This window comes from Lacerta agilis, chromosome 1 (assembly GCF_009819535.1).
Source record: "Lacerta agilis isolate rLacAgi1 chromosome 1, rLacAgi1.pri, whole genome shotgun sequence".
Taxonomy (NCBI): Eukaryota; Metazoa; Chordata; class Lepidosauria; order Squamata; family Lacertidae; genus Lacerta; species Lacerta agilis.
Window position 1 is genome coordinate 130,120,831 of NC_046312.1, and position 144,179 is coordinate 130,265,009.

A 144,179-nucleotide genomic window follows, 5' to 3' on the forward strand; every position below is an offset into this window, starting at 1 on the left:
CATATTGAACTGGTGGCCTGGATTGATTAAAAAATAAATGCCTTTTAGGACAGTTTTACTAGGAGCAAATACAGTCATCCCCTTACTTGCACACGATTGAGTCACATGTGACTGCATACATACAGCATTGTGAAATAATACAATTCTAAGCTGGAATGGTGGGGTAGAGCTGGAAAGTCCTTATGGCCCCCAAGGAGACACTCCTCAGAGGCCGTAGAGTACGCCAGTGAGCCAAAAATCCAGAAACAGTCAGCAAGGGCTCCAAAGTGGTGTGCGGGAACTCTCACTGCTGCCACGCTCTCCCACTCGAAGAGGGGGACTTCTAGGAAGATGGTGGACTGGAGAGAGCTCACTCTTGAGACTCTCCCATGCTGCCCAACAAATCCTGCTACCCCCACTAATGGAACTGAGCTGAAAAAATGTCAACAATGAGACAGAAAAAAAGAAGCGTGAAACCACCTGTCCTCTTGGAGGGAAAAGAGGAAGGGAGAGAGGGCGTCCAGCCACAAAGCTGCTTCAGCGCCAGTCATGCAAAGAGTAGGAAGGGCCAATACAGTCTCCTTTCCTGCCCACCACTTCCCTCTCCCACTCTGGTCCCAACATCCCTGCCACCAGTCAACCAAACCTTTAAACAGCTGTTGGGTGGGAAGCTGCAGTGGGTTCCCTACTTCCGCTTATGCATGCAGGGCCCATAACATACTCCCCACCCCCCCACCCCCTGGGAAGTTGCTTGTTGTCAGGAAATGGCTGGGTGACAAACAGTGGTGGGAGGCAACAGCTGAGGAACCACCAAGGGAAACCTCAGAAGAGGAAGGCTCAGAGCCCAGGGATTGGTGATGGGATACTGAGGAGAGTTCAAGGAATCATAAAATCACAGAGTTGGAAGAGACCCCAAGGGCCATCCAGTCCAAACCCCCTGCCAAGCAGGAAACACCATCAAAGCATTCCTGACAGATGGCTGTCAAGCCTCTGCTTAAAGACCTCCAAAGAAGGAGACTCCACCACACTCCTTGGCAGCTAATTCCACTGCCGAACAGCTCTTACTGTCAGGAAGTTCTTCCTAATGTTTAGGTGGAATCATCTTTCTTGTAGTTTGAATCCATTGCTCCGTGTCCGCTTCTCTGGAGCAGCAGAAAACAACCTTTCTCCCTCCTCTATATGACATCCTTTTATATATTTGAACATGGCTATCATATCACCCCTTATATGCTGTTGGGTCAACAGGAGTTAGTGAGCAGGGCAAACTGGTGACAGTGAGCGGACTCAGAGGCTGAATCAGAGGAGGGCAGCCAAGATGCTGCAGAAGAAGACACGGAGTCTGCCTCTCCTGTTAGTATTTGTAACGTATTTCACAAATAGATGTAAAGAAACCTAGCCAGATGGGCGGGGTACAAATAATAAATTCCAGTGGTACCTCGGGTTACATACTCTTCAGGTTACAAACTCAGCTAACCCAGAAATAATGCTTTGCTTCAGGATACGAACAGAAATTGTGCTCCGGCGGTGCAGCGGCAGCAGGAGGCCCCATTAGCTAAAGTGCTTCAGGTTAAGAACAGTTTCAGGCTAAGAACGGACCTCCGGAACGAATTAAGTACTTAACCAGAGGTACCACTGTATTATTATTATTATTATTAATTATTAATTATAGTCAACCATTTATGTATTAAACTATTTTTGATCACAAATAGCTAACATCTACCGTGACCAGCTCCCCTCCTCCTTGTCTCCAAGGACACACAAAGTGATGTGTAAAGGTAAAGGTAAAGGGACCCCTGACCATCAGGTCCAGTTGTGTCCGACTCTGGGGTTGCAGCCCTCATCTCGCTCTATAGGCCAAGGGAGCCGGCGTTTGTCCGCAGACAGCTTCCGGGTCATGTGGCCAGCATGACAAAGCTGCTTCTGGCGAACCAGGGCAGCGCACGGAAACGCCGTTTACCTTCCCGCTGGAGCGGTCCCTATTTATCTACTTGCACTTTGACGTGCTTTCAAACTGCTAGGTGGGCAGGAGCTGGGACCAAGCAACGGGAGCTCACCCCGTGGCAGGGATTCGAACTGCCGACCTTCTGATCAGCAAGCCCTAGACTCTGTGGTTTAACCCACAGCGCCACCTGGCTGGAACAAATATTAGAGATGCCCAGATGCAGTTTAAGACTGCTTGGGAAACATCTGACAGAGAGAAGCCTCAGAGGGGGTAGAAGGTGGGGATAATCAGTCCTGGCAAGACCTACTCAGTGTGTTGCTGAGTTTATGTTTGTTGCCTTGAGTAAGGTTAACTTCACTAACAACTGGCTCTGCTTCTTCTGGCCTGAATCAGACTCCAGCCCTGACACCTGCACTGTTTTAAAGACCGCAAACAGCAATTTTCATGATAGCAACATTAACAGTATTGCAAGCCATATTGTGAATAGGAAGTAACGAAAGCTGTATTACAGTATTAGCATTTTGTTGTTGTAATCATTGCAGTCTTGGGTTCTGTAAGTTTTTAGCCTTGTGTTTCACGTTGTGACTGAAGACAGTTAAGATCTCAGGGAGTACCGTTGCCAAATGCTTTAAAAATAGGGTCAGAATCACTGGACGTGGAGCACCAGCAATTCAACATCAGTTCCTCTTGTTGCCCTAAAGCAAGATCTTTCTGTACCATTACCTCCTCCCCTGACAAGTTCAAACCGTCTAGATCAGAATGGAGCAAGAGTAGAGAAAAGACCATCAAGGTAGGTGGTGTTTTGATAAATAAAAATTTAAAAAAAATAAAAAGGAGCTGTATTTTTATGTTGTGATAGATCCACGTTTGCACCAATGGTGCTACGCAGCACCTGTATTTCAGTGCCTAGAAGGGGTGTGTGTGTGTGTGTAGAAGAGCTCCACGTTCCAGTTCCGGGGATGAGCTACACAATCCAAAGAAGACAACTAGACACACAGCTGGATTGTAAATCTTTTTATTAAAAGAGTTGTCTCCCACAGTAGTTAAAGCTTTGGCACTTACAGTATAAAAAATAATCACTGATCATAATTATACCAAATTCCTCTGTCCATGGTGTACTAAGTGTCTTTAATATATTTTCCTGTTAAAAAAAACACACTGAGGGGTAGGGAAGGGAGCAGGGAAAGGAAGAACAATGTTGATAAATAACAGTACGAGATACAAACATACCGCTAGGGAAAGAAATTAGGATAATTTAGAAAGATTAGGACTGTGCATATTTTAAAATATCACAGTGATGGGGTTTGCAGTCCCTATTGGTAGCTGCACAATTAGATGAACATAGAACTTTGGGTTTTCATTCATTCCCTATGGCAGGAGAGCCTCCTTACGGATACTGGTTGCTGAGCAAATTATGAGTTAGTATGAGTCGTCTTCAGGGAAAATACTGAATGGTATTGAAACACTGAGCAAAAGACAAGACAGTATACAACTATCCTTTGTGAAAAGAAGTCTCGAGACACTCCAAGAGTGGCCTCCCTTGGAGAAGCTGTGAGTTGAGCAAAAGCCGAGAAAGGCACTCTGGCCACCCTAAGCAGACCTGCTTTCCTCTAGCAGCATTCTAGAGCGGATGGTCTTGGCAAGAAAGACTTTCCTTGGCTGGTGTTAGTCTCCTCGTCGATTCTGCGTCTCTGCTTGTAGATGCAAAGGGTAGAAGCACTCAATCGGGCAGTGGACGTTCTGCTGGAGCAAAGGAGGAGGAGGAAGGAAATCAGAGCTCAACAGGTCTAGAAGGTGGGAAACATCTTGCTCAGCCAAAACACTTGCATCACTTGACATTTCGCAATGCAAACCCTTAACAGATGAATTGTGAGGTGGAGGGACGGGCAGTTTTGCTGAAGGGAATGGAAATGTTCCTGTTCCATTTCATTCATCAAAGTGATGGCTCTATTGGTTTTCCCACCTTCTGCCACTAACCTGGACATGGTCCAATAAACACACTCACCCTCGACACAACCTGCATTCCAGTCTTGTTTCATCCCATATCATACCATAGGCCTGTGGCAGTCAGGCTAGGAATGTCTGATTAGTCAGTCATCACATGAAAGTGATTTAGAACTGTTTTAGGCTGGCAGTGCAGATGACTGGCTTATTTTAAATATTTTGGTGCTGAAGCTGTGCATCTGACCAGTCTCTTAGATTAGAAACTGCTGGGAGACCCATGAAGTCAACAGAAGTTGCCTGTCTTATAGTGGAAGACTACCAGGAATTTGCATTCTTGGCAACAATAGTGAGCAGTGCTTAACAGCCACTGCTGTCAGATGAATGGGGCTTCTTTACTTACAGTATTTGAAGTTTGTTGCTGTCTCTGTGAGTACTGTGAATAGGTGTGACCAGGAGAACCTTCAGGTGAGAGCGCAGCACCTGGCCTACGACAATTGTCACAACGCCAGCCCTTTAAATAAACACACACTACATTTTAGCATGAGCTTCTGAATGGAAGATGCCATATATATCAAATTTCAAATTTGTCCTTGCAGAAAAGTGGCATACACAATTGTGCCCCTTCGTATCCTTAGGGAAAAGATCCAGTCAAAATGAGAGGTCGATTCACTAGGTATCATGGGTTCATTCATACAGGTAAATTTTCACTGATTTTAAGTCAATGGGAACTCAGAAGCCCTAAGTCTGTGTATGATTACAGTCTTAGTAGGCAGAGGAACTAACAGCATTTTAAGTGTTTTCAGTATAGGCTTAAATAACTTGCATGAACAGATGTACTGATCATTTGGGAGATAATATTTCAACAACTACAAAAGCTATCTACCGGTAATTATAATATAATATAATATAATATAATATAATATAATATAATATAATATAATATAATATAATATAATATAATATAATATATAATATAATATAATATAATATAATATAATATATAAATGTCTATCTGAATGAAAGACATGTTAGGAGACTTGAATTTAATAGACAGGAACAGTACTGTTCTGGGAAGACCGCTCCCTCCTCTGGCCAACTCCATCGGGCCTAGGAGGCGGGCCTACACTCACCAACACAGCTTAAGAGACGCCGAGAAGGGCAGCCTCGGCTCTTGCTCTGTAAATTACTATTGTTTGTATAATGTATTTTACATTGTAATGTAGCCAAAGCAAATTCCGAGTATATTGAAAAATGTACTTGGCCAATAAATTATTATTCTATTCTATTCTATTCTATTCTACTGTGTCACCTAGGCCAGTGTTTTTCAACCTTTTTTGGGCAAAGGCACACTTGTTTCATGAAAAAAATCACGAGGCACACCACCATTAGAAAATGTTAAAAAAATTAACTCTGTGCCTATATTGACTATATATAAAGTAATTTTTCAATTTTCCCCACGGCACACCAGTTAACATCTCGCGGCACACTAGTGTGCCTCGGAACAGTGGTTGAAAAACACTGACCTAGGCAGCTCTTCATCCACAATGCTGCAAAAGTACTTGTTCTGAAAGTGGCATTAGTATTAGTAAATCAGAGCATGCCTGTAAAACCGGGCAGAAATGCATATGTCACACGTTTATTTCTGCTTTAGGCTCCCCTTTAACAATTTCACGTGTAGTGCATGTTACTGTAGAGTCCCTTAAAATGTAATGAACTCTGAACCTGAGTGGGCATTATCCACAAAATATGTCCAAATTCTGCAAGTATGTCACATTCCCTCCTGCCTCCCCCCACTCTCTCTCTCACACACCACGCTACCTGTTATAAGTCACAGCACTGGTATTAAAATGCTTACCTGCTGTCCTCCATAGCAAGTACAGGAGCAGATAGCCCCAAGATATTCCTTCTGCCACTGCTCTCCTACATGGTACATTTTGCCCTCATCATAGCATGTTGCTTCATCTACAAAAAAAAAGCCGAGGAACAAGCAATTTTTTAATAATTGGTATGTACTTTGCCACTCAGAGGACAAACATCTCAAGTATTAAATCCACCTTAACAGTGCCAACCTATACCAGGAAGATTCTTAAGACAATTTAGGAGGTTATCTCCAGTGTGGTCTTCATCCACAGGTTGGCAGGATTTTGTTCAGGTTTTCACCTACCTGCCAGCCTGTGGAAAAGAGGAGGAGGGAAGGAAACCTAGTTGAGTACTTTTGATTTATGGCTACCAGCACTGACTTCCTGTAAGAGGGAGCACCTAAACCGGGCAGAAACTTTATCCTGATGGCAGGAGCAGGAACACATTTTTCTTGCCTTTTGTGGTATAAAGAACGAACAACCCTGTGCATGAACACCCTCATTGTCAGTTAAACACTCCTGTAAGAAGAATTGTCCCAGCGGACAGGAATCAGACCCCAACTTTTCATTTTAATTTGATTACTTTGAATTCAGAAAAATAAATCACTAGAGGTGGCATTCAACTCACGAGTAGACCCATACGTTTGGCCCATTAATTTCAATGGATCTACTCTGGGTGAAACCCAGTTGAACAGCACCCTAGATTTCGCTTCTAGGTTGTTTTGGGGACAAGCACAAAAATAAAGAGCTAAGACTGTACATTGAAAGAGCAGCAGGAATGTTGTTTTATACATCAAGGAAGGTAATGTCCATACGTACGAGGTTCACATTTGAATTCTCCCTTTCCATTCCCAAGGCAAGTGCAGCTCATCATCTGTCCATTCTCTCCTTGCCGGTCCCACTTCTCACCAATCTTATAGTTCACAGCATTGTCGTGACACCACTCTGAACGAACCAAAGAAATGACAGATCAATAAAGGGATGCTGAGTCCACGCTGAGCCCTGTTTGACAATGTGTTGGTCACTTGATGTATTCTGGGGCTTAGGGTCCCATAGACAAATGCCTCAGATTTGCAGAAGGAGCTCTTTACAAAGAACAGCATTTCAACATAAAAGAGCTCTCATCCAGTCAACTGCCAGCTGGGCACAGTTTGGAGGTTAAAAGGGACCTGACATGTTCAGTATCCATAAAAAAATAATTCCTCTGTTATTGTTCCCAGGTATACAAAAAAGAATTCTAGGGTGTTTCAGCCACATCCATTTGCTGTTGATCTCATTACTGTGATCACTACATGAGGGTGTTTATCCCAGGTGAGCTAGAAGCATTTGATCTTGCTAAGGGTTGAGCAGTGCTTCGCCACTGGAACATATTATGAACATATTTAGAAAGTGAAATGGCTTTTAAGAGAGTTGTTAAGATTATTTTAGAAAGCTCTAAAGCTGCTAGGATATATATGGCAAGGCTGGGAATGAGGGCTATAACTTGCAATAAGATCAAGGCGTAGTATTTAGGTTTTATCAAATTGTCTTCAAGTTATCAGGATTTATTTAGTTGTGGATTTGGCTTTCAGTATCTGTAAATGTGAAGCACACACAGAAGAAGCAATGTTCCATTAGGTGTCTTATTTTAACTGAAAAAGACATAATATAAGTGTTTGGCATCAGGGTAGTCACCAGTCAGCTGGGAAATTCCTGCAGCAAACAAAATACTGAACTTTAACTGGAAAAAAACTGGTGTAAACCAGAATTAATGCCGGCATTGCTCAAGTTGGATTATGTTATATGGTTTAAATCCAACAAATAGCAGGGTCACTTATATTTCAAAATTAATAATTCCAGTCCAACGCAGGGCCAACTGAATGTTTTTCCCTCAGCTTTTGTCAAGGGCAGATATTTCAACATCTCCTTAAACGATAGGCATTGCGGATGTTTTTTGAATGTGCTGGACACAGTAGAACATATTCTTTTATACTGTCCACTGTACAACCAGCTACCCCCTTTTCTGGGTTGTCTAACATCACAGCACAATTAAAACGGTGGTGTGTTAACCAGGGCATTTGGGTGTTCCCTAGTTTGTCTTGTGTCAATGTGGGGTCGTTATTTTTGCAGAAGCCCGCTAGGCGGTATAAGCCTTTGGCTTGCCAGGTTTTCATCTGGAGGTTTTGTGCTGCGTGGTGGAATAGTGGGTGGTGTGCCAGGAGGATTAGTGGGGGTGGGGTTGGGGACAGTTTACCTGCTTCTTCCTTCCATGCTTTAAGCATGGTCTGTGTGAACCTGTTTAGTGTTGTGGGGATTTGTTTGGGAGAAATGGGTATGCCGTGGTGGGGGTATTTTTGATTATGTCTCTCTCCAGGTGTGCCCATTGTTTTGTTTCGTCTTCTAGAATGTATGGGATTATGTGGCGCACTTGATTGGCGATGTTCTATGCTGGGAATTCCTCACCACCCTTCTGAGGAGGGGAGGTGTAGGTATTTGGGGTTTATTGCCTCACATTTTAGAAATGGAGCCAAATGAATAGAAGAAGCTACTCACTTGAAGAGTCACATCTGAAGTGTCCACTGCCAAGGCCTAAACACTGGCACCAGAGTTTAAATCCAGTTTCAGACATTCTTTCCCATTCCTCCCCAACAGAGTAGAAGGAGCCAGTGAATGTATCATAACATGAGTCATCTGTTGGTTGGTTTGATGTTCCAGAAACTGGAAAAGGACACAGAATGAAAAGTTGTATGACAACATGCAGCACTTCTTAGCAAACAACCCCCCTCCCACACACACACTCAAAAGGGTGGCAGTAATAATGAAGTCTCCATGCAGCAATAAATACCACAAAAATCTATTTTAATTATCTTTGTTCAGATTATGACCTGGATTTCATTGCTTAAACAGGCACTAAGATTCTTTGAATATATAACACAGATGAAGCAAAAGAACAGGCAGAAATGTATGCTGAAAGATACACAATTGAAAGAGGAGTTTGAGAGCTAGAATGGTGCAGTGGTTAAGAGTACAGTTGTGGGGAGATCAGGGTTCAAATCCCCAGTCAGCCATGAAGCTGGCCCAGTCACTTTCTCTCTAACCTGGGAGGTTAAACTGGCATGTGGCCTGGAGACACCTATGCATGACATGTTGAACTCCATGAAGGATTAGTGTGACACAAGTGTAAAACCCAACCAAAGAAGGACAACATAGTCATCAGTGATCCTAAACCAAGGTTATTACACAAAAGAAGAGTGCAGCCCTTTCCCCCAAAGTGCTCCCTTTCTACTTACCAGCATTGCCCACTGTGACCACCTCTTCAAGGACTTTGTGCCTTCTCCTATTTTTAATTGCCTCCACTATGATGTTGTAGGTGGCACCTCTAGTAAGACCAGTAAGTGTAGCGCTTGACGATGTGCCAGGAACTCTGAGCTACAATTTGAGAAGATGTTTAAACATGTTGAATTTTGCTTTCTTGGAGAATGAAACACTGGCTCTGAAATGGCTGTATAGCAAGTTGATTTTCTAGAGAACAGGGTCCAATCCAATGAGGATATGGCTTCTCTTTACCCAAATACAGATGAGACGTGTCTCCCTTATTCCAGGACCTCCCCCCCCTTCTTTTACAAATGCAATGATAAGGCTACCTAGATCTACTCAACTTGTCAAGAACAGGGTGAGATTTGAGCAGCCAATTTACTGCTTGGCCACTTTTTGATGTCACCTTCATGGTGAGGAGCTGACACAAAGTCTTCTTCCTGTGCAGCTCTAGTAACGTTGAAAGAGGAGATCACAGTAAGTCTCTTCCCCACACCAGTATTTGTCCCAGTTTTTTGAAGGAGTGATAAGCCCATCCTCTTTTTGACAAGACATTCCCTATCCAATAGGACAGAGATGAGGGACCTGAGTGGCCTCACCAGATATTGTTGGACTCCAATTTCTATCAACTCCAGCCAGCATGGCAAATGGTCAGTTATGAGAAGTGTCATAATCCAGCAACTTCTGGAGAATCACAGGCTCCTCATTTCTTCCTTAGACCAAGAAAAAACCCTCCTCATAACCATGGATTCCCATCTGTAGCAGCAAAAGCATGTTACTTTACCACATTAGTCCGGTATCTTAGCTCTCATTTCTTCTATCTGTTCTGTAGTCTCTGCTCCCTGTAGCTCTACCATTACCCTAGCAGACTAATTAGCTCCTGCAATGACTCATTAAATGACCTATTTTCCATTACTGCACCTTATGCCAGGAATTGCCTCCCTTAAATGTGTATTAATGCCATTTCTCTGCTTTCCTTTTCCTTCATCCTCAGGACCGCAAAATCTCAAGAACTGCCTCTCCCCATATGAACCAACCTAGACCCTGTGATCATCATCTGAGGCCCTTCTTTGTGTGCCTCCTCTGTGAGAGGTTCAGAGGGTGGCAAAACAGGAACGGGCCTTTTCTGTCGTGGCTCCCCATTTGTGGAACACTTTCCTCAGGGAGGCTTGCCTGGCGCTTTGGTTACGTATTTTGAGGCAAAAACATTCCACTTCTCCCAGGCCTCCAATTAAACCACCTATGGCCTTTTAAACTTGAGGGGGTTATTGTTATTGTTATTGTTAGTTATTATGACATGTATTTTTGTATTTTTATATTGTAAACTGCCCTGTGATCTTCAGTTGAAGAAATAGAAATTTAAATAGTAATAGTAGTAGTAGTAGTAATATCCAACGAAGATTAAAGTACGTGTAACTTCAATGGCTACATTTAACCATTACCTTTAGCAACCCATCCCTGTTTTCATCATAGTCTTTATTAGATTGCAAATTCCTTGAGAATGGGGTCTTGAAGACAGTTTGCCTATGAAACTTGGTAAAGTGCCAGTGACAACAACACTTTTCCAGAAGACCACTTCCGCATCGCCAGGAGGTGGATTTGCGGGCGTCACAACCTGATCAGCCCCTGCGTAATTGGTAGGCTATTCCATGCCTCCCGCAGGCCGACCAATGTGGTTGGCCTGGGGGGGCGTGTCTCTGTCCTTTTAAAGTAGCGACGGGTGGGAAACTCACCCTCTTTGTCCCGCTTCCCAGCTGGTTAGGTTCACCCGCCCACCCTCCCTTAGGTTTAGCTCTGACCTTGCTATGGACTTCGGTTGGTCGCCTTGGTTGGCCAGGGGGCCTTGTAGGACTTTTTCCCAATTGGGCTAGCCAAATGGGTTTTTTCACCTACCTCATAGCAATCGTCACAACTCTTGGTTTGGCGGTTAGGCATTGGAAAATTACCATATGAAGTGGGGAGGGGAGGTAGCGTCATCAACTGCCCCTCAAATGAAGGGTATTCTGTTAAAGGTTTCCGGGGGTGTGGCCCTGTCCGAAGCCCGGGGAGCTGAGGGCCTAAGGCACACCCCTTACGGTGATCACAGGGGGAATCCTGGGCGATGTTCATCACTGGGGTTCCTTACTGGTGGTTAACCCTTCACTGACTCCCAACACACGGGTTGGGGTCAGATATAGCTGTTAGGGTCCAATGCCTAAGCCAATACCGCTCAACATCCGTAACCAATAAAGTTGTGGCCTTTACGCCCATTAAATATACATAATGTGTCCGTGTCATTATTTACGGGGAGGGGAGGGACATAGCCACGCAATTACCACTACCTTTTAGAAATGAACAAAACCAAGTTACCTCTACAGGCTCCTCCTCGGCACCAACAGGTTGACAAGAGATAATGTATTCCGTGCTCTCTGAATAGGGCGTCCAAGAAATGGTTGTCTGAGAAACTGCTTCCTGGAGCCTCGTGTGATTATTCTTGGGCAGAAGGTTGTGGGGATAATAAACATTTTCATCCACATCTGGTAGGTCTCCAGGCTGCACATTTGGCCTACGTCTCACTGGGGTGGTGGCAGTGGTAGGGGTCCGAGACCCATATACTTCCACAATGACTTGTTGGCCTGGCTTGCTCAATATAGGCTGCTGACCAGAAGTCCCTGGAAGTTGGATACCATTTCCATTATCATGCGGGTTGTTGGTGAGGTAAGGTGTGTTCTCCGCAGCGCTGGGCACATCCAGGTTCTCTGACACACCTTGGCCAGAGTGTGGCAGCGTTACTAGGTGAGGAAGCTCATCTAGCCAAAGAGAGGTGAGAAGCAGTCAAAGCCAGGTTCTCAAGGACCCTTCAGCAAGCGCTGCTTTCATTATGAAACAAACTAAGCAGCTGCTCCATAAAACACTGCCTAATTCAAGCAATTAAATGTTAGCAGCATTCTCAAGGGTGCTGCATGGTCCTAAAAAGTCATCATGCATTTTCTCTACAGAGGCTACTTAGAGCACTTCAACCAGAAGGCAAAAGCATGTGCCCACAGAACTCAAGATGAGCCCAAGTGATGACAATTTTTGTACCTTGGAGACAATCCCCTATGAAGCGAAAGAAATTATCTTTTGCTGATAATTATCTTTTGCCACTCTTCCACCATGGAAGGCAGTGTGTACATGACTCTCACCAGGCTGCATTATGTACCCTCAAATTATGCCCTGGGACCACTATATTCCGTTCCTTTGTTGTAATTTCAGCTAAAGGGGAGAAATATTATATACTACATTACTCCTTGCACCTATTTCCAAAATCATTTAGCTTAGGATGATAACACCCCTCTACTTTACAACTACTTACCACACACTTCTGTTGTAAGAAAATTTGGTCAGTTTTGAGAGTCAATATGGTGTCAACCCTGTCTTCCTGTGCTGCTTCAAATACGTGGCCTTGTTTGCTTGGAACACTTATGAATATATATATATATATATATATATATATATATATATATCCGTAATTTCTTACAACACTTCAAAGGTGAATCTGGTTTGAAACTAACTGAGAGTTAAGTCAATCATCCATGACTGAAGCTCTTGACTCCTTTTCTTCTGAGAAAAAGCAGCTCTTGAGTCTTAATGTATGAACAAGTCACTGAGACCAGCATGCACCAACTGATATCTACTAGTCAATATAGATTTCTCCTTTTGAATCTATACAAAGCTAGATGGGTTACAATCCAGATCAAATCAAGCATTTGCAGGTTCCACTGATTTACAATTAAGGAGAGTTAAGCAAGTGCTTACCTCTCACCAATCAAATTAAATGCTGAGGCTGCAACCCCATATACTATTGAACGTTGTGAGGCTTAAGTTTGAGCAGACATGTTTAATTTGGATTGGAGTGTACTCTCAGTTTCTAACGGATTTAAAGGTAAGCAACAATGTTAAACCAACCATCTTAAAAGTAGGAAACAGGTAAGACAAAAAGTGAAAGGAGGTTTGTCAACCGCAGCCAAATCTATTAAACTGCATTAGTACTTTGCAGGTCAGGATTACCAACTTATCCGAATATACATATACAGATTGATGAATGTCTCCACTTGTGTCCAGATATACAAAGGAAATTTTAAGCAGTGATGTGCCATCAGTTGTGTGGCAATGGCATTAACTGAAATTCAAAACAGAACTGCATCTAGCTTCTCTTTCATGCTCAGTAAGATTGAAGGTGTTTTACCTGTTTTTGTTCTTCCAATCAATGGTTCACTCTTCTGATTATTCTTCACAGCAAATACATAGATAACATATTCTGTTCCGGGCTCCAGACCTGACAAAGGGTTGGCAGAAACCCATTTTTAAAAGGAAGTAGTATTCAAAAGAAGCAGTATTCAAGGTTGGCACAACAGCTTGCAGTGCAATCTTATGCATGCTTACTCAAAAGTAAGTCTCGTTGTTTTTCATGGAGCTTACTATCAGGTAAATGTTTATAGGTTTCTAGTTCTGTACTCTATACACACACTGCTCCCATTTACTACCATCTAGTTATTATTCAGATAGGCATTTATCTTGCCAGGATAAGGTTTTGCTGGCTTAACTTCTTATATTTCAATATGGTTTCTCTGTTTTTCTTGTTTTATTACTTTCATCTCTCTGTTATTTAATACTGTTCATCTGTTGTCCTGTTAAGTTCAGATTTTGTAAATGCAGTCACAGTGGAAAGGTGGGATATACATGTTTCTAAATAGATAGCTAGATAAGAGGCAGGCTTCTAAAGGTTAGAAGTGCTAATAAGGTCCATATTCTGAAACAACTGAACCAAACTGGTCTATTGGCTGGTTCCTGGGGCCTGCTGCATTTTAGCATGACCAAGACATGGTCCCAGACTGTGGCTGTGCATGTAGGAGTAGGCTTAGTTCTCAACTGCTCCTTTTCAGGTCTTTGGGACAAAATGCACTAGTTACAACTGGCAAAATTGTTGAGGCAGGGTCAAAAGTTGTCATTAGGTAAAGGGACCCCTGACCATTAGGTCCAGTTCGCGGACGACTCTGGGGTTGCGGTGCTCATCTCGCTTTATTGGCAGAGGGAGCCAGTGTCCAGCTTCCGGGTCATGTGGCCAGCATGACTAAGCCGCTTCTGGCAAACCAGAGCAGCGCACGGAAACGCCATTGTCATTACCAAACCCCAAACCCCCCCCCCACCCCACAAGCAACAAACAGGCTTATCCCACCGCTCAGCTGAACAGCTGACTTCTTTGGGGAGGGGTACATACCTGTAATAGTGGCCTCTGTAGTGCCTGGGCGGGGACGAGGAAGCACCTCCCTAGGCTGCCCACCAGCCTGCTCATACTTGATGATGTATCCTGTGATCTTGGCCCGGGGTGGCTGCCAAGTGAGCAGCAGGGAGTTGCTTGTGGTTGTAAGGAAGCGGAGGTTGGAGGGGGCGTCAATGGCTAAGGAACAAATAAAACCATTGAGAGCATGTATTTTAATATGACATCATATCCCCCAAGGGGGAAATACAGTTTCCATATGTTTCAGCTACAAGTCTGACAACATTCTGCTTCTTCCCCAAAGCCCAAGCAGGGGGAAGAGAATCATTGCTGTAACATGTCACAGATGATTTACATGATCAAAGGAAAGGAAACCACCATTTCAGTTAATATGAGTTTTTATAAACTGCCATTACCAGTGGAAGCATCAATCACTACTGGGGAACTGCGAGCATTGCCGTTCAGGGTGTAGATGTAAATCTTGTAGTCGGTGCCGGGCTGCAAGCCTGTGATTCAAAGTGAAATATTAAAAATAAAATAGATCTTGCTCATACAAAGTTCTGTTCTGAACAGCATTGCACCTCAAGTCAATAAAAACATGTTGGCTGACAAGCCCTAAGGGTGGCATCACCATGAATGGCGGAGATGGGGATTAGGAATAGGAATAATTTATTATTATTGGCAAAGTACATTTTCCAACATACTTGGAATTTGTTTCAGCTACATTGCAATGTAAACATACAGACACTGTTCCTCTCACAATACAAAGAAGCAAAGAAACCCCACCCATATTTTACCTCCCCTTCAGCTATACAACTACGAATTTAACAATTTAATGGCACAAGGGAAAAAACTATTCTTGTGCCTGGCCGATTTTGTATATGAAGTCCTGTAGCGATGTCCAGATGGAAGTAAATCAAGCAGATGATGACCGGGATGTAAAGGATCTGCTACAATTCTCTCTGCTCTCTTCCTAACTCGGGTAGCATAAATTGTCTCTATTGAAGGCAAGCTAACACCAATTACCCTTTCTGCAATTCTTACAGCTCGTTGGAGCCTTTTCTTGTCTCTCTTGGGAGGCTGTACCGTACCAAGCTGTTATAGAATTACAGAGAACAGTTTCAATGATGCCTCTGTAGAATTGGATCAACACTTCCTGGGACAATTTAAATTTCCTCAGTTGACGCAAGAAATACAGCCTCTGGTGGACCTTTTAAATAATACTATTGATGTTGCTTGACCAATTTAAGTTATAAGAAATTATAGAGCCCATAATTTCTTATAATTAATAATAATTTCATATATAATTATAGAAATTATAGATTAGGGTCTATTGTGCCGCTTCTATTGAAGGTGTGCAGAGTTTTTGTAGCAGACATTTACACAGACATCCCTGCTGCATTCTGAAATCATACTGAAGAGGAAGGACATAAGGAAACACTAAGTAGTGGAGGTATGGAAAGGAAGAGCCAAGAAGACGATGTGACGATGAGCAGATACAGAGGCGGTGTGAATAAGTTCACATACCAGTGATCGTGTAGGTTCTAAAATCGGGGCCAATTGTTCGTTGGACAGGATTTTGACCACTTGCTGGGACAGCATCAATATGGAAACCAGTGATTGTCTCAGTCTTGGTACGCCAGACGATTGTGATGGTCCTCTCTGTGACATCTGTGACACGTGCCCTGCGGGGAGGGCTGACATCTGCACAAAAGTCAGGCAACAGTCTGTTAGCACCACAGTCATACACAGCTGTTTGCAGTCACACTATACCTTTAAAAAACACTCTTACACATATTTCTTCTCTTGAAGAATTTTGGGCACTGCAGTGAAGGGTTGCTGGGAACTGTAATTCTGTGAGGGGTAAACTACAACAGTCAGGATTATTTGGGGGGGGGGGCTAGTGCTTCAAATGTGCCTTAAAAGTAAAGGGTGCATGCAGCCTTGGAAACATGCATTGAGGCAAATTCCACTAAAAGGCCGCTTCAGAACTACCACTTATTTATACCCCAAAACCCAATCTGCCTAGTTCTCACTCAGTGATTCTAGGAACCCATTTCCAGGCACTCCCAAAAAATATGAGAAGAGCCCTGCAGGATATGACCAATCTAGACTAGCATCCTGTATCACAACAATGACCAACTAAATGTCTGTGGAAAGGAAAGAAGCAGGACACAGCAAGGGCAATAGCCCTCTCCCCATTGGTGCTCCCCAATGACTTCTATTTAGAAACCTGCTGCCTCCGACAGCCATCATGACTAGCAACTGTTGATAGTCCATGAATAACCCTCTTTTAAAGGCATCTAAATTGGTGGTCCTCACAGCAGATTGTGGTGTGAACTTCCTTTGGTCTCCCCTGAGTTTTTCAACACTCAGCCTTATTTGATGGTCCTGGGTTCTAATATTGGGCAATTGGGGGGACTTATCTATCCTCTTTCTTCACACCATGCATAATTTTATACACCTCTATCATGTCCTCCCCCTTCCCACTTCTTTGCCTTTTCTCGAAACTGAAAAAGCTCCGAATGTTTTTACCTTCGAATCAGTGACTCTATGGCTATTTTGAAATGTTGACTAACTTACTCTCTAGGGTAGTGACTACACCCTGGGCAGGTCTGCTGGTCAGAGAGTCCTTCAGAGCATAGATGCTGACTTCATATTTGGTTGCCACCTAGATGTAACAAAACCATGGACTGTTAAGAGATTTACATCCTCCAGGAGGTCACAAAAAGCCGACACAGAAGCCACTTCAAGAAGCCTGCTCTTGGTTTATATTCTCTAATCCAATGCATTGTGAAGTGTTGGGAGCCTTATTGAGCAATCAGAACACCAGCTGGAGCCAAATATTCAGATGACACAAAGAAACGAGCATTTTTCAGTGGCTTCCATCCCTTGGTAATTAGATTTTTATCTGCTCTTTTGGAGAATTGCATATTCCGCATGTAGAGCTTTTTTCTGGGGGAATTCCAAGGGCATGCTGTACCGGCACTCACCCACCCTCAAATGTTGTTACAGTCACTTACTGTAACAACTTCATGGTGTGCAACTCCACCTTTTTTCAAAAAAACAAAACCCCACTGTCCATATGCATCTTTTATGAGCTACATAGAATGAACGTTACACATGGCAACAGTGACTGCAGTCCCAAGGCCTGTCAGGAGATATACCCATAACTCTCTGTCTTCAATGGAAAACCCTTTTGGAGGAATGGGAGGTGGTTTCAGTGCCTATGCTGCTTGCTATAATGTATTTCAATCAGGGTGGATAAAATCGGATTTTTTTTTATTTAAATCGGATTTTCTTGATTTAAATCGGATTTTTAAAAATAAAATGTTTTGGTGAAAATATATTACCATCCAAAGGTTATTCAATCATGAAATAAAGATTAGTTTTTTAATTATGCAGAATAAGGCTGTATATGTTTACTTTTTTGGTAAATAAATTCCATTAATCCAATCACAATGTCATTTATGCTCTTCCAGAGGTTTTTGTATGATTATTGGGCAGTTTCTCTGCCTAAAAGATATTATCACAGATGCTTGGTTTACTTTTGCAGTTCTCAAAACTGAATTTGACTCAGCAGAGATCACATGCCTCTTCTTCACAGCAAAAATGTTATAACATGAACAGAGTTGAGAAAAAGACCTTAATCCTATTGTTCTACAAACCTATGAATACAGAATCAACCCCTTCAGTGCTAAGTTTCAAGAAGTTCAGTGAACAGAATAGAAACAATATTTTTCTGATTGTTTGGAGTGGAATGGATCTAATAAATCTATTTAAATTGTTATTATTAAGGTAATGATTATTTTTCTCCTTCCCAAGTACAACAGAAAAGTTGTCCAAATATGAATGATTAACCTATTAAACTGGGGATAAAAAAACTAATATGAAAAGTTGTTATTCTAAAAATCTTCATCTACTTGCATATTAATGTTATACCAGCAAGAATTAGTCTTTATGTAGAAAACTGTGATTTAAATCAAGCCTTAATGACTAGTGATTTAAATTGTGATTTAAATCAAATCCACCCTGATTTGAACGAAGCAAATAATAGTTATGAGAGAGCACTGAATGTGTAGTCAAGCTCAATATAGGTTGAACTTCTGCCCCAAATAATTTTGTGGCTTCAAAACAACTATAATCAAATGCATTTAAAAAGAAGAATTTTACCACATGTAGTAGTCATGTAAAATAATCCAGGAATTATGGGAATTAAGGGGGGGGGGAAATACTTAAGAGAACATTTCCCAAGAAACCAGAAGTTTTTCTTTTGGGAATAAGTAACAGAAGTCCCCAAGAATACAAAAAGGATTGGAAAATGTTTGTAGAGTATTTAAAAAAACCAGTATAAAGAAGTGAACAGATTAGCATGACTTGAATAAATTCAGCAGTATAAGAGGAAGTAGGAGAAAATTAGTACAAAGAGTAGAACTCTGGTAACTAAGAATACGCAGAAGAGAGGTAAAAGAGAAGATATCAGAGAAGGAGGGAGGTCCTTAGGTGTTTTGTGTTGTGTCCTTGGTTTGTAGTGGTTTTGTTTTCATTTTCTCCATTTATTCTTTACTTATTCTTTTTGAACTGTATGTAAAAACACAATTAAAACATCCTTTCAAAAAAATAAATATAAAAAGAAGAATTACCATGAGTCCCGAGACAACAGCAGATGTGCTATCTGGAGAGAGGTTGATTTCTTTCATTGGCCCGTTCTTATCCTTGGGGTTCACTCTGATTCGGTATCCAGTAAGCTGAACATTAGGTGCAGTCCAGGTGACTGTCAGGCTGGTTGGAGCAACCTGAGTAAACTTCAGGTTCATAGGAGGTGGGATTGCTGTCAAATTTAGGATTAAAAATTTAGGTTACTTCGGGAGTAGTAATGAGTAGAGAAATGGCTAGCCCTGCTGTGAAGTCACCGGTATTGTTTCAGGTGACTGCAGTTTTGATGATGTGATCAGGTGTCTTTAAAAAATCTAACAGAAAGGAAGTTTCAAAATCCAGGTGCCCTGAACAAGACAAGTATGCACTGAAATATTTTTATACATGGATCATCAGTAATGGAAGATAGTTGCTGGAAAAACAACTAAGCTACAAAGTCATCTTTAAACAATGCTGCCAAAATTTGACACACACACATACACACGTACGTGGAGGTGATTGGTGCTGTTTTCTAATGTCCCTTGTTACAGATTTAGAATTTTAAAGAGTGGCTATGGGTATAACCAGGCAGCATTCTGCTGTGCCTGCCCCAAAGCAGGGTCAATTATGTGATTTTGGAAATATGATGAAGAAGAAGAGTTTGGATTTGATATCCCGCTTTTCACTACCCGAAGGAGTCTCAAAGCGGCTAACATTCTCCTTTCCCTTCCTCCCCCACAACAAACACTCTGTGAGGTGAGTGGGGTTGAGAGACTTCAAAGAAGTGTGACTAGCCCAAGGTCACCCAGCAGCTGCATGTGGAGGAGCGGAGACGCGAACCCGGTTCCCCAGATTACGAGTCTACCGCTCTTAACCACTACACCACACTGGCTCCCAATTATGATTTTACAGAATCAACGATAATCAAGATTACATGAAGGTAACACATTGCAGAGACTTACCGACATTTATTGACTAGGCTGACAAAGGGGAATGCCCAAAATCAGTCAAATTCTGTGCTCAAACATTCTGTGCGCGAGTACTAGTGAAATTAAAAGGATGTGCAAGGACGGACTGTGGGCATCTGCTGCAATGGTGATCAAGGTGGTGAGAAAGGAAGGAGGAGAATGGGCAAATGGAATTGCCATAGGGGACCTTCAGAACCCCTGCCCAAGGCTTTTTTAAAAAGTGAAAACTAATCACTTTTTCCTTTTATCGAAGGTAATCTTTTTAAGGGAGGAAAAGGCTACACGTCCCTTGATTCCAAAGTCAATAGTGTGTGTGTGTGTGTGTGTGTGTGTGTGTGTGTGTGTGTGTTCTGATATCCTTCATCTTCCATGCAAAAGAAACCCATGTCTCCATGTCCCCACACCAAAGGCGTTCTCCTGAACTGGAGGTCTCATAGATGAGAAACCAGCAGCACTTGGAAACTATTCTGGCCAGCCAGGCAACGATGGCAGCAGCTGCCCTGGCCACCAGGTGGCATTGCTATGCGTGTACCTGTGGACTGGGTCCCAATCAGAGGTAGGCTCTCCAAACCATTGTGCAAGGCAACGATGCGGACAGTGTACTCAGAACCAGGCCTGAGGCCATGCAGCTCTGCAGTGTCGTCTTCGCCATCTGGAGCAGGCAATAGCTCATGGATTCCATCCTCAGGGGTTGAGTAGGTCACCCTGTACCTGGTGACTTGCCCCTGTGGGCTTTCCCAAGCAATTTTGATGGAATCGACATCCACCTCAGTGAATGTCAGTCCTTTAGGGCGGTCAATGTCTGTTAGGCAAATTAATGATGAAAGATTAAGTGGAGGGGAAGGGGGCGGGGGAAGCAGGTTTGGGTAGCACAAAGCACTTTGTTATAGGCATGCAAAGCAATCTTCTATTTCTGCACATCCCGAAATAGAAACTATTTATTTATTTATTTATTTATTTAGCTAGCAGCCTGCAGAGCCATTTACAGCAGCACAACGGAGGTGTAGCAGTTAAGACTTGTGCCATGTTTTTCAGCTGTATGTTATGCTATTGCAAACAGCAATCAGCATAAAGCACAAGCTTTTTTGGGAATCGAATGTCTGGTAGTCACAGCAGCACACCTCTGATGGTTTCAGCTGATCTGACCGTTGCACTGATGCTTTTTGCTGCAACCCAGAAATCCGGACAGGCAGAAGCAAGGAAGGAGCCTGGAATCTGGCAAGCTCAATCCCCCATCAGAAAATGGCCTTGGCTAAAGACCCTCCTCAAATACGATTCCCATGGACCTGCAACTATTTTTGTTAGCCCACAATCCCTTTGATGGAGGAACTGTGTTTCCCAAAAGCGCTCTGCACCAGCCAGATCAGAGAATCAAGCTGATCATTGTCTTGTACTGCTGTAAGTGACTGCAGAAAGGCCTCAAGGCAGCTATTTCAACAAATTAACATCCACATATCAATTTGTCAAAAACAAAACACCATTTTTGCAAATTATTGCCATATGCATACGATGCTTTATCTTTCAAAGGATGTGGCTATGCAAGCATAAATTAAAGATAGTCTTTGGCAGACCAGGATGTTACTTTTGCTATAACAATTTCAGCATATTAGTGATTCTGTTTCCATGACTGAAAACAGCCTGGAAGGCATAGTGTCAGCTCCAGGATAGACACGGACTGCTTCAGAAGTCCTGGAGTTCATATATTTTCTTCCATTTCCTCAGGATGTTTGCAAACACAGAAGTGACTTCTGGGAGTGCTTCCATGTACCTAAACAGTAACATCGGAAGCAGCTCTTAGGCAGCAGAGAGCAGCATGGATCGCTTTTCAAGATGCCGGTAAAACTAGCACTGCAATTCTATGCATACTTACTTGGGAGGAAGTCCCATTGGACACAATTTACCTTGCTGCTGAGTAAGTATGCACAGAACTGAGCACTGAGCCAGTTTCCGTGAGCCAAGGAGCATTCTTTTCATCTTAAAAAAGAAGATTCAAAGGATTGCATGTTTTGCCACCATTGATAGTAAAGTGATGTTAGAGTTGTGCATTTTCTATGCTTAGAAAAGGTGACTTCTTTTGCACAAGTCTGGGGTTTCAGAATGCTGTCTTGTTTCTCTTTCAATTCCAGAGTTCTTTTTCTTAGCTGGGTTAATTTTTCGCCCCATGGCCACAGCACCTGTGCATGGAGGAGCCCCCTGGTGTTCAATGGAGCCCTGCTCTCCTCTCCTTCCCTGAGCAGGAAACAGAAGATCTGTTCACACCGCCCATGTCTTCCTTATGAACCTCCCAGATGCACCTGTGCACGTGCTGGACAAGATGGTGTGATCTAGCCATGCTCTTCATATATTTTTATCCAATTCTCCCCCTGCTCTGCTTGTTCAATATGTACAGGCAAAGGAAGGCTGGATGGGGATATGGAAGGTGCACACAGACTTCCCATTCTCCTGTGAATACTTTGAGTGGGGGGACGGGACACAAACAGAGCTCTGTTGATCCCACACAGCCATAGCATTTGGACAGGGAAAGATCATAGCCTGACTGTATTACTGTGGACAAGTCTGCCCCGATTTGTCAGGGCACAGAGCATACGGCGAGCAGTTAAACTCACCAGGAAGTATTTGTGCCTCAACGTGCATTGTTAGTGTGCAGATTTACTTCAGGGTTGAAAATGCTGGATTGTGCTACACACACACAGAGAGAGAGAGCGCTAGTCTCCTCCTTCACTTTGTTTTTCATCGAAATTTGATATGCAGATTTCAAACTTTGAATTTTATGCTTTCAAGTGACTTGAACTAATTTCACTGTTATTGGTTATTTACCTTCCCGAAGGCTGCTGACAGGAATAAAGAAAAGAGATACACAACCTCAGCATTACTATCTTTGTCAGATAGTATGTAAAAGGAGTTTGTAATCTCCAGCCGTCACCTTTACTATCTTACCATAGAAAGTACAGTATTTCACACACATTTAAAAGCAGTCGAGGTTTTTCATTTTTTGCATTGACCATTTTTAGCTATACTCAAAGACATCTTCTGAGGCTGGGGCGAGCAACCGAGTTTTAGCAGCCTCTCTAGGTTGTATCAGTGGGAATGATGCCGTTTTCTGTGTTTTGCACAGATTTCTGGAAGTAGATATGTCCGGTGAATTCAAGCATTCAGAGACACCGTGTTCCTGCTGTAAAACTCAGAAAAATGCAAAATACATACTTGTGACAGCTGTCTCAACCAGAGGCTGGCTTTCTCCATTTTGACCTTGGGCGTAGACACTAACTACATACTCAATTGTAGGTTGCAGTCCATCAATTGTAACTTCAGTTTGATCTGCAACAAAAGGCCAATAAAACATTAATCAGGAATGAAACGTTATTTATGGATGGCCTCATTCTGTCACAACTGAGACCCTTGTGCAAGTGTTCCTTTGTGCTCCAAGTGGAAAGGCAACTTGCTCTAGATTAACACAAATAGTTCCAGATCAAAAAATGCTTTGTTAATGGATTCCACACTCAAATTTCTTCAGAATGAAAAATGCAGAAATTCTTTGCTCTATAAGCCAGTTCCAATGAAATATATTGTACACTGGGGGCTTTTTAACAAACATTTGCAAGGAGGAAATCAGATGTCTAATTAAAGGTGAATAACAATATTTGCAATCTTGAAAAAAATACTCTTAGGATGTTGCCAACACATCTCAAGACCATGATGCTTGTCCACTGCTGCAGACTTGTTCTGTCATTCTGGAAGAGGTACACTAAACACTATGTTGGTCCAGAAGATGTTATCTTTATGTGCAGTGCCTTAGTCTCATGTGACTATTAGATGGACTACAACTCCCATCACCCTCAGCCAGCATGCTAGAGGGGCACCAGGTTGGGCGAGGCTGTCCTAGAACTAAATGCATGAGCCAGAACAAGCCTGAGCAAAGCCTCAGGTTTGGGCTCCTCTTCCTGTTTCTCCTAATCGGAGTAGAACTTGATTTGGATGAATGGGGGAAGAATCAACGTCTGTGATAAACCATGATTCCTAGGTTCACACACATCAGTGCACAGAGATTAGGGGAACAGCCAGATGGGAGGAGAAGAGAGGCACGCCTGCCTGAAGCTCATTCCAGCTTGTGCATAGAGCATTATACCATAATTTAGCATTAGATGCGAACACACCTAGGTATGTGGAACTAATTGTGTGGTTCTTTAGGTCCTGGCCATTGTGCCTTTCCAGGGCCCACGTTTTGCCTCAGTCATGAACACAATTCTGATTTTAGCATGTTATCTCGGCACTTTGTGGAACGCAATGGAACATTTTGGTAACTGAGAAAGACATTGCTATTCTGCCAAGGCTTCTTATGACCTGTAGGCTTTTAATTTTTTTTTTGTTTCTGTTCATGCTAGTACATTCTGAAAAAGCACGAGAGAGAAGCTGGCTTATGGGGAAGGTGCAGTGGTGACCCAACATTTTGGCTTGCCAGTAAGTCAGGCTTAGATTGTGGATTTCTTTCTTCCCTTGGGTGCCCCTCTCTTGAGTTTTATGTATGCATTGTTCTTACCTGCAGAGAGAACTCTGGTTTTTGTGGGACCATGGTTATCTTTGGGAACAGCTGTCACTCTGTAACCAGTAACTGGGGAAGAAGAAGGCTCCCATCGCACAGTTATGCTGCTGTCCTGAATATCAGTCACTTGTAGCTGGGATGGCGTATCAATCTCTGCACGTAAAATAATTAAATCATTCACCTCTCATTGGCTTCTGTGACAGACCTTAGAGAAGACTGACCACCTTGTGTGGCCATGTTGGTCCTTCAAGGCCTAAAGTAACTCAGAAGACATTTCTCATGCACACTTCAGGGCTAAATAATATTTTGAATTTCATATGGAACCTGCAGTGATAACACCAGAGCCTTGTTTCTCCATGATGTGGCCTTGGGGAACAAGCATTCAAAAACTGTACATAAGAAAGTTCGGGTGAAGAAAGTGGGAGAGGGGGAAATCAGCAGAAAGGGCTATTTGAAAGTGTTAATATTTTAAACTGCAAGCTAGATCTTGGGATTTTAACAGAGAAGGGAAATTAAATAATGGAATATATATATATACATTACTCCTTCTCCGCGTGTTCTTCCCACACAAAAATGTTACGGCAAATCTGAACCTATGCGCCAATTATGATAAACATTATAGACCTTTATCTTCACCATCAGAAGGGAGGTGGGTGGCCACCCCCCAAAACAGCTCTATTATGGACCCCAACTCTGGAACACTCTTTCCATGGGTTGGCATGTTCAGTTTTAGGTACCAGGCTAAGTTTTTATTTACCTTGTAACTGAATTATTCAACAGCTATTGCTCCTGAGACTTAATTTGTTATTTTATAATTTTAGCTTTTGCACTGATGCTTAATTTGTCATTTTATACTGGTGCTGCTAAATTTTAAATATTTCATGTGATTTATTTGTTCCACTTCACTTCATTTTATGCTACCTTATGTTATATTTTTAGAAGGGTCTTTTTCTGAGAACTTCATTTTTTGAGAAGGTGGGGTATACATCTTTCAAAAATGCATATATGCAAGAATGGAAAGATAGAGGACTTTATTCACTTCTTCCTCTACTGCCCACTATATGCCTCAATAAGATCTAGGCTTCTCCCTCTAATCCCGCCGACTATCGCCAGGGACGGTGACCGCATGAAGTATCTACTGGCGGATGCCAACCCCTTGATCTCGCGTGGAGTGGCCATCTACATATTACAGGCCCTGAAACTCAGGACCACCTTTTTGGCCAACTTCCCTTAGCCTTAGTCTTATGTATATTCCCAACATGGACACTGTCGTCACGCCCGCTAGTGCTTTTTATTTTATTTGTTTTATCCAGTACGATTTTACTTCCAATTGTTTTAACTGTATCTGTTGTATTCTTTGTATAATCGTGTCAGGCTACTGCCTGGTCTTTCACTATGTGCTATGGCCATAGGGCTAATGCAATAAATAAATTGATTGATTGATATAAATGGTTGAGCATAATATTGCTTTAATCCACGGCTGCTCAATAAACTGGTGTGTGTTGGCCACTTTTGGGATCCAGCATAATCCTTAAAACCATGGATTGCCACCATGAGGGACCTAAAATTTTTGCTCCCCTGCCAAATCGCTGCTGCTGTACTTTCCTTTGGCTCCACCCACTCAACCTCACCTATCCCATGTAAGCCTCTCCTGTGCTCTGAACAGAGCCTCCACAGGACGACAACATAGTGAAAGATCACATGTGGAAGCAGACAAGGGGACACTGCTGCCCTTCTCCTTTGGTGATCCAGATAAATTTGACGGGCCCTTGTTGGAAACGAGCGCTGAACTAGATGAATAAGAACGCCACCATTTACCGCCTGCCACATTGGCAACGTATTTGTATTCAAACAAATGGAAAGCACTGTTGTGTTACCATCCTGATGCAAATCAAGGAGCTGTGGGAAACAAAGCCATAGTTTTTGCCAGCAATCTCAAGCTCATCAAAAAGCAAGATGCAAGTGTTTTAAATGGGTTAGAAGTCTTTTTGCATGATGGACAGAATTGCTGAATTAAGCCAATGGGGTGAATAATTTGGTTTGCTCTTCCACCCTTAAAAAGAAAAGGAAAAAGTGAGCAGATGGAATGAATAGTTCTTAAATGTCCATTTGTCCTGGTCTTACCTATTCTGTAGTCGACAGTGACTGGTTTGCTGCTGGCTGGACTGTCTCCACGTCCAGTGACTGCATACACAGTGATGGTATAGTCTGTTCCAGGCTTAAGTCCAGGGATTGTTGCAGTGGACACGTGTCCAGGTACAGTGAACTCTTGAACAGGCCCACTGCCACCTATGAGCAATAGCACAAGATGGTCAAAAGCTCACAGCTGTTGCTAAAAAAGACGACATAGAATCATGGAATGCAGAGTTGGAAGGGACCATGAGGTTCATCTAGTCCAACCCCTGCAATGCAGGATTATTTTGCCCAACATGGGGCTCAAACACACAACCCTGAGATCAGGAGTCTCATGCTCTACCGAATAAGCTATCCTGCTAATGGCAGGAGCTTCCCAGGTCATAGGAGCCAACACCTAGGGGCCGCTGGGTCTTTGGCCCCCCTAAAATATTTGAGGGGGCTGCCTCCCTGAAGTTGATGGGCATTGCCATTCAAATGGTGTGTGTGCACCACATCAAGTGATCAATTATTTTATTCAATTTGGCACTCCTGTCCCAGGTGATGACCAAGCTGGTGGGTTCAGTGGGAGTGACATGCAGATCAAATTTAATAACTAAATTTGCACATGGTCTTTGCCCCCCAAAAGGGGTTCAAAGCAATTTGCTGAATAAATTGTAATAAAACAATCATGTATAAAATACATAGAAAATAGCATTACAATCCACCCATGGCAATTAATGCCATCAGGATGCCTAAATTAGATCCTTGTAATGCACATGGTATGGGACGTGGGTGGCGCTGTGGGTTAAACCACAGAGCCCAGGGCTTGCTGATTAGAAGGTCGGCAGTTCGAATCCCAGCGACAGGGTGAGCTCTCGTTGCTCAGTCCCAGCTCCTGCCCACCTAGCAGTTCGAAAGAATGTCAAAGTGCAAGTAGATAAATAGGCACCGCTCCGGCGGGAAGGTAAACGGCGTTTCCATGTGCTGCTCTGGTTCACCAGAAGTGGCTTTGTTATGCTGGCCACATGACCCGGAAGCTGCACACTGGCTCCCTCGGCCACTAACATAAGATGAGCGCCGCAACCCGAGTTGGACACAACTGGACCTAATGGTCAGGGGTCCCTTTACCTTTTAATGCACATGGTGTGGGACTGCCTTTGGAAAACCCATGAAGATAACTGTCTCAGGTTGTGTTTAGTACCAATTAATACTGTGTATAATGCTGACAGACCAACAGGTGCAGAAAAAGTCCTCTCAAATGTTAAGTTTTCAATACTTGGACAAATTAAGGGGTACACTGATGTCCCCTCCCACACATATACGGCCCCCACCACTGACATTCATCTTTTTAGCGTTAGTGTGAAAGGGGTATGATACCCACAAGATGCTCCATGTAATCAGCAGCCCCTTTCCCTTGAACATGCAGCTGCCAGGGACTGATCCCTTTACCTCCCTTCCAACTTGTATTTGAATTGTAATTATCCAGTGACTATCAGAGCCACAGCAGTCATCCAAAGTGCTGCAGTGTTCTTAAGTCACTTAAAAACTTGCCTCCAGAGTCTTGCTTTAACTTCTAATACTAGGTATTAAGACCATCTAGCACTGACCTGTTTCTCCATATGTGATCCTGTAGTATCTGACGGTAACGGCAGGAGCCTCCCAGGTGATGACCAGGCTGGTGGGCCCAGTGGGAGTGACGTGCAGATCTCTTGGAACGTCAGAAACTAGACAGAGGGGTTTGAGAAAGAAAAATTAGGAATGTTCCACATCCTCTCAGTTCACATGTCAACTGCCCAGTAAAGCTTTTGGATTCCTTTTGCAGACATCTTTATAGACAAGGTAGTATTTTGGAACTATATTCTGCGCTGGTTCAAAGGCAGGCAATGCTTCATCATTGTATCCCCCCCCCCTGAGAGGCATCACTAGAACTTGCATCTTATTGGAGTGGAAATAATTCTGAAGGAAAGTAAGTAGCCAAGCACCACCCTGCAAACCCACTAGAAAGCTGCCATTTAAACCCATATCTGAATTTTCAATTGGGTTTTGATTCTGTGATTGTACCAAGAATCCATGGAATTGGCTACTGGACATGTGATATTCAACACTTTGAAAAACCTATGGCCCAAAGCAGACAATATAAAACGAATACTGCCACTGAAAGTCGGGGGCGGCATGTCCTGTTTCACCGCTTGAGGCAAATTCCCTCCCACGGCCGGCACCACTTCTCCCCCCGCCCTGCCGCCTCTGCTGCTGGCAGAGAAGTGACCCCGGCATTGGCGTTCATTTCAATCAAGATCTCGCCAAAATCACAATATATCTTTGCATGCTCCACGTGATCTCCCACAATTTCATCTGGAATTGGTGCCAATACTGGCACTGCTTCTGCACCAACGGCAGAGGGGCACTGGTGGGGCTGCCGCCTTGGAGGTTTCTGCTGCCACCTCAGTGTGCCAATTGTAGACCTGGCTCTGCTCAAAGTGCTGCTTACTCTCTTCTACTTCCTCCAGAAATGCTGTTTGTTTGTTTTTTCAAAAATGCAGCAACTTGAAAAATCACTGTGCTGCATGTGTCCCTATCTACACATGAAGGGACTGGGAAACTCAATACAATGTCACGTATTTTGCCTCCATGTTACTGGGAGGAGCAAAGGAAATGAAGCTGCTGCTTTCAGCATCGTGTACATATGCTGCATATTGTTTAGTTCTGTTTTCTGTTTTCTAGTCTTTTCTTCACACCTGCCAAAACTTTCTAGTTCTGGAGGCCACACTGACAGGGTTGAAAATGTGCCTGAGGAAATCTCAGAAAGGATGAAGAGAGGCCTTGACTGGGTTCCTAGCAGTTGGCTGCAGTCCCTTCCACAACTCCATGAGTAGCAGAAGCAGAATAAAACTGAGAATAATGCCTATAACTCTTCAGCTGCCATTCAAAACCATCCAGTAAACCTGTAGGTTCTCAATGCCTCACTTGCAATCTGTTGTGAAATTTCTTGACTGGATTTCTTCCATTTAGCTGTTAAAGGAATTGATATCTAAGCCCAAGAAGTGAGATGTCTGATGTTATGTTTTCCATTTCAATTAACTCTGTGAGCTGGTCTCAAGAACTTAAAAGTTGTATTCTATTTTCCTTGCCTAGGTCTTACCTGTACTTTGCTGTCCAATCAAAGGCAAGCTCTCCTCTTTGCCGTTGAATGCAGAAATGCTCACCACATATTCAGACCCTGGAACCAGGTCAGTGAGTGTGATGGAATTGCGAGATGGAGCAATGCGGACTTCTTTGGATCTGCCTCCCCCTTGCTCAAGGGAATGGCGTATTTTGTAGCCAGTGATGGTGGCACGGGGAGCAATCCAATGGACGGTGAAAGAATGGGCTGTTATTTCTGAGAAATCAAGCCCAGTTGGGGAATCAAGGCCTATTTTTCATAAGAAAATAAAGGAGATTTAAATCAGCTGAACAGGTAAGTCAATGTCTTTTTTAAAAGGAAAAGCATGCATATGCATTGCACATATATTACAGTAGATAGGAAACATTAGGACAAACAAGTCTCATCTTAAGAGGTAGAGATGTGGGCCATAATAGGTTGTTCAAACACCAAACCCTTCCTCCACTGAAAGGGGAAGGAATAACAACAGTGGAGAGGGCTATGAATGTGGAGTCCTGAAGTTATGAAATTGTATTGTACCAATTTCAACAGAGCCATCATGGCATGACAGTTCTTTCTAAAATTGGCTTGGTAAGACCAATTTGTAAAGCAAAAACTATACAAAAAAATTCAAAATCCTTAATATTTTTGAACAACCAAAATAGCAGAATAATCTTAAAACTTGTAGACAGAAAGTGAAGACATTTTCAATATTTCTCATTCTACAGACCTGTTTTCTGCTCTCCGCTCAGAGGTTTACTCTCACGTTGTTCATATACACTGTAAACCCTGATCAAATACACAGTGCCAGGGAGAAGATCTGAAGAGTTTAAAAAAAAAGCAACGATTTAGGATATTTAAGTTCCTCTAGAAACAATTGCAAATCTCAGCTTTTTACCCAGAAGAGCTCCTTTGCTAAACAAAAATGGTCAGTTCCAGCTATTTTGTTTAGCAAAATAGTTCTAAATGTTACTCCACCTCAGCATGCAGCATTATATGCTGAAAAAATTGCTGTGTTTTCTTTTCTAATGGATATTTCCAGCCTGCAAAACAAGTTTCTCGCTCTCTGACAGTCCTGCCTATTGTCATTCACAAAGCGTTTCCAGCTAGAATTTCCGTAATTCTTTACTGGAAAAGCTTTGAATCTTGTACTGTTTCCATATCTACCTCCATCAACAAAACTCTTTAATTTTTTCTACCAAGGCCTTTGCGAATTCTGTCCTTGTCAAAAATGCACATAAGAACTAAAGTACAAATTCTGACACTCATTTTCACTGTCTGGGAGAGATGAGAAACACTGCCAGCAGAAAATGTTTAACCTAGCTGAGATCTAAGAGCATCTCAGAGTTTAGGCTGGGTCATAAGTGCCATGCACTGTTGGCCTACCAGGACTTAGGGCCTGGTGACAGAGCTCATATCCCATTGTGGGATGGATAAATTCCAAACAAATAGAAACATAATTTTTCAGGGCTACCTGTGTGTGCATTTATAATTCTATACAACATGTTTCTTCCACTGCATGATTTCCTCATGAGACTTTTTGCATAGAGTTTAAAGTAGTAACTACAAAGAGTAAAATGAAACAGGCTATCAAAATGAGACTTGGTGAATTGAGGGGAAAACAAATGAAAAATAGCAATAGAAAATGCAGATAGAGAATGACAGCAAGAGTCTAAACTAGACGTCTAGCCAATCGTCTCCCCCCCCAACTCCCCCAAAGTCTACCGATTCCAATATCAAATCACAACAGTTTGATGACTGGATAAAACGTATCAATGAATCAGTCTCTTACTTGTTAAAACCACTGCATTGTCAGATGGTGAGATAGACAGCTCTGCAACATCCTCTTCTTTCTTCACAGGTGAGAAACGAACGAGGAAGTTGGTCAGTTCAATGGATGTTGGTGGAGTCCAAGTTACTCTTATGGTGTCAGGGCCCACATTGGTAAAACGCAGATCAGTGGGAGGAGGGACAGCTGAGGTTAAAGGACAATATTTTTAGTAAGTTTAGAAGCACCAGAATTCGATTTAATAATGTTTCAAAAATATACAAACAATCCCATGCAAAAAAAGGGGGGAGGGAGGAATCCATTACAAAATCAAACCCATGCAAATGTACCACTAAACTAGGTTTCATTCCACGAAAGTAAGCTGCAGTAATCTTTCAATCTTTCATTACACAGTTAAAGCTGATGTAAAGCACATTTAACCTCTCAGCAAAACCGTTATGGATTCCAAATATATTCCATAATACTACTTTATTGTTGTCTTTTGCCTATTAATCTTGCAATCCATCTCAAATCAGAGAGGCCCAATGTGCTCTACAGCAGCTCAGAGATGGGAAAAGGCGCCACTTCCATAACACTAACATGCATACAGATGGGAGGATGAACAGCAGCTGTGAAGTCTCTAGGACTCTACAACTACTTACACAGGAAAAGGTTATAAAGCCTTACCCAGCTAAGGTGATTGCGCTAGTCTTTCCATGCAAAACAAACTTCCAGGTCATTTTCTGTACATGCACTACAGAGGTTTCAAAGGCTGCCATGGCTGTCACTAGCATGATTGGAGGATGCCTTCTTCCCCACACCATTTTGGAGAAATCACTTGGACACTTGGGCCATTGCATTAACAAAACACTAAGTGAGGATTAGGATAATGGACTTCAAGAGATTTGGATTATTCCATTTATCTCCATTGTGGCTAGGAAAGCCAATGTGGATACATCACATAGGTTCTGAAACTTCTGAGATGTGGGTTCAAGCCCAGCTCAGATATACACTGTGAAATGATAATAAAGCTGTGAGAAGAAACGTTAAAGAAAAATGTTTTCTATCCACAAAAACGTTAAGAGGTAGAATTTCCAAAGCCAAATAAATTATCAGCTCCCGAGAATTTGACGAGATGCTTCAACCTGCTATAGAGATGCAAGATTCAACCTCAAATTGGTGGAAATACTAAAAGGAAATTATCTGTATAATACTGTATATCTGTTCCCATTGTACTTCCAAAAATGTCCCCTGGCCACCTCTCCCTAAACAAAGCAAGAGGCCCATTTCTCCACTGAGAAAACCAGTCATCCAAGCAGCTAGTGACAGCATGAAACAGTACTCTCAACACAGGAGGTCTTCAACAATCACCAGTTTGCTGAGTCAGCGTAGCAGGGGCACTCTCTCCGCCATTAATGAGTGTGGTTACGCTGATCTCATAATCAATGCCCGGCTCCAAGCCTGTGACCGTATAGTGTCCCTCTGAAGAGTCCACAAAATCTTCAGAAATGGGGACACTTTCTCCTGCTGCAGCTACTGTGATGCGGTAGCCAATAATGGTGGAGGCATTTTGTGGGGTCCACCTCAGGCCGATGCTTGTATCAGTTACGTCGACAAAGCTTAAGTCAGTGAGGTGGGGCACCTCTATCGTGTTACAGAGCAAAACAGGGGGCCAAAGACAAACGGGGGCAAAATACAACAAGGAGGAAGAGAGAGAGAAAGCAGTGATCATCAGTGAATTCAGCAGTGAATTAAAAGTGAAGAACTAGCGAAGTAATTGTGGTGATAGGTGATATTTCCCTATGAAAAAGAAGTCCACCATTTACAACGTACAGCAATGGGTTAGATAGCTAAACCCTCTTACAATACCTGCAAAACAACTCTTCTGAATGTCATTAGAGATGTTCTGCAGGATTTGCAGCTAATTCTCATGAAACACCCTGCCAGCAAATATGTTTTTAGGATGGAGCAAAATGGCACCTGCTCCAGAATATGTAAAACAACAAAGAGCCCATCTCTGGGCGGGGCAGGGCGGGGTGAATCAAATTGGCAGGAATGTATGAGACCCTATCAACTAACGCTTGAGCCCCACAGTCTTAAGAATTTGCTTCTCCAACTGACACATATGCTTGCCTGTATCAAGTTTTCCTTGTACAAATCATTAGTGGTCAATGACAGCTTGCCTGGGTTATACATGTTCCACACAGATAATCAGGTTCAGATTGTTTTGCCAGATGCAGTATTACTCAAGAGCAATTGCCTTGGTTAAATATTCTGCTTCCAATTAGGATTTATTCAGGTAACATCCCATGTGTCTTGAAACATTAAAGTGGGGAGGAAACAGTTTCTATGCGTCACGTCACAGACCACAAGGCTGGTACCTGTAGGCTTATGGGTGGGGGAAGTTGCCATCCAGTAGACACCCAAGAAGACACTTGAAAAAAGAGAGGTGAAGGATGGTGACCAAGTGGCTCAGACACTTTTAATGGATTCATTAGTGTGGCTGGGGAAACCCAGCCAGATGGGTGGGGTATAAATAATAAATTATCATCGTCGTCGTCATCATGGGGGCTCATATTGCTTCTTTCATGTCTGCTTTTTTGACCTGCACTACAGACGTTCACTCCTATCAACTGCAGTATCTAACAAAGCCATTCTTTCCCGAGTGCAAACTTTGAGAAAGATCATAGCCTTGAAACATAATCCTACTGGGAGTTAATCCCACCAGGTAACTGTGTACAGCACAGCAGTCTGAAACATAAAACAAGCCGTCCTTACAGAATTGTCATTTGTGAAGTTAAAAAATGGCAAGGGGTTCTAGTCTAAGTCATGAATGAGACATGTGCCTTTACCTGACATTGTTTTCATGGGCTAATCATCCTGAAGCAAAATATTGATTTTGTACATCCAGCTCTACATATAGTATATATTACACAGCCTGGTGATTATTCAGCAGGTAATTTCTAAGGCCGAGTAACACTTATGAACAACAGCTGTAGCAAAGCTGGTTGATAGATCACTCTAGGAACAGAGTCCTACCTCGCTTTGTCTTTGAATGTAGGCACAGTTTTGAGGCACTTACATTATGTTATGTGCTACTATACTATAGAGGGATGGGAAGGATGGGGAAAGGGACACAGCCAGTTTCAGGGCAAGTGTGTATTTTATGCTTCTCTTTGGTGGGAGGAGTATACAAATCTTAAAATGATAAGGAATCTTTCAAGGGTGGTCTACATCTGGTTCAAAACATTGGCTTAATAATTTCAGAACCTTTTTCAATCTGTTATGGAAAACCACTGAGCAGAACTGAAAGTATCAATTTTCTACCAAATAACCACTTATCTTTGTGGGATACGCTTACCATATCACCTGTAAAGAAAGCACTAAAGACATACAAAAATGTATTTTTTCCCAGTGCTTCTTTGTGTTAGAAAGTGGCATTGGGTTAAGGACCTGATTGTTTGAATTAACTCAAACCAGAGTGTTAGTTGCCCATAGGAGCAAAGAGAGACTCAATGAGAGCACAGAAATGCCAAGCAGTGTTAATGGCAAGCATCTGTGAAACACAGGAGCTGGGAGCCATTTTGTGGTGTGTGTGTGTGTGGGGGGGAAATAAGACAAAATCCCATAATGACAGGTTTGGGGTTTTACAGCACTACAAGAACAAGGCTAGACTGAGACATCCCGGACCATCTTCTACAACAGAAGAAGGGCAGGGTGTACATTTTCAGTCAAAACAAATACTTCTGAGCATACAAAAAGAGCAAAGATATGCTTTTTCTTGGTCTATAGCTGCAATCATATGCACATTTACCTGTAAGCAAGTCTCACTGTTAATACAAGTAGGGCTAACATCTGAGTAAACATAGAGGAAGGCTTAATATTTTACTAGGGATCAATAGGATCAGCTTGCTCATTTTGTATTTCATGATATCTGGGATCAACATGGCAACAGCTCAATATACAGACGGTACAATTGACTCTTCAGTGAGCTTATGCAGCAGCAGAGAACATTGGTCCTCCACCAGAAACTTTCTAAACATCAAGCACTGTTGATTTTCAATGGGCAATGTCACCTGAACAAATAAGAACCTTATTTTCTAAGATATTCTCCACACCTCTGACCATTATTAACTGGTGCTTGATCTGGTTTGTCTAGATTTGATACAGCTACACTGAAACCCCCCACAAAATGTAACATATGAATAAACAAAAATGTTTAGTGATCCATTTCCCCTGAGTCAGAGGCAGCGAATCCAAGGCCGATCTGCTCACCACTGTTGTATACCTATGCCAAAATAAGACAATAGTATAAAAACCATATGGAATGAGCAAGTATGTTTGTCTTGGTGTCCAGGGCTGTGATCCTAATTAGAAGTAAATCGTACTGAAATGAACAGGATTTATTTATGAATAAACATACTCACAACCAATGAAAAATCTTCACCGAAAGATGTTCAGGTACAGCTTTCATAAGTACAGAAATTTATAGGACTGCTCCCTGTGAAATTTGTCAAAGCTGCTGCTCAGTTTTTAAATTTTACCTTGTGTGATGGTTTCAAAGATGGGTGAGCTCTCCTGGTCATCTTTGACTGTGTAAACACTGACATTGTATTCCACTCCGGGACTCAGATTTTCAAAGATGCAGGATGTCTGTTCAGCATCAACTTCTTCCTCTAGAGTGAAACCTTGTTGTCCATTTGTAGGGACGGTAGTAATTCTGTATCCAGTTACATCTAAAGCACAACAGTAAAGGGCTTAGTTGGCACTTACACTGTACTTCCTTAAAACTAGACAGGAGCACAGCTATTTAAAGATGTTAAATGGTCTTAAAACCTGGAAATCTGACCGCAAGAAGGTCCCCTCCAATTGCCAATGACACATAATTGTTTTCACAGAATGTAGGGCAAGTATGAAGCATTCTGATGTTTCCATTTGTTACAGACTTATAGAAATTGTGGGAGTATATACTTTCAATATAATCCAATGAGATGTGCACAGTGGTCTTCATGAACATACTGAGACACAGATCTAGGGTGTGTTTCAATGTTAATTTTTTCCTGCTAAAGACATAATTTTTTAATACAAATCTTGTGGAAGACAACATTTTAAAGGTGTTTGATAGCTTTTGGGGGGGGGATTCACAAAGAAATGCAGTAAGTTGTAGAAGAGTTACCATATTCTTATCCTCCGTGTTTTCTTAGTGGGCAGATTTCAGTGGCGCTATTCTTTATCAAAACGCTCCCTGAGGAGGAATGCCCTTCCTTCCCTCTGTACTAGAAATGGCACTATAACAGATGTACCCAGTATCTGGTTAACAATGCCCAAAATGACAGCTCTTATTGGAACAAACCAAGCAAGCAAGTGAGCAGGATTACTGAGGATCTACAACGCTTAACAGTCAAAAGGGAAATTCCTAGCCATGCACAATATAAATACCTGGAGATGGGCTTCTGTCCCATGAGACAGTGAGGATTCCAGTTTTGGGGTTGGAATCAAGTTCCAAGTTGGTTGGTGGTGACAGAGCTACAAGTAATAAAATCATTGTTTTAATATTTCACTAGATGTGCAAGAGAAAGAGTTTTCTTTATTAGTCGCTTTTTTCAAAAATGAAACTCAACATTAAAAACAATGATAAAACAGCCCAAACTACATGCATATAACATGTATAAATAGAATAGACTCAAACTCCATCCCGCCCCACTAAAAGAGAACCAGAAAGTAAAGATCTAAAGGTATGGATAAATGAGAATGTTTTTGCCTGGCGCCTAAAAAAAGAGATCTTCCCTGGGAAGATCATTTCATAAACAAGGGGCCACCACAGAGAAAGCCTATTCTCACGCTGCCACCCTCTGCACCTCCCTTAGAATGCAGGGTGCAGATTAGATTATGTGGGGAGAGACAGTCCTTTTAGCACTGGGGTCCTAAACTGCATATGGCTTTAAAGGCAAAAAACCAGCATTTTGAATTGGGCCAGGAAACCACCTGGCAGCCGCCGCACACAGGCCAGGATTGATGTCATGTGCTCAGACCATCCTGAGCAACCTGGCTGCAGAATTCTCCAACATTTGCAGTCTCTGAAACCGTCTTCAAAGGCAGCCCCATTACAGTAATCTAACCTAGAGGTTACCAGAGCAGAGACAACACAAATTAGACTACCCCTGTCCATATAGGGCAGGGGTGGTGGGGCCAGCAGCTGAAGCTGATGGAAGGCATTTTGCACCACCAAAAAGCCACCTGGAAATATAAAACCTGAACATCAAAAGGTTCTTCCAAGAGCTATTCTTCCAGCTTACACTATTTTCTCTGGGTCATGGACTGAACCCTGCTCTCTAAGCTAGCCATGACATCCTGTGGGCTACCAAAGCCCAGCAGCACCTCATGGCAATCTGATCCTTATGGGCTGGTCTGCTGGAGGTGTCAGGATGTACCAGGCCCAGGTTAGCAGGAAACAAGTCTTGTCTGTGGTAGGAATACACCTGTGCTACCCCCTCTTCCACATATACTGGCTCAAATCTGCCCGATTTATTTTACAAAGAAACCACTCCAAAATAATTCCACAAACTTCTGCGGGGGATAATGACTCTGGGATCTTTGGCCTGAAAAAGCAGTGTAAATTATGTGATAGTTAAATATGTCATACGTGTAACTACTGTCTTGGTGATGGGTGTGATTCTCTCTTGACCATCCATGAGTACTGTGATGGTGTAGTCGTAATGCACGCCAGGAGTCAGACCCGAGATGACAATGCTCCCAGACTCAGAGATGACCTCCCTTGGAGCTTCTCCACCTTGGCTTGGTCGCACACCCAGCTGCAGTAGGAAAAGAATGAAGAATTATTCACAGCTAACAATGGCTACTGTAGTATGTACTCCTGTGAAGAACACCAGAATAGCTTGATGTGGATAAACAAAACTATTAGGAGTTGAATTCTGCAAAGATATATGCATGGTGGAACCTGAGCTTTCTGAGAACTTCAGGCTTTCATTTCAGAAAAGCAGATATCTAGCCCTCAGTATTGTAGAGAAAGCCCCTTCCGCCCATAGCTAATTGGGGGGGGGGGTTGCAGGCGCCACGAGCCCTTCACGTGCTCGGGGGATGGCTGCCATCCCCGGAGCCATTGGTTGAGCCTCGGGCGCGGTGCCGCTCTGAGCGAACAGCCTGGTCGCTCTGGAGGCGTGGCTTGCTGCATTTAAGCAGGCCTGCGGCCGGGGCTCACCCTCTTGCTTCCTGCTCGCGTACAGGGTGATGAGGCTGAAGGGTGAACTCATTGCACACCCTGCCATAAAATTCTGCAAGGCGTCCTTATATCGCAATGATGGCGTTCATTTATCAGAGGCTGGAAATGATGTTTGGCTAACAGATATCCTAGTTGCTATTAGGCATTGGTTGCGGGTGTCAGGGTATTGACGGCGAGCTGTTTAGATTTGATTGGCGGTTAAGGCATTGGATTATCTCTGGAAGGCTGAAGGTGGGGGGGGGGAGGTTGGGCCATCACCTCCCCCAAAATGCTGAAGGGTATTCCGTTAAAGGAGTCCGGGGTGTGCGTGGCCCTGTCTGAAGCTATGGAAGGTGAGGGCCTAAGGCACGCCCCCATCAGTGACCCCAGGGCAAGTTCCTAGTTGATGTGCAGCAACAGGGCTCCCCTATAGGTGGTTAACCCTTCCCAGACTCCCAGCACAATGGGCTGGAGTGAGTCGGATATAGTTGGTTAGATCCAATGCCTGGGCCAACACTGCTCAACATCCGCAACCAATAAAGTTGTGGCCTTTCTATGCCCATTAACCTTACTTATTGTGTCCTGAGTCTTTATTTCACCACGGGAGGGGTCGGGTATCACCAAGCAAACCTTTTGAAATTGACAGGCACTTATATTAGAAGAAGAAGAGTTTGGATTTGATATCCCGCTTTATCACTACCCGAAGGAGTCTCAAAGCGGCTAACATTCTCCTTTCCCTTCCTCCCCCACAACAAACACTCTGTGAGGTGAGTGGGGCTGAGAGACTTCAGAGAAGTGTGACTAGCCCAAAGTCACCCAGCAGCTGCATGTGGAGGAGCGGAGACGCGAACCCGGTTCCCCAGATTACAAGTCCGCCACTCTTAACCACTACACCACACTGGCTCTCGCTCATGCTAGAGCAGAGACTAAAGCAGGGAGGAAAAGGGAAAGAGTTCTGTCGCTCTAACAGCTTCTGCTTTCTCTGCTGACTTTCCATTCCTAACATATTGCCTCTGCTGCCCCTTCTCCCTTGGCGTCTTAACCACTCTATTAAAAAACCCCACAACAATTCTAACTGCAACCAAATGAAATACAAAGTTCGGAAATGTTTAATTATTTCTATTAAGCAATTTTATGCACTGTAGAATTGTTCATTCTGGGCTCAGAATTAAGAGTTTTCACAGCCTGGACTTCTTTTCTTTTCTTTTCTGGCACAAGAACTATCAGAACTAAGAATGATTAACAACAAACACGAAATCCTATGCATGCTGGAGCAAGGTTCCCTTTTTGCACCAAGGCCACGTTAGCAGGATAACATATGGTAGACAACATTTTCACAACTTCATTTCATCAGGATGCTTCAAGAGTGTGTGTGTGTGTGTGAGAGAGAGAGAGAGAGAGAGAGAGAGAGAGAGAGAGATATTTCTTGTAAATTTTTGCTTTTTTGTTTACCATTTAGGAGATTACATTCAAACCACTTTTAACTGTGGATTTTATAAGTTATAAACAAATGTTTGTAGCTGCTCCAGGAAACCTTTGAACTGAGAAAAGAGGATATGTTGAATTATTAAGGAGCCACTGCAGCTTGTAGAAACCTTTGCTTTGATTTCAGTGGCTCCTTGGTGAATGCCACCTCCTTTAATTTCTTATCTGTTACATCAGGCTTAAAACAAACAACGCTCAGCCAGTGTATCAATTGCTACTACAAGTTTTCAAATAGCCACGAGCCATTAGTTGTAATAAGCCCTTTCGCGCCAGGGATCTCTCCCCCTGCTGAGGTAGATTGGTTTTCATGACAGTTTAAATGATACCTGAAGTATTGGCAGGGTGGGAATTTGTGGCTGTTTTCTTACCTTAAACCCAATTCTTGGAGCTGGTGTCCAGGTAATAACAATAGATGTTTCTGTCACTTCAGTGGTATAGTGAGGAACAGTGCCTGAGGGCTGTACTGCAAGATGAAATCACAAAAAAGAGTTCCCATTTAAACAATATCATGACACTTAGAGATGTCAGCTTGCCATGAACAGTACTTTATATTTTGCCTCAACATCTGTTGCTGTAATGTTTTTATTTGCGGTATGGAATTTCCTTGGACTATTTTATTTATTTAATTTGTCAGTCACTTCTCTTGCCCAGCGCAACCGACTTAGAACCATCAACTGGTCAAACCCCGCATAGATACATTACAACCAAAAGGAAAGAGAAATGCATTACAAACATCACACCCTAAAAAGCTGCAGATAATTAAAGGCCAAAGGCCTGGTTATAGAGGAAAGGTTTTGGCTGGTGGCTAAAGGGATACAATGCTGGAGCCAGGTGACCCTCCTTGGGAAGGGCACCCCACCACAGAAAAGGACTCGTGTTGCTCCCCTCCGGACCTCTGAGGAGGAGGAGGCACACAAAGAAGGGCCTGAGAATCTGAGCACAAGGTCTGAGTTGGTTCATATGGGGAGAGCCGGTCCTTGAGCTATTGTGGTGCTGAGCTGTTTAAAGCTTTATAGGTCAAAAACCAGCACTCTTGCCTGCCGGAGCAGATTTAGTCATTACCATGGTAACCAGGTTACTCTTCTTCCTGCCACCTGGTCCTGAGGGCCATAGGCTAACCAAAGGAGACGGTTCATTCCAACAAAACACGTTTGCGTGTATGAATGCATATGAACCCCAAACCAGCTCCTGGATGCAAAGCTGGAAGCAGCCCTCTAATTGCCATGGCATAAGGCCTGAGCACTGCGCATTACTTCTAGTTTGCAAAGTAGAGGGATCTCATTATTTACATCAGCTTCAAAGTGAATTCAAAGTACTACCCAGCAGAGAAAACAACACCGCATGGCTACCAAAACAACGGGTTCCCTTCCTCTGTAAACAAGCAAAATGTTGCCAATTTGGGATAAAAATCCCTAATTAACTGCCTCTGAAGGAATGTCTGCAAGGCACCCCGGCTGTTGTGTAGCAGCTACTTTAAGTATACACCCAAATGCACTTAATTGAATAGACTTAGGATGTGGCTCCAAAGTTAGGTCTGGTGAGCCGGCTGAGCTAGTATAAAAATGTAGCCAGCTGCCCAGGAATCAAAAGCTGTATTAAAAAGACACCTATATACAAAGTGTGTCCATCCCTCCCACACAGATGAAATGACTCTACTGGGGGGGGGGAGAGACTGGAAGCAATATTAGAATATTAATAAGTATGTAACTTAGATCCTGCTTATCAGGCACATTTAACTTGGAACAGATACAAACCAGGGGACAGCTAATAAAATAAAACCAAGGCAGCAGTTCACGAATTTTCTAAACCAAATATTCTAGAAGTCTGAACCAAATATGGCTCTTTTGTACATGTGCTATGTCACTGATCAACTCAGCTTTGGAATCAGCCTGCAGCTTTAGTCTCATCTCAAAACAAATTGCAGATAAACCACGTACAGGTGACCAGCGGAGTCTACTCAGGTCTACATAACTTGTGACCCACCAAAACGAATGCAGCCTCTACAAGTCACATATTGTGGCATGCAAGTTGATTCCAGCAGGGCATCACTGCCACCCTGACCTTGTCAGTACCCTGCCTGCAGCGATGCCTGCGTTGGGAGGGTGGCAGTGCTACTCTGACCCACCACATTAGCCACTGCTGGAGAAACCTACTCCCATGCTTTGTTTTTGCAATGCCAGGAAGGCAACTGTGAGGTTTGGAGCTTTCAGGGTTAAATAAGCTCAACAGTATGCCCCTCCCACAGGGAGGATGTGTCACAACATCCGGGGTATCTGCTGTATACAGGATGTCCATGTGATTTGTGATGCACTGTTTTTCTCTGTCAGTCCAACTTTCGCTTTTGACCGGGCGACATGTCTTCCGTAAGCCCGGGAGAGAAGCTCCGTGATTTATATGCCTGTAAATAAAGCTTGCTTGACTTGAAACAAGCCAGACTTTGTGGGAGTTTAATTGCTGGCAAGAAAGGCACACATACCATTGCGCAAGAAGAAGTTTGAACAACTCTGCAAAAGCACTGGAGAAGCAAGATATGCAGCAGAAGTGTTGCTGGACACCACTCCAAGGGCTAAACTGGTTTTGAGGCTTTTCCAGTTTAAAACAAAAGCCCCAACAGCAACAAAACCAGGAGATTTACTGAGCCCCAGGTGAGCTGCTGTTGCATGGCCAATCTGCAGTGCTCATATTGCTGGATCACAAGCGGTTCTGGTTGGCATTTTCAGTGAGGCACAATTTCCCTTGAGGAAATACAACGGCATTCATAGAACCATAGAATTGTAGCGGTGGGGTGGACCCCAAGGCTCATCTAGTCAAACTCCCTGCAATGTAGGAATCTCCATGACCGATGGCCATCCAGCCATTAATTCTGTCTATCACAGTGGAGTCACACAACTCACATAATGATTCTTGCGCTTCAAGATGGCTTTTGGATCTTGTGGTAGAAATCTGCATTTCACCAGCAAGGTTGACCTTGCCAAACTGTGGTGATCCAATTACTACAGGCTATGATATGAAACCAAAACTTAGAACTCTGTCTTCAACTAACAGGCAAGTAATTCCCAAAAAGTGTTAGGCAGAAGCTATGCTCAAAATACCAAGGAACGAAAGGAACCCTGACCTACTCCTTTGCCTTAGCTACTTTCAGGTAGGTTGTTGGTCTGACACAGACAAAGTAAATAAAAAAAACGAAAAAATTGTCCAGTAGCACCTTAGAGACCAACTAAGTTAGTTCTGGTTATAAGCTTTTGTGTGCATGCAGTATCTGAAGAAGTGTGTATGCACATGAAAGCTTATATCCAGAACTAACTTAGTTGGTCTCTAAGTTGCTACTGGACAATTTTTTTCTTTTTTTTTTATTTATTTCACCTTAGCTACTGTTCTTAAGAAGGTTACAGTGGAAGACTCACATAAAGGGGTAAAAAATGGGCAGCAATTTCCAATGCTAATGGAAGGTGATCTGGTAGTATTAGCGCACAGGGTGGAGCTGGCAGATTCATTATTATACTCCACTGATGACAACAGGTATCTCAGCACACATAACCACGAGCCTTACTACATGTAACCTCACACAGCTTCATGTTCTAGACGAATAATTTTTTCTTTTTCTTTTTTTAGACACGACCTCATCATAAGCCTGGGAAATATCAGCATAACTGAAACAATATCCAAAACTGCTTCTTGCTTACAAGTTGTGAAGATTCCTGTTTCCGGGTTGCTTTGCTGGTCTCCTTTGATAGCCACCAGGGACACAGTGTACTCAGAGCCAGGCTGCAAGTTCCTCAGCTGGTATCTGGTGACTGATGGCCCCACAGTGAACTCTTTGGGTTGCCCTCCTGTTGTGAGGCTCACAGTAAGCCGGTATCCTGCAATGCGGCTACGAGGGGGCCTCCAGGTCACCAGCACAGTAGAGTCCGTCTCATTGACAAAACGCAGGTTAGTTGGGCCATCCAGTCCTAGAAGGGAAAGCCAAACCATCATTTTACATCTTCTTAGGAAGCCATTGTTCTTCCCTCCTCCACACCCTAAACATGTAGAGCAGGGCTTCACACAATAGTTGCTACTGCTACCACTAGTCAGTATCTATTTCATAACAGCAACCTCACATCTTATGCCAAAAGTTAAGATCCTCCTAAAAAGTAAGGGGAAATATCTGTGCGTCTTATGGAGCGAATGGTGGTCCCTGGAGCTGAATTGCCCAGGGGCCAAAAGAGGATCATGCTTTTTATTTTACAAAGAGAAAGGGGGGTGTTGAAAGGACCCCACTCAGCAGCTGATCAGCAAGAGATCAGGAGAGAGATAAGAGTCCCGGCTCCCTTTCAGCCCCGCCCTCCATTGTTGAATGTGCTGCAGAGGGAGGTTGTTTGTTTCCCCAGCAACATGTGACTGGCTGATTAGATTATCTGTCTGGAAACTGTAGAAAAGGCTCCCTTTCCTTCAGAAGCTGCAAAAATGTGAGTTGAACCCCATTAAAACGGGGCTTTTCCTCTTTGCTTTTCCCCCTTTGCAAAAGGAGCTTTGCTTTTCCCCCTTTGCAAAAAAAGCTGCAAAACTTAGCTGATCTTCAAAAAACCAGGGCTTTTCCCTTTGCAAAAAAGCTTCAAAACTTTTAGCTGATCCTCAAAAAACCAGGGCTTTTAGAGGAGGAAAACCAGAAAAATATTCCCCCCCCCTTGTTTCCTCCTCTAAAAACGAGGTGGCCCTATGGTCCGGTGCGCCCTATGGAGCGAAAAATACGGTACTTCTTCACACAGTGGATCTTGCTCCCATAGGAGGCAGTGATGGCCACCAATCTAGGATTAGACAAATTCATGGTGGATGGAGCTCTTGAAGACTGCTAGCCACTGTGTCAGCAGCAATGCTTTAGAGTACCAGTTGCTGGGGACCACAGGATGGGATGGTGCTCTCGTGCTCCCTGGTTTCCGACAGGCATCTGGTTGGCCTCTGTAAGAACTGGGTGCTGGACTAGATGGGCCATTGGCCTGATCCAGCAGACTCTTCTTAAGTTCTTATGAGCCACTGGAGTCTGGGCTCTTATCCAGGTTGGCACAGTGCTTTATACTTGTACTGGATATTTAGAGATATTTTAAAGGCGTGCAGGTACCTAATCTTCCTTCCTTGGGTTATGTGTTACATAAACACATACTGTGCCAACTATTGTACCGTATATGCCGGAAAATACGGTAGTTACAGCAATTAACAACCACGCTCACAAAATCTACAGTTCTATCCCTGCATTGCGTAGCAAAGAGGCAATACTTGTATGTTTCCAAAACTTTTAAAATAAATTGTGATGTTTGTTGTATAGATGAAAGGGAAAGAGCCATAGATTTCCTAAGCAAGTATTCAATTGGTCTGAAGGACTAGTTATCTTGAAGGACTGTGAATTATTCCTTGGATTATTCCTTGGGAAATCTTGTCTGTTCTCTTTTCTCATATATTTCAATTATAGCACAGGATTTATGTGAATGTTTTTCAAAATGTGGTTTAGATGAAGCAATTCTGGTCATGATCATAATGAATGGAAAGCACAGTTGCAGACCCCTGTTACCAGCTCAAGCCATGCCTATTAAGAATAGCTGTACTCAGCACTACTACATTTGGGATCTGGTCCATTACTGCCCTCAAAATACACAATTTTAAAATTGTATCACAATGACAGCACAGTAGATTGCTATTTTGCTTTACCGTGACAAGATCATGTTGACATTCTGCATTAATAAGTGTTTTGAGTTTTATAAAAACAGTGGCTGTGACCAAGAATCCTTCACTAAAGGTTATGTGTGAGTGCCTACACATGCGCACAATATTTAATTCAACAGTCTCCACCACCAACTGTTTTTTAAAACTCTCATGATCTTAAAAAAAGGAAGTCTGAAGTTCAATCGGAAGGAACTCCTGAACCAGAAAAGTTTGTTGTTGTTCAGTCGTTCAGTCGTGTCCGACTCTTTGTGACCCCATGGACCAGAGCACGCCAGGCACGCCTATCCTTCACTGCCTCTCGCAGTTTGGCCAAACTCTTGCTAGTCGCTTCGAGAACACTGTCCAACCATCTCATCCTCTGTCGTCCCCTTCTCCTTGGGCCCTCCATCTTCCCCAACACCAGGGTCTTTTCTAGGGAGTCTTCTCTTCTCATGAGGTGGCCAAAGTACTGGAGCCTCAACTTCAGGATCGAACCAGAAAAGTAGCATAAGATAAAGAAAATCTCTTGCTGAATTATCCTGGCCACTAACTTCCAGATTTCTAATTGTAAATAAATATTATTTGTGGAATATTGAGATTTCTGGCAGGATGAGGTTGGAACAAATATATAAACATAGTTAAAGGAAATTTACTTACTGGTTGTTTGTTCTCCAGTCAGTGGCTCACTTTCTGTGCCTTGTCCCAGGGCATAGACCTTGAAAACATAGGTTGTTCCAGGCAGAAGCTCTGTGACCTCAGCAAACGAATACCTAGTAACGGGCAGCCTCTGACCATGTTCACCAGGGCGGTTAACTGGGATCACTTCTACGCGATAGCCGGTCACAGCACTTTCAGGGGGTGTCCACATGATGGTGATTTTGACATCTGTGACTTCCACAAACTGCAAATCCTTGGGTGAAGGAATCACACCTAGCCAGAAAGAAGCACAAGGCAAAACCCCTTACTGAATTGCAAAGTGACTGCAGTGACAAGGAGGAGGGCTAACCTGGACCCCATATTACAACTGCCCTTTTCATGCTGCCACATTCTGAAAGTAACTGGCAGGTGGGAATGGTTTAATTGTAACCAAAACTAAGTAAAAAGAATACCCATTACACCCCACTACCATATCATAGAGGAACTGATGTTCCCTTTTCCAACGTCCCTCAAAACTCCTTCCCATTGTGTCACTCAAGAAAACCAATCAGCTTCTGGTGGAGTTGGGATGAATCCAGGAGGTCCAGTTCCTCTTTCACATTTGGAGGGTGATATTGCTTTGGAGGTTAAATACCCCTGTGAAATTGGCAAAAATGTACCATGTATTTAACTCCTGTGAAATTGGCAAAAATGTACCATGGACAAAGTAATAAATGCTGGAAATGTAAACAAATAGAAGGAACCTTCTTCCATACGTGGTGGACGTGCCCTAAGGTAAAAGACTTCTGGGAAAAGATATATAATGAAATGAAAAAAGTGTTGAAAAACACTTTCAAGAAGAAACCAGAAGCCTTTTTGCTGGGCATCCTAAGCCAGGACATTTGTAGAAGTGATAGAAATTTATTTTTGTATGCCACAATAGCAGCTAGAATTTTGATAGCAAAGAATTGGAAGACAGAAGAACTACCAATGATAGAAGAATGGCAGATGAAAATGATGGACTATATGGAGCTCGCAGAAATGACCGGAAAACTCCGTGACCAGAGGGACGACGCAGTGGAGAAAGAATGGAGGAATTTTAAACTGTATTTAAAAGATCACTGTATGAGTGAAAGTTAGAGATAATTTGAGGATAAAATAGGCTGAAGGTAGATGATTAAGTTTTAAGATGATAGGAGTAAGATAAGATATAAGTTTAATTATTTAGGCAATGTTATAATATAGGTTAAGAGGTATAATATATTAAGGAATTTTAGTAATTAGAAGGTAGATTATGAGTGTTTGGGATCTAAGAAGTTACGAAAAGGTATTCGCAAGGGAATTACGTATGTCATTATGTTTTGTTTTTTTGTGTTGTTTATGTAGTTTTGTTTTATGTATGTATGTTGTAAAACCTTAATAAATATTATTATAAAAAAAGATACTGCTTTGGAGGGACATAGGGAAGAGCAGTGGAAATACAGTAGGCAATACCTTCCTCTGGCGCTCCTGTGGTTGTCTTCTGAATGAAAATAGGAGAGCTCTCCTGATTCTCTTCCACAGCATAAATGCTAATATTGTATTGAACACCAGGCATCAAATCACTGAGCGTCACCGAGGTAGCAGACTCTGGTAGGTTGAGTTCTGTACTGCTGCCTTCCTCGGATGGAGTATAGACAATTCGGTAACCTAATGTAGCCAGAAATACATGTTTAGCCCACGACACAGTAACAAAACCAAATGGGAGACATCTGCTCATCCCTATGTTGAATTGGGCACCATTATTCTTCAATCCTGCACATTTCAGAAACGGAGGACTAGTGAGCCTGCATAAATTAAAAATTTAGGAGGAATATAACATTATGAATCACAATACTTCAGAGCCCTCTGTTGTTATTAGACAGGCAGCAGGATTGATAGTGTTGCAAGAATATTAAGGTCTTATATATATAATAATTGTTCATAAGTGTACCAAGCAAACATGTACGTGAATGTATGGGCCACATGTCTGAAGCAGCACTATTTTGACCAAGTATTTCTCTGCAAGGAGAGAAGACAATAGGAAAAGCTTCCCAATTCTCTTTGGGACTTACACCTCCCTGTAAATACAGTCTGGCAAGTATCTGTTAAGCTGAGCACACTATCAATATGCGTAAGAGATTCAGGAACTAAGTATTTACCATCTCAAAGGAATGGGGCTACCCAGGAAAGGCAATCAGATAAGGCATTATCATATAAACTGGCAGGCAGGAGAAAAACAACCTGTTGGAGACCGCCTTTTTCTGTGATGGAGGTATGATGTATCCGGGGGGAGGTGCTCTTGGGTTACACCCTTTCTGTGACGTTTGTATCATGTTTCTGGGGGTGTCTTGAACGGCAGCATGGGCAATTTTCAAATTTCTATATAAGGGGAGGCGCTCCTTTGTTCTAGGTTTTTTCCCCTAATCTCCTGTGGGGGGGGGGACACACCCTGTTGCAACAGCCTTAATAAAGATCAAGCTTACTAGCTGCTTTGCTTCTAAATATTCTCTGGTTGGCCTCCGTTATTTTACTCCTACCGATGGAGAACCTGCAAAGGACTCTACGAGGGCTCTTGTGTACCCCCATAAGGGAATAAGGGCAGATTTTTATTACAATAGTCACCTCCTGCATGCCTGAAATATATACTTCTTTTTGTGTATAAAGAGTTTAGTCCTCAGCTATACGGCCATGCGTTCACCTCTCTTACAACTGAAGAAAAACGAAATGCACCAAAATTTAAAAACCAATACAAATAAATGAGCCAGACCTGTGATTGGAGCTTCTGGTCTGTTCCAGCTCACGACTATTGAAGTGTCATCAACCTTTTCCACATGGTGCTCGGGAGGAGCATCGGGTGCTGTTTAAGGAGAGAGAGAAATATGAAAGTCTAATGGCGCAAAAAGGAAATGACCAGCTTCAAAGGGAAAACATGGTGGCATGGCGTCTTTCCTTGCCAAATATTGTGTGATCCAACATACCCGTTGTCTGTGTGGTGGACAGAATTAAATCCTGCTCTCCCTCTTCTGAGACCTCATAGACCTTGACGATGTAATTGCGACCCGGAAGTAAGTCGGAGATACTAACTGAATTGACTGTGCTTGGAAGATCTTTAAAAAGAACAAATGAAAAACAGGGAATGTTTGTTATGTGCAGACAAACAAACAACCAGGATTCTGGTGCTACAATCCCATGCCCACACTTTGGTGTAAACCCCAATGAATTCAGCAGGAATTCTTTTGAAGAAAACGTGTATCGGATTGGACGGCACTGGGCACTTCTGAAAACTCTCCCGAAAGCTGGAGTGAAACTCACTTGGCAAGAAATGAAGAGACATAATCTGCCTGAATGAATCCTCCATAGACAATTGTATGAAGTTTCAGAAAATTCTAAATAATTCATATATCTATAATTATGAGACTTAATTCAATAGCAGAACGAAAGTTAGGCACCAACCCTTAACATAGCTGGGAATTCAAGGGGACTTACTTTTGAGTAGACATGGCTATGAGGACAACCATGCTAGATAAGCTTTATAGGCTGAAATGAAATTAACCCTATTTATGTCATCTGCGACTGATGCTCATCCAATCTTACCCAAGTACTTGGGCTTATCCCCATCTTCACTCAGTTCATATTCCACACGGAATCCCGAGACAGTGGCTGAAGCGGAAACCCAGGAAACCACAAAACTATTGGCTGTAATTTCTGTGATGGATTCTGAGATAGAAACCACAGAAGGAAGCGCTGTTGTTTCTCCTATCACATGAGTACCTGCAAAGCAAAATTAATATATAAGCAATAGTTTCATGGAAGGAAAGACAGGATAAATCAAGAGCTATTGCCTTACACAGGCTTTGATTTTATGCAAAAGTTTGTTTTAATACAGACTTTTAATATGTATTTTTGTTAATTAAATTATGAGTTAAAACTGATAGCAAAAGGGGCTGAACAATGGGGTGATTTGGGGGTATTTCTCCCCTCCCGAATGAAACCATGACATCAATAAACCCTTGCAACTTGGGGTGTGGTGTTCCTGGCTGGCTCCCTGACGGCTGAACACTCAAGACCTCTGGGTTGGTGGTGGTGTTGTTAAAGCACAGCAGCAGATGATTTATATATATATATATATAAAGTTAAAAGCTTCATTTATAAATCCTACATAGTTCTTTTAGCAAAAAACTGCAAAACCCCAGAAGTCCATAGACAGTCTTGAGAAGTCCACAGACAGCATTCTAGGCAGCCTCAACATTGTAAGGCCAATGGAAGACACAAACACACACTGGAAAGGGAAGACCAAAGGGAGCTACAGGTTTTAAGATGTACAAGCAAATATGCATACCACTTGGTAACCTCTTACTTTAAGATAAGAAAAACCAGGAAAGCAAATACCCCCTGCACCCCCCCATAAGATATTATGGTGGAAAGTGAACCCCTTTGACTTCACCCACAAAAAAGTCCTGCATTTGCTTGTTTGCAATTTGGCAGGTTTAATCCATTATGGAGGAGCTGGTGTGCCTATGAATCTCATCCACTTTAGCAAAAAGGTGAAAACTTTACAGCCATTTTTTAGATTCCCCATCATAGTGAATGGCGAACACAGAGGTTTGTTTTATACAGAAGGTCTCAGAACCTGAAACAGATCAAAGTAGGGCTGGGGGCACACACACACACACACACACACACACACACACACACACACACAGAGTGATATATCAGTATATCACAATGTTTAACCAGTGATATGTGTCACAATGTTGAAAACCAGATATCGCCCAGCCCAAATCAAAGCAGAGAAAGCACGGAGTGACAGGGAAGCAGACTGGTATTTTTTAAAAATGCACAGAAACGAGGTGAAATGCGAGGCTACTGGATACTGTTCTATGCCATTACTGCTGGTATAAGAAATATTATGGCAAACAATACTGTAGAACAAAGGCTGGCCATGTGCCAGCAACACAGCAACTATCAGAAGTTCTAATATATGCCTGTTACCTGTTTCAAGTGAATACTACCAGCACTGCAAACCAAATTTCTTTATATTATTATTATTATTATTATTATTATTATTACTTACTTGAAATAGCTGTGGTGCTAGAGGTGGTAAATTCAAAACGGGTGACTTCTCTCTGGCCATAGTGCTGAACACTAATAAGCTGCCCCTCATAAACGATACCAGGTTTCAGGCCTGAGATAGTGTAAGAATTGTAATAGCCTGGGATGGTGGCCTCTTTCCACTTGACTCTAGAATTTTTCTAAAGGAGCAAAACACAGGGGATATTAGGGCAGGAATATGACAACAGAAGAAGTCCGTGTATTTCCTTCATTATGAGGAAGATTCTCATTTGCTTCCATTTCTAAATATCGTATGTATTTCCTTTATGGGACAATGATATGGAAGGAGAAGAACAAAAGCTTCTTTCAACACTTCTATCCATAGCTATCAACCCTCCCTTTTTTGCCTTCCTTTCTGGGGAGGCTGTCAACCTTCCCCCTATTCCAGCTATGGCTGGAATAAGGGAATTTCCCACACAAAAAAGGAAAAGGTTGATAGCTATGCTTCTACCTCACGGACCAATCCATATTTCGAAGAGCGAGTGACACAGGCACCATTTTGAATGCATGGTTTGTGGTATATCCACTGCAGTTCACACATGTCATGGGAGCCGGTCCAAAGACTTCAGTGAAAAGGAGGAACGGAAACCGACTAAACAAAAAACCAAACCAAACAGATTCTAGCAGTTCATACATGGCATATTCTTTTCCTCATGTTGCATATTCAGTCCATAGCTGTCAACTTTTTCCTTTTTTTGAGGGAAATTCCCTTATTCCAAATAGGATTCCTCGCAAGAAAATGGGAAAGTTGACAGCTATGATTCAGTCCCTAGATTGGCCAGAGAACAATGTACACAAGGCTCCTGCAGCTTGTGCGTAGGAGAGGAAATTGCGTAGTTTTAGCTTGTGTGACAAGCAACGCCTGCCGAAACTCTCTTCAGCGCAACCATTAAATGTGCACATGCCCTCTTCTTCATCTGGTCCCAAAACAGTCTTTCATTAGAAGGCTGGGTCTTTTGAAGTGCCTCTATGTAACCCTTTGGAGGCCTCACTCCAGGAAATCGAGCAGCACTGCCGTGGCAGCTTGCGCACAAAGAGCATTAACCGCTGCATATTTGCTATTGAAGCAAGGAACCGCTAGACTTCCATCTGACCCCATGAAGCTGGTGGCTCTACCCCAACTCCCCCGACTGAGCCACTCATTGCCAAATACATGATATTTGGGGCACTTTGCTTGTTTCCAAGACCTAATCCCTGCCTCCCTTGGCAGCTACTTTGACACCATTCTTCTCATCTCGAAAAAGGTTCCTTCTTCACTATACAACCCAGACTAATTATGGGTTATTGATTGGGCGGATGTGATGGCACAGTACCACTTAGCCAATCAGATTTGGCTGCATCTCTGGACTTCGCTTGAAATGACGGAAAGGAACATATTCCTGTAACCATGGCAATGAAGTCGCTGCCATTTTTACTGACCTCTGCTTAGGAAGCATCATCCCAGTGATCACAGCAATGGAAAGGGCTCCCCTGTCGACCATGAACATTTTCACCAGTGCCCACAGTCCTCCCCACAAAATCCAGCTGCTGTTTTAACCCAGCTCATCCTCTTGGTTTAGGCTAAGCCACCAACCTCGGCACACTTACAGAATATATAGATCGTTAAGTACTGAAACGAATTAAGCCTTAAGAATAAAAATTACTTCTATTGTATTGCCATGGTAGATTGTAATAACAAATTTTCATCTGCTTGCAAAAGACTTCTAGATTCTTGGGACTAAGAAAAAGTTGCTCCACAAATGACACATGTACTTACTGGTTTCCATCGGAGGATGTACTTGGAAATGTGAGAGGATTCAGGTGCGACCCACTGGACAGGATGAGAATCAGGATTAATTGGGACATCTGTGATAATAACTTGGACAGGGCCAGTAGAACCTAAAATATAATTTTTTCCATTAGTCTACTTACAAGCTACATCTATACAAGTAAATTTATTTTCGTATTTCCCTACTGTCTCCAATAACCTTAATCCACCTACATTGTACAGTAATATGAGGATTGTGTTCAACTTTTTCTTTCTTTCTGGCAAAACACAACATAACCTTCAAGAGTTACCGGATGTTTCCATGCATAACACGCCCCCTATTTTGGGGGACTCAAATTTATGAAAATGGGCGGAAATGACCCCCCGTGTATAAGATGACCCCTGTTTTTTAACATTCTTTTGGAGTAAAAAAACAAAACCTAGTCTTATACACAGTATTGCTATGGTGGGATTCACCAGCAAATGAAATGTGGAAGCAGGTAATATACAGAAGTTTTTGTGATGTTAGCATATCACAAAAGGAGTGTGATATGGCTGCTGCATTACACATGCATGGGCTTTCCAAATGTATTGCATTAATTTTCAAATCAACTCGCACTCAGAACTTATTGGTTCCCCTTTTCCTTCTCTAATGCTCATAACAACCAGGTGAGGTAGGTCAGGCTGAGAATTCGTGATTTGCCAGGTCACCCATGAGCATAAAAAGTTATTAAATTCACAGCCCCTGTTTTTCATCTTATTGATGCTCAACTCATTTTAACCTTTGGTTGGTTTGTTTTCTGCCACCTGCATCAAGTTTCCAGCTAAATGCTGATTCAGTACAGCTTCTGAATGAGCGTATGGTGTTTAGTGAGCAAGACTTAAATCCCCACAGCACATCAGCAAGCAACTGTCTGGCTCTGTGGAAACCTCTGTTATTTTAGCAATTAAATTCTTCCTTTTAAAGAAGTTTCCCTTTGCAAACTTGTTTGGACAACTGTACAGCATACATACCTGTGGAAACTTTTAAAAGCTTCAATAAAAACAAGCCCCCTCCCATGCTGGGGCTAGTTTTGAAATGGTCTCAACTGCCAAAGAGATACTCAGGAACTCGGCTGTTTGATTTACCCGCACATTTTCCATCCATCGTGTATCTAAGGCCTTGGCTACTATTCTGAGGGTACACATATTTCACATAACTCCTTGAGATGGGTTGTTGTAACAGTCGCACAAGAACACCAGGGCTCAATTTTAACTGCAAAAGCTAACCAGAGGAACCTGAGGACTTGACTCAGTGTTTTGATTTCACATGCCTCAAGATACGCCATTTCTCTCAGCAGAATACTATCGCTTTGAAGTAGTGATACTTGTGTAGGCCACACTCCACCTCATGTTCTATGTACTGAGTCTCGCTGCTCAACCAGCCCCAAAATAAGTCTTGCTATTTTCAGGGGTGCTATCTCAGAATTGTTATCCTGAGGTAATGGAACACTGCCTACAGGGACAAGGAATCCCAGGGTGTTTCAGCCCTGGATGCATGCTGACCCTCCAGAGTCAACATTATTGTTCCTCTGGTGAACTGTGAATCCCACAAAGTATACTTTGTCGCAAAGAAGCCCTAATCTAAAAAAATCAGTCCTTAATTTTCCTTCTACTACTGCCCCTCAAAGAATGTTAACTGGCAGCAGTCATGGGAAGAGTCGAATCCAGTTCTCCAGCTTCCTATGAGAACCATCTTCCATGTGAACAGTTATAGGAATTGTTTTGTGCATCTGTGACATTGTTAAAACAAAACAAAATAAAAAATTCCTTCCAGTAGCACCTTAGAGACCAACTAAGTTTCTTCTTGGTATGAGTTTTCGTGTGTATGCACACTTCTTCAGAAAAGCTCATACCAAGAACAAACTTAGTTGGTCTCTAAGGTGCTACTGGGATGAATTTTTTGTTTTGTTTTGTTTTGTTTTGACTATGGCAGACCAACCCGGCTACCTACCTGTAACTGTGACATTGTTAACTGCCTTGAACATGCCAGTGGAAAAGCAGGATATTAACTCAACAAATACAGTAATACCTCGGGTTGCGAACGCTTCGGGTTGCGTACTTTTGGGTTGCGTACTCTGCAAACCCGGAAGTAAAGATCACACATGCGCAGAGCATTCCGCGGTCTGCGCATGCGCAGAAGCATCCTGCGCAGTTCGCACATGCACAAAAGCGCAATATCGCAAAATGGATGCTCGGGTTGCGTACTCTTTGGGGTGCGAATGGCACCCCGGAACGGATCAGGTACGTAACCTGAGGTACCACTATAAATAATCTTGATTGGGGCTGTGAAATTGGTCTGGGCTGCATCTCATTCAACATTTACTGTTCCCATCTCAGTACAAAACAGGCATATTTTGCAACAGGTGTTGCATAGTGCATGCATGTTTAAATGTATGCCACTTTTCTCCTGCAAAATTCAAAAAAATGGAACCCAGCTCTTTCCTGAATAATACTTAACTTTCCCCAAGACAAGTTTGTGTTACTATGCCATTCTCAGCTGGTGCAAGTTATGTGTAAGTTAACTATACAAGAGAACAAAATGTACAGAGCAAAATCGCTGCCTTCTTCAACCTCTTGGACATTCCCTTGAATAAACAAATTAGAAGCTCCAACAAAATTATGGACTATTATCTCAGAAGAATGACTATAAACAATTCCTAACTGTAATGGACTATTGAGGAAGGAAGGCAAGGTGGAAAAAAGGTCCTTAATTTTCCATCTACTGTTGTTGTTCAGTCGTGTCCGACTCTTCGTGACCCCATGGACCAGAGCATGCCAGGCACACCTATCTTTCACTGCCTCCCGGAGTCTGGCCAAACTCATCTACTACTGCCCCTCAAACAATGTTGAGCTGGGAATGTTTTCCCCCACAACACTGGAGTTCCATATTGCTTAAGGAAGGGAGCCATCCACATAGTAGGCAACATCTTACCTTCCACTTGGAGCACATACAAGCTCTGGATGGTTTGGGTGAGCACATGATAAGTGGATGAATGGATAACCCTGCCTTGCAGTGATGGGATTTAACTACCTTTTAGAATTTTATGGCCATATAATCCTGCAGCCAAGTTCACTGACCCACAGCAAAGCAAGACAGCAAGACTGTCCAGGTCTCCCTCTAACAAAATAGTATATATTCATCACTGCCTAGAACAGAGGTATCTTTTGTTCCTTCATCTTCAATGGTGTAGGATATGCAACTATGCTTGAGTTACACACAGACAGAGCTCCAGTCCAACCTCAAACCCTGTCTAATCCTATATCAGCAAAAAATTGGGAAGAAAAAAAGACACACTTCCCAAAGCAAGTCTTGCAATTCCAGGGCTTTAACCCCAGAATCAATATGTGGATGCAATAAACTCCTGCTTGTTGTTGTTCAGTCGTTCTGTCGTGTCTGACTCTTTGTGACCCCATGGACCAGAGCACGCCAGGTACCCCTATTTTTCACTGCCCCCCGCAGTTTGGCCAAACTCATGCTAGTTGCTTCGAGAACACTGTCCAACCATCTCATCCTCTGTCGTCCCCTTCTCCTTGTGCCCTCCATCTTTCCCAACATCGGGGTCTTTTCTAGGGCTCTTCTCATGAGGTGGCCAAAGTACTGGAGCTTCAACTTCAGGATTTGTCCTTCCCAGCACTCAGGGCTGATTTCTTTAAGGATGGACAAGTTTGATCTTTTTTGCAGTCCATGGGACTCTCAAGAGTCTCCTCCAGCACCATAATTCAAAAGCATCAATTCTTTGGCGATCAGTCTTCTTTATGGAAGAAGAAACTCCTGCTTACTCACAAGTTATTTATTTTATGGGATAACTAGGCCATCACCTACCATTAGGCACTGTTATGCTCATCCGTAAATTTAAAAGCTAGTAAAAACAAAGCTGCAAATGCGGTTTGCAAGCCCAAAGGTTAACTCAACAACTTCTCTTATCAATGTATGTGCATAAGGCTGGAGCAGAACAAACAAACTCGTATCAACCACATCTATGTAAAATTCCTGGAACCGGATGATCAGGACAGTTCAAACATTTTGTTCAGAGAGCTGATCATGCCAGTTGCTGAAAGCTATCATCCTTGCCACAAAGCTGTTAGAAGCATAGAAGCAGCCTCACCAGGAAAAAAAAGTATCTAACAGTGAGCTTCAAAATCCATAAAAATAAAAAAGTCAGTCTGGATGGAAAGGAGTGTGCAACTAAACAGTAAGCATTGCCCTGAAAATCAAATATGGTAAAGAGGCAGCTGGAAGGATGCTAAAATGATAATAATTTAAAAATCACAATGTCAGTAGTATAGAGACCCAAATGTACGATTCAATTGAAATAACATTAAAGACATGCAGGTTTGATTCTTGTAATTCATGGGACACATGTTTTGAACCTGATTACTTTGCCAGAATTAAGATTTCCGGAAGAAATATCAACAACCTCAGATATGCTGATGGCAGGAAGTGAGGAGGAATTAAAGAACCTTTTAATGAGGGTGAAAGAGGAGAGCACAAAATATGGTCTGAAGCTCAACATCAAAAAAACTAAGATCATGGCCACTGGTCCCATCACCTCCTGGCAAATAGAAGGGGAAGAAATGGAGGCAGTGAGAGATTTCACTTTCTTGGGTTCCATGATCACTGCAGATGGTGACAGCAGTCACGAAATTAGAAGACGCCTGCTTCTTGGGAGAAAAGCAATGACAAACCTAGACAGCATCTTAAAAAGCAAAGACATCACCTTGCCGACAAAGGTCCGTATAGTTAAAGCTATGGTTTTCCCAGTAGTGACGTATGGAAGTGAGAGCTGGACCATCAAGAAGGCTGATCGCCAAAGAATTGATGCTTTTGAATTATGGTGCTGGAGGAGACTCCCATGGACTGCAAGAAGATCAAACCTATCCATTCTGAAGAAAATCAGCCCTGAGTGCTCACTGGAAGGACAGATCCTGAAGCTGAGGCTCCAATACTTTGGCCATCTCATGAGAAGAGAAGACTCCCTGGAAAAGACCCTGATGTTGGGAAAGATTGAGGGCACAAGGAGAAGGGGTCGACAGAGGACGAGATGGTTGGACAGTGTTCTCGAAACTACCATCATGAGTCTGACCAAACTGTGGGAGGCAGTGGAAGACAGGAGTGCCTGGCGTGCTCTGGTCCATGGGGTCACGAAGAGTCGGAAACGACTAAACAAAAACAACAACTTTCTAATTTCTCTCTCTTACATTAAAAATGTGATCAAAACCATAAAAAATAAGACTCTTGGGAAACAGGATTCTCTGCAAGAGAAAAGGGTCTTATGCAAAGTTCTGCTCACATGGAATCACTGAAAACAAGAAAACATGCTCAAAGGATACATACTGGATCCTTAAAAAAACAACAACAATGGATTGTTCATCCCACAGCTTCTTACCTGTGTATGCAGTCAAAGGCTGGCAGTGCCACTCTCCTATACCACGTCCATAACAATAGCACTGATATCTGACACCATGGACGTGCTTCTCCCATGAATCCCCAATCTGGTAAAAGGTCTGGCTTTCGGAATCTTGGCACTGGTCTGAAGGCAGAAAGCCAAGTGGGAAATGTGTGGTTATTTCACAGCAATTTCAAGTGTGGGGTTCTTCAGGCTTACAGATGTGACACTCCTGTCTCCACATTTCCATGTAGCCCTTTGAAATTTCCATATCCCCCCCCCCCCAGCTTGCCTGCGCTCTTCACAAGAAGTGGGGTTTCAAAGTGGGCCCAGCTGGGGCTTCCCCATCTGTTGCAAATAGCATAGCATTGGCATGTCTTTTAGGGGGGGCAACCCATCAGGACCCATTTCTCACTTGAGTCACTGGCCCAGGGTTGGAACCTTATCACCAGCAGGTTCCTGTGCCTGAATAGAATGAATTCCATTCAAAACCTTCCGCCTCAGCTCCTCATGCGCTGCCTGGCACTCTTCCCACGTATTAAGGGAAAGTCACATGACCACGGCCAGATAGAAAGACCACAGCAGAGAACGTTTCAACACAACTATCACACAACTTAAAGGTAAAGGGACCCCTGACTGTTAGGTCCAGTCGCGGACGACTCTGGGGTTGTGGCGCTCATCTCGCGTTACTGGCCGACGGAGCTGGCGTACAGCTTCCGGGTCATGTGGCTAGCATGACTAAGCTGCTTCTGGAGAGCAGAGCAGCGCATGGAAACGCCGTTTACCTTCCCGCCGGAGCGGTACCTATTTATCTACTTGCACTTTGATGTGCTTTCGAACTGCTAGGTTGGCAGGAGCTGGGACTGAGCAATGGGAACTCACCCCGTCGCGGGGATTCGAACCGCTGACTTTCTGATTGGCAAGCCCTAGGCTCAGTGGTTTAGACCACAGTGCCACCCGCGTCCCTTTTATCACACATGGGTGTAGTAAAAACTTACCATTATTAATTCTATCATGCAGACTAGAAACTAAAGCTGAGAGGAAAGGATTTAGTCAATGAGTCTGTGGCTTTCTGATGTAATGTCTGATAGGTAGGACACATGTGCCATAAATAATTGTATAGAAGGGAATCGTTTTGGTGGGAGAAGATTTACTCATATTTCTCTAGGATTCTATGATGAAAATATGAAAACAGCAAAGAGTGCTTTTGGGGTATGTGACAAATACATATCCCATTTGTATCTCCACCAATGGCCAAAATTTGCTTTCTTTTAAACTCAGTTCTGCTTCCACTGATATCATTAAATAGCAAAATTTCAATTTATTTTAGGGGTGTAGAATCATGCCATTTCAATATTTAGATCTTTGTATTTCTTATTCACAGTCACTGTAATTCCAAACTATACTATTAGGAGCAGAGTTTTAAGTGGAAATTAAATTCTGAAATTCCAGAATACTTAAATGAGCCTTAATCATGTTGTTTCACATTTATCTTAGTGCATTGCAGATGGGAGTTTTATTAATAAGTTTTACTAGGTGCTAACCGCAGCATTCCCCCCCCCCCAAAAAGCATGGCAAAGATGGAAACAGCCCATTTTACAGAACTTTCTAACTCACTTTCAAACAAAACTCCCCCCGCCCCAAGGAGCCATTTGCAGCAGCCTCACATTTACTAAGCTGCAGAGTGTGGTTCAGTAAACCTGCACAGATCTATTTTAAATGGAGAAGAACTTAACCACTAGGACCTTATAAATGCTTGCCAGGAAAAACATTAAAGCTCCCCGGGGATTAAATAATCAGCTATCAAACATCCAGGCCTAAACAGGCAAACAAAATTAGGAATATTTTTTTTGGTCAGAAAACAGACATGTGTTCATTCTTAGAAATAGTCTTAGCTATGACCAGGTTCAAGAGTGCTGTTCACAAAATTCAAATCTTCATTAGTCCTAGTAGAGTACAGTAAATATCAGCCAAATAAAACAGGCTTAGCCTCAGGTAAGATAATATTTGCTAGAACTGGCTTTGAAGCTCTTTCGGTTCAAGAGACTAGAAAAACTTCACGGTGAAAGTTTCAAACTGCGTTCCCATATGAGGAAAGGCTATGCTACTGGGGCTTTCTAGTTTGGAGAAAGTTGAGTAAGAGGGTGGATCGGGTCAAAGAGAAACCAAAGTCATCTCAAAACATTCATGGGTGTAGTTAAAAAATTATTCCAATTTGCAACTTTGAAAATTAAATGCTATGGCCCCGATTCATTGGCAAGCAGGGAGATTTGTGTATACGACAGGCTTATAAGCAACCTACGTTTAAATGCTGTGAAGAGGTGGTATATACTAGTTACATTAACAAAGTTTTAGGTAGGCAGTATTTGGTATCAGATTTTTGTAACAGTTTTACAGAGAATGCAGCCTTTAAAAGATGGAGTGATCTGAATTTTAACATCAAACATAGCTTCATTCATTTATTATCATAAAGGCAAAGGTAAAGGGACCCCTGACCATCAGGTCCAGTTGTGTCCGACTCTGGGGTTGCGGCGCTCATCTCGCTTTACAGGCCGAAGGAGCCAGCGTTTGTCCGTAGACAGCTTCCAGGTCATGTGGCCAGCATGACAAAGCCGCTTCTGGTGAACCAGAGCAGCGCACAGAAATGCCGTTTACCTTCCCGCTGGAGCGGTCCCTATTTATCTATTTGCACTTTGACGTGCTTTCAAACTGCTAGGTGGGCAGGAGCTGGGACCGAGCAACGGGAGCTCACCCCATGGCAGGGATTCGAACCGCCGACCTTCTGATCAGCAAGCCCTAGACTGTGGTTTAACCCACAGCGCCACCTGTTATCAAACTGGGGTTTGGCAAAAGCCTAACTGTTCATTAAGTGTTTCTCCCTCCTTCCCCCTCTCTAGCACTCTCGATATCTCAGGAAGTTCAGTTGAGAATGGACTTACCAACAGGATCACATTTCCATCTTCCCCGACCTTGACCAAAGCATGTACAGTTCAACATGTGTCCTTCCTCATGGCGTTTGTGGAAGGTCTGGTTTACATCATAGGTGACCCCATCAACTATACACTGGTCTGTTTTAAGATACAAGTACAATATTTGTGCTATTGATTACTTTGAACAAATACAGGCTACTGAGCTCTCACCTGATTAATGATGCTCTGTTATGAAACAAGTTGCACAAGCTTTTCCAAAGCACAGCAAAGTCACCTACAGAGAATCAACCAATTCTCACATAAACACAGAAAACTACAGGTTCATGCAGTCAGGTTAAAATACCCCTGCTCCACAAGCTTGCATTTTTTCTTGGCACTGAGAAATAAAATCTGGACAATATGCAATTTCTATAAAGGACTCATTCTCTAAAACCCCTTAATCAAGTCTCTGACCACTATCCTGCTATTTCTTCTTACAAGGCTATTAAACACCAGGCAGCAAAGTACTACTACTAAATATAACAAGTATTATATTTGGGACCAACGTGATTTTGCTCCTACTTCTTGCTTCAGTCCTTAGTCTTTGTTAAAAAAAACAACCAAGCAGGCTAAAGAGAAGAAATAGAAACAATTGCAAATGCAGGCTATGGCCTTGCACATACCCAACAGACCTTTGACCATAATATTAAAGAAAAGCTAGTTTTATGGGTGCAAAATAGCTGTATGCAACACTTGTATCACCAGCAACGCTAATCTCCTTCATGCATACTGTTTCATTCGATTGACTGAAACGTTAACAGCTGGCACCCTAATGCAGAGCTGCGAATCTACCATATTTCATCTTTAGAGGAAAGTGATTCAGGCATTATTTTAAACCCTGCCCACCGATGCTGCACAGCTTCCCTGCCCTCAACATCCAGGGAAACAAACTCACAATATCACGGGAGGTCAACTCGTGTGGAAGTCCATGCACAGGATTCCCCCTCAACTCAGGGTGTGGACTGAGGAAGTGGTGCGACAAATGGGCTGCAGCCAGCTCCACGGCCCCTACAGCCCCTTTTTCTCACAGAGCCAGTTGCATGCGAGGGGGCTTCTGTCCACACAAAACACTCTTGTTTGTGTGCATGTGTGTTTTAACATTGGTTCTTTCATGCTATAATTACTCTCAGTATCAGTCTTCTAGGCCTGGGTGATGTATCGATATATGAGGGGCAGACCGCAATAATGGTTTAACTCAGTGAAACCGCCGCCACTCCTGAGTCACTCCAGGGCCCAGTGCGCTGAGGGAGAAACAGCTGCAGCTGGGCGATAGAAGCAGATATACTGCTGAGTAAAACCACCATTGCAGTCTGCCCCTCATGCAGGGGTGCAGCAAGGTACCCGGGGGCAAAAAATCTCCCCCCCCCCAGGCATGGGAAGGTCAGGTGGTACCCGGTGCAGAAAATTTCTTGTCAACCCCCCCATTGATTCCCCCCATCGCAAAAATGGTTTTACGTTATTTCATATTTTCTTACAAAGGAATAACAACAAGTAATAATAATACAAAACTTTTATTTATATCCCGCCCTCCCTGGCCAAAGTTGGGCTCAGGGTGGCTAACATCGGATACATAACATTGGTATAAAATCAAACAATAATTATATTACCTCCTAAAAACATCTCAAAATCAAATTAAAGTCTAATTAGATGGCTTTCCACAGGGTTAGGGTTGGGAACAGTAAGTGCTCCACTGAACTGAATTTTCAGCCTTCATGACATAGGAAAACAGCCAAGTGAACAGCTATTTTGGTGGAGGAGGGTCAAGATATTAACCGATATGCATGAAATTTCATATATAGCTATATAATCCCTAGTATAGTAAGAGAAGACATTCGGAGCAGGCACTTAAAAAAAAAATCAAAGAAAAATTGTTCCTTGTTAATTTGGCATGATGTTTGGGCTGGTGATACACCACAACGTTGAGAACCTAAGATTGCCCAGCCCTGTTCTCAATTTCTTCACAAAGATTTGAGGGGGGATACTGAATTTCATAAAAAGACTGAGAAGCCAATGCAATTCAAACTCTTAAAATGTATTTTGCTTTCCTTCCAACACCAACCCCTCAGGTGTACAGAATAACAGCTGGGTCTCCTAGTGGCAATAAAAATCAGCTTTGATTCTGAATCACCAATTCAGTGGAGAGGACAGTAGTGACACAGCAGGGCGAGCACAACTAGAGATCACTCAAAGCCTACCCACACTTTGGGCAACATTAACACAGGGAACCGGGAAGTTACTGAGCTACATAATGTGCCAAAGAAAAATCCGGAGCCGGCTGTCCCATATAAATTATATTCCATTTCAGCAGCAGCTGGAAGTCTCCTCTCCACCCTGTTTCTTCTAAACAGTAATCCACTGGTGTGAGGCAGATGCAAGATGATGAAATGTCTGCACTCTCGCCTTCTTTTATTTTTCTTTCATGCTGTCTAAGCACTTCTCTATCCATAGACTCAGGAACCTTCAGTAGAATTTCCTACCCAGTTTTCCTGTAGATTAGTGATTCCTCCTCATCCAAGGAAGATATCACTGAAGAAGACAGAGTAGCTCCACACTCGTCCTTCGGCACATCAGTACCAACCCAACTAGTGGTGTCTACATGGTACCAAAAGGGTAGGTACAGGAGATCCTATACTAAAGCACCTGAGATTCTGTTTATTACAAATTAGTTGGCATGCATTTCATCTGCACATGCTTTATTCCATTTCAAAGGGAATGTATTATATTTACTCAGCAATTCTTTTCTTTTTTCAAGGTCAGAAGCCTGAATGCTGGCTTTGGGCACCATCCAGCATTGGACTACAAAGCAGCATTAGAGAAGCCAGAAGATCAGCCCGAGATCTCAAATGGCTTGCGGTGCGTATGGCAAAACAGCGGAGAAATGAGTGCAGGCCCACTGCCACGCCACATTGTGGAGCTGCTGCAATTTACACCATCCCAGCAGACCGGCAAAGGGCCACCAGCGTCACCTAAACTCCCGCCCCTTCACGGTGGAGCCAGTTTGGCACTGCCTTGTGCTGGCCATCGGATTTCCAAGCCCAGCCCCACACTCTCCTGTGGGCAACCGCAAGGAGACAAAAAACGGTCTGTACCAAGCCTCAAATGTGCAAATGGTAAAGAAGGATTGTGTGTGAGATTTTTGCCTCAGAGCAAATGCCAATGTGTCTCTAGAGATTTTCAGGAACTGAAATTTTCCACCAGAGACTACTACACTCCTCATAAGATTTCGCTCCGGAGAGCAAAGAGCTTTGCTGCCCATTATTGCTCATAGCTGCACTGGATGGCCTGAGTTTTGCAGGAATTCCCTCAATTCCCAATGAAGCCAATGGAACAATGCAATCTAGAAATTAATAAAGAATTAAGAGAGCTTTATCATATCTGAAGATGACCTACCCCTTGCACCCACATCATATGACCGCTCTAGATTAATCCTTGTCATACAGACTGCAAATGGCCGTATCAAGTTGAGAATATAAGCAGAAACGGACAAATACCTCTAAGCTGAGAATAAGCAATGCAGGTCCACTCTCCACGCCCATTTCCCATACAAGTGCACCTCATCATATGGCCCATGTCATGCCGTTTGTCCCACTGGTCTCCAACACGGTACATGACTCCATCATTGGTGGTACAGATTTCCTCATGAGCTGTTCAAGGGATAATAAAGAGTGAGGTTTGTTTGTTGGGGCATATGTTTGTGGATGTGATGCTTCATATTAAGCAAAGTACGGTGGCAATCTTCTTTTTTTGAACAATTTCAAACAATTTTGTTAAAATGTTTGAACAATTTTTCATTCTGTCTTACTGATTCCATAGGCTTTTTGATATCAATGTGTTTGCTAAAGTTGTAATGTAAAACTATGTCAGCAATGCATATCAAATGAGATTAATTTATATTGGGTAAAGGTAAAGGTAGAATCATAGAATCAGAGTTGGAAGAGACCACAAGGGCCATCCAGTCCAACCCCCTGCCAAGCAGGAAACACCATCAAAGCATTCCTGACAGATGGCTGTCAAGCCTCCGCTTAAAGACCTCCAAAGAAGGAGACTCCACCACACTCCTTGGCAGCAAATTCCACTGTCGGACAGCTCTTACTGTCAGGAAGTTCTTCCTAATGTTTAGGTGGAATCTTCTTTCTTGTAGTTTGAATCCATTGCTCCGTGCCCGCTTCTCTGGAGCAGCAGAAAACAACCTTTCTCCCTCCTCTATACGACATCCTTTTATATATTTGAACATGGCTATCATATCACCCCTTAACCTTCTCTTCTCCAGGCTAAACATACCCAGCTCCCTAAGCCGTTCCTCATAAGGCATTGTTTCCAGGCCTTTGACCATTTTGACAACTATCCTGTAAAGGGACCCCTGACCATTAGGTTCAGTAATGTCCGACTCTGGGGTTGCGGCGCTCATCTCGCGTTACTGGCCAAGGGAGCTGGCGTACAGCTTCCGGGTCATGTGGCCAGCATGACAAAGCTGCTTCTGGCGAACCAGAGCAGTGCAGTACATTGGGAGGGGGGAGCAATTTGGAATTTGCAGCTACTGCTGAATCTTGCACTCTTATTTTGAATTAAGGAAAACATGCATTCCCACAAGGTTCAAGATTCCAGAATGGAATATTGGCTGAATATGATTGAGGCTAATATTTATAGACAGCTGCTGAGGCTTAATTAGTGATCTCTCATCATCACGTAGACAAAATTCTTTCACAATCCCCAAAGAATTAGAGCGCCAGTCAAACGTCTTAGTGCTGGATTCTCACTAAATAGATGTTCAACATACCTGCCATGGGACAAAATCCAAATTTTTGATCAGCATCATAGTTTGGGGTGGTTCCACACCACTTCATACTGTCTCTCCGCCCCTCAGAAGTGCAATCAGTGTAATTCTGGTTGTTGTAGAGGAAAGGGAAGTGGCACAAGGCACCATTGGAGTTACCACCACGTGTCTGAACCAGGACTGCAAGAAAGAAATAGCCATTTATGGAAGTGGACATTGCAAAGCCTTATCCTGACTTCTTAGCATGACTGCCATTCACAAAGAGCCATCTCTGTAACATCACAATATCCAGGATAGTGGTGTTTTTTTGATATGTCACTTCAGAGTATGCAATTTGCTCTTTAAGAAAGCTTGCTTTGAATTCTAGCTCAGCAGGGCATTCCTTACAGAGTCCTAATCCTACACAAGCTCAAAAAACCTATACAGAGTCATCCTCCACCAAGCACATGCCCCCAATTATTATGTCCAACACTTTATTAGTTACGTGATTAAGCAGTTTTATGTTCTTTCTGAAGAAAAACTAAATAAATTATTAAAATAAATTTGCGTGAAGACTTCATGCATCCTCAGATACAGCCTTTGGTTCCTACACAAGGTTGTTGTGAGGGTGAATGTAATAAACTTGCAAAGCACCTAACCAATACGGTCTACACTCTTGTTAAGATGCAAAAGGAGTCCTCCATCTGTACGTGAACGGTTTTCTCCACCCTCTCAAAAAACGTTCCTGGCAAATGTGAAAACCAAACTCTGCTCTCAAGAGTTGAAGCCAGATAGGACTCCTGCACACCCAAGAATTGTGAGTCCAATACAGCCATCATTTTCATTCCCTGATGCTTCAGAAATGCTAACCATGTTAAGGATTGAATGATTATAGTGATTATAGTTGTTTTTTGTTGTTAATGTTAATTTTCTTTTTTTCTTGATTTTTGTATTTTGGTAACATTTTTGTTATAGTGTGTAGTGTTAGTTTTTCATGTTTCTGTTATATTGTTGAAAATTTAATAAAATTCTATCTTTTAAAAAAAAAACAGAAATGCAGCTGACCCTCAGGCTTTTTTTTTTTTTTAAGGGCCTTATCTATGCTCTAATCTAGAGACTGGGTGGGAAAGATAAAGACACACAGTTGGGAGCACTGGAGAACCAGAGCAATAGATGTGTACTAAGAAACATCTCTCTGCTCTTTTAATTTTCGAATTTTTCAAACTTTACAAAACATCCCCCCAAAAAAACACAAAAACCAAAGCAAAGCACATATCCCTTTGACTTTCCTCCCACCCCTTTGTGGATCCTTATGTTATAATTATCCCCCTGCATCTCCTTTACACTTCCAATTTTTGTTGTTGTTCAGTCGTTCAGTCGTGTCCGACTCTTCGTGACCCCATGGACCAGAGCACGCCAGGCACGCCTATCCTTCACTGCCTCCCGCAGTTTGGCCAAACTCATGTTAGTAGCTTCGAGAACACTGTCCAACCATCTCATCCTTTGTCGTCCCCTTCTCCTTGTGCCCTCCATCTTTCCTAACATCAGGGTCTTTATTCCATATTTCAATTCTTTAGCTACAAGTTTACATCAAACCTGCTAATGAATTTAATTGTTTGCAATAATTTTTCAAATAAACTATACACTTTCCCCATTTATTAAAAGTTAACTCTTCCCTGGTTTTTAATTCTTCCTGGTTTTTAGTTTTGCCATTTTGGCACAGTCTATTAATTTTATATGCCATTGCTCCTTGTATAACATCTCTCTGTTCTTCATCATGTAAAGAAAGGAGAGGGAGAGGGAAGATAGAGGGCTATTTTAAGTTGGAGGCAATGGGAGGTCTTTACCCACTGACTTCACAGAATCACCATAGTGCAGAAGTAGCTTCTAGGGCAGGGCAGGAACAAATTTACTCAAATTCTGGAAAATCAGTGGGATGGTGGGCAGAGTGCTTGAGAGCAGAACCACTCTCTAAGCCTTTAAATAAGACCTTGACTTATATCCCTAATTACAACCCAATGGTTTAAAATAGTCAGCAAGACTAGGCTTGTGTGGTTCTATTTTAATGATTCTTTCCCTTCTTCCATGTGGACCTTTACATGGCAACATTATAATCAATGCCACTCCCAGTTGCTAAAGGAAGCTCCTTCTTTAAAAAGATCAAAGTGGGATAAAATTAGGTGCAGCATGAAAGTAATGCCCCAATTTCTGGCCACACCTGAGAACTTGATTGTATTGAGTCCAGAAGAAGAAGAAGAAGAAGAAGAAGAAGAAGAAGAAGAAGAAGAAGAAGAAGAAGAAGAAAGAAAGAAAGAAAGAAAGAAGAAGAGTTTGGATTTGATATCCCGCTTTATCACTACCCGAAGGAGTCTCAAAGCGGCTCACATTCTCCTTTCCCTTCCTCCCCCACAGCAAACACTCTGTGAGGTGAGTGGGGCTGAGAGACTTCAGAGAGAAGTGTGACTAGCCCAAGGTCACCCAGCAGCTGCATGTGGAGGAGCGGAGACGCGAACCCGGTTCCCCAGATTACGAGTCTACCGCTCTTAACCACTACACCACACTGGCTCAGTATGTTGTTGTTAGCAGCTGCTGCTACTTTTGGAAATGAACGCGAATAACAAACATTAAATAAACAAAGGAATGAAACTCAGAAATGTTGGGGCAGCAGCACTTATCTGACCTCTGGTTGGTTGTATTGCTGCTGCTTGCTGAGATGGAGGTCGAGGAGGAAGACCCAACCGAACTGGTGGAAGCACTGGACTGGTTTCGCTGGTGCACCATGCCAGTCCTGCCTGCAACCTCACTCCTCTCCCTCCCAGTAAGCAGCTGACCACTGGGGTCCTCTCAGTGTTGCATGCCACCAGCTATTGCAGTTCTTGTTACCAGAAAGCATCACCTGGGCTCAAAGGCTTCCAGGGTTTTTTATTGCAACTAAAAGAGCTAGGAATATACAGCGGTGCCTCACAAAACGAAATTAATTTGTTCCGCGAGTGCCGCCGTATAGCGGAAATTTCGTATTGCGAAGCACGGTCGGAGGAAGCGCGGCTTTACGAGGGAAAAAACCCGCAAAACCTTTTCGTTTTGCGAGTCGCGGCCATAGGGAAATTCGTCTTGCGAGTAACCCTTTCATTAGCGAATGCCTTTCGTCTAGCGAGTTTTTCGTCTAGCGAGGCATTCGTCTAGTGAGGTACCACTGTACTCATTTGAAGTAAGAAGGCAGATTATTAGCGATCCAAAGTAATTATTAGATTATGTACCGGAGAACACATTTTACACGGATCATGACGTTTACAAACCTTGATTTTGATTAACAATGCAATCACATCAATTCTCCCTTTTTGTGATCCTTTAACCAGTGTGCTTAATTATTTATTTTATTTATTTATTTAGGTATTATATTCCTTTCCTGCCTTTCCTCCAGGGAGCTGAGCTTAAAGTGATGAATATGGGTCTTTTCCCTGCTTCCCGCCCCTGCATCTTATTCTTACAACCCTGCAAGGTCGTGAGCTGACAATGTTTCAAGGTCATTCAGAGAGCTTCATGTTCAAGTGCACCTTTGAACTTTCGTGTCACCAGTGCTACTAGTGAAATACTCTATAAAACACTTGTGCACCTTGGTAGCCTGTAACAGGGGACTGAAAACTATAGCAAATTACACCGCCTCGGCTGCATTAACAAAGAGTGGAAATAAAAAGTGGAAGAAAGACACATTGTGAAGAAAGACACATTAGCAAACAAGATCAGTTAACCAGTTAAAACTAGGGAGAAATTCAGATAAGGAGACTCCAGCAGGCATCCTTTATCTGAAGCCCTTTATTTAAACCAATTGTTTAAAAGCATCGGCATCATTTGGACAGGCAGCTTCTGCCTTGATATTATAAAGCCAGTTGCTCCATTCCCTGCTGCACTATTTCGCTTCACAGGCAGATCCCTGCTGTAATGCAAATCTCCCTCCCCATCTCAGAGGCAAAATGCTTTGGGGGTGGGTGGGGGGGACACACTGGTTCTGTTTGCTGCTATATATGGCAACCTGGCTGCGGATTCAGGATCTAAGGAGTGACATCATGAGGCTTCTTTCCCCTCAAGCCTAATATGGACATAGGTCTTACTGGAATTTGGAAAAAAAAGAAGCCAGTCAGACAAATACAGAGAAAGTTCTCTGTTCCGACTATCAGCTTCACTTCTAAACGATCTCCTTCCCCCACAACACAAGGAGGTGCAAACTACATTCGTAGGGGCTGGGGAATTCTTTGGGAGGGGAGGGTTGTTGCTGTTGGTCTTTGATATCTTTATTTTTTTAATTTGTTGTGATTTATGTGGAATTTGTTCGGCTTGGTTTTGTATTTGTTAATGTTTCATTTATCGTTTATAATTACATTTTATGTTGTAGTTATGTATTTTTATGCTGTAAGCTGCCCTGAGCATGGTATGAACTGTGAAAAGGCAGCATATAGATAAAACTACGTACGTATGTAGCTGCACATGCACATATATTCTAACTTCACATACTTCTCCTTGTGCGTTTCCAAGAACCAGCTGATGAGACACAGGGCAGAAGCACATGAGTGAAACCAGAGAGTAATTTCCAAGCATTCCTTAGCCAATCATTCCTATGAAGAATTCTCCAACCCAATCTCTGGAAGTGCAGTTTTCCCAAGAAGAAACCAGTTGTGAACTTGAGTGGCGGATTCATTTATTTAGATTTACATCCTATTCAGACTATGGTCCGAGTGCCAGTAAACTGGTGTGTCATGCTACTGTTAATTCCAGCCTTACAAAATGGAAACGTTCAGAATAAATACGGTAACCTGCCTGTGGCTATTTGGTAAGGACAAGAGATTTGAAACTAGGTTTCTGGTGTAGAAAAATATTTTCTCTACTGCACTGAACTGGCTCTATTATGATTCAAATCCTACTCCTCATCCTGCTCTACCAACACCCATCAGACTTTTATATTCTGCATTTCTTGCAGCTGCGTCTTCCTCTATCCTCACAAGTCACATTAGGGAAAAAAAGAGTCAGTTACTGAATTCAGTGGAGCAATGGCAAATTTCAGTTAATGGGTCTGTGCCTCCGTGGACAGTGCCACCCTCCCGAAACACTATTTCTCCCAAGTATGCATTCCTTTTAGAGAATTTTACCATTTTGTTCTGTGCAGAAAGAGTATTTCTTGTCCTGATCAAAGTCGGAGGTTGTGCTGCACCACAGAGTCCCATCAGTTCGGCCTTCAGAAGTGCAGGAGTAGAAAGTCCTCCCATTATAGGTGAAGGGTAAGACACAAGGTTCCCCATTGGCATTGCCACCGTAGGTTTGGGTCACAGCTTTAGAAACAAAACTTTGCATCATTATCCTATCATCTAATCACAAATACAATACAATGTCTTCCTTAATAGCGAGCTTTCCACCCTTTTTCCTACAGCTTGAAGCTATCATAACTTACTCTACAGCACGAGCCAACTGTTGTATTCAATGCTCTTGCATTCTCCTCTTTCTCTGAGGAGAGATATTGAATGGGGAGACTTGCAAAAGATATCTCAGCTTCTCCAGAGTCATAGAATAATAAAGTTGGAAGAGACCCCAAGGGCTATCCAGTCCAACCCCCTGCCAAGCAGGAAACACCATCAAAGCATTCCTGACAGATGACTGTCAAGCCTCTGCTTAAAGACCTCCAAAGAAGGAGACTCCACCACACTCCTTGGCAGCAAATTCCACTGTTGAACAGCTCTCACTGTCAGGAAGTTCTTCCTAATGATTAGGTGGAATCTTCTTTCTTGTAGTTTGAATCCATTGCCCCGTGTCCACTTCTCTGGAGCAGCAGAAAACAACCTTTCTCCCTCCTCTAGATGACATCCTTTTATACATTTGAACATGGCTATCATATCACCCCTCAACCTTCTCTTCTCCAGGCTAAACATACCCAGCTCCCTAAGCCGTTCCTCATAAGGCATCGTTTCCAGGCCTTTGACCATTTTGGTTGCCCTCCTCTGGACACGTTCCAGCTTGTCAGTATCCTTCTTGAACTGTGGTGCCCAGAACTGGACACAGTATTCCAGGTGAGGTCTGACCAGAGCGGAATACAGTGGTACTCTTACTTCCCTTGATCTAGATGCTATACTCCTATTGATGCAGCCCAGAAATGTTACATAGTGACATATATGGTGACTCAGGCATAGTAGTCAGAGGATATCAAAGAAATAGGCAGGGCTCCTCAGTAGCATTACATGATCCAGTTGAGTCCTCCTGCTGTCGGTAGCAGTGAAACAGCTATGGATTGATCCATTCTCCTAAGGTGCACCAATCTTTAAAACACCTACCTCAATCAAACCTAGCCCCTACAATTAGTCTCAAGTATCCCTAAGTGATCATCTTTTATGTATCAATGGGCATTCAAAATGCCTCGTACCTGTTTCCTGGCAGCTGACTCCATTGCCCTGACAAGTACACAGCATATGCTGGCTCCCCTGTGTCTTCAGCCATTGCATTCCCCAAGAGTACACCATGCCGTTGTCAGTCATGCAGTGCCCATATGGAGTAGGCTGGGACTGAGGTTGGTAGAGCGCCGTTTGCACATCTGTGAGGGTAGCAGACGCAGTTCCTTCAGAGGAAAGTGGGAGAGCAATTAAACCCCGCAGTTCACATCGCATAAAGCCAGGGCTGTCACTTGATTAAATCATCTTTGCCAGTTAATTATCTCCTTTGAGTCACTTAATCAACCAATTAAAGTTTCATTAAATCTGCAAGATTTGAAATGAGGAAATAAAAGTCATTAACTGTTCAGCCTATTTTGTTCTCAGAACATGTTAAAGAAAAAGTAAAGCCTTCTCTCCAGCATGTGGTATTCAGAGGCACCTGATTTCAGAGGAACAGACCAAGGGTTCTTATCATCTATGTATTTTGGGAAATGGTTAGCTCATTTGTTCAGTGTGTTCAAATGCCTCCCCAGATATACTGCCATGAGGGTTCTCACTTTTCATCAATGCTGGCACCCCGGCTGCTGTTCTGAATCAATATGACAGTCCAAAATGTGACTTTGGCACGATGAGTTCAAAATGTGTCAGTTTGGAGACCACTGAAAATATTGTTGCCCAGTTTGGTGGTACAGTTCCCATCTGTGCAAGTCTGGATGCCTCTTGAGACATCATTGCCAAACTTGGCACAAGGGTTTCCAAGGAGAAGGAGGTGGTCTTCATCTACGTTTGCAGGCCGGGTGCCATTTTTTAATCAAGATGGTGGACCAAATGAACCCAAATTAATCATTAGCTCTTCTGCCCCCCAAAATTATTCAGGGCAAGGTCACGTGGTCAGAGTCCTGGGTTGGTGTGTGGGTGTATGTGTGTGCACACAGCCCAAACTCTCACAAATTGTACTATCAATTTAAAAATCATCATATGTTTGGGTTTCTTTGAATACCCGGGCAGCTCCAGGAACTCCCTGCTAATAGTTTATATATAGCGTAACAGAGGACAGTCATGGCTTTGTAATCTTCCAGCCTCCATCCCCTCTCCTGCTACACACAGCCTGCAATTATTAAGAGCTACTGCTCCTCCCTTCCATACACAGCCCCAGCTTAACCGACTTCTTCCCATAAGTAAAGGTAAAAGGTAAAGGACCCCTGGACAGTTAAGTCCAGTCAAAGGCAACTATGGGGTGTGGCACTCATCTTGCTTTCAGGCCGAGGAAGCCGACGTTTGTCCACAGACAGCTTTCCAGGTCATGTGGCCAGCAGGACTAAACCATCTCTGGCGCAACAGAACACCATGATGAAAGCCGGAGCACACGGAAACGCCATTTACCTTTCCGTCACAGTGGTACCTATTTATCTACTTGCACTGGCATGGTTTTGAACTGCTAGGTTGTCAGAAGCTGGGAGAGAACAACAGAAGCTCACTCCATCACAGAGATTTGAACTGCCGACCTTCCGATCGGCAAGCCCAAGGACTCTTTTGTGAGAGGCTGAGGAAGGCATAGGAAGGAGGCAGGAACAACAAGCAAATCAGTTACAGCATCAATGTGATGCATTTAGATTTCATGATCACATCAGGTTGATCACCTACCTATGCCTGTGGTTTGGAGAGATGAATGCCTCTCGCACTTCCATTCCCCTCTGCCATTCCCTGTGCAGATGCACTGAAGCAGATTCCCTCTGTTGTCTTTCTTACTCCAGGTATCTCCAATTCTGTAAGATGTTCTGGTGTCCTGATCATTGCACCTGTCTGTAAAGGAAAGGAAAACACAGAATGAGGAAATGAAGCCCTTGCCATTCCAGCAGGATTAAAACGGAGAGATGAGTCAGTTGCCCAGTGACAGATATGGAATTTTTATCAGAGCCCATACGAGCAACTTCAGCAGCCTGCTGCAATTTGGACAATGATGAGAGGATAAATCCTGCCATCCAGATATACAGGCAACAATCCTAGTAATGGCAAACATATGTATGAGACTATTAAAAATATACCTTAGGGCCAAAGAGGGGCATACTCTGCCACTGGTCATGTACAAAGAGCCACTGGAAGACATACCTCCTGTCTCCTAGGAAGCAAGTCACGGCAAGGAAGAGACAAACTGACCCATCCATTGGTCAGTGAATAAATATTTCATTCCAATGCTTGCCTTCCTCTACTCTCCCTCCCACCACATGCTGATAGCTTCAAGTCTTTCTCCTGCACACATTACCACACTCACCGCACCTCTCTGTGCAAGCATGAGGAAATTCCTGCCCACTGTGCCTGACAGCTGAAACCCACTCTTGAGAAATATAGGGTCATGGGGTGGGCACCCTCTGGAGATACTGGGGCTGAGCAGAAGAAAACCTCTGAATCACTCCAAATGGTTTCTCAGCTGTTGCACTTTGGCCACAAAAACCAACATGTGGGAAATACTTGAGAAAACCATGAGATCAGATTGACAGAATACCATGGCCTGGCAAGGAAACTGGTCTGTGGTTTTATACACCAAGTTCATGTGTGTGAATGGAATCCTGGGAAAGCAGTTTTCAAAACATTCAGAGCTGGGAAACAAGGAAACTTCTGTGGGAATAAAACGTGGTGGTTTGTTCTAAGAGGCTTGCTCATTTACAAGGGGATCTCCATCCTTGGGTGGCCAGCAGCTGTATGCTTCATAAAAAGGCCAGAAAAGCTTCAATAAAACTGTAAACTTTCTAACAGTGCATTCCATCAGAGGTATGTTATAATGAGCTCAGTGGGGTTCACTCCTCAGGACTGGTTCCTGAATTTGGAGGATCCCCTAAAGTACAACAGTGTAGCAAAATGAGAACAGAGGCTGTGTTATTGTGGAGCAACTCCGTAACAACATACAGAAAAGGCTTAAGTCCACAGATATGGTTATCAACATAGACCAGGAATCAAAATGGCAATCCATCCATATAAACAAACCCAATGCCGCCTGCAAGCAGCTCTCTCACATGCCGCATAAGGACGGGGTCCATTTTCCAGCCTGCAGGAGACATTCCCTCATCAGCAAACTTTCTGGGGACTACATGGCAGGGGTGGGCTGGCCAGAGGCAAAAATGGACAGTGCAACGGATGTGACCCTTAGTTTTGTACAACAAGCTACATGCCAACCACACAAAGTCAGGCATTTCTACAACTCCTCTACAATCGCTCAGCTTCTCAACCTCCATCCAAGAAATCAAGAGCCATTATCACAGTTAAAGCCAGGCAAAAAAGTAGTCAAAAGGCAGCATGGAGCTGGGCCAGTGAGGTACGTGGTCTGGTGGTCTGGGGAAGTCTGGCCTCTGAGCCAGAGGTTGCTCTTCCCTGCCCAAGAATTCGCTGCCTACGAGGAACAGCCACTGCCTACTCCGTAGGGCTATTGAGATAATCTATGGGGCAACACTGTAAAACCTGCGATTATTAGCAAAGATGTATCTACCATTTGTATTGAATCCATTGTTTTCATTTTAGATTTGTAGAAGATGCTTCATTAACTTTCAGAAAGATACTGAAACTTCCTGTTCTCTCCCACAGTGAACTGTAGGAGAGAAATCACGATAGACAAATCATGTCATGAAACAAATTATATCCGTGTCAAATAATTGGATCATGTCTTTTTATTGCTACTTGCAAACATTATGCCTCCCGGTCTTCCCCATTTGGTAATGCATATGTATTTTCACCACAAGTCAGACAGCAATTACAAATGAAAGGTTGTCTTCTAGGGCTCTAAAGTTTAATCTCGTATGAACCTAAAAACACAAGACGGCTCCTGAAGGACCAGGCCAATGGCCCATCTAGTCCAGCACCCTGTTCTCACAGTGGATAACCAGATGCCTGAGGGGAACCCACAAGCAGGACCCGAGGAGAAGAGCCCTCTTTCCGGCAACTGGTATTCAGAAGTATTATTGCCATGGAGGCAGAGCAAACCAACTTTAAGGGTCTGGGCACTATAATCATATTGTTTATGTTAGTAAAAAGCCACGACTTTGCCTCACCAATTAAAAACTAAAGAAAGAGATCTCAAAACCTACCAGACAAAAGGTTTATGAGACCAGATGTTTCCAAAGTCAGATTATATGGGTTTTATATTCAGTCAGTGATATCGCTTTTAAGTGGCTTATAGAAAGAAAGAAAGAAAGAAAGAAAGAAAGAAAGAAAGAAAGAAAGAAAGAAGGAAGGAAGGAAGGAAGGAAGGAAGGAAAGAAAAATATGGACGCTTTTCTTGTAAACATTTCACTGGTTCAAACTCCAGAATAAAAATGCTTCCTATGTACGCCAATGACTCCATCACATGTATGTGGAATTTCCCCACCCCCACCCCCCACCTCACAGTAACTGCTCCATTTCAGAGCTGTTAATACAGAGGACTGCATATCTACAATGCTGAGTAGCAAGCAGTTCACTGTTTTGGTTATCTTTCAAATTCCAGTCCTAATCACAATGTGTCCTCAGATAAGTTAACTGCATGGAAGGAAATGCACCCATTCCCTCAGTCCTCAGCCTATCCCACACTGTTCAGGAGGCCACCTCACCACCACCACTTGGAACATGTATTGGGGAAGGGGGTCACCGGTGGCTGGTGCAGAGAAAGGGCCAGGAAACTTTCCTTCAATGAACTTCCTCACTCTAAATTATTCTAGGCTCCAAGGCAGTGCCTTCCTAGTAAAACCACAATCTCCAACCAATGGTTTCCTGTAGATGCTTTTAAGTTTGTGGCAAAAATAATTGATGCAGCACTAAATTATCTGTCAGTAATTCTGAGGGTATCTGGGAAACAGCATTAGGAAAACACTCTAGCTGCTTCTGAAGTTCCCAAGTTCCAGTTTCTCTAAAAGAGGAAAGGACTGGTTACAGCTCTCCTGATCAAATGCAGCCCTTTTGCAATATTCCTAGAATGGGAAAACCTTTCCCAGCATGAAGTGCAAGACCAAAGTGCAAGCAGTAAAATTACCCTGAGGAGAATTACAGCGTGAATGAAAGATATTACATCAAAAGATAAAGCGTGATTAGTGCTTCTTATGTACACTTAAGAGCGACAGGACACAGCAGTCCACATGGTAAACACGCACAAGATTGCGCTGGTGTAGCACAATCCTACTCACATTTACTTAGAAGCAAGCCCCAGTATGTTCAATATGGCTTACTCCCAAGTAAGTGTGTGCTTAGTCTTGGAGCCTGTGCATTCCACTTAATACTTTACAGCAGGTGTGGAGGACCTCCACATCTTTGCCGCCCCCCCAATACTGCTGGACTACAACTCCCATCTTCCCTATTGGCCATCGTTCTGCCTTGAGGTGGGAGCTGGACTTTCACAAAATTCATACTGGCGCATGACCATCATTCTGCCTTGAGGCGATACTTACTTCTGGAAGTGCAGGTAATGCGTCCGCTGCCTTCTCCTAAGCAAGTACAATCCACCATCATCCATCCCTGATAGGGCTTCTCCCAGATCTCTCCAACAACATAGGAAGTCCCAGCAGAATTATCGTAGCACCGCTCAGCTACAGAAAAATATTTGCGAAAGATACTTTGGTTATTAAAGTTCTTCAGTCAAAAGATGAAAAAAGATTTCTTAATTGAGGAGGGGAAGGAGAAACTGCTTCCATTATCTCCTTCCAAACTGCACTAATAGGTAAAGTGAAAAAACAGCATGTGGGTATCTAGAAAATATGTCAAACATGAGGCCCGGTTCTCACTACGGTGTTCACCTTTCAACTTCAGACTTGGAATCACATGAATGAATCCTTTTCCATACAAAGAAAAAGTAATGCTCTGAAGTAGCTTGAATGCTATATTCATTTTCTATGTGGCAGGAATTGTTTTGTATTCGAGAGCATTCAATCATGACTCTCCCCAGATTCAGGAGTGAGAAATAGGCCCAAATGCCATACCAGCTACATTAAGCGATTTCCATCTATAACAGCCTAAGGATGTTAGAACATACTCCAAGCAATAAGAGAGGGAGGAGAAATAGATAGGTGTGTGTACACACATACACACACATTTATCTTTGAAAGTATCCTGTCAAAGAATCAAGAGGCCAACATCTACCTCAAACCAAAAAAAAGTGAGCTTTTTTTACTGAATCTGAAGCACCTGCAGATGCTTCAGATTTGATACCTCAGGAACAAACATAAACCAATACATACCAACTGGTTTGCAAGTCCATTCGCCCTTCCCGTTGCCAAGACACACGCACTCCAACATGTAGCCACCTGTCTCATGAGGCCTTCTCCAGGTATCCCCAATCTTGTAAGACTGACCTCCTTCATGACAGCGATCTGTAAAAATTGCACATAGAATTAGTCAGAACTCCTTTATACCAAGACACTCCATCCAGTCCAGCATTGTCTACTCTGCCTAGTGGCAACTCTCCAAGGTTTCAGGCCATTATGGTTTCCAACCTTGCTACCCAAGTCCTTTCTAACTAGTCCTGCATGCAGAGCACATGCAGGGGCAGAGGAAGGGGGTGCGGTGGGGGTGGGCGGCTCTGGTTGTCTTCGCTGAGGGGGGTGACATTTGGCAAGCCGCCCGCCCGCCTGCAACTCCCAAGCCTACCCTGAGCCATTGGGGGAAGGGGGGAGCTGCGCCGCTTTGCCGGTGGCATTCCCCCCTTGGGGAGGCTTGGGAGTCGCGGGCAGGCGGTGTGCTGAATGTCCGCCATCAGCGGCTCGCTCCACTCCCCGGATGCAGGGCACACGCGCCACTCCATGCACCCAAGCGGCTATCCCAGGCCTGGGAGGGCACCCTCCACACCGCCCCCCCCCCTTGGGAGCGCGTCCACCCTGGTCAGCATGGGCATATGCTCCACCGCTGAGCACATGCCCTACCATTGAAATATGGCTCCTTCCCATAGATGAGCAGCAGCATCAATGACTCCATAGAATCCTGCCTCCAATTCAGTTGCCCTGCAGACCAGGGTGAGGGGTTCTATAAAGCAGCCATTTTCCTCAACAGTCCTACCAAAAAGGTCCCTTCTTAGAGCAACAGTCTTGAGCTCTTTTCCAAAATGGACAACAGAAATAAACATCACTTAAGTTGAAGAAATGTCTAATGACCACAACTTGGCAAATTCCTGTAATATCAAAAACGTCCTATGTTCCAATCTGGAAAACCTTACATTTGTAGCAGAGATTGCTGTGTTGCCAATTAACACTGCAGGTTCTTTAAAGGATTTTTGGTAGACAATAGGAAGGGGAAATATATTTTCTTAAAAATCTGAACAGAATATGAAAACCTCCTTAAACAGCAATAACAAAAAAACCCCTCAAACAGTAAACCTTCTTAAACAGCAATAAAAAGCCCTCTTACACTGAGAAATAATGCCAAAGAAACTATTCCCCCATAGGTCTTCCCCCACATTCAACACCAAATTCAACCGTATGAAGCCTTAGCAGTGTTTGATCCATCATCCTCTCAGATTACGTTGTCCTGCACCATTTGGGGCTCCTAATCTGGGCAATCCAGCCCCAGCTGGGTCACCCTCTAGGGCAGGAGTGCTCCTGCGAGGACTCACAGGAAAGGGTTGACAGCACAAGGCCAAACCTATACCTCCTCGATCTTCTTGCACATTTTCCACTACAGATAACATCTCTGCTCTTGGTTTTTTTATGTGTGTTCCTTTACAGTGAAATTTACGGTTCAAATTCTTTGCACCAAATGGAAATGAAAGCTAATCATTTGATAGAAAGAATGCCTATAAGTATCCACTAAAAAGAAATAATTGACTCAAGAAATATTTTCTTTTATGCATATCAACAAATAAAAACACTTATTCATAAAGTTTGCATGTTATAAAGGCAAGTTGCTTCTCTTTACATAGTAGTTATAATCATGAATAACAGTCCTTATTCTGATATTGGGGTAGACCTTGTGGCTTCTCGATAGCATTCACATGCTAAGTTCCTGAATGAACTGTGATTTTTTCCACTGAGAAAATTCCTTACAGACTTGTGACATTATTCGCTATTCCTGCAATTTGGCGATGGGCAATGGTGGACTTCTGTAACGCCCCAAAAGTGTCAGTAAATGTCTTGAGCACATAAGACATTTGCCTTTGAGCACCTGGGCTCCTTTGTGAAGCGCATCTCCAATACGTACTTGCAATAGTGCAGCTGATTCTACCACGGCCAGCCCCAATGCAAGTACAGTCCCAGATCATGGAGTCCTTCGGTCGTTCGTAAGTCTCCCCGACTCGATATGTAGCTCCAGTGTATTTGTCAAAGCAGGTTTCTTCCGCTGAGTGGGAAGGAAAGAGTAGATCACCACAGCAGAATACGTAGCACGCAGGTTCTAATCCCCCTCCCCAACCATTCAAATTGTCATGCATAAAGGGATCAGGTGGGGTCACCTAGGAGGTGAGGCAGGCAGAATAGTCTCTGGCTGCACTTGGCTCAGCTTCTTAGATCCTAGAGGGCCTAAGACAGAAAGAGCAAAGGAAGGGAGCCCTAGAAACACACAAGTTGGGTCAGAGAAGGTCTTGAGAGGGAAGGAAAACAGGAAGGGAATGGGCAGAGATAACAGCAGGGCCCACCCGGAAGTGGAGGGAAGTTTACATCTTGATTTGAATGACTCAGCTCAATAGTCCCAACCTCAGGTCCCTCGTGGCATAAGATGCGATCCCATGGACTAGGAGTCCTTCTTCATTAGTAATATTCCCTAGGTTTCCTTGCAAGAGAGGTCATGCATTCCTCATTGCGATGGCTTGTACTGCCTGGTTGCTCTTAAAAAGTGCATAGCCTTCACTCCATTAGGGAGAGCTTCTTGATCTCCAGCTAATCTGCTTTCTGGTATGCAATGCTGCTCCTCAACTTCCCCTCAGGGGAACTAGGAGACATTCTCTTTCTTCTCGACTGCTTTATCTTCTTGACTGCTTCTTGATTCCTGCCAATCTTTTCCCCAAAATAAAGAAGCCTGACTCAGTTAGCTTTAACACTTTGCCACCTAGTCCACACATTGTGTGTGCAACCCCCCCCCCACAAGTTCCTTCTAGTTTAATACTATCATTTCAAGTGCCCTTCTGCACACAGTATAACCAAAGCTGTAATCCTAACCTAAGAGGAACCCAGCTGGATCAGAACAAGAGCTTGCTGCTCCAGAACCCAGCTTCTCTCCATGTCCAGCCAGAAGCTTCCAAGAAGCTGCCCAAAAGGGCACAAAGACCCAACAAGCCCTCTCCCATTGCCTGTCTCTAGAATCTGGTCTGCAAAGGTAGACTGCTTCTGGATCTGGAGGCTCAATTTAGTGATCACAGCTAATAGCCAATGATAGACTTCTCTTCCCTTCCCCTTTAAAGCCAAGTAAGCCAATCCACGCATTTAAGGCAAAGGTGGCACCAACATCAATTCCTGCCCATCCCAGCAAAGCTTTCTCTGCAACTGAGTTTCCAGGCTGCTCTTCTGGAGACTCCTCAGACAATGAGGCCCAAAATGCTCCATGTGAGCTGCCTGTGTGCCCCAGAACATCTTCTGCAGCCCTTGCTGAGAGCGGCAGGGAAAGGAACATTCCCTATTGACCATGTAGAGGTTCCCTGGCAGACAAGTCATTGTAAGAAGAAGAAGAAGAAGAAGAAGAGTTTGGATTTGATATCCCGCTTTTCACTACCCGAAGGAGTCTCAAAGTGGCTAACATTCTCCTTTTCCCTTCCTCCCCCACAACAAACACTCTGTGAGGTGAGTGGGGCTGAGAGACTTCAGAGAAGTGTGACTAGCCCAAGGTCACCCAGCAGCTGCATGTGGAGGAGCGGGGAAGCGAACCTGGTTCACCAGACTACGAGTCTACCGCTCTTAACCACTACACCACACTGGCTCTGTGTGGAAAAGAGGGTTTGCTGCCTGCAGTTTGTTTGAAAATCACCTCACTAGCAGCAGTGCAGAGCACAAAATGGTACGGTGGCTGGCCGGAAGACTTCCACATGACAACAGACAGGAGAAGCAAAAGATACACTCAGATGGGGTTGCCATATTTCAAAAAGCAAAAACCAGGAAACCCCCCCCCAAATTGTTGAGCTTTCTTTTACAAAAATGGGGGAACCCCCCCCCCACAATTTTCTGATTGACTTGCCTAAGACCCAGCACAAAGTGCCGCCTTTTGGAATTTCCCCCGGACATCAATTCCGCCTTTGAAATCCCAGTAATGTCTGGGAAAATCCAGGTGTATGGCAGTCCTACACTCCGAGGTATCAAAGCCAAACAAGGTAGTCAAGAAGTAAAATGAGTTAAGAACAGGCTACCGTTAAAAATACCTTCAAACAAAGTAGCTCTGTTTATTGAAAAAATGTCTAGTTTCTCCAGTATATCTTTTTTGTAGTAGCAGTAGTGGTAGCAGTAGTAGTAGTAATAGCAATCTTCTGCTTACCCTCAGGCTTGCTCTCGCAGTTGAACCCTCTGCTCCCTCCATAACAGGTACAGACCAGAGTGTTCCCCAGGTAAATGCGCTCCCATTGCTGGTTTATCTGATAGTGCTGCCCATTATCATAGCAGCCAGCTGAAAAGGAAAGAGGAGTCTTCAATTACATTCACTTGCCTGGACCACAAATGGTTCCCCAAGGAAGGGGGTGGGGTGGATCTGAGCTTAGGCACGCAAGGAATATACATTAGCTCCAGAGGCTGCATTCCTTTTGCATCCTGAAACCTCAGTAAGAGGCTGGAGGTTTTTAGGTGCACGGTAATCAGCGCTCGGCTTGAATTCAAAACGATTTTGCCTGTCTCTTTTCCACCGTGTTTCAAACTGAACCACGGGAGGTTTCAAATTCTGAAGCAATGCATTAACAGATGGAAAAGATTGCTCAGCCAGGAGGCCTGATCCAAATTTTCATGCAAGACAATGGAAAGACCCCAGTGCATTTGGACAAAACACTGACTCTCTCTCCTAGGCAGGCGTGTCTTTGCCAAGACACAGTACAGTCCTCCAATTCCAAGCATTTGTGTTTTTTTTTTCACTTTTAGATTTACATTAAAAGCACTGGCACTTCCTAGGGCAGAGTGACACTTTTTTCAAATAACTTTTATTAAAATGAAAAACAAATGTTACATCCTGCACTTAACTTGTAAAACATGGCATTCTAACAAACTCACGGCATTAAAGGCTGCTTGAAGAAGAGGAAGACGAAGAAGATCCATAAGGAACAATTTATTTGATTTCTGAGGGAAGCATTATAACAGCAAGTCGGATGTTACAGATATTTAGGCTATCAACTAAAGAGCATGGATAGTTACTGTTTGGTTGAGCAGCTGCCAAAAGTTCTGGACATTTACCCCACAGACCAACACACCTGCAGTGGTCCCTTGTCTTTGAGGAAGTAACCTTGCTTAGTGTCCTTCCATGAGAAAAACAGACCCAAAAAGAAATTTATGAATTTCACAGTGGCCTCTCTTCTCTCTAAGCATTTATCACTGTGTAGTCCAATAGCTTTATGGGCTGCATGAGTAATTGGGTTAAGCTGCTAGATAGCTTGGAGCCTTTATTTAGTCATTTACTGTCCTGTTTAATTGTTGAAGCAAACAATTAATATGCACTCTTGTGTTCAGGACGTGTGTGAATTTTAAAAAATGGGAAACTTGAGTTAAATCAACACAGTGCAAATCTAAACATGTCTACTCAGAGACTCCCTTTAAGATCAATGAGATTTAACACTTTAGCTTTCTGACTTAAGTGGACATGGGTCTTGTCGGGGCCTGGATGGGAGCCCTGTCTGCAAGCCCTGTTTATACCACTTTGAGTTCCATGGCAAAAATGAGGGGTGCAAATATAATAAGCAAACACACGGATGGGTTTGCCTCCTGGTAATTCTATTCACGCTATCTCCCTAGAATGGGTATTTCATGTTTAACAGACTGGAGTGCCAGAAAACATTCCCCTCACATCCACCTCCTCCTCGGAAGCTTTCTCTCCCACTTCTGATGGTTTTAAGTAGAAGGGCTTTGGCAAATGTCTCAATTCTTTAGGCGGAAGCAAATATTTCAGGATTCCGAAAACCCCATGTGTTGAATAGCATACATGCACGCACATGTGCACACACACACACTGCACAATTATTTTTAAAGTAATAAGAAAACTGGTAGGTAGATGGGCAAGAGTATTCTTCCCCAATCTGGTGCCCTCCAGATATTTCAGACTTCAAGGGGCTGGAGCTGATGGGACTTTTTAGTCCAAAACATCTCGAGAGCACAAAGTTGGGGGGAGGGCCAAGGGAGAGGAACAGGAAGACTTCCAGATCAATTCACACCTCTGCCCAAAGCACAATAGGATTGCCAGATGTCTCTTCTTTGAAAGGACCATCCATTATTCAGCAACACCCCAGCCACTACCAATACTGTACTGTATTCAAAAAAAATAGCCAGAGCCCCATGCAACATACTGGATGCGTCTTGCTTGAGACACTAAACATCAGGATTTAATTACTTTTAAAAAAAAAAACAACACCAACTAATACAGTACAGCAATTCAGTGAGTTCACTGGAGCTCACTCCCAGGTAATCCGGTACAGGATTGCAAGTTTACAGCGCTCAATAGGAGGATGGGACAAGGAACTTTGGGGGCGCATTTGGCACAGGCAGACTTCCTGCGCTCTCCCGAGTTTCTTAAACCCTTGGGGAGAAACGGATTTAAAACAGAGAGACGCTCGGAGGAGTTTCTGTCTCATTCACCCTCCCTAAAGTTTTGAGGATTCCCGTTTCTGGACCCGCTAGGATCTACATGCAGTGGGATCTACCCTCCTCACCCGCCTGGCGAAACTTTTGTTTCTCTCGCTCCACTTCTTGGACCACACTCACGTTTGCTCTGGCCGGCCGGCACCGGGGGCTGGACGATGTGCTGGGCTTGCCTCCGGGTCTTCTCCGCGGGGACCTTGGCGCCCTGGACTCCGGCCCCCAAGCAGAGGCTCAGCAGCGCGAGAAGCAGCCGCCTGGACGGGCTGCCGGGCATCTTCGGGAGCTGCAAGGGGGGTGGGGGGGGGGGAAGCAAAGAGGACTTCAGAGAAAGCGCCTCTTCCTTCGCGCGCTGGGGGCGCCTGGCGGAAAAGTGCGCGGGGGCCGGGGGGGGGCACCTCGCCGATGTCCCGTTCCTCCTCCCCCACTCCTCGTCCCGCTTACCACTCTCGCTGCCTCTTGCTCCTTTCTGGGTGCGCGCAAACCTTGCAGCTTGCGAGAAGGGCAGCGCGCTGGGTCACCGCGGGCTTATATAGAGGTCCTGGCGCCGGAGACCCCGCGCGGAGGCCAATGTAAAGAGAGGGGAACCGCGCGGGGGAGGACGAGGAGGAGCCGCCCGGGACACCCCTTTGGAACGGCCAGCCGCTCGTTGATTGGCCCGGGCCGGCGGGTGACGTCTTGGGGAGTTGCATTCCACGGCGAACAAAAGACGCGGCTGGCGGGCGCTTTGCACGGGGCGGCCAGTCCGAGCGGAGTTGGGGTGCAGCAGGGGAGCGGCCCCTCTGCCAACGCCACCTGAGGGGTGTCTAGCATCAAAACCGCCCAGGTTGGGGCGAGGGGGCAGAGCATAAACTTAAGCACCGGGACACAGCAATGCATTTTGGCACCTGAGCTGCACCCCAAAAGGGCCCTTTCCACACACCCCTTTCCCAGGAAAAGGGGTGAGAGAGAAGATCTGCATCAGGAACAGGAGAGGAACGGGCAGATCTGCTGCCTTGCACCCAGTCAGACCATTGGGTCCATCTAGCTCGGTGCTGCTGACACTGGCTGGCAGCAGCAGCAGTAGCAGGGGCTCAGCGGGGTTTGGGGCCAGGAGGTGCCGGGGATGAACCCCAAGACCTGGTGCTTGCAAGGCAGGAGCTGCGGCGCTTCCCCCAGTCGCACCTTCGTGACGCCGAAGCCCCCCAGCCCAGCCCCCTGCTTTGCACAATCCCGCCCAAGCATTGCTAATTATTAGGGTTGCCGTGCGCCCGGGATTTCCCGGACATAGCCGGAAATCGGCCGTCGGAAACTGGGGTGTGAATCGGGTTTTTTTTTATAGGAGTTACAGGTAGGTAGCCGTGTTGGTCTGCCATAGTCAAAACAAAATAAAAAATAAAAATCCTTCCAGTAGCATCTTAAGAGACCAACTAAGTTTGTTCTTGGTATGAGCTTTCGTGTGCATGCACACTTCTTCAGAAGTGTTTCTTTTGATCGTGGAAATGTGGATGTATGACAACCTATGCCAGGAGTGCAGATTTTGGCGAATGTCATTAAAAATAGCTCAAAAACATTTTTATTTTTTATTTTTACATTTTGCAAAAAAGCAAACTTTGGGGGAAACTTTAAAAAGCTCAACAGCTTTTTACTGGTCCAGCTCACCTTAAAAGTAATACAAGCTTATGAGTTGCACAGGTAAAATGCCCACAAAGCAACGGAGAAGCAAGCAGCGTTCCTCCTTAAGTGTCTTTCCATGTTACGGTACTTTGCATTCCCATAATAAACTCAAAACCAGATCAACTTCAGAACTTCATTAACTACTTTGAAAATATTGTTGAAAATGCTCCTACCAAGCAATGTGTATGACACATTTATAATTCATTGATTTGAGTGGCAATTAATTAATTAATTATAAATTTGGATACAGTGTCTAGTATGTCATTCGGTTTGACATAAGCCTTCTCTCAATGCAATCCTCGCGTCATTTCTTTTTTAATCTTATAAGAGAACTGCGAATGTGGTTTGTCCCAAGTTGTGCCAGTGAGGGGAATGACTGAGAACTGAACCTCATGATTTGGTTGTAAAATAATTGTCAGAATTCTTTCCAAAATTGTATTTGTTCTAACACAACTATTTCCAGTTGTTTTTGCCAACTGTGCTCTAATTCAAAATATCGTCAAAATATCTAATTCAAAATATCTTCAAAAATAGACATGTAAAACCATCCAAAACTGGAAATACCTCACATAATTAATATTTGGGATTAAACGTTCATTTGCAAAATGGAACCCTTGCTGTCTGCTTGTGTAGTTTTCTGTAAAAAGATGCATAGTTGAACATCTACCCACACAAAGAAATACTGCTTATACAATTTATTTAAAACATTTGGTTGGTGGCATCTACAAACTCCGAGTACGAACATCAAGTGCCTTCTGGGAAGGCATGTGGAAAGGCTGCCAGATGCTGCTGCACCTGCATGTGTGGATCATGGCCCTAAAGGAAGAGGTGATGTTACAGTCTGTACATGCAGCCACTTTCTCCCAGAACTGAACTTGGGAGGGGGGACGGGCGTTCCGGAGGATTGGCTAGCAGACAACGGAGCTCCATTCATAAATACAGTCAACAGCAGACTGATCTGGCCATGTGTATATACCAGACTTCCAACTTGGATACCAGATGGCTAGGAGGTTCAGAACCCAAGAAATTCCCCAAAAGGAAGCAGAGAGATTAGCAATATAGAAATATTTTCTAAAGAACCCCATGATGCTAATCTTAATTTGCCTTGGTTTTTCACATGTTTCCTAATATACAAAAACCATTCATTTTGGAGAAATTTCCAATATGAAATGACTTGATATTTTTCTACATGTGTACTACCTTGCAGTGTGCACATGTATACCATGTGTGCACTGCAAACCTAACCATGTCACCTCAGAAGTAATTTCTATTCCATTTAATAAGGCTTAGGTAAAGGAAAAGGGACCCCTGACCATTAGGTCCAGTTGTGTCCGACTCTGGGGTTGCGCTCTCATCTTGCTCTATAGGCCGAGGGAGCTGGCGTCTGTCCGCAGACAGCTTCTGGGTCATGTGGCCAGCATGACAAAGCCGCTTCTGGCAAACCAGAGCAGCACACGGAAACGCCGTTTACCTTCCTGCCCGAGTGGTACCTACTTATCTACTTGTACTTTGATGTGCTTTCGAACTGCTAGGTGGGCAGGAGCAGGGACCGAGCAACGGGAGCTCACCCCGTCAGAGGGATTTGAACCACCGACCTTCTGATCGGCAAGCCCCAGGCTCTGGGGTTTAACCCACAGCGCCACCTGTCAGCTAAATGGGGTTAGGATTGCAACCGTGGAAAACTTTTCCTGCAAACTAATTGTTAACAGCAACACAATTTCTTTCCTGGTATAATGTTGAAACAGCTAAATAATTAAATTCTAATATCAGTCTTTAACCAGCATTCATGAATATTGATTGGTAAGTCCATATTAGACATGTCTGTCAGAGGGAGAGACAGTCCCGCTCAAGGATTCAGCTTGCAAGGCAGGTCACTATTATTAACTTCCTTTTGTGAGAAGCTTGGCTGAGACAGAGTGGGTTGCCTAAGGCCACCAAGTGAGTTCATGGCTAAAGTCAGAGGTGAACCATAGTTCTCGGCTTGCCTTGTGCATGCCACGCAGCATTTCACTTCGCTCGCACTCATGTGAGATGGATGTGATGCAATGGATAAAAAGACGGGCTGCCCAGCAGTGATGCTCACTGGGCGAACTTCGTCAGATGTCTAGCCTCCTGCAAAGATTTAATGGAGAAATCAATGGACAAAACTAGAATTGGAAAGCTCTTCCACAGGGAATACTATTACAGGTAGGTAGCCGTGTTGGTCTGCCATAGTCAAAACAAAATATAAAATCAAAAAATCCTTCCAGTAGCACCTTAGAGACCAACTAAGTTTGTTCTTGGTATGAGCTTTCGTGTGCATGCACACTTCTTCAGATAGTGAATACTATTTTAGAGATGATTAATAATCTGATTCTTAAATTACATTTTTTCACATAGGCATGGGTTCAACTCACAATAATGAATCTTTGCCTTTTAAAAATCACATCCGTGACCTGACTTTTGCATTCTTTTGCCGACATTATGCTAACTCATTGTCCTTAGGTTTAAAACCAATGTAATGTTTGGATATTCACAAGCTCGACCATCTTGGCTTGGGTCTGTCAAGCCAAGGAGATCCCATTAATCTTTACACCACACCAAAAGCATTAAGTGGGGAAATGCTATGGGCTGCTAGACATCAGATTTTTCTCCTCCCTCTTTTAGAAAGTCAGTAGTGTGCGTTCTGGTTTTCAACTGGGGTTTTAATAAGCCAATGGAGATTAAAAATAAGTAACCTTCTGTATCTTTGCTTAATGGTAATGTTTAACCCAAACATTTAACTACCTTTTAGTTACATTTCCTGACCCTTAATGGGGTCAAATGCCCTCCTTTTCATCTGGTTAAAAATTCTTGGGCTTCAGACAGGACAAGCAGAGGGACTCTTTAAAAAAAATCCTTTTCCTTTTAGATTCCTTGTTTATTCTAGAAACCACCCCAAGCATGCTTAAGATATTCTCCTGACTTGCCTTACCCAATGGGATTGTCTGCCAATAAAACTCACACCCAGTAAGATAAATTCTTCTCTCTTACTCACAGTGGACAGTCTTATTTACTTGGGATTACATGTGTGGGTGACTGGGAGCACAATTTGTTCCATTGATTAAGCTACTCAGGCTTGCATCAATTCCGGGCAGTATTTGGGGCCAAATGAGTATGGGTGAACTCCCACTTATGGTTTTCCTTCAGAGATAATATCTCTTTGTGGACTCGGGGCATCTGCTCTGCTTCTGCATCATCAGCTTTGCCTCTTCAGTCACACCCCAATGGCAACCATTTCCCCACTTCGTGTAGCAGTAAATGGGCTCCCCCAACCAGGAAAGGAACACAGATAGTGGTGCTGTGGCCACCTACCAACTCATCTAGTTACTCAAAAGCCTAGAACCTTGTGGTGATTCCCATAATGCTGGTTGTCTAATTATCTTATCCTCAATACCAGGCAGCAGACAATTTTAAACCTGAGAGTGGAGGGGCAACCTTATGTCTGAACTGAACAAGCACAGGAAATCATTGTGCAACATGCAATTATTGTGCAACCACCAATTTATCTGGTGGTATCTCCTTCTTCTCCCTGCCATGTGGAAATCGCACTAAAACAGGATTTCTTCCCATGACACACTGAGACCCAGCAGGGCTGCCCGGAGTTATCAGATGTTTCGCAAGAGCCCTTGTTGTGAGCTGGAAGTGAAACTCTGTGAGGCCAGTAGCTGAAATCTTTGCGTTTCTGGTGCGGTTTTCATGGGGAAAGTGGCCGGATGGGCAGTGGGGGGGGACGACAACTCAGACCTGTGATTTGAAATCACTTGAAATCATAGGGCCAACAGAAGTATGGGTGGGCCCTGAGTCAGATTCTTGATCCACCTAGCCCTGGACTATGGCTAGTAATGGCCCAATGAGCTCTCACACAGAAGTCTCTTCTATCAAAGATCCTCCATCTGGAGTTGGCAAGGATTTTCTGCATGCAGAACATGTGTTCTCCTTTAGAGATACAAGTTAAAAACTTTATCTAAAGAATTTCACTAGCAGCCTAAGAGAATGGAATCTTCTCTGACAGGGCAAATGGGGCACTGCCCACCAACCTCTGTCTGCCCTCAACCAACCCCCTCAACCTGCCCCCTTCATAGCTGTCAACTTTCCCCCCTTTTTAAGGGAAATTCCCATATTCCAAATAGGATTCCTTGCAAGAAAAGGAAAAAGTTGACAGCTATGGCCCCCTTCCTATTTACAACCAATGCCGTGAGTGGCTCTGCCTTTCAGCTTTCTTCTCCTCAGTCTTGCCCTTGTAGAACTCAACAAGGAAAACACATAAGGGCAAAAGTCATCAACTCTGGCTCTACCTACTGTTGGCCTCCCTGCCTTCTGCCCTTCCAGTTCCAATGGACTCCAGCCACCACACAGTGATGTAAGCAGATCGTTTGGTTTTCTGGTGTTCCCAGAGCTCTGCTGTACTAGAACTCTCAAATGCCATTATACTACCACTCTGAACTCAAGACAAAACTAAACATTACAAGGAAGACAGGGGGGGGGGGTGGCTCGGCTATTGCCACAGCACCAGGTCCATGTTATGTTTCCCTCTCCCAGTCTGTAATATCTAGTACAGCTTACCTTCAGTGCTGTCAAGTATCCCGTTTTCCCCGGGATTCTCCCTTATTTTAAGCAGTTTCCCGCTGCTCTCCCTTATTTTTTATTTCCCTTAAATTTCCCGTTTTAAATGGAAGCAGCTCCTCCCCTGCTGGCCAGGGACTGGGTGGGAAGACCTCGCCTACTTGGAGAGAAAAGCCTCAGCCCTCAAAGCAAGTGGGAGCCGTTTCCCGTGCTTACGGGGGGTGTATTCCTCCCCCTGCATCAGCCCCTATCCGTTGCCCCCGAGCCCCTCAGCCGGCCAATAGGGTTAGCTGGTGGGCGGAGCCTGGCTGCCTTTGAGCAGCTGCTGCTTCCTGTCCTGTTTGATGGGATCAGACAAGAAGACAATGGGGCTCCATTGCGCGGAGCACATGGCTGCCCTCCTCTTTGCTGGCTGCCCTCCTCTTTGCCCAAGCCCGCTTGGAGTTTACATTGCTGCTCCGCCCACTTTTGCTTCTGGCTCCGCCCACCACTGACATGTGACTGTCCCCGGGATAGGTGAGACTGCTGATCCCTTATTTTCAAATCCGAAACTTGACAGCTATGCTTACCTCATGTCCTGACATCATTACAGTGTACACTACCAAATAATGCTTAATTGAGGTATGGAAATACACAGTAGAATGACATTCAGTCATGGAGTAAGTTGTGCTAGGTGTTATGGTGGAATTCAATTCAGCTTAGTCCTTTTGGGAAATAGCTCTGGGTTCCATGCAGTTAGCATTGCATGCAGATTAAATGTTTTGGTGGAACTATGTAGTATTGTTACTGAGAGGGGTGCGGGGTTTAAGCATTCATATAACACAGTTTCCTTATTCAAAAGTGCTTCATGTATAACATCCTGGTGTAATCCTCACAACAACTCTGCAAGTTAAGTCGGAATGATTATGCTAACATTAAGCCTGAGGGGTTGAAACAGAATGAGTGGCTTAAGGCCCACTAGTCTGTTCATGGCAGGGATAAGAACTGAACCAGGGACATATCCTGATTTATTACTTTCTCCATTACATTACCCCTCTAGAGCTTGCCTTCTGATGGTCACATTTCTTGCATGTCTTAACTAAGCCTGGAAGACTGATGACTTGCTAGCACTTACAACCAGCAAAGCGCTGATGTCTCTGCAGGGTATGTCCAGTTATCCCTTCTTGGGTGGGCAGCTTTGCGGGCAGGCCTCCCTTGTGAACTGGCATGCTGCAGGCCAGATTATCCCCTGCTGCCAAATGGTGGCAGGAATTGGAGAGCATTTCCTGGACATGAGACCAACTGCCCAATAGTGGCGCTTGGCCCTGCACCCAGAGCCAGGATAAATTCCCAGCTTGCTAGACCCTCGGCCTCTTTTTCCATTGTGCCGGTTCTCCCACCCACACTCCCTCAGATTATGGATGTTGCGGATGGTACAACCTTGCTAAGGATGATGTCGGTCACCATATTTCGGGGCCAGGCAGGAATTTTTCCCATCTGGCAGATTGGCACCAGCCATTTGGTTTTTGCCTTCCTCATAGCAAACGTCACAACTTTGTAAGGTGGATAGGCATTGGGTAAGCATAGGTCTTGGTTGGAGGGGAGGTTTAGCCTCCGCCTGCCCCTCCATAGGTAAAAGTGTATCCTGTTAAAAGTATCCGGGAGGAGTGGCTCCTGTCCGGTGCTCAGACAGGGCTAGGGCCAGACCACTCCTCTAACTTGGGGGGTGCTCCGATTTGACGGAGGTCATAGGGCGTCCCTTCCAGCTGTCTTTACCCTTAGGGCTGGAGTGATATACGCAGTTGCTTACCCCAATGCCTATAGCCCAACCTTCACATCTGTAATCAATAAAGTTGTGGCCTTATTTGATCCCAAAACCAATATTCTGTGTGTTGTCAAGTTATTTGAACCCTGGGGAACTGAGTGGTCACGGAGCCTCGACATGCAAATATATAAGTTTGCTTAACAGGTCAGCCCCATTTTTTTTTTTACAGTAGCCTACATGAGATTCCCTGGGGATATATCCCTGGGAGTTCACCCCACATGCAAATGTGGCTCTTAACGTATTTTCCTTTTATCTGCCTGCAACTACAGAAAAGTGTGGCTGCAGTTACTTACTGTTTTCTTCTACACCCTGATGTGAAACCTCTGCAAATGATTCGCAGCAGCAGTGTAAAACAGTACCAGGCCTATTATTTGAGAGCAAGTTTCCTTTGTAGCTTAGTAACTGTAACTTCCATATACTAATGTTTAAGGTATTAGTTACAGTTGGAGCGTATTGGAGTGTGTATTGATGAAATCTAAGTTTTTCTGTGACACCCAAAATACTTTTTAAAAGCTGATCTTTGATTTAACAGTGGGTTGCAATAATAACCAAGATTGTAACAACTGACTTCATCTCCCAATTATACTCAAGTGGTATGTAAGGCACTGTAGCCCTATTGATCTCAATGGAGCTAAAATAAGTTTGCCTTAAGTTATTTGTGCACCAGTGAGCTATGTGAAATTAAAAATCAGCTAGGACTGAATCCTTAACCTTTAAAAGTAATTGGACTTCTCCAGTCAATTTCAGCAGGAGCTGGATTGCTTGCTAAGACTTAGGTTAAGAACAGTTAAAGGAAATTATCTACTACTGTGTACTTAACAGAAGTGAAGTCCAACAGAGTTCTGCTTGTTCAGCGGCAGCAAAAAATCCAGTCCTATGCTAAAAAAAAGAAGCAGAATGAAAACAGCTCACCCCATGTCACAAGTGACGCTGGCAGATGTCAGTACTGATGACATTTGAGACCCAGCTATTGCGGTGCTACTGTTGAATTAAATGCTGGCAGTTCCACTTGAACAAAATGATTAATATACAAAGTATTTGACTTTTTTTCTGTAGTACTTGAACATTTGGGGAGTTGAAATGGTTCAGGATGTTTTGTGAGTTCTGCTGCCTGGTAATCTTGAATGCAGCTGCAATCCAGCCATTAGTTGCCAAACACATCAACTTTATTAACTTGCACCACTTTCTGTGGGGCAAGCCTAAATGTTATAATTCTAAGACATGTAAAATATGTCTACTTTGTCCTATTTAAGGAGTGCTTAGGATAATTTTATAGAAAGGTAACATACAATAATATATAATTAGGCTGTAGTCCTAAAATAAGCTTCCCAGGGTGTGAACTCAGATCAGCATAGTGGAATTTAAAGGTAAAGGGACCCCTGACCATTAGGTCCAGTCGTGGATGACTCTGGGGTTGTGGCGCTCATCTCGTGTTAATAGCCGAGGGAGCAGGCATACAGCTTCCGGGTCATGTGGCCAGCATGACTAAGCCGCTTCTGGTGAACCAGAGCAGCGCACGGAAACGCCGTTTACCTTCCCGACGGAGCGGTCCCTATTTGTCTACTTGCACTTTGACGTGTTTTTGAACTGCTAGGTGGGCAGGAGCAGGGACCGAACAACGGGAGCTCACCCCGTCACCAGGATTTGAACCGCTGACCTTCTGATCAGCAAGCCCTAGGCTCTGTGGTCTAACCCACAGCGCCACCCACGTCCATAGTGGACTTTACCTGTGAATAAATATGCATAGGGTTATGCTCTTAAAAAAAAAACACCAAAACCCAACCGTATGAAGATATGTGGCAAAAAAACAGTTTATACATCCTTCACCACCCAAACATTTATGATTGCATACAAATTTGTAAACAATGCTAAGATTTGGAGTTAATGGCTCACCATTGGAAAGGAGATCCAGGAATCATTTTTCTAGGGTCACATCTGCATCATACATTTAAAGCATAGGACTTCCCCCAAAGCATCCTGGGATACAATTCCCAACAAATTACCGTTTACAGGATTCTTTAGGGAAGGTTTTCAAACTTTTGGAGTCCATGGCTCCCTTGACCAACTACATTCTTTCTGCAGCACCCCTGTGGGGCTCAGGAGACCAGTTGTGTCACCTCTTGCCTGCCGAGCTGTCAGCCTCTCACCCTTTATTGAATTTCTCCCTTGCAGAGTGTGCCCTCAGCCTCCTCTCCCCTCCCCTCTCTTTGGGCGTCCTCCAGGCAACTGCTGCTGCTGCTGCCCCTGGTCTCTGAGCTGCCCCCGCCCCAAAGAGAGGTGCCTTTGAGAGCCACCATTTGGCTGTTGAGTTTATAGCCAGGGCTGCTGTGCAAGCCTTCAGGAGGCAGAGACAGGAGAGGGCATCAGAGGAGGAAGGGAAGGGAAGAGGGACAGAGGCCAGTGTTGCCCGCAGCACCCCTGACCACCATTCAAGGCACCCCAGGGTGCCACAGCACACGGGTTGAAAACCACTGCTTAGGGGAAGCCTTGCGGATGCAGGACAAGCCTGTGATGGCCTGGGAGTCAGACTCAGATGCTGAACCTGAGGGATCCCAGCCTGCACAGGATCCCCTGCCTCCAGAACCAGCAGAGCCAGGGCTAGGGCTTGAGCCTGAAGGATCCCCACCTGTGCTGGATCCCCAGGTGCAGGCATCAGCAGAGTCTGCTCTGGCTCCTGATGGGAGGGAGGACCCATTGCCTGCATGCAGGTGCTCCACTCCCAGCCTCATCAGAGGAAGCTGGGGCGGCCCCTGGGTCCAGTAACCCACCAGCCTCTCCTGAGCTGCAGAGGCTCAGGGCAGAGAGGCGAAGAGAGCTAAGTGCTTACAGGAGGAGTGCTCGCCTCCAGTCTCCAGAGGATCGGGGCCGCCCTAAGCATAGGGCCAGATAAAAGCCAGCCAGCCCCAGCCCAAGTTGCGTGACCAACTTAGCTGCGAACGTATGCTTGACCTGCAACCTCGTGCCTGCACCTGCCTTGGACCTTGACCTGCTCCCTGCCTCGCTCCCCGCCGGAATGACCTCCTTTGGACCCCTAGACCCAGGACTGGACTTGGAATTTGCTTCACGAACAAACCCCCGGGGCCAGCACACAGCCCAAGAAGTGAACGACAAAGTGGCACCCCCACCCCAGCCAGGGAAGAAGGGGTGAGTCGAGATCTACATAAGAAGCAAGTACTGCATTGGGATCCACTGCCCCTGCCACTGAGGCAGTTAGGAATCTTGCCTCACAAATGGGCTGGTCCTGTGTGGATGTGACCTAAGAGTGCACTTGCCATGCCTTCTACATGCAATTTTACAATGACATTGTAAGCCAGTTGTAATCCTTGCATGTTTTCCCAAGGTTCGTCCATCTTTTTTCTTACAGAAGAAACTCTGAGATTCGTGTAGGTTAAGCTGCAAGACTGCAATTTGCTAACCTTGTGCTGCTGGCATTATTGTAATTTTTTATCCACACACTCAGCTCAATAACACAGTGACCAAGAAGAGAAAATTAAACTGAAAAGTTTTGTGGATGGATAGGGAAACTGAGTAGATATGACTGGATCCAGCTGTGCCATTGACTAGCTCATCAGATGTCCAGTCTGTTTTATATCTGTTTTTATTATATAGCAAATCACTTAGGGATGCCTCATGGCAAGTGATTCATAATTAAATAAATAAACATCTGATTATCGATCAGATGCCACCATGTGAAATTCAGATGGTATTTACAGCCCAATTTGTAACCGTGTTTACTAAGAAATCATCCTAGCTGCGGTCCTTTTACCCTTTTTGAAATCAATAACACACACACACACACACACACACACTTTTACTGCTTCACAAATTGTAAACACGTACACACACAAGCACGCACCAAATACAGGGTGTGAAAGTGGCACGGAGGGGAGCAGCGCCATATTGGGAGAAAGGTGTATGTGGCAACCAATTGAGAGCGGAGGGGTCAACTCTGCCCCAGTGGCTATGCCATGCCCACCATGAGAATGGAAGATAGCAAGATACCCCTAAGTGTGGCTGGTGGTGCATTAAAACTCCTTCTTGTAGCCTACAGTGGAAGAACAATTGTTGGAACCCCCCTTTACTCATACTGGTTTCTTGCAGATGACACAGGGAAAACAGAGAGTGGTGGTAGCCTTTCTGCAAGTTGGTTCACAAACTTAAGAGGCCCTTTAAGCATACCGGTATGTGTGTCGTAACAGCTGACTGCCTTTTCCCCCCTTAGCCACATCTGTTCCTCCAATTGCCTCACAAACCACTGAAGAAATTCAGACAAGTTTCGGCATGATGAGCAATATGCCCCTCTGAGTTAGGTAAAGTTCATGTCCAGTTCACAGCTAGGAACCCTTCTTTCTCGAGTCTTCGTTTGGAGTAGCACTTTTTCAATACAGTCACACCTCGTGTTGCGTTAGGTTTATGTTGCGTCTTTTCAGCTTTCGAATGCGGCAAACCCAGAAGGGTATACTTCCAGGTTTCGCCATGCACGCAGATGCATTCGGCACGCTTCACACATGCGCAGAAGTGCTCTATCGCACTCTGCACTTGCGCAGAAGCGCCTCTCTAGGTGCAGACTTTTCGGGGTGTGAACAGCACCCCGGAACGGATCATGTCCGCAACTAGAGGTACCACTGTACTTATTGTGAAGAGACTTTGTGGTTCAGTCCAATGGAGCCAAGGAGCTGGTCTGCATGCTATATTCACTAGGGAGACTGGTAGCCTCGTGAGTTATTATCTCTCCCTCTCGTTCAGTTTCCCCATTCAAAAAAGGTGGGGGGACAAGGCCACGTGCAAACATTCATTCAGGGCCAGCCCAAGACACATAATCAACTGAGGTGAACCTCAAAATGATGCTCCCTCCTGCCAGGGAAGAAAGGGTGTGGGGTGGGGAGAAGAAGAAGAAGAAGAGGAGGAGGAGTAGTAGTTTGGATTTGATATCCCGCTTTTCACTACCCTAGGGAGTCTCAAAGCGGCTAACATTCTCCTTTTCCTTCCTCCCCCACAACAAACACTCTGTGAGGTGAGTGGGGCTGAGAGACTTCAAGGAAGTGTGACGAGCCCAAGATCACCCAGCAGCTGCATGTGGAGGAGCAGGGAAGCAAACCCGGTTCACCAGATTATGAGTCTACCGCTCTTACCCACTACACCAGCACTGGAGGAGACCAGCAGCACCTTCCATTCACCAAGAGGCCTCTGTAGAAGCAGCATTGAGTGGGTGGGGCTGCCAAGGAGGGGGCAGATCCAGCCTTGAAGGAGTGCACAGCAGCAGACAATGCATTTCTTGGAGGCTGGATCTGCTGCCCCTGTAGCAGTGGCGTAGGAAGGTGGGATGAAGGGGGCGGGGTGCCCCGGGTTCCAGGCTGGAGGGGTGACACTCTGAGCGGCTTCCCCCCCCCCATGCGACACCCAAGCCAAGCCCCGTGGACACCGGGGAAAAGCCACGCTCGGCGGCGGCACGGGACTCGCAAACCTGCTCAGCGTGCGCTTTGGTATTTCCGGCTCGGGTGGAGGCAAGGGGCGAACCCCGCCCCTTGCCTCCACCTGAGCCGGAAATACCAAAGAGTGCACCGAGCAAATTAGTCGTCGGTGCGCGCTTTGCTTCTTGGGCTGCGAGCGGAGGCAAGCTGCAGTCCAAGCCCCACCCTCCCCTCTGCCCGCAGCCCGAGCGGGAAGGAACGGAAGCAAAGCCCCGGGCGGGCGCCGCTCGGCGCTTTACTTTGTTCCTTCCCGCGGCACTCGGGCTGCGGGCAGAGGGGAGGGGCGGGCTTCTCTTGGGCCACAGACGCCCCTCCCTGGCTCGCCTCTGCTCGGTAGCGCGCATGCGCAACATCACTACGCATGCGTCTAACGTAGCGACGTTGCTCATGCGCGCAACAGAGTGACTCCACCCCCGGGTTTGCCGCCCTGGGTGGCAAAGTGGCTTCCTCCGCCACTGCCCTGTAGATCCTTCTGCCTGAGGCAATTGCCTCATGGGTGGGCTGGCCCTGGATTCATCCACATACAGTGCGGAGTGGATGAAACCTAAAGTCCCATATACAACTGGAGAAGCTTTCTACATGCATGTGATCCATTCATTCATTTTTGCAGGGCAAGCATCATGCACAGGCAGCCTAGTATACACCAGTTATACTATGTTCTAGTTGAAACAAAAATTTTTTTTTAACAAAAATCCTTCCAGTAGCACCTTAGAGACCAACTAAGTTTGTTATAGGTATGAGCTTTTGTGTGCATGCACACTTCTTCAGATACGATTTCTTCAGATACTTATGGCCTGCTTTGCAAATAACACCTTGAACATGTAGAGACCAAGGTCTGAGCACACAACCCTCAGTGCTACCTCTACACATTTTTACCTGGGCTACGTTCACAAGGTAGTAAAAATATTTCTGTTTCTAACTCAGTCTTCCCCCAAAGAAGGCTTTCGAACTCTAACCCTAGCGTATCTGCTCTGTGATTTGTGCATTGAATTAGTCCTGAACTTTTAGATATTCCTTATGGGGAGTTCAAGTTTTCTTTTGTTGGCACTGAAAGTTGATAATTGTTTGCACATGTTCTGTTGTAATCACTGCAGCACTCGTTTGGATAGCTCTGCCAAACATATTAACTCATAACTCATTTCTGTGTTAACGAAATGAAATGTCTTGGTATCTTGGCATGCCCAAAGTAGGTACGTTCAGCATGTGGCATGTTCAGTGTGGCATGTTCAGCTCCACGGGGTTTATTGTATTTTGTCAATATTACATTTACACAGCAATCCTAACCAAATAGATGCACATATAAATAGGTTGGACATAAAATTGAAGGGTCCTACTCTCCCATTAGCTTTTAAATGCCATAGCAAGTCAGGGCTTTCATTCTCTCAGACACCAGTCCCAGGATTGCCACTTTAACGCTCTCTTTCAAAAGCAGACACCTTGATGATGTCATCACCTGCAGCCAAGGGAGAGGAGGATAACGACCCTCCCTATTTCGTTTCTGTGGCCAGCTCTTTTGTTATGCAGGCAAAAGAGAATTTTCAATATGAAGAAAATAAAATAAAAAATTCCTTCCAGTAGCACCTTAGAGAACAACTAAATGTGTTCTTGGTATGAGCTTTCGTGTGCATGCACACTTCTTCAGATACAGACTTCCGTTTCAATGTATCTGAAGAAGTGTGCATGCACACGAAAGCTCATACCAAGAACAAACTTAGTTGGTCTCTAAGGTGCTACTGGAAGGAATTTTTTATTTTTTATTTTATTTTGTTTTGACTATGGCAGACCAACACGGCTACCTACCTGTAACTTCAATATGAAGCTTATCTACCCTATCTGACCTTCTTAACACTCTCTTTCTGTGATCAGAATTAGAGGGCTGGGGTCACCAAAAGCCCACTGAGTCTAACCCCAATCTCAGAATGTTACCCCGGTGACTACTAGGTTGCTCCACTTGTCATTGAAAAGCCTGCATGAACAATATCTATTGTAGTACATAACTTTATATTGTCTGATATGGCAACAGGAAAATAAGCCTTACCATATGCAACTTGTCAGGTGCATTTGGCAATTCATCTAGCTAGATCAGTTAATCCCTTTTCACTGTCTGTTATAAGTTTGTAAAAATTATAGAATGGGGTAAGAGCTTTGGAGCCTTTGGAGAGTACTTCTGCTTTGAATTAACTTGAAGATACATGACTTGGAAAGACAGCAAATCTCATACTCTCCAGTCCAAACTCATATTTTCCATCTAGTCTGTTACTGTACAGTAATATCATGGACATACTATGTAAAAACAAAATTCCTTAAACAGTGTATCTTACAGATCTTCGCTGTCATGTATTAAAAGGCAGACTGCTAAGTATGAGAAACAGCATAGTGAAATATGTGAGGGCAGTATGCAGCTCCTGTTTCTATTTCTGCTGAGAAATTTCTTTTCAAGGATTTTTTTTTGAGAGGTGCAATGAGAGGAAAGAGTACCAGCTCTATCAATACTTTCCAATTAATTAGGAACGTTAAACTGTACTGGGATTTTAGCAGCCTAATTGGGCACAGAATGGTAAGTGCTGAGATCAAACTTTTAATTGAAATACAGTATTCCTTGTTAAATTTCATGTTACACATCCACCCACAGGCTACTTCTTCTACACTGGCCTTTGTCAACCTGGTGCCATTCAGATGGGTTTTTTTTTAAGACCAGGCATAGGCAAACTTGGCCCTCCAGATGTTTTGGGACTACAACTCCCGTCATCCCTAGCTAACAGGACCAGTGGTCAGGGATGATGGGAATTGTAGTCCCAAAACATCTGGAGGGTCAAGTTTGCCTATGCCTGTTTTAGACTTCAACTCCCATCAGCCACAAAGATTACTTTGGGACAGCCATTGTCTCTCTGCTTAGCCTACTTCACAGGGTTCTTGTGAGGAGAAATGGTGGACGCATATATGCTGCCTTGAGCTCTTTGAAGAAAGAGTGGGGAAAATATATCTAAATAGTAAAAATAACAATTAATCCCCCACATAATTTCCCTCTGTACAGGGTTTTTCTGCATTGGGAGAGGAACAGCTGGGGTGAGTTCGAGAAGAAAATCAGTTGGCAGGAGAAGGGTCAAGGGCTCCTGGCCACATCTCCACAGCTACTTGCTCTTCCAGAAGCTGCTTTGCCAAGAAGAAGCCACTGGGGGTTGTTACGGTTGTGTCAGTGATCTTGAGTCAATGGGGATTATTTCCGTGTAATGTCTACAGTCCATAATTTAAATGGAAACTTACACCAGGGAGCTTATCTACATGTTGAACTGTTTTCTGTTTCTCTAGGGCTGGGGGTTGCAATTCCATTCATGCCTCAATTCATGTTCACAAGTGTCATTTAAATTGTTAGCATTTACCACATTCATCATTCAAAGGCTAGAATGGACTTAAATTTAAAACCATTTGCTTTGCACTTGCTATCCTGTGTGAAAAATGTTCACAAACGCCATGCACGAGTTTGAAACAAGCGGCTGGGCCAACGGGTTTAAGTTTGCACTACGAGAAGCAGAGTTGTAGCACATAATTTTACAAATCTGACAAATTATTGTTACTCACTCCTGCTTCTCTTGTGTTGATCTTCTTGATTTGGATAGAGAACTCTCAAGAGTACATAGGAGTTTGTTTGTTTTTTAAAATTTCTCTTTGGTTAAATACAGGCCAGTTGCTTCTTACTTGGTTGCGCAGTCTCACGTGCTCTTCTTGCAGGATTGTTGGGAACAGGGGTTATTTCTCCCACTGTAAGGGCCGAGTGGATATTGTTTGCATCTTGATTAGTGCATCACTGCCTAAGGCGAAACAGGTAGGTGCCACCTTGCACACATGCACACTGCCGCCCCCTCTGTTCATGCTGTGTTCAATGAGAGTTCAAAGGCCAAAGCATTATATAGCGGAGAACCCATTGAGAACTGGAATAGTTTATGAAGACAGGAGGAGAGATAATGCATTCCCTGTAGTTTAAAAAGGCAAGGAGAAAGTCCAAGGGTTAGACTGGTTAGTCTGAGAAATGCAAAACTAAACTGCAAAACAATCAATGAAAATGAGCTGGGTTGTTGTTGTTGTTGTTGTTGTTGTTGTTGTTGTTATTTATATACCACCCTTCACTGGAAGGGCAGATCCTGAAGTTGAGGCTGCAGTACTTTGGCCACCTCATGAGAAGAGAAGACTCCCTAGAAAAGACCCTGATGCTGGGAAAGATGGAGGGCACAAGGAGAAGGGGACGGCAGAGGATGAGATGGTTGGACAGTGTTCTCGAAGCTACTAACATGAGTTTGGCCAAACTGCGAGAGGCAGTGAAGGATAGGCGTGCCTGGCGTGCTCTGGTCCATGGGGTCACGAAGAGTCGGACACGACTGAACGACTAAACAACAACAAAACAGTAAAATCAAGAAAAATGTACAACCCTGCCTTAAAGCATACAAAAGTTTAAAAAAACTAAAGCACATTAAAATGACCTCAACTTTATAAGCATCTGGGTAGTAGTTCCATGCAGAGCAGTGGAGCCACTATCCATACCTCAAAGCTCCATCCCAGGCGCTGGCAGACATTGCTACTCTGCTGGATGGGTCACACTTTGAATGTGTGTAAATGCTGAGGGTGGTATTGAACTAAGTTTTATTTAGAGTGGACCCACTGGAATTAATGGGCCTACCTGAGTCATGTTCCTTAATTTCAATGCGTCTGCTCTGAGTGAAATTTAGTCGATTACCATGCTTAATCTCTAACTTGGAAGACTTCAAAAGATATGGTGGAGAAATATATGGGCCAGTCTTGCACTATTCATAATATGGACCTGATAAAATGCAATTCATTTAGAGTGTTCCCAGAGTTCTTTGGGGAAAATAATGGTGTGAATATGAACAGGGACTCCCACTATGTGATCCTATGTGCACTTACCTGGGACCAAGGAAGCATGCATACAATTGCATTGCTAATCATTTATTGGAGATTTAGGTTTATCAGAAACTCTAATGACTGTTTTAATTACATTCACATGTGTGAGAAAATCTTTATTGGATTACCATTAAAGGGAACTCTTAAATGGAAGTCTCTTGTTAAGACAGAAGGGAAGTCCGAGATTCTTATCTGAAGCATGCAGATTGTTGGCTGCAGCTTCAATTGTCTGCTTTTAGAAACAGACACACTCATCTCCCGCATAAATATCAGTTATCTTGATTAATTATTAGAGAACAGCAGGCTCAACTCCATTATATACTGTAGACTTTAAAAATAATAATAATTAAGCAGATACAGTACCTTCTCATCAGTTTCATAAACACGAAAAGCAATTCATCTTTGATTCACCAGTTTTATCAATTCAAATCAATCAATATCAAATCAATTATGCTTGGATGTAGCATAGTAGTTTTCAGAATTGTTGGACTTAAAACTGTTCACTTAAGACTCCAACACATAAGCAACTAAGCTGCCAGAATGTTGAAAACATTACTTGCTGCCTTGTTATACCTAGACTTGGAAAATGGTCAGTATCAAATGTGTGTGTGTGTGTGTGTGTGTGTGTGAGTGTTGCACATGATAATTTAATAGCACTGAAAAGGAAGTCTCTGAGCCATAAGCAACATTTTTTTTATAACTGCATGAGGATAGCACTGAATGTCTCACGATGGAAAAAAGAATGTTTAATTGCATGTCCACTTCATATGGATTTAGTGAAATTCTTCTGTTGACCATCTTTCTTCCAAGATTTCAAAGACAGTAAACTGGATTCTTGCGCTGACATCATCAACAGTGTCCTCTTCTCCTACCAGTAGCCTAGAAATGTCATTCCTAGTGGTTGAAATTTACAGATTTCAAATGTTGGTATGAAATGTGAAGTTTTGATACTTCCCCAAAGTATTGTGAAATTCCTACTCAGCTTCCTGACTTCCACATCTCCTTTGAAGAACCTGGAGTCAACATCCAGGCTGAAGGAAGCAAGCAGCCATCTGTATTCCTGTGAGCATCTGTCACATGCATCTGCCAGATGCACTTCCATTAAAAAAATGGTTGCTCCCTTGTGATGATAACTCATCCTGACTGATGTTGGACTAAATGCCATGGTGGATGTCAACAAACATAAACAGCCACAGCACAAACCCGGTCACATTTAAGCACTTGAGAGATTTTAGCATATTTTTAACTCTTCCATTCAAGTCAATGGGACTTGAAAGAGCTGGATTGTGCCTCTCTTGTTTTATACAAAAATTTGCTCTGTCTGATTGGAAGAAGACACAAACAACATAAAGTATCGCTGTGGTGATAATATGACCATAAACAACAAACCACCACACAATGGCTGAAAATGTAATGAAAGATTTACTGGAACACTCTTCTAAAATGCCAATATTCCTTCAACTGAGCCACATGATAAACAGAGCCATGTATAGGTCATATAACTGAATACATAATATAAGATAAAATGTTCACGCAACTGAACCATTCAGCAGTAGGTTGGGTATAGCAACAAAATCTTAATGCCACCAAAAAGTTCACAAATAGTTGATGGTGAAATGACGGTAGAATTCTTCAAAGGTGTACATACGAGTCTTGCAAAATCACCATCCAGACGAAATCAACAAAAATGGCAAGGGAAGAAAGACCACCTGTCTTCTGGATTACTCACAGGTTTCATCAGTTCAGGTTAAACATTGTGATCAGCACAACATGCAAAATACTCCACAGGCACAGCCAAATATCCTATCTGCTGCTGGTGGTCTCCTCCCTTGGACAGCTCTTAGCAAATGCTGGAGAGCGGGCAAGGAGGAGAGGTTGCTGCCGCCGCAGTCCAGCCCCATATGATGCGCCAGCTCTGAGGGGCAGGCAGAAGACAGGGTCGCCCTGAGCGGGAAGAAAGAGGGAGTGGAACACAAGAAGTCTTGATTTTTTAAAAAATAAATAAATAGATAAACGCTTTGTGCGTCCGCATCTAATCTTGCCCCTTTCTAAAAAATTATTCACTGCTGTGTGCTTTTCTTTTTATAAATCTACCAAATAATAAAATAAAATTTGGATTAAGGGGTTTTCTCCGGACAGTGGAGGGCGTGTGCGCTGTGTCCCATTGGTGTGGTTCTGGTGGCATTTGCCCTTCTTCTGACAGTAAATGCTCTGCGTGGGTGGAGTGGGGACAAAAATGGAGGATCAGAAATGTCCCTATTTTCATCTGAGGAATGTTGGAAGATATGTGACTGGTGAGGTGTGCTCATTATTAATAGCTCTCTTCATGGAGCCGCAGCCATGGAAGTAGCTGCCTCTAAGGGGAGGCCTGTAAGAGCATATCAAAGTTTTGATCAAGCCAGTAGAACACCTGTAAAATGACTGTAACCTAGTTAGGAAAAAAAATTGTGCACTGAAGATGGCTGTCAGCTGGCTCCACCCCCAGATGGATTTAGGCAGCAATATTGACTGACCCCAGGCTCCAAAGAGAAGCTGTCTTTCAGCCACTGCCACCATCCTTGCTGTGGCTGCATCACTTCAAGATTATCGCATCCATCTAAAGGAAAACTGCTGAGGAGGGCAGAAGTGGGCTGCTGCTTCTGGCTCTTGAGAATTGAAGTATTTCACATCTTTAAAAGACAGGGTGGAGAACAGGAGAAAAAGGCACCAATATTTAACTTATAGTCGTACCTCGGCTCCCGAACCCCTTGGGAGTCGAACCTTCCAGCTCCCGAATGATTGAAAACTGGAAGTGTGATGGTTCTGGTTTTCGAACGTTCTATCGGAAGCCGAACATCCTACGGGACATTCAGAAGCCGCACTTTGGAAGTCAAATGTTTCGGAAGTCAAGCAGACTTCTGGAATGGATTCTGTTCGACTTTTGAGGTATGACCGTATTGAAATTTACTGCTCTGTGAGGAAGACTCTCTCCTCTGTGGGTGACAGGGGTACTGACTTGGGCCCCAGGTTATGGGTGCCCAATGGCGTCTGTGACGTAACGTGATGTAACATGACGCAACATGACATTGAAGTGGCTGGGAGAGATCATTAGGGGGGTTGGGCTGGGTGTTCACCAGCATGCAGATGATACCCAGCTACCTGGAACCAGTGAAGGTGGTGAATGTCCTGGGTGAGTGTTTGTAGGCAGCTGCAGGATGGATGGCAGCTAATAGATTGAAGTTGAATCCCGACAAGACAGAAGTATTGTTTCTGGAGCACAAGGGGTGGGTGGGGGTGGGGGGACTCTCTGGTCCTGAATGGGGAGACTGTGCTCCTGAAGGATCAGGTGTGCAGCCTGGAAGTCATTTTGGACAGCAATCCATGGAGTCACAGGTTAATTATTTGTCCAGGGCAGCTGTCTACCAGCTTCATCTGGTGTGGTGTAGTGGTTAAGAATGGTAGACTCGTAATCTGGTGAACTGGGTTCGCGTCTCCACTCCTCCACATGCAGCTGCTGGGTGACCTTGGGCTAGTCACACTTCTTGGAAGTCTCTCAGCCCCACTCACCTCACAGAGTGTTTGTTGTGGGGGAGGAAGGGAAAGGAGAATGTTAGCCGCTTCTGGTAGTGATAAAGTGGGATATCAAATCCAAACTCTTCTTGTTGTTGTTGTTGATGATGAATTTCCTTTTTAAAAATTATTTGCCTTGTCTTCTTATGAACTCTTTAGGGAACATGGTTATCTATCTATCTATCTATCTATCTATCTATCTATCTATCTATCATCTATCATTGAAAATTGCAGCTAACTGCACTGATCTCTTGGGATGGGATAAGATATAAAGAGTGTATTCAGCTAAGTCCTAATCTGAGCAAACCCAAATAAATTAACAAATCTAAGATCACATATCTATTAACTCTACTGGATCTACTCAGAGTAACACTAGTGCTGAATACTACCCAAACAAACAAAACTGGCTGAAACAATACTTGGTTAAGGTTCTAGTTACAGGTAGGTAGCCGTGTTGGTCTGCCATAGCTGAAACAAAATAAAAAAATTCCTGCCAGTAGCACCTTAGAGAACAACTAAGTTTGTTATTGGTATGAGCTTTCGTGTGCATGCACACTTCTTCAGATACTTCTTCAGATTTGTTAAGGTTTTAGAGTACAACTTTTTTTTTTTTTGCAAATTGCAGTTTTTACATCTAATCAGTTGTGTCAGCATAACAGCAATGTAAGCAGTGCAATTTGGACTTTCATGAGTTGACAAATTCCCCATGCCCCCCATGCCCTTTTTCTAATATGCGTCAGCAAGTTTTTGGTATGATGCAAGGGGTGGGGCATGGAAGGTAATATATTAGTAGACATGTATTAGTTCACACAAAAAATAGCCTAAATTGCTTAGTCTGTATTAACCAAATATTATTGATGATCATATCCTGGTTCAGATTTGCAACCGAGGGATAGAAGATCATTCCAGAGGGTTTTCAAATCCATCCTCGCTGCCCAGAGGAGCAGGATCTTACCCCACAACTCTACAACTGCACTTGAAATGGCAAACAAAGTTCAGTGTAAAGAGGTGTAAAGTGGTACACATTGGGGCAAAAAATAAAATGATCCACATATAGATTCCATGGAACTGGTAGATCCTGGGTTCTAGTAGACAGCTGAATGAAAATGTCAAACCAGTGTGTGGCAGCTGTGAAAAAAGGCATATTCCAAGTTAAGGATAATTAGGAAAGGAAAGGAAACTAAAACTGCTGTTATACAAATCTGTGGTGTGGCTACACTTGGAGTGCTATGCACAGTTCTGGTGCTGTACCTCAAAAATAATATTCCAGAGCTAGAAAAGGGCAACTCAAATTTATCAGGCAGTTGAAGCAATTCCCCTACAAGGAAAAAATTCAACACCTGAGGCATTTTATCTGGAAACAAACACGAGTACATGTGGGAGGAAAATTAAATGAGTAGTCATCCAGAACTGACAGAAAATCATTACAACTACTGTAATGTTGTAACACAAAATATACCATGTAGATAAATTCCTGAGGGGCAGCAGTCATAATCTGCTTGGGGAAAACAACATATGGGGCCTAACTATACCTTACATCACGGGTGTCAAACAAAAGGCCCGGGGGCCTAATCCGGCCCGCCAGACCTCGTCATGTGGCCCGCGCGCGCCTCCCTCCCGGCGCCCGCCCGCCTGCACCGGGGAGGGAGGGCGCGAGCGCTCACTGCACGCACGCAAACACACACGCACAGGCGCGTGCACACAGAGCAACCTCCTTCCCCTTCCCCCTGATCACGTGCCCCACTGCTGCCAGGACGGTCACCAGCACCACCCCCTCCCTGCATCTACACACACACACACACACAGCCGCGCAGCTGGCCTCTCTTGTTCCGTCCGCAGCCGGCACAGGCGCTTCCCCTCCGGGAGCCTCGCGGAGAAAGAGGCGCCGCGGCGGGGAGGAAGAGAGAAGTAGCAGCCGGCGCCGATCTCCTCCTCCTGTTTTGCCACCGGCGGAGGATCCTTCTCCTTCCTGCTCCTCTTTCCTGCTGCCACCGCCACTGCCTGGAGGTAGCTTTTCTGCTTGGCGTTGCCGGCCAGCTCTCCTCCCTTTCCCCACGTGCCCTTGCGCCACTCCCTTGGGGGGTCATGGGGCTCCTGTTGCAGGGCTCCCTGCTGAGCTGGGAGAAGACACAGCGCCACGCAGAGCACGTGCGCAAACACGGCATCCTCCAGTTCCTGCACATCTACCGGGCGGTGGGCGAGAGGCACAAGGACGTGCTCAAGTGGGGCGACGAGGTGAGTGAGGGCCGGGGAGATGGAGCTGAAGACCGGATGGATCCAAGAAGCTGCCTTCCTTCCTTTCCTTTCCTCTCCTTCCTTCTTTCTTTTTTTCTCTCTCTTCTTTCTTTCATCCACCCACCATGGCACGCTTTTGCTGCTGCTGCTTCAACTTCAACACAACAACCTTGGGAGGTAGACTGCTGGCGGCCCTGCCCTCGCCCAACACCACTGCACGGTGCACATGTTCATAGCTGTCAACTTTTCCCTTTTCTTGCAAGGAATCCTATTCGGAATAAGGGAATTTCCCTTTAAAAAAGGGAAAAGTTGACAGCTATGCATGTTGCATGGGGAGCGAGTTTACTGGGCGTCGACGGGGTTTGCCCTGAGAAAAAAGTTTGGGGTTGTTATAGTTGTTATTGTTATTTGTTAAATGTGTTTGCTGCCCTTGGATCTCAGGATAGTTCACGACATGAAAAAGCACAACATACATAATAAAGCAAACCAATAAGACACACACACACACACACACACACACACACACACGTGGGTTCCCTTGCACCCCCAATTCTGCTGGTTCACACTCAACCGAGTCCATTTTTTGCAGTGTGAAACCTGTGTCACCTTGGAAAGCCACAAACACATCCGATTTAAAGCTTGTGTCTCACATTCGGTTTCAGAAGTGGTTTAAAAGGCTTGTATAGCATCACTTATGAAAATGCCCTTCAGCTTCCCTCCTGCATGTAACAGATTGCTTTGTGCCTGGGTCTTCTCACATGGTGACTATTCAGTAGGCATGGTGCTTGTTTACTAATTAATGGGTTTGTGTATGCTAGTCGTATCAGAAGGGCCATGATTTACACCAGTGCCACCGTGCTCTCCTTTCACCCCGAGTTAAAATGATTGAAGTAGTGCACGGAGTGGACACATAGTCCTACAGATAAAACCGGCCCTTTGAGGGTGACCAAACTGCTGATGCGGCCCCCGATGAATTTGAGTTTGACACCCCTGCCTTATTCCCAACTTCTTTTTGGTTATTCCCAACTTCTTTTTAAAAAGCAAAAACTCCTGTTGGTGGCATCAGGTTGAATGGCAGCCATTTGTCCAAGTCCCTTCAACCTGCTCAGGTGGGCAGGATTTTGGAACAAGGGAGGATTTTTGAATCGACAAATGGCTGGCAAAGGAAGGATTAAGCATCCTACTTAATCCTTAATTTCTCAATTTGAGTTGCTTCACTGTATTTTTTTTAAGGCAGAAAAACCCACAATTATGGAATTACATGTGATAATGTAGTTCAGTTACTCAAAAGCACTCTTTGCCCTGAAAGTGCCTCTAAAGACAAAGTTACTAATCTGCTGGAGCAAACAAAGTTTTGCAACAGACATTTGCAGTCTTCCTCCCTGCTTCCAGAGAATGAATTGGTCTTCATTTGTGTAAATTTTTGTTTTAGTTCTCTAAATTCAAATTGCTGATTCACAAAGTGAGGCCAAAAGTTCACGCAATGCAGCAGATAGCAATAGGGTTGTCGCCATCTTGCAGAGCACAAATTAATATAGAATCCAGGCAAGTGAATGTTAAGATCCAGTCAACACGGGTGAGACTCAAATCCTGATGAAAATCTAGTGGTGACAAACAGACACAGCAAAATCAATAATGTTTTAAAAAATCAACTCATGGGAGGTGGGAGGGAACAATTGTTTTCTGTAGGGAACTAGACAGTCTTGGGATTTCTTGAGACCAAGAGCTACAGTAGCAGAGCTGTCAACCTTCCTTTTTTTTGCAATGGGAAACGGCACTGGAATAAGGGAATTTCCTGCAAAAAAAGGGAAAGTTGACAGCTATGTACAGTAGCTGCATTTTGACATGAATGTTTGAATGGGTCCAATGCCGCATCTGCTAATAGATTCCAGTTCAGCATGATACAAGATACCCTTTGTTCACATGAGGTATTTTACTGGTATATTGAGCTTCACTCTGAGAACTGAGGTGTAATGTAACATAGGTGTAATGCAAGAGATGCTCGGTCAGAATCTTCATCTATTAAAAGTTAAAAGCAGAAATGTATTAGGGAGGGAGAGCAGATCCGGGCCGTGGGGCTGAGAAGGGAAAGTTTAATCACCAACACCACATGCCAACCATCCCACCCCCAAATCTAAACTACTTCTCAAAGCTGGTCTTTAAAATGTGGGTTGTGTTTGTTTTGCGTGGACAGGCGGAGTCCCCCAAACCCCAGGCGACCCAATAACACCAGACAATGTGCTATGGGATTAAAACAGGCCACAACTTTATTAAGATTCAGATGTAGGGAGACCTTGGCTCAGGCATTGGGCGTTTATCCTTCCCAGCCCCCAGCCGGGGATCTGGGAAACTTCAGGGTTATCCGGAATGTCTGGGGATTGGGCTAGCTCTGGAGAACATATGTTCAAGCAGATAGCCCGCCCCCCATTTTGCCGCCGCTGGTGGGGGAGAGCAATGACAACCTCTCGGCGTATGGACAATGCCTCCCCCAATACCCCTTTAATGGGGAACCCTGTTATCGTCGCCACACTGGGGGGCGTGGAGTCACCGCCGCACGCCCCCCCCCCCATTTAGGAAGATGACTAAAGGATTCCGCCCAAGGCCTGAAACCGCCAAAGTTACGGGAAAGGCGAAACCTGCCAATGCAGGGAAATTCCTTTCCGGCCCTTCAACAGCGGCCTTGACATAGCAGCGCCTGAGTGCCTGTGGAAGAAAGGTTAACCTGTAAAGTAAGTGTTAACTGAGGAAGTGGAGGGTGGGAGAAGCTCTGGAGCCCGACTGCTGCTTCCTGGTAAGCTACACTCTCTATTGTGTGGGCTGGGTAGTCCCTCCCCTTACCTGGCCAATCCCCTGGCAAAGCCTCCCCCAGGTGGGATTGGACAGTTAGCTGGGTAGGCGGAGACCCCAGGTATCCCTTCTGGGGGATGGCACAGCCAGCCGAACTACCAGGTGTCGCCCAGGAATTCAGGGGGCTACGCGCGACCACGCAAACATCACCCCCCCATTTTAATGAGGGGAGCGGTCATTCCTTCATATAGCAAGCAGCTGTTTCTGGGAGAGGATAAGAGTGGGAAGGTGGCATGGAAGGATCCCTACAGCATCAAGGCTCAGAGCCCAAATCAGAGCCCAAATTCAAAACACGTACAAAACACAGTTTTCCTGTTTCTCACCTAAGCGTGCACCCCAAAAATATGCTAAAGACATTCCTGGGGCTGCAAAGTAGATGGCCATTGTGGCAAGTTGTCTTTCATCATTACTGGTTGCCTCATGGAGATTCAAAGGAACCTGGAACACTTCTTGAGAAGCACTGGTGAAATTCGGCCTTTCTTGCCATTTGGCACTCCAGATGGTTTGGAGGACAACTCCCACCAGCCCCCCCCCCCACACAGCATGTCTTGGGGGCGCCCTGTTAGGAAGGTCTGCTTACCTGGTCACGCCCCTGATTGCTTTCTGAACTATTTGTTACCCATAATTTAAACCAAATAAAATAAAAATCCAACAAACAAATCAGAAAAAAATCGCAGATCTAAATGGTAATGAAGGCAGCAATTTATCAATGGATATGAAAAACATTATAGACCTGCGGTGCAGAAAGTCAAGGGCTCCAGAATGTCTGTCTATTGTCAGGGCTGGGGATTTGTAAATTATAACAAATGGCAGTTAAATGTGGCACACCTCTGGCTTTCCCAAAGATAAACTTCTAATCTTCTTTGTAGTGTTTGACTGAAACAATACCAAATAAGGAACAGCATGAAAGTTATAGCTACATGAGAAATGATCTCTTTAAAAAAAAAAAAAAAACCACTTAATTTCAGTTACAGTGAGGTCAAATAACTAGAGCTAACAACAGCTGAGGTCATGCTCTGACTTTCAGCTATTTCTCTGGAGAAGCTTTCAGGTTTTCCTTTTTTTATTCTTTTCTTGCATTATTGTAGATAGCCAGCCAGATAAGATGTCTTTTGAAGAAAGAACAGCAGTGCAGACTTAAAAGATCTTTTGTCTGCTCAAGTCAAGACCAGAGATAGGAGTCTTGGTACACAGTTGTCTAGCTGTCTGGAATTATCCTTTTCCTGTGATAAAACATGCACTTCATTCTCTCCGGTTATTATTAACACTGAAAAGCAGGAAACACTTGAGAGCAATAATCTTCTCAGTGTGAAATTCTCAGATGCAGAAAATAAAGCAGTAAGCCAATTTACACCATTTTGCTTTTCCCGAATTCCCATTTCAGCAGGCATGTTTCTTCAGTCTGAACTTGTTCCTGGGATTTGTTACTGTTCTCCCAACCCCTGTTTCTTGACTACATTTAGCAGCTAGGAGTCATATTTCTCCTTTGCGCTATGAACTTCTGTATGATACAACAAATAATAATCCTTCCCATGGTGGCTGGTGCCCATTTGGTTGGTAGGGCAGAAGGCAAGGAGACCAATTATCTGCCAGTGACAAACAGAGCCAATTAATTCTAATGTTGCCCCATCTTCCGCCTTGCTGAGTTCTACAGGGCAACACTGAGATTAAGGACGAGGAAGCCGATAGATTGGTTGCAAATCAGAATGGTCAAGGACAGAGTTAGTTTGGCGGGGTAGTGTCCTGCCTCTCCTGGTACGTCCCGGGTAGGACCTTAAGGTCCTCAAATAATAACTTTTTGGAGGTCCTGAGCCACAAGGATACTAAGTTGGCTTCAACCAGGGCCAGGGCCTTCTCAGTACTGGCCCCGACTTGGTGGAACAGTCTGTCACAAGAGACCAGGGCCCTGCGGGATTTGGCATCTTTCCGCAGGGCCTGCAAGACGGAGCTGTTTCACCTGGCGTTTGGGTTGGTTTCAGTTTAACCCTGATGTTTCATTCTTTTGGTGTGATTGGTGGGCTACTTAGAAATGAGGCTGCAGTCTAGATTAAATTTTAAATTGTATTTTAACCTGTATTTTAATTAATTGTTTTATGTTTTTGTTGTGATTTTATTGGTGTTAGTCGCCCTGAGCCCGGTGTGGCGGGGAAGGGCGGGGTATAAATAAAAATGTATTATTATTGTTGTTATTGTTATTGTTATTATTTCCCCTGATGGACCTGCCTCCACTGCAGTCTTCTCATCCAAAACAGCTTCATCACCTCAGATGGAAAAGTCCCACTGGGATATTCAGAAAAAGAGCGTGACAATAAGGTGAATTGCTTCACAAAATAGAGGGGGGTGGGACACAAAATTGCGCCGAGAAAGTCATCTGCTTCTGTGCACATTCCAATGAGAAACTGGGAAGTGAAGATGGACTATATCACTTTGTAGCAGTGATGGGGAAAGAGTAAACAGGGAGGGTTGGAGCTGAGAAGCAAGAGGAGGCATCAGACAGACAAGCAAAGGGACTGACGCCGGTATCTGCCAAGGAAAAAAGAAAGGAGGAAGAAAACAACACCAAATTAATGAGGTTGCGTCGTCTGGAGGAGTCCAAGTGCTTTGGAGGAGCCGGCCGCTGAAGCTGTGCTGCACACCAGGTGCTGTGTGTGAAGTCAAGCATATGCACCGCATGCCGGCCCCCTCTAAACTGAGGGGTCCCTGGCCCTTTCCAAGAAATATTGAGGGGGGCAAGGACTGGTAGGAAAGAAGAAAAGGATGGCAAAAAGAACCATAACATATACAGTTCACATTTCCCACTCATGCCTGTTGGGAGTTGTCAGGCAGCTGGTATTTCTAGCCCCTAGGGCAGGGAGGCATTTCTGTGTCCCCTCTGCTGTGGTGGTGGAGTCATTTTTTGGAAAGATGATTTTGAACAAACCAAGAACGGCAAGGGAAAGAGTGGAGCTGTCTGTGCTACTACTGCTCTTGCACTCCATTCCTATCCATTCAAACAAATCAATCTGGTACTCTTCACATATCTACTCTTTGTTGTTGTTCAGTCGTTCAGTCGTGTCCGACTCTTCATGACCCCATGGACCAGAGCATGCCAGGCACTCCTGTCTTCCACGGCCTCCCGCAGTTTGGCCAAACTCATGCCAGTCACTTCGAGAACACTGTCCAACCATCTCATCCTCTGTCGTCCCCTTCTCCTTGTGCCCTCCATCTTTCCCAACATCAGGGTCTTTTCCAGGGAGTCTTCTCCTCTCATGAGGTGGCCAAAGTACTGGAGCCTCAGCTTCAGGATCTGTCCTTCCAGTGAGCACTCAGGACTGATTTCTTTAAGGATGGATAAGTTTGATCTTTTTGCAGTCCATGGGACTCTTAAGAGTCTCCTCCAGCACCATAATTCAAAAGCATCAATTCTTCGGCAATCAGCCTTCTTTATGGTCCAGCTCTCACTTCCATACATCACTACTGGGAAAACCATAGCTTTAACTATACGGACCTTAGTCGGCAAGGTGATGTCTCTGCTTTTTAAGATGCTGTCTAAGTTTGTCATTGCTTTCCTCCCAAGAAGCAGGCGTCTTTTAATTTCGTGACTGCTGTCACCATCTGCAGTGATCATGGAGCCCAAGAAAGTAAAATCTCTCACTGCCTCCAATTCTTCCCCTTCTATTTGCCAGGAGGTGATGGGACCAGTGGCCATGATCTTAGTTTTTTTGATGTTGAGCTTCACATATCTACTCTAGTTTGTCCTAATTGGGCTGCAAGTTTAAGTCTTTATGAGCTGTTTTCTCTTTATCATTTTATACTGAGAAAACTAATTTTCCACCAGTGTTGGTGATTTATACTTATGTTGCATCTACTAATATAAAGAGGATGACCCAGGACATTTTTTTTTTCAATCTAGGAACATTTTCCTTTTGTACACATACCTAAATGTAGCCTATCTGTCCCAGGTCAGCTCAGCAGTTCTGTTCTCTGGATGCGGAACAAGGCACATCCTGTTTACAAAGACTCTCTGGCTGGATGCAAACAGCTGCTAGCACTTAAGTGTAGAGGATTCCTTCATGGCTGATCCTGCCCCCAGCATCCCCTTCAACACTGCTCTGCTTCTCCTATGACTCACTGACACAGATATGCAAATCTTACTAGCTTCTTACTAGTACAACTGCTACATCAGCTATCTCAGCAGAAAGAAGCGCAAATGCCATCCTTAGACTTTTCAGAAGGAAAGGCGCCGGCTTCCTCCCGATGGCCCTAAAAGTCTTCCAGGCAAAATCTCTAGCCCAACTCTTGTATGGCTCTCAAATTAACCTTTCTGCTAATTTCAAGATCTTCCAAATCAAAATTCTTAAGATCTTTATTTGGTACCCCAAAGAGTACACCTAATTCAGTGTTAAGGCAAGAGGCAGGACTCCCCAGAGTGGAATTAAAGGTATGGGAACAAGCAATATCCCTCTGGTTGAAAATCCATTACAACCCAAAGGGATTGTTACCTCACTTCCTGGCCACAGTCCCCTATCCCTCCCCCCCCCCCGGCTTATGCAAATAACTAATAAGATCAAACAAATTGGCCTAAACCCAGAATATCTTCTTGACGGAACTTTAAATAAGGCAAAAATTACTATTGCTCAGAGACTTCACGATGTCAAATTACAACAAGAAGTTGCCTTACTCCCAGAGAAGTATAGATGTTTAAAATCTAACTTTGCAGCGGCCCCTTACTTAACTAATATCACTAATGAAGCCTATAGATGGGCCTTCTCTAGAGCCCGTTTCGAGACAATGCCTTCAGCAGTGCTGTATGGCAAATTTATGAAGGTCCCAATGCATACGCGTCTCTGCCCCTGCGTGTCTAACAATGTAGAATCCGTTACTCATATCCTTTTATTTTGGGAATTCTATAGTGAAGAACGTGCTTGATTTATTTTACCCCTTTTAACAAAGTTTACACCCTTACAACACTATTTGGAATCCTTCCCCAAAATTTTACGAAAATATCTTCTGGAGGATTCTTCAAGTCTAGTATCATATGATGGGGCTAAATTCTGCACTTTAGCTATTGAGAAGCGTAAATCTCTTTTATTGAATAACACATTGTAAAGTTCCTTTGTGTAATTGTTTTATCTCTGGTGATGTTGTTGCCGATTTTTCTCTGTTTGGATTTATGATTTTCTGTGCTGCTGGCTTTTGCCGTAATAAAACTGACTGACTGACTGACTAGTACAACTGTTAGTCCCAATATACTTCTGAGTTTAAAGTGATTGCAATTAGTGCTAAATGTAAACAAGAAGTGTAAACACAGATGGAGAAGCTAGGCATCAGGGATGTACAAGCAAGGGAATGTGAGAGCCACAGATTTGTGCCATATAAGCTGTACGTTGGGCAGGGGAAAACAGCAGTAGCAACTATTTACTGAATAGTATATGGAAATGCCAGAAAAGTAAAGTAGCCAATGATGAAATTGCCATGTGATAAAAAATTTGAACCTAAGCTGCACGTTTGCTAACAGACGATCAGACAGACCCACGCCTCTCTCAGCCAGTGGACACTTGCATATAGACTTAAATAGGAATTTAATTGTGTTGGTGACCTTCCAGTGAATTGAATTTATGATGCTTTTGCAAGAGTAATGACCCTGTGGAGACAGAAAATACATGGATACTTTAATGGCATAATCAGCAAATGAGCTGTTAAACCTATGAGAATGAAAACAGATCTCCTGCCAGGATGACAACATTTAACGAATACGACCTTTCTTCACAGTATAAATGTTCTGACTTTGGATACTTTGTGCCATACCATCCATGGTGCAAAGGTGCCCAGGTGAGAAAAAGTGGATGGATGCCAAACGAAGTTCAAAACTAGGCTATTCCCCAGATATAAGGAAATTCTTCACTTGCACAAAAGGTGTGTTGAATTGGCAGAGCATTTGTTGTATCAGCTGCTACTCCCTGCTGCTTAGAGAGGAGACAGGTGTGTGTGGGGGGGGGGTGTCAGGATAACCAGTTTCTGGGATAACCAGTAATCCTGGAGAGCCTGCTCCCACTGGTTATGATGGGTCCGCTGGTTATGAAGTTTTCCTGAAGGTCGTGAGGAGTTTTCGGGCGTTGCAAAGGTTCTGAAGAGGATAGGATAGGCAGCAAGAAGTAGAGCAGAAGGTGCGGCCGAAGGCAGGAAAGAAGCCAAATAAAAAAGACGACTGCAGTCGGTTGTTGGGGTGCGCTCTCCCAACTGCTCTCTGTGCGTGTTCTTTCTCTTTCGTTTCTCTCTCGTTTCTCGTCGTTTCTAGTCACCGCTAACAGAGAGCAGGGGCCATTTATTGACAAACTGAACAGCGTCATCATGCAAGCATAAACCAATCAGAGCATTGCAACAGTCAGTGTTTCCGGGCGGGGAAAAAGCTTTGCGACCGTTACCAGGAGGCTTCCTGGTGCGCTTTCTAGCAGGCGCGGAGGGATCCAGGCAGCAATCACCAGCCGGGTCCTTTTTCTTCCGTGCAGTAGCGCGGAAGGTTTTGTGAAGCGGCAAAAGCGCGGGGGAAATCCCAAAACGTATTCCCCCGGGGGGGGGGGCAAGAATGGGCAAATAGAATGGCAACATTTTCTCATGCTGACAAACCAGAAAGCTGGAGGATTTCCTGACCTGATAGCCAAAGTCCAGCATTTCACTTTCAGCTTTTTATTCTGTCTCCTTCAGAAACCAAAATCTCATCACTCAGAAAAGAACTACATCCCATCCCTGACTTAATCTGCATCCATTTCAGGTGTAATCCATTCACACAGTGACCAATTTATTTATTTACTTTAACTGGCCATACTACTGTTACTGACAGGAGACACAACTTAAGCAAAGGAAGCCTTTTTATCACTTTTTATCCTAGAAAAAAATAATAATTTCTGTATGCCAAGCTGCTCTTCAATTCAGTAGCAGCACAACAAGCTACCAAGCCAAGTATGCCAGTGGCATAGCATGCGGGAGGGGGCTGTCACCCCAAGCCAGGGGAACCAACTCTAAAGGGGTCTGGGTGCCTTAGCCCCCACAAAAAAATTCTTGTGGAAGCTCAGCACCCACACCATAGGGACCCTGGTGCAGCTTCTGAGGTCTTGCAGGCCTCAGACAGCATCTCTGAGGCCTCAACAGGCCTTGGAGATGATGTCTGAGACCTTGTGAGACCTTGGAAGATGCATCTCAGAGATGCTTTCCAAGGTCTTGTGCCACTGGAAGCCAGGTTGCGAGGCTGGGGGCGCGTGCTTGACGTCATGCTGTCACCCCACACATGACATCATGACACCATGTGCACTGGGCACCCATAACCTGCGGCCCAAATTGGCTCCCCTACCCTGGGCACAGATTTGGGGGGGTCATCACAGCGCCCTGCCCCAACATGAGCAGTTGTGTCCTTCTCAGCACCCCCCAGTTGGAGGGCAGCTGAGAAGGACCCAACGGACGTGCGCCCTAGCCCCTATGAGACCAGCACTGCTTTCCCAAGTGGTGCTGGGCTCGCAGGAAGAAGGCACCGTGAGGTGCTGTGTCCTCTCACGGCGCCCTCCAATTGGAGGCGTCTGAGAAGGACACAACAGGCGTGCACCCTGGACACTGTGAGACCAGTGCTATGGCGCTGCTCGCAGGGGCCAGGCCACATGCCTGTTGCCTCCTTCTCAGCCACCCACATCTGGAGGGCGCAGTGAGGATGCAACAGCCCACTGCGCCCTCCCTGCAAGTAGTGCCGCTCACAAATGCAGCACTGGGCTCACAAGGGCCAGAGTGCACACCTGCTCACGGCACCCCGCATGCTCTGTGTCCTTTTTGCATTTATTTTTTTCAAGTCTTGGAAAATGATGCAGGGCTCACAGGGCCCCATAGCAGCAGCAGATGCCTCCAGGCCTGCATGGCAGAAAGGCTCCTCTACGGACCCGGACACTCAGCTCCCAGGCAAGCACTGCACACAGCAAAGGCCACTTGTCCACTTATTCGCCCATTCTCAACAGCAAGGGCTGGTGGACTGGCTGGCAGGGCTCCCTCACCCACTCGTTTGCCTATTCCAAGGCCACCTCTGTAACTGGCAACCCCTGGCCAGCCCCAGAGGCACCATTGGCCTGCGGAGCTTGTAGCCAGGGCCACTGCAACCGCACAAGCCTTTGGGACGCAAAGACATGAGAGAGTATCAGAGGAAAGGAGGGAAGGAAAGAGGGACAGAGACCTCTCTCTCCCCCCCACACACTTTATATATAATATAATCCTTGCACATAGAAAACTAGAATGTCAGCAAGAGGGCTGGACTAGAATTCTTATACTTTGCATGCTAGTTTTCTACATGGATATTAATTTACAGTGGTACCTTGGGTTACGTACGCTCTGGGTTGCGTACCTTTCGGGTTACGAACTCCGCTAACCCGGAAGTGCAACCCGACGCGTGCATGATTTGCGCATGCGCAGAGCGTTTTTTCCAGTTTTTCCGGGGGTTTTCGGAACGAATTGTTCGAGTTACGTCCTTTTCGGGTTACTTACTGTAACCTGGAACAAATTAGGTACGTAACCCAGGGTACCATTGTATTTTGAGGGTATGGAGGAACATTTAATCATGTGAACCCTTACTTGTGGTCCTGAAGTGGTCCTGTCCGGACACATATTTGCCAACTATAGTACAGCATTATTGGCATAATTATTTACAAAAATTCCAAACCTTAATTATCAACCCAAGCTTGTCAAATATGTAGATTTAGGGGCAAGGATTGTGGGTAGATTAAGCAGCCAGAGCTCAGGATGTTGCTTTATCTCAGATACATAGTGATTAGCACTGTAGTGACTAAATGCATTTCTTCTTTGTTTATTATGTATCAGGTGTTTAATGGCTGGCTGAGTCTAGCATTCTTAAGATAACTCTGTGTCAGCTGAACAGTATCTGCTGCAGACCAGTATTTCCATGCCCTAAAATCAAGGAAATAAAGAGTTTCGGAACTTGTAGTGTTTTAGATCAGACATTAATTTCGGATACATGCATGCAAATGTTAGTTTGTGAGTCTTGGAGCTGCGCTGCAGGTTTTGTCCCCACACATTAGAATGAATAAATGCCAGGGACATTTACTCTCTTCCAAATCCAGGCTAGAGTTTCAGCCTCAGATTCTGGAGTTCCAGAATTCGCTCAGAGGACTCTGGTCAAGCTTGACTGTACTAGGGCTGAGGCACAAAGGTCTCCTTGGGGACACTTTGCACTGGGGTGGAGAGGTTTATTGAAGATGTATTTTCCAAAGGCATGAGTAACAGTAAGGTTACTTCCCTCAAGTAATAATAGTAAAGCCTCTCATTCCAAATTGGTTAATCCACTAGTGTTACAATCACAATATTATTGTCATTCCCATCATTCTTATCCAGACACCTTATGAACACACTTTGGCTTCTAGAAACCAGCCATATTTAATAAATAGTTTGAAATGCGAGTGGATGAAACAAGACCCAAGTGACTCAATGAGCATAATAGTTTTCTAAGATTGGAGGAGTGCCAGTCATTCCTTAGTCCGCTGTTTTCCATAAGCCTGGGACATTTATAAATCAAACTCTGTATAAGCAAAGCCTACAGGCAAGCAATACAAAAGAATTAGAGTGAAAAGTAAACTTTGCTTGGAAATTTTCATTAGGCGTACAGTTTAGTAAAATGAAAATTGCATTTCGAAAGTGCTATTAATGTTCTTCACATTTAGGGTACACTTGTGTTGGGGGTCAGCTGGTGATATGCAGAAATGGGCATGTACTTATGGGGATTAGTTTGGGTGCAAAGTTATTTCCTCCTGCTGTTTTGTGCCATTGTTGTAAAACTGTGTGATACCACTCAGTGTTGGAGAGCTGCTACAATCTGGTGTCACCTCCAAGGTCTCCCTGACCGGCAGTAATATCTGTAAGTAATTTCATACTGTTAATAAATGCCCATTGTGGAACTGCTTGAAACATAATGGTGAAATGGATCAAAAGTTTAAATCAGAAAACAGGTGGGCACCATTGTGCATGTATGGCTATGGTATATTTTCACTGCTGAGTCACAAATTCATTTCAAAGAAGTGCAGACAAAAATGCTGAGTCTTGACAGAGCCGAAAGTAGTGTTCAAGCTGATTAAATTGGGTTAGCTTGCCTCTTCCAGTGGTAAAATGTCAACTGTTCAAAGTTCTGTGGATCTCTGCATACAGAAATATATTCAGTGACAGCTCTTCCTGCCTTTCATTTATATCATTTATATCATCTTACGTTTGGGAGAATCCAAGAAGGAAAGGATGAGGAAGCATGAAGAAGAAGAAGAAGAAGAAAGCAGCTATAGTGCAATGATGAGATTTGATGAACTCCTTTGGCTCCCATGGACCAGATTCTCAGAATAACATCTGTTTGCAAAATATTTAGCCAAAAGTAAATAAAATAGCAACACTGCAGGATGTCATGGGAAGATTTTTCTTCTTATACTGTGAGAGAAGAAGATTGTTAAGAGATTTTTATTTTTATTTTAAAAAAAAAAAGCTTAGTGGAGAAATGAAATGAAATATTTAACTCTTTAGTTACTCATTCCATTTTCTGGGGATCTTTTGTAAACCATATTGTTTCCTTTGAACATTACTTCTCCATTCTCTTGAGTGAGTTGGCTGCAGTATCAGGTGACCCTGCAAAGAACAGAGACCTGCATCCATTGGTACAGTAGTCATAGAATCATAGAATTGGAAGGGCCCACAAGGGTCATCTAGTCCAACCCCCTGCAATGTAGGAATCTTTTGCCCAATTTGGGGCTTGAACCCACAACCCCGAGATTAAGAGTCTCATGAACCACTGACTGAATTGCCCTGCTGTAGTTGCTTAATTGTGTATAGCCTAAGACCTTTGCAACCTTAGTCCATATGCTATGTTAATTTTTTTTACCAAGCATTGTAACAGACATTAACTATGTATTCTTAATAAAACTGGACCTGATTAAGAAAACGTTTTAAATACAATAATTTAAAAATCCATTGTGCAATAATTGCTGCCTTTGTGAATCTATTCAGTTCGATCAATAACATAATTGGTTTTTTAAAAGTATACACATAGCCTTTATAATGAACAATTCCACTATGATCATGGAAGATTCAACATGTATCTATAGTTTTGGAAAAGCAACACAGTCTGTTTTGGAGCCAAAATGTGTCTTTCCAATTAGATCTGTTATTTGGAATCAAATTAAATCTATCAAAGATGAGGGTCTGCTCCCCATCCCCATCCCCATTCAGTATAATGGTTAATCTAAAACCTACTATTAATTTATCCCTTTTTCACAGAACTGAATGAAATTTGCAGCCATACCTCTATAGACTGTAGACAATCCTTACAGAGTGGATTATGCATGCCAGTTTACGATCAGATTGTTGGAAAGCGCCCTGGGGGTGCCCCTGCAGCCCTGAACTCCCGAGCGTCCTCTGGTATGCGCAGCTCTGGAAAAGGCATTTCCCTTCTTCTCCAGTGACATATATCAAATGATAGAAGCACACTAATCTTCTAGCATAACACAGCAAGAAGCATGAGACATTGTAGAGCTAAACTACGTTTTTATTTACACACTATGTACAGACAAAGGACTCATGGCGTCCTCTCTTTCCAGCTCCGAGAGAAGAAACAGGAACAAGTACGGTAAAAGAAAAAGTACAGTACAATAGTATATACAGCGGAAGAGATAAGACTGTCTTCCGTTCCCACACTCTTCCCAGACAGGCATGTGATTTACACCAATCTCATGTGCAGCATCGGAGGCATGGAAAACTAACACAGATACATTGGATGGGTGCAGATGTGCATGGCCACCCCGATGAGGCAAGCAAGCCGACCACTCATATGAATCTTAGGGTGGGTGTGGGTTGGTTTTCAATTACTAGGGATACTGCCTCTTCTTCCTGAGAGAGAAAGATCTCTCCACTGACTTGCATAGGGGGTGAAGATGGTGGGGAAAACAGCACAAAACCCCAGGAAAGACTGAGCAGGGTGTTACTCCCTCTTCAGCATATACTCTGTTATCCCAAGGTTTGGTGGGGGGTGGGCTCCTGCCTTCCCATGGATTGGGGGGGGGGGATCCCACCATTGACTTGCATAGGAAAGGTATATATCCATGTTAAAAAACAACACATGTTTACTGTGATTGGAGTGTTCTGGGAAAATAATGCCCCGTTCATTGAGCTCTGGTTTCATTTTTTGGGGTGGGGTGAGGAAACAGCCAAGGGCACAGAGCCATTCAAAAGCTCTTGGGGAGTCCCCTGAGGTGCCTTGCTGTCTGTTCACTCCTACTCAGAAACATGAGAATCTTACCTGAATCTTCAATGGGCGGGAGACTTTGGGTATAATATACAGTTTGCAGCATGGGAAAAACTATGGAGAGAGGATTTGAAATCTACAGCGTGTTATACATTGAAAGAAAATTATATGAAAATGATGTACCGCTGGTATTTAACCCCCAGGAAATTAGCGAAAATGTACAGGACAAGTTCAAATGTTCGTTGGAAATGTAAGGAGAAGGAGGGCACCTTTTACCACATGTGGTGGAATGGTAAAGTGATAAAGGAATTCTGGGAAATGATATATAATGAATTGGGGGGGGGGAATGTTTGAAATAACCTTTGTTAAAAAACCAGAAGCCTTTTTGTTAGGAATTGTAGGTGCAGAGATACCAAAGGAACTGAAAAGACTTTATGTACACTACAACAGCTGCAAGGATGCTACTTGGACTATGCAGAGATGGCAAGATTGACCGGGAAAATCAGAAATCAGGAGGATCAAAACTTCAACAGAGAATGGGGCAAATATAGATTGCATTTAAAAGATCACTGTAAACACTTGAACTCTTTGGCAGGCTCTAAATAACTCTTGCAATGACGCAAAGACTTTGGATGTAATGGAGGACTGTAAACTGCATGGACAAATGATATGCAGTTGAAAAGGTTACTTAAAGAATCAACGGAGGGGAAGAGGGAAGTCCTAGTATTCAAAAGAATCTTGTGTAAAATTCTAATATTTGTAAGAATATTATTTGTGTGAATGAATTTGTAAAATCAAATTTATTTATTTTTTAAGGAGAATCTTACCTGAATCTTACCCTAGGAAATACACAAGGAAAACACTTTCTGGTGTAACTTCCATGCAGATGTATTCACGAGTCACCTTTATAACATTGTTGCCTGGACACTAAATTTTCTTTACAAAGTTGAGATATGTCAACAGTAATTAAGATCTTGAGACTATCTCATATGACTTTTCTATACAAACAATGCAGAGAAATTAAAAAAGTTCTCTGTGTAGGATTCTTTTTTTTCTAAAAAAATTAAAAAATAAAACTTGTACTGAATCAACTGCTGAAGCACTCTATACCCCTATTTATCTATTTTTTCCACAGAAACAGATAATAAAAGATAACATTACCTAAATACATTTGCTAACAATGATTTTCCTCTACATATGCAGGTAGGGAATTTGAAGAAAATACGGGATTGAATTTCGTCTGGAAAAAATAATGGTCACAATTTGAATGCTGGAGAAAAACCTTATGTAATGTAATGTTTTCATATGACAGCTCTGAAGTAAAACTCAACCTCAGTAGGGAGCTAATTTTGCCCATTTGTAGAAGTTAAGTGAGCTGCCATTTGTCTTTCCCCCTGACTGCTAAATGCTGTCCCTGGCATGCAGTCTCTGCAAGATAAAATTGTTCCCTTCCATTTGCTCTGGGACTGCTATATTGGAGCCCCGTATCCGATGAAGGTGACAAATTCCAGAGGGTTACCCTGACTTAGTCACTGGGCAGCAAAAATTACAAAAGGTTCTTGTGGCATCTTCAAGACTAAGTCTGTGTACACACACTCTACCTTTAAAGCACCTTATTTCCTGCAAACAAATCTGAGGGTCCCTGTAGTTAGTGAGGGGTTGCTGGATGTTCAGAATTTTTAGGGGGAAATAATGTGATTTAAGGGTATATACCCTTGTGCAAATTAATTGAAACAAAGCATGTTTTCTATGCCATATCGATCAGTCAAGCACCCACAAAAGAAGATGTTTTGGGGGTGCTTCAGTTAATAAGGTGTTGGAAGCCTGCAGCCAATAGAAGGAATGATGCGCTCGCCACAATATATTGAGGTTCCAAGAAAGAGCTGGACAACAGGTATCCTGACGCCGGTCCTGGGATATTGCAGCAGGACCTAGTCCCCTGTCACACATCGAAAGTGGTGAAAAAATTCATGACAGAGCGGCAAATACAGGTACTTAATTTACCTGGGAATTCCCCAGATGTAAATCCCATTTTGAATTTGTGGGCTATATGCAAATTTATTGTACAAAACTCACATATACATACATTAGTAACAGATATGACCTCCGCTATTTTTAAGCAGCATTTGAACACAGTTTGGCATGGAGTCTACTAGTTTTGAACAGTCACAGTTGATTTTCGGATCCCTGTACCCAGGGGCGTAGCAAGGGGGGCGGGGAGTGGTCCACCCCGGGTTCCAGGGGAGGGGGGTGACACTTTGGCCGCCCCCCCTCACCCCGCCCCACTGGGTGGGCCCCAAACAGGGGCATGCCGCCTTTTCTCCCTTCCAGCGACTATTTTTTCGGCGCGAGGGGCGGGCCACCGAGGAGGGGGCGTCATGCCAGGGACAAGCGTGACGCCCCCTCCTCGCTGGCCCACCCCCCACCGAAAAAATCTGCTGGGAGGGGAGGAGGGAAGTTCAAGCTCCTTCTCTGCTTCCATTTTTTCCCCTTTCTGCCACTTTTTTTCGGCGGGGGCGGGATCATTCCTTCTATTGGCTGCAGGCTTCCAACACCATGATAACTGAAGCATCCCCAAAACATATTCTTCTGTGGGTGCTTGACAGACTGATCAATGTGGCATAGAAAACATGCTTTGTTTCAATTAATTTGCACAAGGGTGTAGTGTGTACACATGCTAAAACTGCAATCCCAATTTCATTAACCTGGGAAGAATCCCCACTGAACTCAAAAGGACTTTCATATGCATAGGAATGCACGGCCATTGAGATAAAAAGGTTTTGGTGAGCAATTGCATGGATAAAAGTACTGTATATTGGAGTGAATAATGTGAATTATTGCAGCTGAGATCCAGCAAAGAATGTGTTCACAGCAGATCAATGAAATGGATATGAAGGAAATTGTTGTTGTTGTTCAGTCGTTCAGCCGTGTCCGACTCTTCGTGACCCCATGGACCAGAGCACGCCAGGCACCCCTATCCTCCACTGCCTCCCACAGTTTGGCCAAACTCATGCTAGTCGCTTTGAGAACACTGTCCAACCATTTCATCCTCTGTCATCCCCTTCTCCTTGTGCCCTCCATCTTTCCCAACATCAGGGTCTTTTCCAGGGAGTCTTCTCTTCTCATGAGGTGGCCAAAGTACTGGAGCCTCAGCTTCAGGATCAGTCCTTCCAGTGAGCACTCAGGCCTGATTTCCTTCAGAATGGATAGGTTTGATCTTCTTGCAGTCCATGGGACTCTCAAGAGAAGGAAATACTGGAGTGCAATAATGGTTAACAGGAGTTGTAACTGACCCTGGACTCACCTTTTGACTTAAACACACCTTTCTGACAAGTCCGGGCTCACTAGTAAGAACATGAGCTTGTTTTGCCTGCATCCAGCTCTGAACAGTGATCAAAAAGCACATCTGGGAAAGAAGAATGCTAGTGTGTTGCTTGAATACCTTCTTGCTTCTTTTCCCCAGTCTTTGTCTGAACAAACTAGATTTACCTAGTTTTTAATCATTTGTGATTCCTATTGAGAATATCAATGGCAAATTTACTTGCATCTTCTGTCTGAAAAATAAACAAATTCATAGATCTGAAATCCAAGTAGAGAATTTATGTAAATCATGACTGGTCATCTAAGTGGGAAGATCAGATTGGTTCCCTGCTAAACATGTATTTAGTTGCTTGTTTATACAGGAAATAAGCAACTAAATACATCAAAACATGATTGGGGATTGATGTTTTTGCTCTCATAAAAACATTTTTCTCTTTCAGAGTGCCATTGGTGGGATGTTTAATTGATGTATTCAAATATGAAATTACACTTTTTTTCTTGGCAGTTTTGATGTCTGAAGGTAAATGGACATTTTACAATTTCTTTTTTTATTGGGACTTACTGGACATTGTTCTTTCCTCTTCAGGAATTAGACATGTTAACAGAAGTATTAATGATGGAATTTATAGGCAATAATAGAGTTCAGAAAGAATTTTGCTAATATATTATCCTTCCAGGATCCTGAAAGATTTATTTATTTATTTATTTAGAAATATAAATAAATCACTTAATTTTTTTTAATGGTGTACATAAAACAATATATTAGGTGGCATAACCTTATGGGCTATCATTCTTAGGCCCAGGATTTCAAGAGCTCAAGGTTTTGCATATACGTGACACCTTAAAATGACCTACTTTTTCAGATGTTATTATGAAACATCAGTCTTGGTGGCTTCAAATTATACTTTCCTAAACTCACTATTTTTCATAATTATAGCTGAAGCATATAAGGCAGTAGATACTGCCTCCAAACTGTCCACAATATTTGCATGAACATGACTAGATCACTAAAGTGCCTTCAAGTGATCTGTGATTTCCTCTTTTGTAAATATGTCTTCTTCTTCTTCTTCTTCTTCTTCTTCTTCTTCTTCTTCTTCTTCTTGGATCACTCATAGCCAAGTAAGATTGTCTTCCATGAACAGTAGGTTCCAATTTATCAGCAAACTGCAAACCCATCCTCTCCTTTGAAGTGCACTAAGAACTTTTCTGAAGCACTTTTTCCAGGACTGTCACTCTTCAAGCAAGATTCTTCAGATCGCAAGACGATTACAGATAAAAGGCCATTGGTTAACGTCACACTCTTGGATGCCACAGTAAATCTAAAACTTTCCCTGCAAGGAACATACCAGATGGCAGATGTGATTTCTGGAAGTGTTTATAGTCACTCCAGCTTGTTTAAACGTATCTTGATAGACTGCCCCAGGGTGCAAGCTTTCTTCTGGGTAAATGTTAATTAAGATAACAAACAGCCATGCTTAGCATGTCTCACTGTGTTCTCTTCAATGGGCAAAATATCCACTCCCCCAAAGGCTGATGTCTCATGAAATTCTGCTGTAAAGCCATCTGGGCCTGGGGCTTCCTGCGGTTTCAGGTTTTTAGAACCATCTCTATTTCCTCCAGGGTGATAGGACTATCCATGAATTCCTCTGCAGTTAAGGTTGGCATGGTCAGTCCTGCCAGGAAGTTTCTGGTTTCCTGCTCAGATGGGTTGTGGGAAGTGTATGGAGTAAAATTCAGCAAATCCTGAGGTTATTTCTTTGGAGGAGAATGTTATGTTACCATGTTTTTTTGGTTATGCAGTGTATTCTTGTTTTGAGTGATTTTTTCCTGCACCTGTTTGCCAATAGTCTGGAGTTTCTCCCTCCAAATTCATAGAAGTGTTGTTTTGGGTATAGGAGGTTGATCGTTGTTTTATTGATTTCGAGTGAGTCAGTTTCCCTTCTTTTTTGTTCTATGAGCTTAAGGAGTTTTTTAGTTCCTGTTTGTAGCGTGATGAGAGGGCTGCGATGTCTTGTTCTATTTTCCTAATTTTTGAGGATGTTTGTTTTTTAAGGGATCTCAATGCAGTCCTCTAAAGGTAACCAACCATGCCCTGGGCCAACCCCAACCTTTCTCACTGCCAAGGAAAAATAATAAATAAATAGAAAGAGAACCTACCCAAGTGACGCTGACACAAAAACCCCACACATACACTGAGTAAAAGAATGTAAATTTACCAACCCCCAACCTTATACTGTATACAACATTAATGGGTTACACCGAATGCAACTGATCTGTAGAAATGAGTTCACGACCTGAAAATAGAGGCAAAGGACATACTTTTGTAACCCAATAAAATCTTTAATAATTAAATAAATAAGATTTTGTGAGAAAATGAATGGCGGCTGCAGTGTCAGGGGCAGGCAGAAAGGAATGGCAAGAATGCCAAGAATGCGAAGGCCGAACAGTCATTACTAGCACTGAGCCTAAATATAATTACGGTAACCATGTTGGGCCTGGAGTGCTACAAGATTTATTCCAGGAACAGAGAGAACAGATGAAAAACATTAGAATGGGCAAAACCCTTGAAGTTTCTGGGGGGAATTATTGGAGGTGGAAATCTCTCAGGGTGAGAGGCTGAGAGAAGAGAGGGATGCTCCCAGATGTGAGCTGCAAGGACACACCGCTTTCTGTATGGGACAAAAGGTCAGATTTAACTGTAAGAGGGGAATTCTGTATCTAGCTCTTCTATCTTTTCTCTGTTCTTTTATTCCAATTATTATTATTTATATATTTACTTTGTCTTTTATTGTAATGTGAAAAGTATTAATAATACTTTATCAAAAAGAAATGTCCCCTGTTTTCATCTGAGGAATGTTGACAGGTATGTGAAAGTGTGCATGTGTGCGGTCGGAGTACAATATACATTATGCAAATGAATAAATAAAACAGCATTATCCGAACAAGAATCCTGAATTACAGCTTTCAAATGTAGCAGCAAATATCATTCAGAAATAAAAGAGTAAGTTCTTTTTAAAAAAAATTAAATATATAAAATGGCCGCTTGGTGCTCAACACCCTTTACTCAAAATCCTATGATACAATGTAAGAAAATAAAATTGCTGATCACAATGATAGAAAGAGAGGAATTAAAATGGGATGCACTTTTAAAAGATGAAATTTTAAAAAAAATCAACAGAACAGACTCCCAGCAAACTTCCTATTTAGAAAACAAACTGTGTACAGCTGTGTGGCACATACAAGGCAACATCTAAAAAGAGATCCAGCTCACAGAGCCAGTCCAGAAGGAAACCATGGTTGATGGCAACAAAAGCAACTGAGGCACAAATCAGATCAAGAGTGACACACTTCCCTCCCACACACAGCACCCACCAGGGTGACCAAGGCTGTTTCTGTCCTGGACCCAGGCCTGAACCCAGAATGAAATGTATCCATACATATCAATATACCATCCTCAAAGTATTCCAACAATGCAAAGGAGCATTGTTGTTTACCGGGTAATTGACTTTTTTATTATTTAGGAGTTCTGCAAATTCTAGATCCAAAAGTCAAACATACTTTTTTAGTTGTTGTTTACCATGAAATTTTGTGAACCATCCAGCAAAGTACCTGGTGAAGTAAAGTACAAGGGAAGTACTGTATGGTTTTATGTTACCTGCAAATAGTATGTTCTGTTCCATCTTGATTTTTCCTGGGGAAGCAGCTGAGTCACTTGGCTCTTTAAAAGGCACATTCTAGGTGAATTTTCCTCAACACATTTTAGTGGCTGTATGTTTCTGGTTATCTGATATATTACTGTTGGGGCTTTTTTTCAGCCAGAACTCACCAGCCCCTCTCAGGTGGGTTCTATTGCCATTCTAAGAGAACAAGGGTGAGTGTTCAAGCACCCCTTTTTCTAAATAAAAAAAAATAGCACTGATTACAGTTACCATGAGATCTTCCTCCCCTGTGGTGAAGAGGACTCAACATGAATTGCAGCTCTGTACAAAAGGCCACAGCCTTGCTTAAAATCAGCCATGCAATGAGTCACCAATGATAATATATTTAATTCAAGCAGTATGAACCAGCGTGAGAAAATAACTTGGGAGAAATAGCTAAGCAGAGCACCAGTCTCGTGGGATCCACTTTCTTCCGGCAGTTTCCCATTGTCCACCACTGTTCTCATTGTAGAACTTGACACTTGACAGACAGGAAGGGTCAGATCTATATTAAAACTGGCCCTCATACACAGAAGGCTACAAGTCTTCTCTGGATATTTTATAGAGGTTTGAGGAGACAAATTCTTTGATAAGAAGACCATCTCCCATACTTTCCATGTCAATCAGTAGGAACATAGAAAGCTGCCTAATACGGAGCCAGGGACTTCCGGCGGCGACGCCATTGCGGGTGGTCGTGGGTCGCTTCGGCTGCGAAGCGCCCAGTCCATCCCGGGGGTTAGGAGCCCCGCTACCGCAAAGCGGGGCTCCGGTTGGGGTGCGGGAAGAGCGTCCCGCACCCTGGGCTCCCCGGCTGTGCCCGTTGTGGCTCCGAACCCTTCCCTCGCCCCCCCTGTAAAGGGGGAGTGGGGGTGAAGGGACGACGGAGCTGGGCTATAGGGGATATGCCCCAACCGGGATGTAAATGCGGCGACAGAGCCTGTGATGAGCGTCTAAGTTCTACTTTTGATGTATGGATTTAAAGAAACCCGGTGGTCGTGAGTATTTGATTGGACTAGATACTGTGCTTTTTGGACGATCCGGGGGGAAGGAGAAAGGCAGCCGGCCTCCCTCCCTTCGAGTGAAAGAAGTTAACCAATTTGAGTGACTGCTGCTACAGAACTGGTTACAAAGTATCTAAATTTGATACATGAGACTGTTGAAACTTTCTTTTGGGAAGTAAACTAGCGGAAAATATCTCCGTTTAAAGCTGCGGTATTTGCGCTCCGGCTTAGGAAAATGGCGACGAACATAGAGACAGGAATAGTAATCTGACACTCACTCCCTCCCCCTCTACCATTATGCTGGGCTTCGTCTTTGAACTTGTTTTGAACTCTGGACTAACGGATGAACAAAGGCTCAATGCTTTGAGGCTGGAACTGCTTTATCGGAAAGTGAAAGTCTTGTGTGGGAGTTTGAAAAGAAATCTATTGCCCACAGAGGAGGCTTTTAAAATCTTTAATACTATGGAAGAAAGCCTTGCTAAGGAGCTGAGAGGGTTGTTGGAAGGATGGAGAGAAATGACAAGGCTACTCCGGGAAAAAGATTCGTTTTTTGGGGGTGGCAGCCCCAAGACGATGACAAGATTTGTTATATCCAGTCCCCGAGGTGTGAGCTCGGGGGCAAGGGACAAAGAATTAAGATATTTACAAGAAGAAAAGGAATGGTACAAAGAAACGGAGCAGCTGAAAGAAAATGAGATGGGTACCCTGAGGCTCGTTACAAGGAGTGTTTTGAACTGTGCCTGGATCTGTGGATATTTGGAAAAAGAAGACATTTGGAAGTGTCGGAATACGTTTCACGGATCCGCCATGGATTCATAATTTATTGGTTATTTTATGGGTTTTTTAAGGTCTACTTTTGGTATAATTGCGCGCAAAAGTGAAAGTGAAAGCATGAATGAATAGTGTGATTCACTTACAAGATTAATCCGCCTTTATTTTGTAGATCCGGTCATGTTCAAAGTTGTTAATGAGCGTTAAACTTGCTTCCCGCCTTTTTGGAGGGCAGCAACAGTGATTTTATTGGTTAAAGTACTTATGATGATGTCACGTTTGTTCCCTAATAAAAGGCAGAGGCACCCCGCTTAGGTAGGGAGAGTAGCACGAGATCGCACGTTCTTCTTATGTTCTTTTTAGTTGGGTTTTAGTTGAAGTCAAGTTTAGTTTAAGGGGCTAGGAGCGGGCTGGACGGGTTGGATGGGTTTTTCTTTAGTTAGAGTTAGATCGCGGAAGATCATTCGGTTTAGCCTTAGTTAGGTTTTCTTTAGGTTAGCCTAGGGTTAGGCCCGCGGAAGATATTTCGGTTTTAGTTTATTTAGTTAGCCTCGCGGAAGATTGGGCGCGCAGGGTCTTTAAGTTTAGGAGAACTTAGCTTAGGGGACGAGCCTACGCGGGTTCTGCCGAAGCCACTAAAGATACTACCGGTGTCTGTCTTCCTTTGGGGTTAACGGGGGAGTAAAGTAAAAATTTTAATTTTCTGTAAATCGGTCCGCCTATTCAGAGTCAGGGTACAAATTTTATTTCACGAGGCAACGTTTCTTTAAAGAAGGCAACTAGGAACTCACACACCATCAGAGTCTTCAATTGGCTTACTCATCATCCTTCAGACTGTGAGGCTTGGCCGGCGACCGTGCTCAAAAGCACGCGGAACGCTGGCCACTTTCCCCGCAACTGGTACCTCGTGCATAACCAATCCAAGGCCGTGCACGAGGAGCTCCAGCAACCATACCCCGACAAGTGGTGCCCCTCTCTGAGGCAAAGCGTAGTCGAAAATCGCTTCCACGAAGACTCCGGTTAAAGGCAACATATCGGAAGTGGCTCGGAAACAGACATTGAGAGGTGAGGTATAACGGCCCGGTTTATCTAGGATTTCGCTGCAGTAGCGCGAATCCACCGCTTGCCCAAAGTGTTGTAAATAGAAGCCGCGCGCGTGTATTTTTGCCCCAAGGGGTCCCCGGGTAGAGCGGCAAGGAGCTTAGTGTAAGCCTACGGGCAGAGTAAGGTCTTCCCTAAAGCCTACGGGTGGGAAGGGTCTGGCAAAAGCCTACGGGTGCCAGGGTTTTCGGTCAAAGCCTACGGGTAGGGCCGGTGTCTCCCGAAAAAGCCTACGGGTGGGAGGGAAAGGTTTTCTGGCAAAAGCCTACGGGTGCCAGGGTTTTCGGTCAAAGCCTACGGGTAGGGCCGGTGTCTCCCGAAAAAGCCTACGGGTGGGAGGAAAAGGTTTTCTGGCTAAAGCCTACGGGTGCCAGGTTTTTCGGTCAAAGCCTACGGGTAGGGCCGGTAGCCCCTAGTAGAAGCCCACGGGTGGGGGCGGAGGTTTTCTGGCTAAAGCCTACGGGTGCCAGGTTTTTCGGTTAAAGCCTACGGGTAGAACCGGTGTCCCCTAGTAGAAGCCTACGGGTGGGGGAGGAAAAGTTTTGGAAAAGTGTTTAAAAAATGGGCTCCTCACTCTCAACTGCTCAAGTAAAATTTTGTGAAGACTTATTGTACCTTTTGAAAAGAAATGGTCACCCTGTCTCTGAATCAGAAGTAGAGCTTTTAGTTAAAACCATTGGGGAAATTTGTCCCTGGGTCCCTAAGGAGGGAACGAAAGATTTAGCCTCATGGGAAAGGATCGGGTTAGAATTTATGGCCAACCCGAAAATCGGAATTCCTGTACAATTAGTATGGAGCAAAGTAAGAAACTGCTTTCAACAAATCGCTCCAAGAAATGTTTTGCTTAATGGAACAGTGAATTTAGGAAATACTGCTTTTAATAGTGCCCCTGTGCTGCCGCTTGCGGTTGTGCCATTTTCGGCCCCCTCGCAGCAGCCAGTTCAGGCCCCGTTGTCGTACACGCACTCGCCCTTGTCCAATTTGTCATTGCCAGATTCATTGCCGCCTGTGCCGGTGCAGCAGACGCCGTCGGCCTTTCAAGCCCCGCCGCGAACTGCCCCACCGCCAGTCGCTCAGCAGTCATCGCAGGCCTTTTACCAGCCAGCGATTTCAAGTCAGCAGCAGCCGCGGACCTCGCTCCAAGCAACGGTCCCGCTTCCTCCATCGCAAGCCGCGCTTTTGCCAGCGATCCAGCAGCAGCAGCAGCAAGCAGCCTTTTTGCCAGCAAACCCTGCTGCCCTGCAGGCCGCGCTCAAGCCAGCAGCTCCAGTTTTGCAGCAAGCTGATTTCCAATCAACAGCAATCCAAGCTTCAATGCAAGCAGCACAACAGCAATTTACCAACCCTTCAGCACCTCCAATACCAATGCAGATTCCAAGACAAGAGCAAAGCCAAACAATGATGATCCAGATGCCAGGACTTGCAGTACAGAGCCAACAACCTTATGCTCCAACTTCAAGTCAGCCATCTTGTCTTCATCCAACTTCAAGTCAGCCATCTTGTCTTCATCCAACTTCAAGTCAGCCATCTTGTCTTCATAGTCAGCCATCTTCAAGGCATCCAGATGTCAAAGACTCTTTAGCGCCATCTAGTGGCCCATCATTTGGAAAACATCAAGAAGATTTAAACTCACTGATGCCACCTACAGATCCAACAGCAATGCAACCCATCTGCAGAACTCAAGCTTTAGAAGCAGCTTTGGGACAAATAGATTTTAGTGCTGATCCAATGCACATCTTTCCAGTGATTCGTGCCAATGGAGGACAACCTGCAAGATATCAAGCCATTCCTTTTGAAACACTACGTGAACTGCGAAAAGCCATACGCGAAAATGGACTTCAAGCTCCTTATACTAGAAGTTTACTTGAAGGACTGTCCACTAGTAGACTTCTGCCATCTGATTGGAAGTTGATTCTTCGCACCTTCCTGTCGCCTACAGATGCTCTTCTGTGCCTGCAAGAGTGGAAAGAAGTAGCAGCCAGACGTGCAACGCCACTTGCCACAGAAGATATGCTCACAGGATCAGGACATTACTCCAATCTCAATCAACAGCTAGCCATACCTGATGCTGCACTTGTCACCATAGCAGACATTGTAGTCAAAGCTTGGCGCAGACTACCCAATCGCACAGATGCTAGCTCAGTATCAGGATTCGCTGCAGTTAGGCAAGGTCCAAAAGAACCTTATGGGGACTTCGTGGATCGCCTGATTGTTGCAGTGGAACGCCAGATAGAAGATCGTCATGCCAGAAACATGCTGACAAAACAACTTGCCTTTGAGAATGCCAATGATGACTGCAAGAATGCCCTAACAGCAGTTGCAGCTCGTCCAGATGCCACATTGACTGAGATGCTACGCGTCTGCCAGAATGTCGGTACCCACTCCTACAAAGCACAGCTCTTGGCAGCTGCGGTACAGATGCCACGTCAAGACAGCTCTACGCCAGTCAAGAAGTGCTATGGGTGTGGAGGCGATGGGCATTTCCGGTCGCAGTGCACAACAACGCCAAGGCCTTCTGCCAAGCCGCCAGAGAGATGTCCCATCTGTCAGAAAGGATTTCATTGGGCAAATGATTGTCGCTTGAATCCACAAAACACATCACCTACCTCATCTCCAGTTCAGGGAAACGGTTCTGCGGGCCGCGCCCCGGCCCCGGTAAAACAATAGGGTACAAGTTCAAGAACATCATGAAGGTCAACCATCCCAGAAAGGTGAACAATGCTACTCCTTATCCAGGTCATCAGGAAAAAAGAGTGATCCAGAGAGATATCTACTCTTCAGATGTCCAGAGAAAAGATGTGACCTCATCAAGCATTCAGGTTCCAGAGGTTTCATCATCTGCCTTACCTATTCAAAGGGTTCCAGTAGAGAACACAGCATTCAGTTCACCTTCTGCTGACTGCCTTTCAGTTCCAGCTGATGTCAACCTTGCTTCACAGCAAGCAATCACAGTCAAGTCTCTGATCGCAGAATTGCCCTCTACATTGAGAAAACATCCTACTGAGGTCAACCTCGCAGCACCTGAGCTTTACTCACCATTGAGTCAAGGTCAATCTGTCATCGAAGGACATTTGCCCTTGGTGAAACAGCAGTGTTCAAGTTGCAGCCCAGCTGATGATCACTTTCCATGTGGCCAAAGAATACAAGTGAGTGAGCCAGCTCCCTCTTGTGGAAGCTTAAACATCACTCCAGTTAACAATGTCCACACCTTTGTGTCACCTCCAGCTTTTAAGCTCAGCCCGCCACAATCACTGCCTCGCGTCAAAGAGGAAGTTCCATCCTGCCAGTTTGATGCACAACTGCCTGAATGTCAACAGGTTCAACAGCATCAGCAACTCTTACCAACGGAAGAACCTCAAGTTTGCCAACTCAACGCCAAGCAGCTTCAGAGTTGCCAACTTCAGCAGTGCAAAAAACCCGAAGCCAAAAAGATGTCTTCAGACACTGCCAATGAAGAACAAGAAGAATCTTCTGTCCCAGGTATACCACTCTTCTTAACAGAGGACTGTTATTTTTCAAATCCATGGTTTGCTCAGCAATTGCCAACATCCATTCGTGGTCCATTCCCAGACACCTCAATTTGCCTTATTCTGCCTAGGATGGATCGCCTCCCTGCCACAGTCACACTGACTGCAGGCCTAGTTCGAATCACAGATTCATCGCAGTTGCTGATTCCAGGATTTTCAACTGTTCCTTGTGTCCTAACAAAAGGTTTGGAAATTGCCAGACTCTATTTGCTTACTTCTACACCTACAGCTCCTGTAGACTCTTTGCCTCCTCAGGCAGCAATGGCGCTAATCAAGATTACAGAAGAACGCCCTCATCTCGTCTTAGAAATGGGTGGACGAAAGATCAAGGGTCTTCTTGATACAGGCGCAGATGTCACAGTGATCGCCAGAAAGGATTGGCCTGACCAGTGGGCAACGACTGTCACCCAGGAAGTCTTTGGAGTCGGAGGTTTCGAACCCGCCCACCAGAGCGTGCATCCGATTACCTTCCAGTCAGACTCAGGCTCCATGGTGCAGCTCCGTCCACTTGTCATGGATGTGCCTATCACCCTCTGGGGTAGAGACTTATTGTCTAAGGCAAGAACTGTTGTCCATACACATTTTTGATGTGGGCCTTTGCATCAGCGCCAGTACATGCTCTTCCACTCACCTGGAAGGAAGGACCCCCTGTATGGGTCGACCAATGGGCGCTGACGTCAGAAAAGCTCGCTGCAGCAGAGGCCCTAATCAAAGAGCTACTACACCAGGATCGTGTGCAACCCTCTAATAGCCCTTGGAACACTCCAATCTTCGTCATCAAGAAGAAAAGTGGAAAATGGCGTTTGCTTCAAGACCTGAGAAAAATCAACGAAAGAATTGTTCCAATGGGTCCCCTTCAATGTGGACTTCCTAACCCTAACCTCATTCCTAGAAACCATCAGCTTGCAATCATCGATCTTAAAGACTGTTTCTTTACCATTCCACTGGCACCTGCAGATCAAGAAAAGTTCGCTTTCACTCTACCTGTGTTCAATAATACCAGACCAGCTTCCAGATACTCTTGGAAGGTACTCCCTCAAGGAATGGTGAATTCGCCGACTCTCTGCCAGAACTTTGTAGATAAAGCATTACAGCCTTTCAGAGCACAATATCCAGCCTTAGAAGTTTGTCATTACATGGATGACATCTTGATCCATGGAGAGAAGGTCTCAGAGCATCATGTTGAGCATCTTACACGCATCTTGAACTCTTTTGGGCTTTGTATTGCCCCAGAAAAGGTACAGCGCACTGCTCCATTTCATTACTTGGGTCACAGACTGCTTCAAGATACAGCCCTGCCAGAGATGCCAAGCATAGTCATTCCAGAATCCTTCACCTTGACACAACTGCAGCATCTCTTAGGACAGATAAACTGGGCTCGAAAGTCTCTAGCAGTTCCAACATCTGAACTCTCGCCATTGTTTTCTGCTCTTAAGGGACATACATCTCCTTCAGATGTTATTCCATGCACTTCTGAGATGCGTCTTGCTTTACAAGGGGTAAACACAAAACTGCACCAAATAGCTGTAGATCGTGTGCCAACAGCTAACTGCGCTCTTTCATGTGCTATCTTCACTACACCAAGATTGCCTACAGCAGCTTTATATGTTCCGGATACTTCCTCAAAGGTGGCAATCGTGGAGTGGATTCATCTCTCACACACGCCTCAAAGGAATGTGTACCCCAGTATGGACGCTGTTGCTGATCTCCTTGTTAAGTGCAGAGGCCGTGCAATTCGCCTGAGTGGAAATGATCTGCTTTCCATCTACCTTCCTTTCTCTCAAGAACAAGTACTAACTTTGATTCAGTTTTCAGATAGTTTCCAAATTGCTATTGCAGATTTTGTCGGTTCATTCTTGTATAATCCTGCTAAGGATAAAAGATTCACTTTGTTGCAACAAGTAAATTATCACCTTTCATCCATGTTGGTGCTTCAGCCTATTCCCACTGCAAAAACTCTGTTCACAGATGGCTCCTCTTCCTATGGTGTCCTTGCATGGAAGGAGGATGGGCAATGGAAAACTGTGTTTACGGAGAAACAACTTTCAGCACAAAGATCAGAATTGGCAGCAGTGATTCTCGCTTTTCAAACTTTCGCTACAGAAGCATTCAACCTCGTTGTAGATTCTCAGTATGTATATAGGCTGTTATCATCGCTTCCAGTTGCTTACCTGTCTCCGTCCATGGACGAAAATCTCTTTAATTTGTTCGCGCAGCTTCAAGAACTATTACAGAGACGTTCATTTCCCTTTTTTGCTGCACACTTGCGCTCTCATTCTAACCTTCCAGGATTCCTGGTGGAAGGAAATGCAGTAGCGGACGCTGCCCTCAGGACTCTAGCTTTCTCCTTGTTCGATAATCCTGTGACAAGCCATGAAACTTTCCACCAATCAGCAAAGGTTCTACACAAGACCTTCAACATTCCAATGTCACAAGCAAGGGACATTATTTCATGCTGCCCTTCGTGCTCCAAGTCTCCTATCTGCTTGCCATTTGACGCTGTAAATCCTCGAGGCACGGAGGCGAATCAGCTGTGGCAGATGGATGTGACACATGTCCCAGCCCTTGCTCCAATGTCTAAGTTGCATGTCACAGTGGACACCTTCTCAGGTTTCATTTGGGCTACAGCCCTGAAAGGAGAAACTGCGAGGCACGTCATACAGCACTGCATGAGAACCTTTTCAGTTATGGGAAAGCCTCAAGCCATTAAAACAGATAATGGCCCGGCTTATGCTTCTCAAGCCTTTAGTGACTTTTGTGTGCAATGGAATATTTCCCTATCCCACGGGATTCCGTTTAATTCGACAGGCCAAGCTCTCATTGAAAGGACACACCTCACTTTCAAAACTCTGCTCCACAATCAGACTGCAGGACGTCACCTTCCAGCCTCGGAGATCCCTTTGGCAGTTGCAAAGGTGCTGTTCACCTTAAACTTTCTTCTCTTTCCACATAACAAGCCTCATTCCCCAGTGGATCTCCACTTCAAGAAAGAAGAACAGCTTCCTCGACCTTTGGTCTCTTATCGCCTCTTGCCTGACATTGAATGGCGAGGACCAGTTCCACTCATCACTTGGGGTCGTGGGTATGCTGCCGTTGCCCTTGAAGAAAAGGCTGTCTGGGTGCCTGCCAGATGTGTGCGCCCTTGGAGAGCAAAGGAACCAAGTTGAGAATATCCACCTCGTTGTTTGGCTGCACTAGTTTCCAGTGTCAAATGCAGCAATTCTTCAAAAGTGCTCAACTAACAGCATCAGTTGAGTTCTGGGCAGTTTGCCTTACCCTCCTACTGCCTAGGCCTTTTGTTTGCCTCTGGGCAGCCCCTTGGTTCCTGGCTGCCTAGATTTGTTCCAGTTATTCCCATACCTGCACTCACTAGCAGATCACCTTGATTTGCTTGCTTAACCTCCTTTCTTCTACAGGTATCGTTGTTTCTTCAGAGCTCGATGTTTCAGTACTTTCCTGAGCTCCATGAACTTTTCCTGAGTTCCAGGACTATTTCTTCTACATGGTCATGTGTAGTCGGAGAAGAAGACGACCGGCAACTCATTCATCGTCTTCGTCCTCCTCTCCAATACCATTTTGCAGTTCTAAACCTGTCTTGTACTTTATATTGTACTTGTAAAAATTGCATATTTGCCTTTGTATGCTTCTTGAAATATCCGCCTCGCATGTTACATGTGTTTTCCATATAGCTTGATAATTAATGATATGGATGTTTATATATGCAAAGCTTTTCTGAAATGGTTTCCATTTAGAGCGTCACAATTTTGATGATATGGAAATGTTTATGTAAGGTCAAAGCATCATCTTTGTGCAGTTCTAGTCATAGATATATTTATATATATATGTTTTATTTCAATAATCCTAAATCTCCACGTTGTGCTTGCAAAAGTTGTAGTTCAAAATGTGGTAACATTTATATTTCCTTTGGTCAAAGAATTGGTCATTCTCGGATTTGTTCAAGATATATATGTCAAGTCTGGTGGCGTCCTACCCTTTTGGTACCCCTATTTATTTTAAAGACTCCCCCTCTATATGCTACCTTTGGCAGTAAACCAGGTTCCCAGCTTTTCCCTTCACTCTGTTTCCTGCTGTTAATGGGAGACCCTTATGTAGCTGGTTTAAATCTAATATCGTTTCGCTGGAAACCCTTGTGTAGATGGTTTAAATCCTCATCCTGGCTGGGACACCTTTATGTAGGTAGCTTAAATCCCCTCTTGTGGCGCAAACCACTTGTACGTAGGTGCCTTAAATCCCCTTTCTGGAATCGGACCCTAGTTCCCCGTTACCTGTGGTCGCTGTGGTAAGTCCAGAATCTGTCTTCCTGAAAGTTCCCTCGATTCTGTAGCCTCAGTGCCACACACCCTTTATGTTGCCTTATCCATTTTACTTAAGTTTTCCAAATAAAAAATTAAAAAAAATGGGGGAGGGGTCTGGGTAGGCCATGTAGCCCCAGCTCTAGTTATATTTTAATTTTGGGTCCCGGATCAGGACCTCTCTTATGTTTGGGCAGTCGTTATCCGTTATTTTTAATTTTGGACCTGCATCAGGTCCTCTCTTGTGTTTGGGGAGTAATTTGTTGTTTTACGCTGCACGCGAAAGTATATATGCTTATAAGATGATTTGTTGTGTTACACTACATATTGAAGTATTTATATATACCTAAAAAGGTTTACAGTGTATCGGATCGATCACTTTTTATGTTTGGCTAGTGGTTTGTTATTTTCACGACTTTATTGTTACATTATTGTACAAGTATTTCCTCTTATGAGGGGGATGGATGTTGATAGTGTTGCCAGTGTTTATATCACAGTTTTGATGTGGACACTGTTGGCACTGTTGACGCTCTGCCTTTTCATGTCGAGGTCTATATCAAAACAAATGGTAATGTTTGTGTTAGATAAATGCTTATGATATCTCTAACCTTCTTTTTTTTATATAACTAAATCAAAAATAATTTAATTTAAAACAAAAAAAGAAAGATGATATGTCGGAATACGTTTCACGGATCCGCCATGGATTCATAATTTATTGGTTATTTTATGGGTTTTTTAAGGTCTACTTTTGGTATAATTGCGCGCAAAAGTGAAAGTGAAAGCATGAATGAATAGTGTGATTCACTTACAAGATTAATCCGCCTTTATTTTGTAGATCCGGTCATGTTCAAAGTTGTTAATGAGCGTTAAACTTGCTTCCCGCCTTTTTGGAGGGCAGCAACAGTGATTTTATTGGTTAAAGTACTTATGATGATGTCACGTTTGTTCCCTAATAAAAGGCAGAGGCACCCCGCTTAGGTAGGGAGAGTAGCACGAGATCGCACGTTCTTCTTATGTTCTTTTTAGTTGGGTTTTAGTTGAAGTCAAGTTTAGTTTAAGGGGCTAGGAGCGGGCTGGACGGGTTGGATGGGTTTTTCTTTAGTTAGAGTTAGATCGCGGAAGATCATTCGGTTTAGCCTTAGTTAGGTTTTCTTTAGGTTAGCCTAGGGTTAGGCCCGCGGAAGATATTTCGGTTTTAGTTTATTTAGTTAGCCTCGCGGAAGATTGGGCGCGCAGGGTCTTTAAGTTTAGGAGAACTTAGCTTAGGGGACGAGCCTACGCGGGTTCTGCCGAAGCCACTAAAGATACTACCGGTGTCTGTCTTCCTTTGGGGTTAACGGGGGAGTAAAGTAAAAATTTTAATTTTCTGTAAATCGGTCCGCCTATTCAGAGTCAGGGTACAAATTTTATTTCACGAGGCAACGTTTCTTTAAAGAAGGCAACTAGGAACTCACACACCATCAGAGTCTTCAATTGGCTTACTCATCATCCTTCAGACTGTGAGGCTTGGCCGGCGACCGTGCTCAAAAGCACGCGGAACGCTGGCCACTTTCCCCGCAACTGGTACCTCGTGCA

At 44.0% G+C, this 144,179-nt stretch overlaps 1 protein-coding gene across 8 annotated transcripts; it reads right to left on the bottom strand.

Moving 5' to 3' along the window:
* Positions 1–2,920: 2,920 nt before the first annotated feature.
* FN1 (fibronectin 1) lies at positions 2,921–86,155 on the bottom strand. 8 transcript variants are annotated; one of them, XM_033171066.1, is made up of 47 exons: positions 86,016–86,155; positions 85,698–85,857; positions 83,281–83,409; positions 81,025–81,162; positions 79,074–79,205; positions 78,288–78,425; positions 74,524–74,682; positions 72,873–73,064; positions 71,611–71,790; positions 66,494–66,670; positions 65,208–65,360; positions 61,687–61,815; positions 58,748–58,891; positions 53,328–53,449; positions 51,534–51,711; positions 50,054–50,230; positions 49,438–49,566; positions 49,227–49,316; positions 47,933–48,127; positions 46,460–46,732; positions 43,810–44,076; positions 40,495–40,589; positions 38,066–38,234; positions 36,862–36,948; positions 35,967–36,158; positions 32,794–33,066; positions 31,447–31,629; positions 30,385–30,474; positions 29,655–29,924; positions 28,123–28,239; positions 26,525–26,689; positions 24,398–24,553; positions 23,065–23,178; positions 20,393–20,662; positions 18,901–19,088; positions 16,841–16,928; positions 15,785–15,961; positions 14,674–14,763; positions 14,258–14,437; positions 13,226–13,315; positions 11,368–11,807; positions 8,994–9,132; positions 8,257–8,421; positions 6,544–6,669; positions 5,721–5,827; positions 4,266–4,376; positions 2,921–3,661 (listed from the first exon to the last, which is right to left on the bottom strand). In XM_033171066.1, exons 2-47 carry the CDS (start codon positions 85,846–85,848, stop codon positions 3,587–3,589), a joined length of 7,410 nt encoding a protein of 2,469 aa, XP_033026957.1. In that variant the 5' UTR covers positions 85,849–85,857; positions 86,016–86,155; the 3' UTR covers positions 2,921–3,586. The 8 variants fall into 8 exon arrangements, with proteins under 8 accessions (XP_033026957.1, XP_033026946.1, XP_033026982.1 ...); XM_033171055.1 differs by having other exon boundaries at positions 2,921–3,664; XM_033171091.1 differs by lacking the exon at positions 32,794–33,066 and having other exon boundaries at positions 2,921–3,664.
* Between the last annotated feature and the right edge of the window lie 58,024 nt (positions 86,156–144,179).

What these genes read in the sequence shown, in the direction of transcription:
- FN1 (XM_033171055.1), bottom strand. Translation starts at nt 85,848, where the DNA reads ATGCCCGGCAGCCCGTCCAGGCGGCTGCTTCTCGCGCTGCTGAGCCTC. An exon ending in AATCAGCTGCACTATTGCAA is followed by an intron (nt 79,206 to 81,024) that starts GTACGTATTGGA and finishes CAATTTTTACAG; the next exon opens with ATCGCTGTCATGAAGGAGGT. An exon ending in GGTCACAGTGGGCAATGCTG is followed by an intron (nt 8,422 to 8,993) that starts GTAAGTAGAAAG and finishes GTCCTTTTCCAG; the next exon opens with TTTCTGGAACATCAAACCAA.